A 144179-nucleotide genomic window follows, 5' to 3' on the forward strand; every position below is an offset into this window, starting at 1 on the left:
TAAGCATAACATTTTTCTTAAAATCTATATTTTTGTAGTGCAACAGCTTATAATTTTATAAAATAATTTCATAATCAAAATCGCTGTTGTTAGTTATCGAAAAATAACCAAGATGTGATTTTTGCGTAAATGTCACTAAACTATACAAATTGCTATTATCCATCACACTATGAATGTTTCTTTCATGCGAAAGTGTCCCTTTTTCGATTTCTATGGAACTGTCGTTCGTCGAAATACTATCAGAATCTTGTCAAGCGAGCTTCTGAATGTAAACAAAGAACACCCCATCTGGTGACCCAAGCTTCAAAGCAGTGCTTCACTTTTAGCGAGGGTTGGCCGCTCCTCCCTTTCCTCCGTCTATGGGAGCAGCCCTTGGCTATGCATTGTTTCCCGTTTCTTAGCTGGTTAGCTACGTTTTGGCGAAGACCGTAGGTTTCGTCTCATGCCAGTGTACTTGAAAATAAAACAGATGCTATCTCTCTTTCAAACATTAGAGCTTTTTCTCGTGATTTCAGTGTAACTTTTTTTCTCGCTGTCTTATTCAGTTCTTATAATGGCACCTCGTGTCAAAGGTCCCAGTCAGGACGAAAGTAATAGGTTTCTAAAGAGATTTAAAAGAGGAAACGTTTGCTGATACAGATTCGGACTTTTCAGATACAGAAGAAATACAGGGGTTGGACAAAAATATGGAAACACCTTTGAAAAAACATGTTTCTTTGCTTAATATGGTGTAGGAAAGCCGTTGGCATCCAAAACAGCTTGAAGTCTTCTCGGAATGGATATATACAGTTCCTGTATGTTTGCCAAGGGAATATTATACCATTCTTCCTGCAAAACGGTGGCAAGTTCAGGTAACGATGTTGGCAGTGGATAACGAGAACGCACTTTCCGTTCCAATGTAGACCACAAAGGTTCGATAATATTTAGGTCTGGTGACTGTGGTGGCCAGGGGAGATGGGACAACTCATCCTCGTGCTCAGAAAACCAGTCCTGGACAATGTGAGCTGTGTGAACAGGGGCTTCGTCGTCTTGGAAGAAACCATCACCATCGGGGAACAAAGTTTGTACCATGGGATGAACTTGATCGGCCAAAATGTTCACATAAGTCTTGGCAGTCATGTGCACTGACACAGTTATCATGGGGCTAGCAGAGAACCACGATATGGCTGCCCAAACCATAACAGAACCCCCGCCATGTTTCACTCTTGGCAACAAGCAGTCTGTATTATAGGCTTGAGATGGCGTTCTCCAGACGTAAACTCGGCCAGAAGTGGGAAACAATGTGAAAGAAGACTCGTCAGACCATATTACTCGCTTCCACTGCTCTATAGTCCAGGCTCTATGACTTAAACACCACCTTTTCCTGTTACGGGCATTAGCATCACTGATGAGTGGCTTCTCAATTGCAGCACGGCCAGCAATTCCCTGTTTATGAAGCTCCCTTCTAATTGTTTTGGTACTCACAGGGTTCGGTAACACAACATTCATTTCAGCAGTAACTTTTGCAGCTGTGGTCTTCTTATTTTTCGTCATAATTGCCCTTAATGATTGTCTGTCACGATCACTCAGGACACACTTTCGTCCGCGCTGTGATTTAGCAGATGATGTTTTTCCGCTTTTCAAATATGCGGAATAAATCTTCGATACAATACCTCTTGAAACACTAGACACCTCGGCTACCTTGCTTACGGAAGCACCTACCATACGTGCTCCAACAATTTGCCCACGTTCGTAGTCTGTTAACTCTGACATAATGCAATGACAACCTCACATAACAGTACTCCGACAACAACTGAACTGTTTAGCACATTTACGAAGTTGTGTTGTATAAGTGGCGTCAGAAGTCAAAAACGCCAGTGCCACCTACATATTTCATTAAAATCAATCTTTCTTTTCAAACATGCATTTCACAAGGTGTTTCCATATTTTTGTCCATCCACTGTATATTTTAATCAAGATTTTAATAAAGTTACCGATGACTTCAAAAGCAAGGCTAATAATTTATTTGAACGGAGACAGCGAAATGAGCATGACAAAGCTAACATATTGACATTTAGTGGTAATCCTGGTATAAAGACTGAATTTTCGGAAACTCATCTTGCTACTGATTTTTTAAATTATACTTTTCAGATGAATTGTTTAAAATTTTAACCAGAGAAACGAATCGATATGCTTCTCAAATCTTAGAGTTGTCACCAAATATAAGCGGAAAAAGGAAGCATGAAAGCGACTGAACGCCAGTTACATCAGATAAACTTCAGAAAATTTTTGGATTAGTCTTACTCACAGGGCGTATTGAAAAAGACAGCATTCGAGATTATTGATCTCGCCCTCTGACGAGGAAAGCGATTTCATAGCATGTTACTCATGGAAAGTCCCAAATAAATATTTTTTACGCTCCTAATACCAGGAATTAAATCTTGACGAACTACCAGTGTTCAGTGGTCACATTCACTCAATCATGGTGTCTTAAATTACTGTTTTTATATCATAAATAAGGATTAAAATAGTGAACAATAAAAATTAGCCCGGTAAATTTTTTGTTTAATGAGCTTTTTACTACAAATTTTGGCAGTTTAGTTGAATAGCAGAATGTTACATTAGATCATGGTATTTATTTAGAATTCACCGCTGCTACTTCTTCATACAAAATAAAAAACCGGAAAAAATATTCCTAGAAGAAGGTAGTTTTGTAGAAAATACACCCAGAAAAAGTATCTCTGGAAAATCTGTACCAGTTCTAGTATAACAGTATTTCAGTATAAGAGGAATATTTACACCTTATACTGAAATACTTTGGATTATGAGAACTATTTAATACTTTTTTATTCATGGTAAAATATACACTAATATTTACTAGTACGTTGGCTATTAGCTATATATAAATCTACTTAAAAAATGTACAAAAAGAGTCTGTTTTCTATTTCGATTGCGTATACAGCTCCTTAGAGGATAAATGGTATTTATACGATATATTTCAAAATATTTTCGAATTAGAAGTACGATTCTGTATGATGCGTGGAGAAAATTAATCAGCGTAAGTAAGGTTTTGTGTATATGCCCATTAATTCTCAATATCTCTTAAAAATAATACACATTCAATGCATCTTTTATAACACAAATTATTAAGTGTAGAGGTAACATTATCATTCAAGTCAACAAGCCTTGTTAATGCATAAATAACTTTCGTTACAAATATGACTTGAAATTATATAATTTCTCTCAAAGCTTTAAAAAAAACATAAACAACAATGTATTTCTTTTGGCATTTTTCCCAAGAATAATAAAATACAATATTACTATAAGAAACGTGATAAAATTATCTCTTATGAAAATACGATGATGCAATGAATGTTTTTGCAAGTGTACTTATTATTCTGAAGCTTAAAATCAATTTACATACTAACTCAGTGATTTTCCCATAAAACTCGTATTAGTCTGCTAGCATCTAGTGCTGCAGCTTTTACTTTTCAAATGAAACATGAAAGCAAGAGAGTCAGAATCCCTCTACGCTCACTGTTTGAGATTTTGTGAGGATGTTAAAAAATATTGCACTTTTCTCATGATCGAAGCCTCATCAGTAGATGAGAAGTTAAAGACTGTTGAATTGTTGAATACTGGTAGTTCGATTTACTTTCGGTTGAAACCCAGGCGAATGGCATGCCAGCGTGTTTGTTTTTCCCGTATGTAGGGTTAATTTGTTCTTGTTTCCTACAGAAAGTCCTCTTTTTGAAAGAAGACGTAATTGTCAGTATAAAAAATACATGAAAATACTTTAATCTCCTTAATTTATAATTCTCAATTTTGTTTAAATTTAACTTCTTTAAATCTCACATCAAATTAAGTTCATAAAATTTAGTGTAACTTATAAAGTAATTATTTATGTATAATGTTTATTCATCAAATCATAGGCTATGCATTTTGTAATAATATTTATTAAAATAAGAAAACTGTAGAGGTATTTTTAAAAATAATTGTAAAAATAATTGTTGCTAATACATAAATGGAGAATAAGAAAGATTTTAAAGGTTTTACTGTTTCAATTCACAATGAAAAAATACTGAAAAACAGAAATATAAATTGCAATAGAAAAATAGAAAAAAAATTGATATTTCCGCGCTTCAGTCATGAAAGGAAGAATAGAAATTGAACTAAATAAAAATGATTTAAATTCAGGTTACGCATGAGAAAAATCATAAAGACTCAAGCAGTTAACCAGTTTGGTTGCTCGGACCCAAACTCGTCACAAACTACCAACGTTCAGCAGACTTATTCAATCCACTATAGTGAACTTAATTTATTTTTATATATTAGTTATTAACAGCATTAAAATAATAAAAATATTTGTTCTAAATAAAAGTTAAGGATCCTTCCTTGTATGGCATTTTCTTTGGTTAGGAGTTTGGTGTAAATACTTAATGCTATATTCAAACAAGACATTTATTTAGAGCTTAATGTTGCAAAAAATGAATACTGGGAAAATTATCACTAGAAAAAAAATATCTCCCTGATAACGAATCCCATAATATATATTTAACTATTCATATCCTTTATTAAACACATTATCATAATTATTAAATGCAATCTTTATTTATTACAAAACATTCGACAATACACTTTCTTTACAATAATACTTTACCTTTCTATACAAAAATACCATATTGAACGATTATATTACTTATGTGATTTAATAAACAACAACATTGTTTAGTTCATGCATAATAACTTAGTGTAATAAAACATTGCATAGTGCATAATAACTTAGTGTAATAAAACATTGCATAGTGATATTAATTATGTTACATAATTCCTTTGCAGCTTTCAGTATGTAGAGTCAGTCGGTTATTTTTGAAGTAAGAAACATGAAAAATGTGCAATGCCCTAGCCAGGACTTGAACCTGGGCCTCTCAAATACGCGCCGAGTGTGCGAACCATTACAGCACGAAGGTATAAAGAAAGGAGGGGAAAAATACCTTATGTACTCTCCCTTTTAAAGAGCGACTGGAGATTAGGGTACCCAATCGCCATATCAGGATGGTGATGAATTATCATGCATCACCTTTTTTAGTTCGAGTGCCACTGAAGAGTCATTAGGTTATTTTTGAAATAAGAAATATGAAAAATGTGCAATGCCCTAGCCAGGACTCGAACTTGGACCTCTCGAATACCCTCCCAATGTGCTAACGATTACACTACGAAGGTATAAAGAAAGGAGTGAGAAAATACCTTATAAGTTATAAAAGTAATGTTTTAATCCTATTTCACATCAAGTTTAGTGTTTCAGTGGCAGAAAAGTAAGAATTTATAAACTCAGTCAATTAATCATAAATTTCTAAGCTGCATGAATTTCTAAGTTCTGCAAGAATACCATTAAAAATGCAATCCTTAAAAAGAAGAGTGTATTATTTTGGAGCTGATGTAGTTTGCATTGAGATTCAAACAACTGTCCTTAAATAATCCAAATCTTTGTTTTCGTTAAATAAGTCATATTTAATACCTATCCTCTTTCAAATCAGCAATCCACGTATAATTTTAAAAATGCTTTCCTTTACACTGATAGTGTAAATTCACTAACTTTGTGACTTTGTCACTTTGTGGCTTAAACATTTAGTCACAAAGTGACAAAGTCACAAAGTTAGTGAATATTTAAATTTGTTTAAAAATTCTTTTCTATAAATTTTTCAACTGTAAACAAACAAATTAAAAATAATTTTCCAGAAAACACCATTCATTCGGAAAAAGATTCGAATTTGAGCATAAGAGAAGCCTAAGATTTCAAATATACCTTATTTTTCACTATCAGTTTCTTTAAAAAGCAGTTTTAAAAGTCACATCATATTCCGCTGATTAAACTCGCAGAAATCATAAAACACCATTTTTTTTATAATAATTATTCGAATATTATGCTAAACATTTTAAAAATATAAAAAGGTAAAAAGGAATATATCTATAAGGAATTATAGAACTGTTAAAAGATAATTATTATTTGCATGCAAATAAAAATATAGAAAAAGATTAATGTTTTAAAGATTTTTAATTTATGCTAAAAAAATCGGAAAATAATGTAACATTCAAGAGAACTAATAAATAATGCTATTTAAACGTTGTAACAGTGTCACAGAAGGAATGAAACATGTACCAGTTAATACAGATTTTATTAATAAATTATAATGCAATTTAATCGATCTGCAATGAAATCAGTGACTTCGAAATCTGGGTAACTTGGTTATAAAATGCATAAAAATTAAAAATGAAAACAGGCAAATTTTAAAAGCAATTTATTCGAAAATGAGATGTTTGTATGAAAGAATATCCTTTTAGTTCTGATACCGTTTACTCATGAAATGTTGATGAGTATTTGGTGGACAATTACCCTAGAGCACTCCCAGGGTCCGTCAGAGAGAAGCTATTCATTCGCAAAATTCTTGACAGTTCGCATCTACTAATGTTTACAGTGCAATCAATCTCTTTTAGGCGGAACAATTGATCTAAAATTGTGGGAGGGATGGGAAATAACAAAAGAACTGTTTGACAATTTTCAGAGGTTTAGGGTTATTTTTGCGACATTTTACGGGAAGTTCGGTTCAAAACTAGCGACAGTTTTAAAGGGATTCGCAGAAAATTACTCGACAGGCTAAGTGTTAAATCCTACGAAACAGGTAGAAATTTTTTCGTTCACCTTTCTAACTCCACTAAACGTCTGGTTTCAGCTGGCGTTCCCCAGGGGTCGATACTAGAATCTACACTTTTTAATATTTATGTGAAAGATTTACCCACCACACCTAACACTACAGTAGCAATGTATGCTGACGACACAGCGATTCTTGCTCAAAATGCATTTCTTAACTCAGTCATACAACATCTTTAAAATCACATGCATGCACTAGAGGCTTGGCTATTGAAATGAAAAATTCAGGTTGACGTCGAAAAACCAATTTCACTTCACTGAGAAGAGAAAAGTTGAACAAAACCTGCAGTTTTATGGAATCTCACTTCCCTGGGCTAAGCAAGTCATATATCTTGGGATGATCCTCACAAATTCTGTTACATAATCCCCACATATACACTCTATTATTCAGAAGTTTCGGGTTCGTAAAGCTAAACTCAAATCCTTAATTGCCCGAAACAGCGTTCTATCTATAGATACAGGGGCGTAGCTAGAGTTTCCAGCGCCAGGGGACATCTGAATAATTTGCCTCCTTTCTGTGTACCAAGAATGGAAAACATTTCATTAAGAAATTTCGAAGCATCAATTTGGCGCCCCTTGGATGCTGTGCCCGAGGACAGACGTCCCCCCTTACCACACCCTAGCTACGCCCGCAGTGGCTAATCGCACCGACGGTGCGAATAGCCAAGAAGCTATTCACACCACCTACGTGCGCGCATGCGCAGAATCAGCCCAGGTACCAGCATTTTACGTCGATTTCCGTAAGGTAGGCGGTAGCGAGAGCGAAGATTGTTAACCTAGCAATAGAAAGGGTTGTTAATTGTTCACCAGCAAGAGAATAATTTGCAAGTAATAATTATCGGTTACAAAGACGAAGTCAATCTATATACATGATAATATTCAGCAAATGATTAGATAAAAAAGGGATTTAATGATGGTTCTATTTGCAAGAGAGGATGTGTAATTAGTTAAAAAATCTTTAATGTATTGACAAAAAGGCTGCAGAAATTACTTAAATTCTTTTCTTTAACAGAGAAATTTTTATGCAAACTTAGACCCTAGTCTTATAGCATTGGACTGTCAGAATTATTATTCAATAAGAAAACTTAGTGATAATTACAATATTCTTATATATTCATCACTTTTTCATATTCCACTCATGTTTATAGGTTAAAATGCAATATTAAAAATCAAAGTTATTTATGAAATAAAACCTTATAAAATCTCATAAATCATTTGTGTGTGCAAATTTTTAAATCTAAAACTCTTACATTAAATTATTTCAGTCTTTTAAATTACATATCATTATTTGGTTGATCTTTGGATTATGGTAACTTGGCGATTTTTTGGCGAAACTTTGGCGACCAACTCTGCTACAGCAACCCTGTATTTTTTTTCGCCGCCATTTTGTCTTCACGAAGTAAAGACATGCTTCTTTTCTTTTTATTTACTGAACACTTTTTCCAACAATCTACTAGCCGAATTACACTTATGCTAGAAATTTTATGTAACAAAACTGCTTAATCATGACAAATATTAACTGCAAAATTGGGAAAAAGTGCACAACCGCAAACTCCTTGCGCGTTTTTCAGAATAGCACATACACATAAACCATTTACACGTCGACTTATTTTTACTTAAAAAAACATCCCAGAATTGCACAAAAATGGCATTCCACAAACTTTTAACTTTATCCATCTACACTGCTATTTTCTCATAAATTACAAAAATTTGCACGGAAATGCAAAAAAATTCTGTGAATCTTTAAACTCGGTAAAAAGCACATATATGAAATTACCTGATCGCGAAAAAGTATATATCCTTTCCGAGGACGAACATTTCCACGTATAAAATAAATAAAATATCCAAAAACTTTTACCTCTAAATTATCTGTTATATTATAAACGTCACCAACGAATTCATACCGCAAACATTACAAATGGTTACAAATACTTAGTGTCAAATATTTAAATTATTTCCATACACGTTTACTTCAACTGAAACGTATACCAAATTCCTGCAAATATAAAATTCACAAAATAACTATCATTTAATTAAAATATCACTAAACCATGTACACGTCGACTTATTTTTACTTAAAAAAAATCACAGAATTGCACAAAAATGGCATTGCGTACACCCTTCACTATATCCATGTACACTGCTTTTTTCTCGTAAATTAGAAAAATTTCACGAAAATGCATGAAAATGCTCAACGTATTCTACTCAAACGTATTCCAAAATACTACAAACATATAACTCACAAAATCACGATCATTAAATTAAAATATAATTAAATTAAAAAAACACTACTTAAAATATAAATAAGCATATACATTAAATTAATAAAAATTAGATTACAATCCTAATTACTTTAAACTAAATCATTGCTAATAACAATTTTCAAATAATATCATATTAATTTATTTACTCCTTACATTTAGAACAATGCATAAAAATAATATCCTCAAATGATTAAAAATACTAACTTACCTAATCTTCAGAATCTTCATTACGTGGCACGCACACTTCCACTATTTTACACAACACACAATGAAGCTTAATACAAAATAACTACAGTTTTCCAAATTCCCCCTTTTCCGATTAAAGAACTGTAATTCGTCCATTAATGTCACATGACATATCTCATGATCTCTCATTTCCCTCACACAAAATAATGCGTAATCGGAACTAAGTACTTCTCACATTATTACCAAAGTCCTAGGTAGTAACCTTTATCGCCTCCAAAATGTCGCCAAACTACCAGTTACCATATTCCAAAGATCAGCTCATTATTTATTTCAATTTAATTTATGAATGTCTTTGTACTAATATTTTTAAATTCTTTGAAGTACCTTTTAGTGTCCTGAAAATGCCAAGTACTTCTATAAAAAAATAAGCAGGTATACAGAATTGTCAATAACCAGTATTATATGATTCATATATTAGTTGATTTAATCGCTTTTAAGTCATTTCATGTCTAAATTTTCTACACAGAAATCCTCTGTCTAATTTTTATTATCTTTCCTCGGACGAAAATTTTCAAAGTAGAATGAATTAAAGTCTTGAATGCGCAAAACACATCTTTGAAGCTAAATATATTCTAAGAAGTACAAAAAATGTAAACGAGATCCCCCCTCCCACTAATCATTCATTTAAACTATTCCAACCGTTCATGAAAACGATAAGCATTGCGAACATAAAAATCTACTCTTTTTTATATATACTTTAATAAAAAGAAATGTTTCTTCTTTTTATAAGAAAAGGAACACATTTTCCTTTCTAAACTTTTGAAAGTCGCCAACGCTTAAAAAATGATAAACTACCCGCCTAGTAACCCGCCTTAGTAACCCGCCTTTAAAAAAAGTTTCTGGCAGTTCGCGTACCTGGAATCCGTTACGGATCTGACAATTCAATGCGCATGCGTGGTTAATGGTGGTGCCAATAGCTTAAGCGGCTAATCGCACCACTGGTGCGAATAGCATCGGCCAGCTACGCCATTGTATAGATAATAAGTTTAAGGCTCGTTTCCACTACTGCGTACGAACGCGTTGCATCAATTGAACACACGCCTACGGCATCCGTACAAGCGTTTCCACTGCCGCGTATCCGTAAAATATTTTCATTTTCCGCCGCTAGGTGTCACTGTAATATTTTGGCGCCAAACAAGCAGTTCGTGAGTGACGACGCTGAACATCTAAATTTTTCCCGCTTAAGCCATTATTGTTTGTATTGGATTTGATATAGATCCTGACGTAAAACGCAGAAAAGTTTTGTTTACTAAATTCCATGTTATTGGAAATTTTTATTTCTGCTTATGAACTGCGAAAGTAAAGTACGCTAGCAATTTTTAGATAAGTAAGGTTATAATGCATATTATGAACATCACTAATTCCATAGAAGCTGAAGTAAATTTAAAAAAAAATTTTTTGTCTTTCTAGAAGCCTTAAGTATTATGAAATAATATATATATTATTAAAACTAAAACGTACTGTTAGTGAAAAAGTAAATAAATAAATAAATAAAATAAAAAAGTTAAAGGAATTAAAAAATAGTTGGTACTTTAAAAGTACAGAGCAACTGTAAAGAAAGGTTCACAATATTTACACAAAATTTGCTATGCTTGTATACCGCTGACTTCAGGGTCATAGCTGGATAATTTATTAGAAATCTCGTTTGTTTTAAAATGCACTATGGGCAGTTATATTTTATGCATAATCCATAAAATATTATTTTTAATTTTCATTCCAATTAACATGAGACTTGATTTAAACATTCTTAATTGATATCTCTTTTTATAAAAGAAGTTATAAAAATAAGATTTTTCTCTTTATATATACACACATTAGGTAAAGAAAATGGAAATATTTAATTAATTAATTCCTGCGCTTCTGCTGGAGAGGACTGAATGTAAAAGCCATTATTATAGTAAATTTTTGTTAAAAAATGTTTAGGGCATTAATACTGTCTCATGTTAATTGGAATGAAAATTTAGACTCGTAAACATCCCAAAGTCTGAGCACATGTATATACATTCACATAAAAGTGAAACGAAAATATATATATATATCTGCAGGGTTTCAAAATAAGTTAAATTTAAATAATTCTCTTGCGCCATTGCTGCAAGGAATGAAATTTGAATTTAACAAACATTTTCTATTCGTAAAAAGCAAATTTAAAGTTAATTAAATTTAAATGAAATTTAATGCAAACAAAAAAATGATTAAATAAACAAATAAATGAATGAGAGCATATGTAAATCAAGTGCAAGTATCAAAATCCATGAATAAATATATAATTCCAAAAATTTATTTATCTTATTATTCACTTATGCATTTTTATAAATTTTTTAGGATTAAATCTATCCTATTATTCATTTATGCATTTTTATAAATTTTTTAGGATTAATAAGCTATCCTATTCACTTATGCATGTTTATAATTTTTTTAGGATTAATAATCTATCCTATTATTTATTCACTTATGCATTTTTATAAATTTTTTAGGATTAATAAATTTTTGGAATTATATATTTATTCATGGATTTTGATACTTGCACTTGATTTACATATGCTCTCAGAATTTAAATGATATTGTAGATTATTTCGCAGCAATAATTAATCATTTCTTTGTTTGCATTAAATTTCATTTCACTTTAAATTTGCTTTTTACGAATAGAAAATGTTTGTTAAATTCAAATATATATCTACAGGATATGCTTTAAATTAGTATTATATAATTTTCAAACTTTTTTGCGGGAAAAATTTAAATAAATAAGAGCATAAATAAAACAATATATTTAATGCATATAATAATAGAAATAAATTATAAAACACGAATATAGATCAAATTGGAATAAAAACGTAAGAAAGTTGCAAGGATCAAGGAAGTGCAAGTTACGGAGTTCATAGGCAATTACGCCCAACGAGACAGTATGTTATATGAAGTCGTTGATTACGCCTTTACCTCCACATATTCAAAGGAAATTACATCATCAAAAAGAGGGGATTGTCAAATAGGGTAAAAATTTTGAAAAGCCGAATGACTTGGAATAAGTGCCTTCACACTGAGTCAAAAAAGGCAAAAAACTCAGAAGGTCTTAATTTTGCGCCGAAAAAGGGCCAGAATAATTTAGATAGGGGCAGCCATAAAATTTAGACTAGAAAAATAAAAGGTGAAGTTTCCTTGAACCTTGATAATCGTGTTTAACGTCAGAGGTGAAGAACACGCAGGGGAGATTTTCCGATGCGCATTCTTCAGGAGTGGAGGGAGGGGGGAACCTATTTACAGGTCGAAAAAGTAGTTCTGCCAGTGATCAGCTGGGAGGGAGAAGTTCCGTTTTTGACCGCTATTCTATGCGGTGTTTAAAGGCCAAAAAGGACGCTGTTAAACGCCTAAGAAAGTTTCTCTTTAAAGGAAGAAAGAAGCTATAATTTAAAAATCTTTTACAGTTTAATTCAATTGATAAGTTAAAATATTTTAAATCATATTTGACTGTGATCATATTTGACTATTGATTTAATCTATTTGACTGTGATGTTTCTTATTAAAGAAACGTTAAAGGAGGTTCCTCGAGTTAATGCCGTGTGCATTAAAGAACTTTAGAGGCGGGGGGTTAAGGAACGAGAGGTAGTTATTCACGTGGCTGTCAGTGTGCTCATATCTAGCCCGTTTGAATGGAAGAGCTGAATATTCCCGGTTGAGAACCGCTCTGGGTCTTTTCCGGGAAGAAGCAACAGCAGGATCGTATACGGGTAGCATATGAAGCACAGGATTTGCAACACGTTGAATATTTTTGAAAAAATTTTCCTTCGCTGCATATAGCGATTAATGGGCAAAATTTTGAGGTCATTATGAATCTCTTCGTTCCGTACGAACCACGGAGCTTTTAAAATTTGCCGAAGCATTTTAGATTGAAAAATTTGGACATGTTTTCTATTAGTCAGTGCAGATGGGCCCCAGACGAGACACGCATATGTAAGAACAGGCCTAATCATTGATTTGTAGAGCAAGATTTTGTTATCAGTTGACAGGTCGCTATTACTAGCTAAAAGAGGGCGTAGGGCGGTTTTGATAGCTGTCACACCCGCTATGATTTTGCGGATGTGAGGCTGCCAAGTTAATTTTGAGTCTAGTAAAACACCTAGATATTTGTAAGAGACCCAGGGAATGGGTTCACCGAAGAGCATTAAATTAGGTAAACTTGGGATATTTCTTCGGATGAACATAGTGGCAGCACATTTTGCGACATTAATTTTGATTTTATACAGACCGAGCCAGAGTTCTAAGGTCGAAAGGTAACTCTGCAACTGGGAGATTACCTGGAGGGTGTTGAAGTGTTGTGAAATGATGGCTGTATCGTCTGCGTATAACGCAAAATCGATATTTGGGGCCTTAGGAATATCATTTACATAAAGGTTAAAGATTGAAGGGCCAAGGAGGCTACCTTGAGCTACCCCAGCATAGATTGGGTGGGGAGAGGAGAATTCGTGGTTAACTCGCACGCGGAAACTGCGTCCGGTCAAGTACGAGTTAATAATTTTAATGAGATGAGCCGAAAAACCAAGCCGCATGAACTTGTAAATAATCCCGTCATGCCAAGTCCTGTCAAAGGCTTTGGCAACGTCCAAATAGACAATACCAGTTTTCTCTCGCTTACGAAAGCCTTCATGAATGAATTCCACTACACGGAGTAACTGGTGTACCGTGGAGTGTTTAGGTCGGAAGCCGAATTGTTCCGGAATTAGTAAATTTTGATCCCGACAGAATTCATTCAGGCGATTAAGTAAGACAAATTCATAGATCTTAGAGAGAGAAGATAACAGACTTATGGGTCTGAAATTGACAGGTAAGTTTAAATTTTGTCCCGGTTTTGGAATGGGGACGACTGCTGCAATTTTCCAACAGTCGGGGAAATAGCTTCTCCTGAACATTAAATTTATGAGTACCGTGATCCATACGATAAACATAGGGGGGAAGTTTTTGATCATGCGATTCGAAATAGAATCTATGCCAGGTGTCTTGTCATGTTTCAATTTATCAATGAAAATCATAACTTCAGTAGGGTCCGTTGGTCTGAGTTCAGTTGTGATAGGTTGTGTTAAAAAATCTTTAACCCGTGCTTGTATGCGCCCCTGTGTAACCGGGCGGTTACAGTAGGAGTCGTGATTTGGTGTGAATTGAGTTGCAAGGCTGTCAGCTATAACATTAGCCTTTTCTGAGTCAGTGTAGACCATCTGTGCGCCATCGGCCGTTTGAAGGGGCGGAATGTGTGCTTTATGTTTGCGTAATCGGGCGGCTGCGCGCCAAATCGATTTGTCTTCAGTCCTTAGGGACTCAATTTATGTTTTCCACTCCGCTTGTTTTAATAAGCGGGTTTCGGTCCTTATCTCGTTCTGTATCTTGCGAAACTGGGCACGGATATTGGGATCTCGTGACCTTTGCCAAATTCTTCGCAAGTAGTTCCGCTGCTTAATTTTGAATTTAGTCTCAGGTGGGAGCCTAGCACCTGGGTGTTTGCGTGGTTTTGAAGCCGCAGCTCTCGCTTCTTTCAGTAAAGACTCCAAACTTTTAATATGCCTGTCAAAGTCCGAATTGCTGGAAATTTTGATGGGAGGGAGTGAAGTTTTTTCCAAAATAAATCTAAAGTTGTCCCAATTTGTTGAGACTTGCTCCTCTAATTTTGAGTATCGATTTTGAATATCTAGGGTTATCAAAACGGGGTAGTGATCAGAGTCCAATTCCTGAATCACTTTTATCTCATGCCGAAAAAAATATATTATAAAAGGCAGCCAGATCAAGAACTGCAGGGGACCCTCTAACAGGGTAAAAGGTCGGGAGGGTAGGAGCTATGATCTGTACATGGTTACTCTGGCACCATGAATTTAGACTAATACCATACCTGTTCCTATTAGAACAAAACCATGCGGTATGGCGTGAATTTAGATCACCAGCAATAATTAGGTGATTTGAAAAGTTTATCAAAATCACTGACAGGAAAAGCTGGCCTTTCACGTGCTGTAGACAGTGGAGGTAGATAAGCTGAGACTATTGTCAGCGGGGAGGAATTTTGAAGGAAAATTTTGATGATTGTCGCTTCCAAAAAATTTAAATCAGGGGATGGTATCATGTGGTGCTTTAACGAACGCTTCACATAGATACAAGTGCCACCACTGGGATATATGCCCTGTGACACCCTGCCAGTACAGTAAATGTCATAATTCCCAATTTTGGGAGAATTCCCTGGGGTAAGGTGAGTCTCTTGGACTAAAAACACGTCAATACCGTGCTCTACTACAAAATCACGAACTTCGTAGATTTTAGGTGCCAATCCATTGGCATTCCACGTGCAAATGGTCAGTTCTCTGGTGGTATTTGAACTGTCATTCATAAAATTGAATTTTAAGCCGTTATTAGATGTTCATCACTGAAAAACAGAAGACATGGGTCTAAAAATGCCGAATTAGGTTGAAAGCTCAACATAGCTTTCATAAATATAAAATGCCCTCATTAAAGCATCTGCTTGCCTGAGTTTAGGCATTGCTTTTTTGAAGGCAAGGAGCAGAATATGCTTGTCTACCGCTGGGTCGCGGGAGATTTCAATTAAGCATTTTAGTGTAGATGAAAAGACATCGTCGGAATCATTGCTACACTCTGCTGCGGCTGACACTGCTGGGGCTGCAGGGGATTTTGCAACCGGCAGTCTTGGATTCGTGGATTTGAATCCGTGCTCGGTGATGTTCTTCACCATCTGTGCATAAGATGGTGAACGGACGTTGCTTGGGGAAGCAGGCATGGGACGTCTTGTCTCAGCAGTTGCTGGGGGCTTAGAAGAACCCTACGGGGGGGCTGTCTGAGCAGCTGCCTTAGTCTTAGGCGCGGAATTTTTACCACAAGCCCGTTTGTTACCTGGATAGCGGGAACAAAATTTGTAAGAAGCAGGATGATCTCCACCGCAGTTGCAGCAAGTGGCAGGTACATCTAAGCCTTTGGTACACTCACGTGCCCACTGGGGTCCAGAGCATCTGACACAACGGATTGGAAGGGTGCAGAGTTCCGAAGAATGGAAAAAGCCCTGACACCGAAAGCACTGAGTAGGGCCCTTGCGGCCGCGGTAACGCTCAATGCTGATCTCTGTGCCCCACATGTCAGTGACGGCAAACAGATGATCGAGGAAGGGGTGTGGGATGACTTGTAAATAAACAAGTGGCATTGGGTGTCTGGAGCCAGGCTGAGTAAGCCGAACGATGAGATACACTTTAAATCCCATCGCCTCAACTTCCTCTTTGATGTCCCTGACGTCTGTTTCAATAGAGAGGCCTCTGATAACAATTTTGACTGGCTGGTCCTGCTTGAGATCGAAAGTTTTGAACTGGATGCCGGCTTGCTTCATTCAGCGGGTGACCTCCCTGAACTCCAGCTCTGTTTGTACAAAAATTTTGAGATATGGTCAAGTCAGAATGCTCCGTAAATTTGGGGAAATTTCTCTCATGAAAGACACTTGTGTCTTCCAGTTCTTGCTGCTTTTGAGGTGAATTGCCGGAATCTCAGGCTGCGGTGGGGGGGATACGTTTCGTGCCTGCTCGGAATTTACTCCCTCTGGTGCTCTCACTATTCTTTTCAGCGTCATTTTTGTCATCATTAATAATTGAATTTTTGATACGTTCATACTTATTAGCAGTCCTCTCCTTTTTAGGAGTAGCATTTTTTGTGCTATTGACTAATTTTGAATTTGGAATAACAGAAATGGGTTCTTTAACGTTTTGAGCCGAATCATCTATTGTTAGATCCACAATAGGCGCCTTCCCTTGCTTTCGAGCCGCAGGGGCGATAAACCCGTCAGAGTCGATTGTCTGCGTCTTTCGCTTCCGCGATGACGTCGACTGGACCGGTTTCCCCTGCACCTCGTGCGTGGGAATAGATGCCTCTTGCTTACGAGGATCTTCTGTGGATTGAGCGGCAGCCATCTTGGCTAAGCGCTCGCTCTCCAATATATTTAAAAATTCCTCTCTGGTCGAGGGAAGGTGGAAAATAGGTACATCAAGAGCATTTGCCATGTGATTTATCTTATGAAAGAGTGACTTACCCGCCCGGTCGAGCTGGTCGTATCCATTTAAGTCCAGTGGTGTTGGCGTCTTCTTCATGAAGTTTTTCTGACGCTGTATAGCCTCGAATTGCTGCTTCAGGTCGTAGAACTTGATTACCAGATTCATGCGTTCGTCATCTGGCGACGCTGATTGCACAGAGGGAGCCTGATCCCTAATCTCACACATTACTTCATCATTAGTATCATTTTCCATGATAAAATTTCCGGAATTGCCCTGCGTTGGCGGGAGCTCGTTACACGAGCGACCGTCATCCTCGCCGTCCATCCTCGGAATCCTAAGAAAGTTGCAGACAGGGTGCAAAAAGCGTATGGGATTCGAACTCACGACTGCAAAAAACTCAACATCCTTACCATCAGCTTTACCACTAAGCTAGCATTGCACGTGAGTCGCATGCATATTTTGGCTTATATACATCATCAACTAAATCAATTCTTAAAACTTAAGTTTTATGGTACTATTTCAGTGTGCTATCGTCTGAAAAATTTACCAAGTTTGTTCTTCAGCTTCTGGTACATTTTTTACAAAAATCATTATCTTTTAAAGTGGCGTTCGGACTGAAGTTAAACGGGCTGCTAAAAATATATTTCATGTGCTTACAAATATATGTTATCCAAAAAGATATATTTATAAAGGGAAATACAAATTTAACATACTCTTCAATGAACTGGAGTATTTAAAAGGCTATCAAATTTAATTTATAACTAACGTTTTTAGTTTTTACCTGTTTCAAAAGAAAAAAATAGGAAATCTTTTAATCATATCTAATTTGCTATAGCAGTTTGATATAGTGAAACATTCATTTTAATTAAAGCTAAATGAGTATGCAGAACTAAAAAATGATTATCAGAAGAAATTTTGCTATTTCATGGACTTGGAATTATAATTTTTGCCGCTGATTTTCTTGAACGAACAAGTACTGTAGTTGCAGTTATCTTGTTTTTCTTATCATTTTAAACTAAATTCAGATGATTTTTGTCTTTTTCAGCACGCAGATTTCTCGCTATAATGTTAATTCAGAAATAAGTATTTTTTAGAAAAACATTATTTCCTTATTGGCGAGCGCTCATCGCTACTTCTGCCGCCATTAATTTTTAGTCACTGCATTGATTGCTCCTTTTTTACCATGTGACCCCAACGCATCCGCAGACATACGGATAGAAGTTGAACATTGTTGAACTCCATCCGTATGCCATCCATCACCGCACACCGACCGAATTGCAGATGTCAATCAAAGTGAATTCGCTCGCTGATTGGAGAAACGCATACGCACCGCAACGCATACGCAGCAGTGGAAACGGGCCTTTACTCATAAATCCATTTTGTGACTCATGCTCTGTAACGCTTGTCCAGTGTGGGCGTATTCATATAAAACTCTACGTAAAAACTGCAAACTGCCCAGAATGTTTTGCGGCAAATTACAAACGCACCGTACTATATTTGAAACAATACAATTCATGCGCAACTAGGCATAAATCCACTGAGAAGTTTTTAGTACCACCTGGCCAGACCAGTTTTGCATTCGTTTACGTACTATAAGTAACTCTGAACTCAGAATTTATAATGACGATTATAAGAACGATACTAATAAAAAAAAAAAGGCCAATGTCCATTCTGAATCCAAATGTAATCATGGAAGTCTGAATTTTTATATTTACTTTGTCATGTTATTCGGTAATTTTTTGTTTTTATTTATGTATATTTATATTTATATCTTGTGTGTATTGTATGTATTTGTTCACCACCTGAGACATACTGATTCAAAATTACCTTGATTACATAGATTTAGACAACTTTTGAGGCTTGAATTTATAGTGCGTGAATCTCTTCAAAATTTAAATTGCAAAAAAATTACTGCATCTCAAATAAGCTACTTTGTAAAATATTTAGAAACTTTCAACCAAGTTCGATTTTTGCCATTCTTATGGTTGTTGTCATCTCTGTTGCTTGGAATCATATTTTTCGATTATTTCGAGAGCGAACTGACTAAATTATTATTTTCAGAAGAAAATGTATTTCACCTGGAATTTAAATTTTGCGCCAGTATAAGATTATCTTTCTCTAATTTTACATTTATTGCCGCCCTTTTCCTGTTAAAATGTGAGAATGCGGATATTTTACACACTATGCCTGGAGCAGAGTTGACGCCTAAACATAGATTCCTTCTCTAAATGGTATATTAACATCGATAGGAAATGAATTAGAGAATGCCTGGAAATGAGTCATAAAAATTAATAAATTTGTTTCCGTTAATAAATAAAATAAATTGTCTGAACTGAATTTTTCGAGCGCAATATCTGACCTTCACAGGCGTTTTGCAAGGTGCTCTTGTTTACAGTAGTTTGGGTTTCCTGATGCATGTGATAGAAGGTATTGTTATCGTCAGTGTCGTCGATTATCGATGGTGTGAGTGATGCAAGTGTGTTTTCATGTCTACTAAATCTCGACCTGCAATCTCGCGTTTTCAGATAAAATTTAAAGCCCTGAAAGTGAGAAGTTCTAGGAACGTTTGTGAAGAACGTTTAGCATGTAAAGGTATCAAACCGTATGCAACGTTTACATGCAGTGAATGTGGGTCTAATCAATGTGAAGAGTGTGAAGCTTTGCTCCACGAAGATTTTCGTTTAAATTTACACTCTAGGCAATTGATAACTGGACCATCTGCAGAAGAATTGTGTGAAGGAGATTGTAAAGACCGAAATTATGCAGATGTGACATGTTCTTCTTGTGGTTGTAACTACTGTTACGTTTGTGATCACATCTTTCATTCACAAGGAAAACAGAACCACCAGAGAACAAAATTTGTATCTCAGAACGAGGAATTCCTTTCATGCGAAGAAATTCCTGAAGAATGCTTACCTGTTACTGAAGAAGCTGATATTGCAAATGAAGCAGAGAACGATATGTTAAATTTAGATGAAATGTTCTCTTTAAATTCCAACGGCAGTGATATTTTACCTGATTTATTCCCAGAGCATGAAATTGAAGCAAAGTATAATTATAATAAATGTAATAAAGACAGTAAACAAATTAAAAGTTTCTTACTTATAAATGAGAAAGAAATTTTGCAGGTAGAGTATTGAAACGTTATTTTAAAACATATGTAATCTTTTATATATATAATTTTTCCCTCTATAAACTTTGAGGTGGTAGTAAGTTTTGATATTTATTCTACTGGTACGAAAGTGTTATTTATTATTTTCTGGTGTATTGTGATTTTTTTTTAAACAATGAATTTTCAACAATTAATCATATTTACTTGTCCATATATCCTTTCCTTTTTTTTTTCTCTTGTTTTACCTTTTGAAAATCTAGAAGTAAATATTACGAGATGTGTACCTTTTCTGGTAGGAAGACTTAAATAAATTAAGAACAGGCATTATTTGAAATATGGTGTATCATATATTTAAAATAGGTTATTATTTCAGTATTTTTTTAAAATTGCTTAGTGTGCTTTCTTGTCTCGGTATACATCTTAATGTTGCTACTATGCATAAATTTCAAAATTATGTGCTGCAAAAGGTAGAGAGCAGATGTTAGTAAATATGGTACTTAAATAATCTTACTGCAAGTAATTTAAAGTAATTTCTGTGATTTCTTTTGCAAGATTTTAAATCTGTTTATATTATTACTTTCATTGCAGTTAATTATTGTTAAATTTCAGTTATGTATTGTGAAATTTTTATTGCCAGGTCATGAAAATAAATTTAGAAGGATCATTCACAAATCTTTTGAAAATTACTCAGTTTACTGACCTAAATTAATAACTAAATCATGCTTTGTAACAAAACACTACTAGAGCATTAAATTATGATGTATGAGATGTAAAATTGACAGACACACTTGAGAGCTTGCAGTTTTATTAAATTGTTGAGATGGTTTTCATGAATGATTTAAATGGGTTTCTTTTTAATATTCTGGTAAAAGTATAGTTTAGGCGATTTTTGGCGGTACATGGATACCGATTTTGTGCAATTCTTTGACTCGTTATTTTGGCTTGTGAAGCGGCGATATCTGCGCCAAAAATCACTGCTACACAAAGCCAAAATAACAAGACAAACAATTGCACAAACTCGGTATCCATGTACACATCGACTTATTTTCACTTAAAAAAAAACCCCCTGATTGCACAAAAATGGCATTGTGCACTCCTTTGACTTTATCCATGTACACGTCGACCTATTTTCACTTTAAAAAAATCCCAGAATTGCACAAACTTGCATTGCGCACTCCCTTTACTTTGTCCATGTACACATTGATATATTTTCACTGAAAAAGTCAAAGGAGCACCAAATTCTACAACATAGGCAAACAAAAAATACATAATCTCAATAAAATACATTTTAAACCAAACAATAATATAAAAAAGGAAAAACATGTTATACATTTAAGCACTACCAAAAGCAAATATTCAATATTTTCAAGTTCGCTTCATACACACAGAGCCACGTAAAAATCAAAATATCAATCATACTCAAATGACTTTTTTCAAACCAGGTACTCTTTCTGATCGAATGCTTCACATAGTGACCATCTGAACCTTTCTTCCTACAAACCCATTAAAATCCATCTAAACGGTTTTAACATACACCACAAAAACGCTTACAAAACATCCCATGATTCAAAATTTCCCAGAATCATGCACCCGCTTACATCACAATAGGGTTTCCATAACATTTTCAACTACTCAGGCTACCATAAATGAAACAACAACTTGGCGATAAATCAAACAACAACTTCACCATAATAACAAGGGGTACCTTAAAGTGTACTCTACCCAAAATTCTTAGTGCTAAAATCATATGCAAAAATATAAATAACTTTGAAATTTACTAGAAATTTTGAATGCAAAGTAATAACTTGATTTTTTAAAATTGGTGCATACTGGCATATTTTATTTTGATTTTAACTAAATAGCAAACTGATTAATTTGATGGATGAACTTAACCATTTAATTAATTTTGATAAGTGTTAAAATGTAAAATTATTAATATCAGTTGGAATATTATAATTAAATAAAAACATATGATGCTTTGAAAATTTTCCTCATTATAGAATTATTAACAGATTTTATTAGTTGCATAAGTGTTGTTGCAATCTTAACTATTACTAATCATAGCTGATTGTGATTTAATTGAAACTTAAATACCTGTGTTAAAATCTTTGTCCAAAATCTTTTCTTATGGGTTTCAAATTAGCAAAAACAGTTTTGCTTAAACCTCAAAAGATAATGCTTTTGAAATTTTGTTGAAAAACTACATAACTGAAACAGATATATTGAAGCTCAAATTGTTTTTAGTCACTTGTGTTTTCAATTTTATTTGCAAATATCAGTGAACTAGCTTTATTTTTCTTTGCACATATACTATTGATCGTCTCATTTTAAAACCTACTTGTTCTGAAAAAATGTATTAGAAATTATTTTGGTGCATGTATTTGGATACTTGGAATAAAAAATTTATATTTATTAAAATCATGGTTCTAATGGGATATATCAATATTTCATTGGATCTCCTTTAGCTAAAATTACATTTTTCGTGTACTTTGGCATAGATCCAACTAATTTTTTCATGTAAAAATATTCAGTTTCTTTATTCCATTTAGCTAGTGTATGTGTGTGGGGGAGGGAACTAATGACCATCAGTCTTAATTTAAAGGTAGAAATATTGCTCATTTGTGTGTGCATGTGCATACTTGGGTTGCCAAATAAGAGATTTTGCCAATGTCATTGTTGCCTGTTTTGCCAATATAGTGCATTGCCTTGTATATTTCAAAGGGATGTGCAGGTGACCAGAAAGACATGAATAAAACTCCAAGATTATGTTTCATAGTGGTGTATCAGTTTTCATTTTTTAACATCATGTCTGTAATTGTGATAGTCTTGGGCCATATTTTCTTTGAGATACTATACGCATTTTCATGTGATTATTAGAATCTCAAGTACTTGAGTCTCTTTTGAGATTATACCGCAGTGGATCCTGATTTTTCTCTCATGGATGAAAATTCTCATCTATGTGAAGTATAGCTGATATGTGAGTACCATGAGAAGAAAGGCATTGCTTTGTAGGCAATGTTCAGTATTCTCTGGACCTCAGTCCTATCTAAAATGTTTGGGAGGCTTCTGGAAGAATTATCTTCACTTCAATCTTCTCAAACTGTCATGGAATGCTGACTGCTTGTATGTAAGAATGGCTGTCATTGCTGCTAAATCTACTGTGTTCATTCTCCTGTAATAATTCCTTTGGCAGAAAAAATGAAATGTCGATGCAAAGCTTATGTCAGTGTTTGAGAAAGTCATATTCTTTACTAAGGTTTATTTTCCTTGTGACATACAGAATTGTGTTCTGTGTGTGTCAAAGTTGAAGTAAGCATTTAAATTGCTAAAAATATATTTCAATGCATTTCTTTAATTTTGTTATATTCATTAGCCTCTTTCATGGCCAGATGCCTAAAGTTATTACTATAAAAAGGACAAATGTATACAGTTGTACCTTGAAGTACAAGTGCCCAACATATAATTTTTTTTTTTAGATACAAGCAGTCATTAGATCCAGTTTTTGTCCTGAGTTACGAGTCAAAATTCGAGATACAAGCTAGTATCGGTGACGTTAAGCAGTTAGCGTGCGCAAGACTCCAAATCTGAATCACCAGTCAAATTTGGGAGTTTTGCCAGCTCAAACTGACTGTAACATCACCACTGCTCAGACTCACCTGCCATTTTGGTTCATCTCACTGCAGAAGCATTTCTATCATGTTGTTTTAATTTTGTGTTTTATATTGGTATAGAAGTAATTTAGTAATCATATAACAATAAGTACAGAGAAGATGAGTGTAAAGAATACTTGTGAGGAAAAAAAAAAGGGTGATATCAATGTAAGTAAAACATGAGGTAATAGACAAACATGAGAAAGGTGTAAAGTTAAAAGACTTGGCAATGCAATACGATGGTACAACGTGTATGATATGTACTATTCTAAAGCAGAAGAGCTTGATAATTGCTATTACTCTAGCTAAAGGCAGTAAAATTATTTCAAAGCTTTGCAACTCTGTCTATAAAAAGATGGAGAATCTGCTGTTACTATAGTTGACAAAGAAGCAGTTCCCTAGAGACACTGTCACAAAGACTATAATTTGAAAAAAGGCGCAAGTCATTTACACAGATTTACTGCAACACAGAAAGTTTCACAGGAACAGTTCAAAACCATTTGGGAATGGTTCGAGAATTTCTGAAGAAAGATGAAAATTCACTGCATTGTCAGGCATGGGGCGGCAGCTGAGTAATTTGTAAAAATTATTTGCCGAATTTGTCAAAGCTAAAGGATACATTCCGCAATTGGTATTCAACTGTGACAAGATAGGGTTCTTCTGGCAGAAGATGTAAAGCAAAACTTGCATAACGGCAAAAGAAAAAGAGATGCCAGGTCACAGGCCTATGCAAGATAGGTTGACTCTTGCTCTGTGTGCATATCCAAGTGGTGACTGCAAGATCAAGCTGCTGCTCATATACCACTCAGGAAAACCCACAGCTTTCAAGATGCATAAGAGTTTAAAAAAGAAGTTATAGATTATGTGCAGGGCAAACACAAAGGCATGGGTCACCAAGAATTATTTTGTGGAGTGAATCAACTTGGTCTTTGGTCTTGTCCTTAAAGAAATAATAATTTCTTCTGCCAAATTTCACAATATTAAATTATTTATTCATCTCTATCACTGAATATTGAAGAATCTACAGATATGTATATATGTTCCTCACAGTGTGGAAAAATGGTGACACCTATAGCAACCAAATTTTGAACACACATACTTTTTCTTCTCAACATGTACCTGGAGGTCAATGTCTTACCCATGCAAGCCCTTCTTGTCCTTAGCAAAGCTGCTTGCTATCTACCAAACCACGAGGATGACATTCCGAAGTAGTTCAGCTTTGTAAAAGTTCTTCCACCAGCGCCATCCTTATCCTACATTCCATGGAGCATCAGGCGACTCCAGTTTCAAGAAATTTTTTACCAAACACATGTGTCAACACTGCTTTGATGTTACAGAGAACACAAACTTCACTCTTTGAGAGTTTTGGCAGGACCATCATAGTATTGCCTTATGCTTCAAAATTATTGATAAGGTCTGGCAGGATATTACAGAAAGGACCTTGACCTCTGCATGGAAAAAGCTGTGGACTGAAAAAGGTTGTGACTGAAAAAGGACTTTGAAAGATTTAGACCTGAATAGGAAGTGCTAGAGCAGATTGTGTATCAGAGAAAGTCCATGGGTGTTGGAATAGATGAGAGATATATCAAAAAGCTTATTGTCACATAATCCGGAAAACTGACAATGGAGTTGATGGAACTGCAGATGCAGCAACAAATGGAATTTCTGCAGGAGCCAGAAGTGGAGGAGGCTATCTAACGCATTTTGAATGAAAGTGATGGAAGCCTGGCAAAAAAGAAAAGAACTACTGAAGAAGAAAATAAAGTTAAGCAAAAATGAGAGTGACAAGTTTAATACATATGTCATATGCTAATCTAATATGTATGCATTTATTTCTTTAGCTTTTATTAGGTTTTATTTAAAAAGATTAAATTATTAGTTTTATTTTTTATATATAATATTTGTATATTATAAATCTATTTTTCATATGATAAAAACATTTAACAAAAAAAGGCGGGTTAGCACAAATTAATCAATTCTGTTATTTCAATGACGAAAACTGATTTGAGATACAAGGAACCTTGAGCCCTTACAAGGAACGAATTAAGCTCGTATCTGTAGATACCACTGTAATGATTTTAATTCCAGCTAGTGCAATATCATCTGTCTAACTAATAATTAATAGTAGTAGAGATTATAAACTGCATTTATTGATTTCAATTTGTTTAGTCTGTTTATCAGTAACGAAAGATTAAATCTGGAAAAAAACTTAAATATCTTGTGCTTTGCTGAATTGGCACTTGAAAGATGAACGTAGTTTGGGAAATGACTATACATTTCTTTAAATTGCTCAGTTTGATTATTAAATTTGAAAAGCAAATATCTTATGCTTTACCATACATTGATTTATACAACATACAGTGGCAACACATTGGTTTTAAATTGCAATTAATACAAAATTTAAGTGAATAAAAAAAATTAAACTCAAAATTTGGTCATCAAATTGTACATATAGAGAAAAAAAAGTATGTGTGTTCAAAATTTGGCTGCTTATAGGTGCCACCATTTTTCCACAATGTGAGGAACATATGTACATATCTGTAGGTTTCTTCATTATTTAGTGATAGAGATGAATAAATAATTGAATACTGTGAAATTTGGAATAAGAAATTATTTATACATTAGAGGCCAAATAGACAAGACCACTGAATACTGATTATTTGACCTGGTAAACAAGGTGATTATGTAAGTGTTTTTGTTAATTTTTGCATGTGTAACTAAATATGAACCAGTTTTCTTTAAAAATTCTCTAAGAAAGCATCATTATGCATCTTATGTATGCTGACATGTTTTTTTTCTTTAACAGGTCGGAGATGGAGAGCAGTTTATATCAAATCTTGGTTGTGGCAACACTCAGCTAAAAGTTGTGTCCATTTTTGGTAATACAGGGGATGGAAAATCTTACACATTAAATCATACATTTTTTGATGGCAGGGAAGTATTTCAGACGTCATCAGCTCAAGAATCTTGTACTGTAGGTGTATGGGCAGCTTATTGTCCTTCTTTAGGAATAATTACTATAGATACTGAAGGATTCTTAGGACAGGCATCAAATCCTAATTTGAGAGCTCGTATGCTTTTGAAAGTAAGTAACAGTTTTTAAAATCGTACTATATATTTGTATACGACTTCAAATTTCTGCTTCTGAATATTATTATATTATTCAATCTGAACCATGTAACATTCATTATTTACAAAAATACTTGTTACTTTCGTAATGATAAAAGTGGTACTGCAAGCTGAGTTCCTCTCTTTTCCTTTTTGAGTGGACATTTTAGGTTGGTGATTGGACATTGTTAACTAGATGCTGTAACCTTTTGTCAGCAGTGTTTGCATAATTCTGTTGGTACAGGAATTAGTTCAAAACGTATTATGAATTGGTAGTGGTTCAGCATTAGCCTAGGGGTTGGCACTTTTACACTTATAGTGCTGAAATTTTCTGCAGAGTTCTGAAAGATTGTTTTCATGTTTGCTGTGCTGTTTCAACTGCTTTTAAGTTAACTGTTTATATCATCTTCAGTATTGCTTCGATAATTGGGAATTAACTGTACTTGCAAGATACTAAGATCTTTCATTGTTAGTTATACATTTTCCTTTATGGTTACACTAAAGTGACCACACGTCCTGATTTTGGCGGGACAGTCCCGTGTCCCGCCGATTTAAAATGTCCCGCTTTTTAGAAAACATCTGCATTTCTTATTTTAAATATATTGCAAAAATATAATACCTATTATTTATTAATAAAAACACATAAAATAAAAAAAAGCCACATAAAATGCATGCAGAGTAAACTAAATTAGCCGATGTAACGAGTTAGATTTACTCGGTGGTGTTCTATCATTGTCATGATGGCTTGTCAAGAAATATGTATTGTTAACGGAGGAAAAGCTAGCATTAGCTAAAGGGCTTTTTGCTTTCCACACCATAAACCACAATCAAAGTTTCAGATCAATTGATTGTACTTCGCAAATGATCAAAACATTGTACAATAAAAAATTTGCACGTGCAAAGACAAAAACCGAAGGAATTATTTGTAATGTTTTTCACCATATTTGTTTTCACAATTGCAGAAAGAATTAGATAAATGCACATTTATGTCCATATATTATGATGCTTCCAATCATAAAGATTTAAAATTATTTCCCACAATTGTTAGACTTTTTGATGCAGAAACAGAAATTAAAATTATAATATTAGATTTTGTTTCATTGCCGGGTGAAATTTTGTTTTTCCCCCATGGCAGATTGGGAACAATTACAGTTATGTAACAGAGTCCATTAATCTATACTAAAACCAGATGTGGTGATCTCTGTATTATGGAGGCACCTAATAGGTGGGCCACCATTGCCTCCTATGAAGGGACGGACAGTTGCAACCATGCCTTCTCTGGGATTTGAACCCAGGCCCTTTGGTATTGCAGTCAGGCTCCCCTAACCACTATACTGTCTGGGCGGCTGCCAGGTGAAACTTCATAAATAAGTTTTGATTGAGTACTATTTTAAAAAAGAATAATTTGAACAATAAAATTATTGCATATTGTGAGGCAATAATTTTATTGTTGACACTAACACAAATTTTGGTGGAGAAGCTAGAAGAGGCATCAATAGTGTTTTTCTGAAACTTAGCGAACCGTTTGAACCAAAAAATTATTCGAGTAGGTTGTGCAGCACACATTCTACACAATACTGTTCTAACAGCATCTGACTTACTTCCAGTAGATGTTGAAAATATTATTTCAAAAATTTATTCGTATTTTTATATATATATACAGTCAAAAGTCGTTAATTCGGACACCTATAATCCAGAATGATCTATAATCTGGACCTCAAAGCTACAAACTTTCTGCGCATGCGTCAACACATGAATCGAAGCAACTTAAACAACTGCCTATGTGCATTGAAAGAAATGCACATAGGCATTTACGCATGCGCGTAAGACCTTTACGACTGTTGTTGGAAAATATAGCTTATTTTTAAACCTTTTACTGCATCATCTCTCCTCCTTGAAATGTTTATTTAGTTTAGTCCTTATTGTAATGTAATATAGTAGTTACTTCTACTTCTTTTTCTTGCTGCCACTGTTTGCATTGAGAACGGACTGTTTCAACCTAATTGAGATGCAAAAACGAAACATGATGTTACGTCATCTGAAAGGCCGATTCGTGCCGATAGCTGATTGGTTGCCATGAGATGACGTCATTCCTACTTCTGCTATAAGTATCTCGCATCGCTCTGGCTCAACCCTTCTAGTTCCTGCTTTCCCGGCACGTGAGCGACCGGTTTCCAGCCCCTTCAAAAGGATGCATGCAGTCCGGTGAATAAAATGCCTTGGTTCCGGTTTGCGAGATGATGGTTCCAGAATAAAGTTCTTCGGTTCCAGAGGCTACCATGTGAGTGACTGCCGTGGGCGGCATCCATGTTCTTCAATAAAGGCGGCAATTAAAAATACGTGAGCGGCGACTCCTTGTGCAAATGGGGTTAGGCCTGTTTTAAGTGCTTTCAAGAACTTCATTTAAATTTTCAGGTGTTTTTCTTGACCATTGATTATGGACTTATTGAATGGGAAGCCAGCTTTATTTTTAGGCCGCATAATTACTGTTTAGGACATTTTTGTTTGTATAGAATGCCAGTGTTTTGGAGACCAGGTAAAAATACTGTTTGATGAATGATGATTATATTATATTTTTCCTAAGACTCTAATATTGTTGACATTTATTTTCTGTGTTTTTATTCTTTATTATATTGTTAATAAATTGGTTAAGTTCAAAATCTTTTATTGTCTTCAATGTCTGCACAACATATCTCAGGGAGCTTTTATTGCTACTACTGCTAAATGTTTAATTTCTTTAAACTTTAAACTTTGCTTTAGCATCAGCTGTGCATATGAGTGTGTGCATGCGCATAATATGTTTACGCATGCGCGTTTAATGTATAACGGATGGTATAAGCTAAGCTAAAATTATCTAATTCAGTTAATGTTGCAGATTGCGTTTTTCCTTAATCTTCGAATTGGATTCGGCTTATTATTTTTTGTAGACTGTTAGAGCAATTTTATAAAAGTAAGCTTGAACTTTCGATTATGTCAAATAGAATTAACGATATATATTTACTAATATGTAAAGGATCTACAAAGCGAGAGTATGCTTCGAACTCCATTAAACAGAAAGTGGAATTGCTGCAAAGAATGGATAAAGGCATCTAATCATTCCGAAATATGTCTATCAATTTCATGCTGCTCTGCGGTGAGAGGGAAACGACGCGGCGCACAACGAATTGGAAGTTGATCTGTCAGCATTATCCTTACCTTCAGGGCAGATGTTTTTATTTTATTTGGCTTATAATTCCTTACTAAATGTAGTATTTCATTTCGATGTACTCAGTCTTTGATATGATATAAATCAAGTTCCTCGTCATTATAATTCGTCATTGTTGGTAATTAATTTTGCCTTAAAATTTAAATTTTGAATCGTTAATGTTTTCCAACTTTCTGCAATAAAATGGTGGCTAAGCCAATCTTCAAACACTGGAGTATTGTCCAGCCTTAGAATTTTTTTCCAAATCACTGAAAGGCTTATTCTTAAGAACTTAGATTCTGTGAAGAATAAATTGCTGGCGATATTAAATTGCATTCATCACTTCAATTTCACTCAGCATTACAGTAATCTTTTTTTTGACACCAAATACAAGAAATGCTTTTTTTCTTGTGATGCAATAAATGTGTTTTGCTATCCTTTTATGGAAAAGACTCATTTCTACATTGTTGAAAGTAATTTTAGAACAATATGCGTGTAAGTAATGTGCTTATGTAATAGCCCTCAGACACTTCCTAGTTGTTGCAATGTTGAGCTAGTTACAGCATTGCTTGAACTGATGAAACCAATTATTGCTAACGGCACATGGTTCTTATTGTGAAAAGCAATGTATAATTGATTTGAGTCTCCCCCACCCCCACATCAAGTCTGCAGCGATATCTTCCATGAGACTTCTGGTAGCTCAATTTAGCCTGGGTAAAGTTGTCAGAAGTCATAAAATCAAGTACAGTGCAAGTTGTAAAATGAATAAAGTCCAAGGTTTTACCCGACAGACAAAGAGAACAGACATCATTAGCAACTATACCAATGCAGTGCAAGTGTTTATTTAGAAAGTCATGTCCTGTCGAGAGTTGAAAATTTTCCGGGAAAACTGCATGGTGCATGTCTTTTGGGATAGGTGATAATACAGGAGTATTCCACACTTCATCAGTTGAAAGGAGTTTATACTCTTGTTTTAAAAGTTGGTCCTTTTTCCTCTTTATCTCAGAATTAAACTGATGGTTGTATAGAGGAAAATGTGGCTAGGGTAGCTTACAGCCATTTTTAGCCAAAAGATCAGCTTTTTCATTTCCAGGCACCCCACAGTGGCTGGGGATCCATTGAAAAACAAGCTTCCAGCCATAGGCAATTGCTTTGGATACATTTCTCTTTGTCTCTTTAACAAGAAAGTAATAACTAGGTGTATAGGTGACAGTTGCCATAATTGCAGCCCAGGAGTCAACGAATATAACTGTCTTGCTAAAGTTAGTATCAAGTCCAAGAAGATTTAAAATTGCTTTTCCAATGGCAAAAATTTCTGCATCAAAGTTAAAGGCATTAAGACCAACAGCATAGGATTCTTTAAAATATCTGTGGCAACAGTTAGATTCATCGCATAGTAATGAATTGTCATAGTGACAATAAGCTATAAGCTTGGAACAACAATTATTATATTTTTAACTTTTGAGTTTATATCATCATGATAAGTTTCTTTCCTGTACTTAGATATTTTTAACTGGTAACTAATTAAATAAATAAATATTTAAATACCAGTGGAGTCATAATTTGAATACTTATCTCCACTTCCCAAACTGGTGACCTGGACGTGATTTGAACACGCAACCTTCTGATCTGTATGTCTGCAGTTTTGGGGCTAAATCCAAAGGCGGCGAAAGGAAGGTCGAAGTATGTTGCATTGGACATAAATAGCCTTTATAAAGGAAAAAGTCTAGAAAACCCTAAAGCAACTACAAACCTAATAAAAACTCGATTTATATGGAAATCACTCAATAATGATATAAAGAACTGGTGCAAATGTTGTTTAAAGTGCCAAAAATCTAAAATTCATTGGCGCACTAAAAGTCCTCTTGGTACATTTTCATTACCTGATGCTAGGTTCAGCCATATACATATAGATATAATTGGCCCACTTCCACCATCAAAAGACTACAGATATATTTTAACTTGTATTGATAGATTCACTAGGTGACTTGAAGCTTTTCCAATGCCTAATCAAACTGCTGAAACTATTGCTGAGACTTTTTACTCTGGATGAATTGCTAAATTTGGGGTACCTGATACCATAACGACTGATTGTGGTTACCTACTTTGAAAGTGAATTGTTTAGATCACTCACAAAATTTGTAGGAACTCGCAAAACAAGAACTACTGCCTTTCATCCAATTTGTAACTGTATTGTAGAATGCATGCATCGACAACCAAAAGCATCCATTAAATGTCATGCAATAGTTAGATGGAGTGAAGTGTTACCATAAGTTTTGCTTGGAATGAGGTCATGCATTAAAGAAGATATTGAATCTTCACCAGCTGAAATGGTCTATTTAACTTGCTTGAAACTTTCAGGAGAATTTTTTCACTATTCTTTTTCTAATGTGGTTCCTGCAAAAGACTTTATTGACAATTTCTGTCAACAGATGTGACTTATTCGACCATCTCCTGCTTTGCGGCACTGTTCAAGCAATATGTTCATTCATGATGATTTACTTACAAACTCCCATTTCTTAGACGAGACACTGTGCAAAAACCTTTAGAGCAACCATACCAGGGACCATTCAAAGTATTAGCTAAGACTGAATTTTTTTTATAATCGATATAAATGGCAATAAATCTACACTATTCGTAGATTGCTTAAAGCCTGCATACATACTAGTAGACTTTTGAGAAGAAAATCATGTAAGTAACAACAAAGAGTCTGAACCTGTTTCCAAGGTAAATCAAACGTTTCCAACTTGCACTAAATTTGGCAGACGTGTAAAAATTGTTCAACCATACCCAAGCTTTTTAGATTGTCCTCTGGACTGTGGGGACCACTGTGGCAACAGTTAGATTCATTGCATAGTAGCGAGTTGCTACAGTGACAATAAGCTCATAAGCTTAGAACAATGATTATTATATTTTTCACTTTTGAGTTTATATCATCATGATAAGTTTCTTTCCTGTACTTAGATATTTTTAACTGGTAACTAAATAAATAAATAAATATTTAAATACCAATGGAGTCATAATTTGAATACTTATCTGTACCTCCCAAATATCCTTCACAGCATAACCTGGCACCAATATTTTCCTCACATGCAGAGCCATCAGTATAAATGTGGATCCACTCATAGCTAGGGTAATTTGTAGCTATAACTTCTAAGGAAAAAGCTTTAAGATCATCAGGAACTGCATCACATTTCTTTTCAGGCAAGGTTATAAGTACAGTCAAAAGTCGTTAATTCGGACACCCATAATCCGGACCTCAAAGCTAAAAACTTTCTGCGTATGCGCAGCATTGGCACATGAGCACAGGCGTTTTACGCGTGCGCGTAAGACCTTGACTACTGCGCATATGCGTGTGCACAAGTGCAGAATACGTTTTTGCCTGCGCGTTTAATGTATAACGGACGGTGTAAGCTAAAATTATCTAATTATCTATTTCAGTTAATGTTAATGATTGCGTTGTTCCTTAATCTTCGAATTGGATCCCGCTTATTATTTTTTGCAGACTGTAAGAACAATTTTATAAAAGTAAACTTGAACTTTCGATTATGTCAAATAGAATTTCCGATGCTGGAACTTCCAAAGGATCTACAAAATGAAAGTATGTTTCGATGTCCAACAAACAAAAAGTGAAATTGCTGCAAAAAATGGATAAAGACATGAAGAATGTGACAGAGAGATTAGTGAAAACGAAAAAATTTCGATTGACAAGTTAGTCGGTATTCTCGGCACAGCAATTAACAGGACTTGAACAGTGGAACTTTGTAACTGAACAAGAAATTATGTCTGTTTATAGAATTAAAGAGAAAGTATTATCACATAAAACGAAGCAACTTAAACAACTTACATTGAAAGAAATGTTTAATAAAGTAAACAAATAAATATTAAGTTTTTTTTTTTTTTTTTTTTTTTTTTTGTAAATTTTGATACCCTTTAGATCATAATTGTTCTTTATTTCATAAATTACTGTTTCATATTTTTAATTTTAGAATTTCTGCATGCCATCTTACGACATTTAAACTGATGATCTATAATCCGGAAAAATTGATAATCCAGAATCGCCGAAGTCCCGACGAGTCTGGATTAACGACTTTTGACTGTAGTAGCTCTAACAGTAGGAGGAGAGTGGCCAAACTGGAAAGGGTGGAGTAAAGTAGGCATGATGTTATATAGGGTACAGAGTTCCTCAGCACAAGAGATAAATGATTTGTGTGTTTTTAGTCTAGGGGTGGTGGGGGAGTACTGATTCCAATGTTGCAAATTCAGTCTTTTACACTTATCATAGACTTTTAAAGCCTGCTTTTTTCTTGTAAATTTTAAAGTCTCAATGCCAGTCTGAATCTCCATGGCGGCAATTGGAGTGGAACCAGCTGCACCAGTAATACTCCTGAGTGTCTTATTTTACATCAATATCTTCTTGACAGGTACTAGATTCAGTGGCTATAAGTTCATCCCCATATTCCAAAACAAGCCTGACATAAGTTTTAGATCTTGTCAAAAGGGTATCATTTGAGGAACCCCATGTGATGCCAAATAGTCTTTTTGAAAGTGTGAGTCTGTTATTTCTCCCTGTTGTCCCGGAAGCTGGCTAACCGTAACTGGCATCCATGTTGTTTGGTGTGTGTTTTGGTCTGGAAAAAAAGTCTTTCTATTTCGGTAAACTTTAATTTTGTGAATGTGAAAGTGAGTTTTTTATATCCATCTTTCATTCCGGTTTCTGAAAATGTGCATCTTTTGACTGGATGAGTAAAACTGAGAAAGTTAGAAGTGTTTAAAAATTTCTATGTGTCAAGCTGCTCATTAGCATACGCATGTGAGTACTTTTGCTTAATTTTGATACTTAAAGACCATGCAAGTGGATTTATAATGCATGTTTTTTAATTATATGCTACTCTTGAATTACGTGCTTGGTCTTGTGCTTCGGATTTAAATACTTTGAAAGTTACAAGCCTTTTTACGTTGAATTTCTGAGTGGCTCATTTGCATACGTTTGTAAAGTTTTTCTGTTTATTTGAAGTTTATACACCATGTAAATATATAAATTGATTGTGCTTTCATTCTATACACTTTTGTGGATATTTATGCAAAATTTTACTCATTTGCAACAAGTCTTTTAAGAGATATAAGCTTTTCAAACTTCGAACACGGCTAATAATGGATGCCTTTATTTACAATTGAAGTTTTGGTGCACCATTCAGTTAGTCTTTCTGTGTGGGATGGCGAATAATGAGCTGGAAGTTCTTGAAAAAGAAGATAGAATTTCAAGATTCGGAAGATACTGTATCTTATATCGCTGACAACGTACTGTCCTTTATTAATGAAAACTCTAAAGAATTGGATGAAGTTTTAGGTAACCCATCTGATAAGGTGAACAAATCTGTAGGTAATAAAATTAGAGAAATATTTAGAAAACTGCAGAATGCAGTGAATAGTGTTCTTATTGAAAATGGTGAACTAAGAGGAAGATTGGCCGAAAGAGAAAATATTATAAGAGGAAAGCATAAAAAGCAAACTGCTACTTATGCAGAAAAAGTTCAACAAAGATCAAGATCACGATCTAGAACAAAAAGTTTTAAGAAACAAGAAGTAGAATTTGGGACTCTAATATATCCTAAAGAAAGGAATCAAACTTCTGAACAAGTAAAGGAGAAATTAATTAAAAACATTTCTCCAACTGATCTTAAAATAGGTGTGCAGAGAGTACAAAAAATAAAAAATGGTGGAGTATTGATTAAGGTCACTAAATACGACAATTTGTCAATAATTGAAAATGCAATAAGAGAAAATAGTACATTGAAAGAAGAATTGGATGTAAAAAGACCTAAGAAAATACATCCACGAATTATGATTTATAATGTTGATCCTGCCTTGAATGGAGAGGAAATAAGGGATTTACTGAAATCTCAGAATGTCGTTCTGGAGAATGCGATTATAGAACCGAGATTTAATATGAAATCAAATATGGGATGTCATTGGATCATTTCCTTGGACCCACAATCATTTAATCTGGTTATGAAAGACAAGAAAATTTATTTAAAATGGACAAGGCACCAGATTAGAGAATATAAAAGAGTTACCAGATGCTTCCAATGTTATGGTTTTGGACACACTAAAAATGCTTGTACAAAAACCTCTATTTGTAATAAATGCAGTTTAGAAGGTCACTCTCAAACTGAATGTACCACAACAGATTATAAATGTTATAATTGTACAATAGCAAATTCGAGATTTGGACTGGGCCTTAATACTAAACATGAAAATACATTTAAAGAATGTCCTTGTTATATTAGACAAGTTGATTTATTGACCAAAAAAATTGATTATGGCTTGTAAATCTCATACAATTAAAATTTGTCAAATCAATTTACATCATGCAATCAAGGCCACAGAAAAATTGAGAGTTGAGGTTACGGAAAGTGATACTGATCTGATCTGCATACAAGAACTTTATGTTTATCAAGGAAAGATATATGGTTTACCAATAAGTGCCAGAGCATATTATAATAAAGGTGAGAACATAAGATCTGGTGTCTTTGTATTCAATGAAAATTTATCCAGTTTACAAATTTATGCTTCTAAAGACACAGTTGCTGTTTTGGTGGATGGAAAAAGTCCTTTTCTCTTGATTACATGCTATTTTTCCCCGTCTGAAACTATTGATGATCATTTACGTTGTTTGTCTTCTTTGTTTGATAGATTTAAAAATACTTCATTAGTAATAAATGGTGATGTCAATTGTAAACATCCATTGTGAGGCCAAAACCACATGGATTCAAGGGGAGAAAAAATTAGCAGAATTTCTACTTGAAAATAACTTGGTTGTAAACAACAATAGAAACGGTTTTCCCACATACTCTTCAGTATTGGGAAATTCATGGATTGATATTACTGCTTCCAGATTGATTAAAGACATTGAGATATGTAATTGGCAAGTTTCTGATAAAATTAGCCTTAGTGATCATAATTATATTCATTTTGAGATTAGAAATGTGATAATTGATGATACACAAAATAACCAAATTAAGTTGAAGAGATTGAACTGGATTGCTCTAAAGGAGCTTATGTTTGAAAATTTTTCTGGCATTGAAATCAATGAAGATGTAGAATCTCAATTACATGAAATTAATTCTATCATATGTGACATATGTGAAAATGTTCGGTTTAATTATAACGATACAGGAAAAAAGAAAAACTATTCTCCATGGTGGAATAATGGATTAAATACTGAAAGGAAAAAAGTTCGAGCCTCTAGAAGAAGATTTCAGAATTCCTGTGGCGAAGATAGATTAAATTATAAAAAAAATTATTGTAAACATCTTGCAATATATAGAAAGAACATTAGAATTGCAAAGGAAAATCACTGGATTAAAATATGGGATAAATTGTCTCTGCAAAGTCCGTTTGGCATGCATTTTAAAATTGCCACAGATAAGCAGATGAATCCTGTCACTTTTACTGCTATCCGTAAAAGTAATGGTACTTACACAGAAAATATAGAAGATACAATAAAGGAAATTATGAACTTCCACTTTATGGAAGATAAAGAAGAGGAGGATGAAAGTGAACATCGGGATATCCGAAGGAAAATAAAAGTTGATTTGGAGTCTTTTAATGATGTTTTGTTTACTGCCGATGAGCTTTCTGCTGCTCTGGAGAGTATGAAAATGAATAAAGCTCCCGATCATGATAACATTCCTTTGGAAATTTATAAAGAACTTTATTATGTAAATAGGAAATTCATTTTGGATCTATTTAATATTTGTTTTCAACAGGGACATATTCCTGAGACATGGAAGATTGGCAAATTGGTTTTGCTTTTAAAACAAGATAAACCTCCTGAGCAAGCGGCTTCTTACAGGCCAATTTGTTTATTACCCACTTTGTGTAAAGTTCTCGATAAATTGATTAACAATAGGCTTGTTTATTTTCTTGGTAGCAATAATCTACTAAATGCAAATCAATATGGATTTACGCCAGGAAAAGATACTATCTTGGCAATTAATAATATTATTGACACTATAAGAATTAATAAGATAAAGAATTTACATACTACTTTGATTGCAATCAACATTAGCAATGCCTTTAATAGCTTATGGTGGCCCAGCATCAAATCAAGACTTCTAGATTTAAAATGTCCTCAAAACCTCTTCAATATTATTAATAGTTATCTAAATAATAGGAAAATTATTTACAGAAGAAATAATATAAATATCGAGAAATATTATAATAAAGGTGCTCCTCAGGGTTCTGTTTTAGGCCCTTCACTTTGGAACCTGGTGGCTGATACTGCCTTACAATTGAAATTTTAAAAGGATGTATTTTTGCAGGCTTATGCTGACGATTTTGTGTTGGTGATTTCTGGAAGTAATAGATTAGTTATAGAAGAAAAAGCAAAGAATGCTTTAGATAAACTTTATAACTGGTGTAAAGTAAATAAGCTGGATAATAAGATACTGGTGTAAACTGGTGTAAACTGCTCTGGAGAGTATGAAAATGAATAAAGCTCCCAATCATTTAGATTTAAAATGTCCTCAAAACCTCTTCAATATTATTAATAGTTATCTAAATAATAGGAAAATTATTTACAGAAGAAATAATATAAATATCGAGAAATATTATAATAAAGGTGCTCCTCAGGGTTCTGTTTTAGGCCCTTCACTTTGGAACCTGGTGGCTGATACTGCCTTACAATTGAAATTTGAAAAGGATGTATTTTTGCAGGCTTATGCTGACGATTTTGTGTTGGTGATTTCTGGAAGTAATAGATTAGTTATAGAAGAAAAAGCAAAGAATGCTTTAGATAAACTTTATAACTGGTGTAAAGTAAATAAGCTGGATAATAAGATACTGGTATAAACTGCTCTGGAGAGTATGAAAATGAATAAAGCTCCCGATCATACTGCCTTACAATTGAAATTTGAAAAGGATGTATTTTTGCAGGCTTATGCTGACGATTTTGTGTTGGTGATTTCTGGAAGTAATAGATTAGTTATAGAAGAAAAAGCAAAGAATGCTTTAGATAAACTTTATAACTGGTGTAAAGTAAATAAGCTGGATAATAAGATACTGGTGTAAACTGCTCTGGAGAGTATGAAAATGAATAAAGCTCCCGATCATTTAGATTTAAAATGTCCTCAAAACCTCAAAAAAATGTGAAATTTGAAAAGGATGTATTTTTGCAGGCTTATGCTGACGATTTTGTGTTGGTGATTTCTGGAAGTAATAGATTAGTTATAGAAGAAAAAGCAAAGAATGCTTTAGATAAACTTTATAACTGGTGTAAAGTAAATAAGCTGGATAATAAGATACTGGTGTAAACTGGTGTAAACTGCTCTGGAGAGTATGAAAATGAATAAAGCTCCCGATCATACTGCCTTACAATTGAAATTTGAAAAGGATGTATTTTTGCAGGCTTATGCTGACGATTTTGTGTTGGTGATTTCTGGAAGTAATAGATTGTAAGGAAGATAGAAAAGGATGTATTTTTGCAGGCTTATGCTGACGATTTTGTGTTGGTGATTTCTGGAAGTAATAGATTAGTTATGGAAGAAAAAGCAAAGAATGCTTTAGATAAACTTTATAACTGGTGTAAAGTAAATAAGCTGGATAATAAGATACTGATGTAAACTGGTGTAAACTGCTCTGGAGAGTATGAAAATGAATAAAGCTCCCGATCATGATAACATTCCTTTGGAAATTTATAAAGAACTTTATTATGTAAATAGGAAATTCATTTTGGATCTATTTAATATTTGTTTTCAACAGGGACATATTCCTGAGACATGGAAGATTGGCAAATTGGTTTTGCTTTTAAAACAAGATAAACCTCCTGAGCAAGCGGCTTCTTACAGGCCAATTTGTTTATTACCCACTTTGTGTAAAGTTCTCGATAAATTGATTAACAATAGGCTTGTTTATTTTCTTGGTAGCAATAATCTACTAAATGCAAATCAATATGGATTTACGCCAGGAAAAGATACTATCTTGGCAATTAATAATATTATTGACACTATAAGAATTAATAAGATAAAGAATTTACATACTACTTTGATTGCAATCAACATTAGCAATGCCTTTAATAGCTTATGGTGGCCCAGCATCAAATCAAGACTTCTAGATTTAAAATGTCCTCAAAACCTCTTCAATATTATTAATAGTTATCTAAATAATAGGAAAATTATTTACAGAAGAAATAATATAAATATCGAGAAATATTATAATAAAGGTGCTCCTCAGGGTTCTGTTTTAGGCCCTTCACTTTGGAACCTGGTGGCTGATACTGCCTTACAATTGAAATTTTAAAAGGATGTATTTTTGCAGGCTTATGCTGACGATTTTGTGTTGGTGATTTCTGGAAGTAATAGATTAGTTATAGAAGAAAAAGCAAAGAATGCTTTAGATAAACTTTATAACTGGTGTAAAGTAAATAAGCTGGATAAGCCAAGATAAAATGGCTATGATAACAATCCCAAAAGGCTCAAAATTAATCAGATTACCTTTATTGACATGGAATGGAAAAAGAATCTGCAGTGAAAAAACACTTAAATACTTAGGTATAATTTTGGATACAAATTTAAGTTGGTTGCCACATTTAACTAAATTGAAAGAAAAAATTTTTAAGATTATGAATAAGATGAATAGATTATTATGTATGGATTCTTTTAAAAGTAAAAGTATTTTAAAAGAGTTATACAAGAGAGGAATTGAACGAATAATCTTGTATGGCTCACCCGTTTGGTGGACTGGAACGGAAAGGGTGAGAAATAAATTGCTACAGATTCAGAGGGTTGCAATGCTACCCATTACGGGATGCTACAGAACAGTCTCTACCACCAGCCTACAGGTCTTAGCTGGGGTTATGCCTATAGACTTAGTAGCTGAAGCTGAAACGCTGATTTATAAAGCTGTTCATATGAAGAAGAATATAGATTATTGTGACCTGAAGATTTCTAATAGAGAAATTGATCCAAGACACTTCTTCCAACTGGTGTTGGTTTGGAATTATTCTCTGATGGCTCCGTGATTGATAAAAATGTTGGAGCAGCATTTGTTGCTTTTGCAAATAATAAATTTGTATATAAATCTAAATTAAGATTGAATAATAATTCAACTATTTTTGATGCAGAACTTATTGCCTTTGAATACGCCATAAGATGGGCTAATGAGGAAGAAAATGAGAAATATATTACAAATTGGGAGATTTCGGTGTTCACAGATTCCCAGAGCATCCTTAGAGCTCTTAATTCTAGAAAATGTTTATCTACAAAAGTAGATAAAGTCAGAAATTATATTCACAATATTAATTCAAAAATGAAATTACATATAAATTGGATAAAAGGACATTCGAATATTTATGGAAATGAAGCAGCAGATTCTGCTGCTAAGGAAGCATGCTATAATACAGATATTGATATCACGGTTCCTTTATCTCTTAATTATATTAAGAGTGTACTACATGACAAGATTCTCCACACATGGCAACAAAGATGGCATTATGACAAAACTGGACGAAAGGTTTATAAAATATTTCCTGTTGTCAAAGAGCAAAGATTAAGTTACAATAGATTGCTAAATCAATTGATAACAGGACATGGCCAATTTCCAGAATATCTAAAAAGGTTTCATGGGAAAGATATTCATTGCCGATGTGGTCAGGATGCATCTGGAGCATCTAATGGACATTACATTTGGGACTGTGCCTTAACGAAGGAAATTAGAGGAGAATATTTTCGAAATATATCTATAAATAATGAAAAATATCTATATAGCAATAATAAAGCTAAATTAGGACTTATAAAAATTATTACCAATTTGAATAATTATGTATATTTCGATCCTTATGTTTAGTTGCTTAAATTTTTGAGTTGAATTGCATAAATTATAATGTAATTTGTATACATACAATGTATAATTTACTGAAAACTGTAAATGCTTATTGTTCGTTAAGCTAGGCAATATTTGTATTTTATAATTGTTGTTTAGGTTAGCAATTGTCTTGAGTTCAATTTAGTCATTTTATATTAAGAAATAGGTGGTTTCTATTCTGAATGAAGGTCGAGATGACCCGTTGGCGGCGCCGACACATCTCCAGCGGAGGATGAGTTTTTGGATAAGTAGTCCTTATTCTGTTGTAGTGTTTCTTTCAGTTTGTTTCTTTTAAATTGCCGGTTGTGCCAATTTTGGCGGTACGGCTTATTTTCTTAGATTAGATTAGATTTCTCCCTGTTAACCATCTCATCAGCATGTCTTCTCCACAAGAGCTTATTATCAAAGAAGACGCCAAGGTAGCGAAAAACATCCACTTGAATTGAACTTTGACCACCGTAGGCAATGTTGAGTTGGGAAAGTTTTGTTGACAAAGCTGCCATACATTTTTTAGGATTAACAGTTTTCAAGATTTTCATTGGACCAAGTATCCAAGATCTTTAAGGCATCATTTATAGACTTATTAAAAGGAGTAATGTCGCTTTCTGTAGTGTAGATAACTATGTCATCGGCAAATGCTAGGCATTTGATGCCTGGTACCTCCAACAATTTAGTAATCACTATATTAATCATGTTATTAAACATGGTACAACTAATTACAGCTCCTTGGGGGAGCCCATTTTGGAGAACATACCTGGATAAAAAGGATTGATATTTAACTCTGGCTATTTATTGGGATATTATCGATTTAAACTAATTTAGCATACTTTCCTTGACACCAGCCAATATCATATTCTCAACCAGTTTTTTATACCAGATTTTATCATAGGCATTTTTAAGGTCTACATACATAATAAGTGTGGATTGTTTTCTATGAAATCCATCTTTAATACATTGTAAAAGGAATGCTGCCTGTTCCATAGTATTACGTTTCATATGGAAACTAGCCTGAATGTCCGAGAGGATCTTATTGTTCTCCAGATAGAAGTTTATTTTTTCCATTAATTTAAAACAAGTGTTTGTTACAGAAATTTGTCTGTAGCTTGACTGTCAGTTGGCTTTACAGATTTCCGGACAGGAGTTATTCTAGCTCTTTTCCTTTCTGAGGGAACACACGATTTCCAAGTAATGCCATAAAAAGTGAGAAGAGTTTGGCCTTTTTTACCCAGTTTAGTGAAAAGTTCACTGGGCAAATCATCAGGTCCAGGGCATTTACCCATTTTTGCCTCATGCATAGCTCTGGGGAGCTCGTCGAGAGTAAAATCACTGTTAAAACGAAGTTTGTAGTCATATTCAAGACATCCAGGGGGCAGCTGATAAAGAGGTCTAATCCTTTTTTTTTTTTTTTTTAACAGGAAAGTCTGCATAGTGAGCGTAAAATTTGGCAAAGGCTAAGGCTTTTTCTCTGTTGGTATAATGATATCTTCCATTTCTAACCAAAGGTTAACTTTTAGTTTCATTTTGTTCATTATTTAACCCTCTGAGCGTTACGACTGACTTTATCCAGTCATCAGAAGTTTAGCTACTTGGCATATCTTAGCTTACAATTTAAGATATTTTGCTTTCTTAATTTCATTAATAATGGAAATATCATCTTAATGAATGTAAGTTTAGGAAAATACAGTCTAAAATAAGTAATTATACAAACTCCATTAATAAATGCTATTTAAATACCGGTGGTCATGACAGATCTAAAATCCTGCGCCGCTCAGAGGATTAGGGAACATTGAGCCCAAACACCATCTCTTCTGAAGTCCAATGCCAAAGCAAAATCTTTAAAACACTTTCTTTTTGCTCCTTTAATAGCTTTAAGGACTGCCTATGAACAATGAAGAGTTACATTTGATTTTAAGTTAGCCGAAAGCTCAGCTTGTAAACGGGCACCAAATGTTTATAATTTCTCATTTTTCCTCAAGGAATTAAGGCTTGGGTACAAACACAAATAGACTTTGTAAAGTCTCTATTTTTTTCTGGTTTTGAAAAGTCAAGCTTATTCACGTCAAGAGGTTTGTCAGTCAAATGAGCATACTTTGGACAATCAGCCTTTTTTAGATTTTATTTACGAAAAGGATCTGTATTAGTATAAGAACACTGAGAATCAAGGGTACGAGATATCTTCAGGAGTTTATGTCCATATCCACTGCAGGACTCCAGAAGGTCAAATGTAATTTTTTTTTTGACAAATTAATGCATGAGAAGCCAAGATCAGTGTTTGTCTTTTCTCCTTTTTGTATTCTTTAAAGAAGAGAAAAGTATATCCTTTAGACTGATGAAGATCAAGAGTAGAAGAGTCAAGGAAGTCCTCCAAAGTCCTACCAGGAGGGGTTTGATTGCTTGTAACCTCATTTGCAAGAGTGGCAATTGAAGTCTCCAACAATTATGTTTTTTACATCAAGAGCATTTTCCAGGATAGAGATATTAGGTACATTACCAGAAAAAATATAAAGTCCTGTGCTACATTGCTAATCCTGTGATAATCCTAAAATCGAAACTTTAAAAAAATAAATATCCTTAAAAATAATGGATTAATTTTTTGTTAAAAACGTTGTTTTTTAAGATGGCTGGCAAATGTAAATAAATACATTTACTAAGAGTATAAAATGCTAAAGTTAAATCCTGTTCATAACCAGAAGGGTTATGAACAAAAACTAATTTAGTTTACAACGATCCCTTCCATACGTTTAGCTCAACTGCTTCTAGTTTGTCGACTTGCACTGAGTGAAGGATTTTGAAAGGGCAGGTATTAGTACTTTTAACGTCTAAACTAGTGCTGGAGGCAACTTAATGGGATCTTTGTAATATGTAAAGATTAAAGTTTTAGTATTCTAAATATTCTAGAAGGTCAATAGAAGCACCAGCCTACGTGATAGCAAATACATCGCAATTCCCTCTAGCTGCAACAGTTTTAAATTCAGTAACTTTAGTACTAGACAAGCCGACTGCACTCCAGAAAAGGTCTGAGGAGGCTGCTGTGTTGAAAACAATTCTGTTTAGGCTGCACTGATGATTGCTGTTACTCCTTTGCACTACCCAGGAGGCACGTGTAGCTTAGTTTACTATGGACGCGAGTAACACTACCTCCCTGATTGGAATCTCAATACAGCGGAATTAATATTAACCCTCTCAAAATGGTAATTTTAATGGAAAATAATGTGAAAGTACCAATGTGCAATTAAATTGCATACAAGCTGATGCTAATATATAATTTTCTCAAAAATGTAAAACATCTGGAGCTTTTCTCAGCTATGATATACAAGTTTTACACGATTTGGTAAAAGTTTCAGTTTGGCAGTTCTATAGTGTTAAGAAGTAATACATCTCATTTTAATATTGACAAAAAAAGAGCTGTCAGTAGTTAATTGCAATTTTTGTATAATTTATTATGGTACTTTGATTTAATTTAACACTGCATATTTAATGTATATGCTTTTATATCATAAAGAAGAATTTCTGTTACATAATATTTTTTATCAGTTTTAAATGTTTTTTATGTTACCTGTATCTTGAATTGTATAACAGTGGTGTTAGAATGGATATTATATTTTTTTATATCTTAGGTTTTAGCAATCTCTGATGTTGTGATCTATCGAACACGTGCTGAACGTCTTCACAATGATATGTTTTCCTTTCTTGGTGATGCCTCAGCAGCCTATACGAAGCATTTCTCTCAGGAGTTAGAAGAAGCATGTGCTCGCTTTCATGTAGATGGGCCAATGTCGATATTAGGACCATCTGTCATTATATTTCATGAAACACAACATACTAATGTTCTTTCCAAAAGTAAGTTTTATGTTCTTTATTTTTAAACACATTTATTACAGCTCAGGATATAAATGCTCTTCAACGTCTTTTTGTTCAGCTCTTTTTTTGTCTGTATTACGTGACACTGAGGCTAACAGAATATTTTTCAGTTTTGATTAGCTGATTTATATGATCCTTTGTGTGTATTTTATTCATTTGTATTCATATTAAAAAGTTAAATACTTTGTTTTTTGTTGTATTATTAATGATCTTGGTAAATTTAATTACTTAATATTTGCCTTTAATGAAAGTGTTAAAATTATTACCATACAAAGTCTGAGTTGTGGACTCATTGAGACTTCTGTGATTCCAGATTATAGATCATCAGTATAAATCTAAGGTTCTACTTTGGTAGACAGTTGCATGGATTTTTGGCGATTTACATTGGCGCGGTTTTTACAGTCATCAGCCATCTTGAAAAATGCTGTTTTTGCGTAGTTCACGCATAGTAAAGTATTCGAAACTTTAAAAAAATAAATATCATTAAAAATAATGGTTGATCTTTGGATTATGGTAACTTGGCGATTTTTTGGCGAAAATTTGGCAACCAACTCTGCTACAGCAACCCTCTTTTTTTTCGCCGCCATTTTGTGTTCACGAAGTAAAGACATGTTTCTTTTCTTTTTATTTACTGAACACTTTTTCCAACAATCTATTAGCCGAATTACACTTATGCTAGAAATTTTACGTAGCAAAACTGCTTAATCATGACAAACATTAACTGCAAAATAGGGAAAAAGTGCACAATCGCAAACTCCTTACGCGTTTTTCAGAATAGCACATACACATAAACCATTTACACGTCGACTTATTTTTACTTAAAAAAAATCCCAGAATTGCACAAAAATGACATTGCACACACTCTTAACTTTATCCATCTACACTGCTATTTTCTCATAAATTACAAAAATTTGCACGAAAATGCAAAAAAATTCTGTGAATCTTTAAACTCGGTAAAAAGCACATATATGAAATTACCTGATCACGAAAAAGGATATACCCTTTCCAAGGATGAACATTTCCACATATAAAATAAATAAAATATCCAAAAACTTTTACCTCTAAATTATCTATTATATTATAAACGTCACCAACGAATTCATACCGCAAACATTACAAATGGTTAGAAATACTTAGTGTCAAATATTTAAATTATTTCCATACACGTTTACTTCAACTGAAACGTATACGAAATTCCTACAAACATAAAATTCACAAAATAACTATCATTTAATTTAAATATCACTAAACCATGTACACGTCGACTTATTTTTACTTAAAAAAACATCCCAGAATTGTACAAAAAGGGCATTGCGTACACTCTTCACTATATCCATATACGGAACTACTCTGATATGTGCCCTCAAGTCGCCAAAAGTTTTTGGCAAGAAACTTCACGCTGCCATATTACTATTTAAATTTTTTGTCTACATTTTGAACTTTTAGCCTAAAATGTCTCCAAAAACGCGGTTTTCGCACATGCAAAAACTACGTTTTGAACACACAATTTAGCTAAAAATCCGAAACAAAAACAAAAAATTTAGATAGCAAAACCATAAAGTTTCTAACCAAAAATATTTGACAAGAATCCATGTACACAGCGACATGTTTTAACTTGAAAAAAAAACATCTACGAATTGCACAATGTAGGTAATGAATGAAACGTTTGATCTTTACATTATGGTAACTTGGCGTTTTTTTGGCGAAAATTTGGCGACCAACTCTCCTACAGCAACCCTCTATTTTTTTTTCCCGCCGCCATTTTGTCTTCACGAAGTAAAGACATGTTTCTTTTCTTTTTATCTACTGAACACTTCTTCCAACACTCTACTAGCCGAATTTCACTTATGCTAGAAATTTTATCTAACAAAACTGCTTAATCATGACAAATATTCACTGCAAAATTGGGAAAAAGTGCACAATACCATACTCCTTACGCGTTTTTCAAAATAACACATACACATAAACCGTGTACACGCCGACTTATTTTTACTTTAAAAAAAATCCCAGAATTGCACAAAAATGGCATTGAGCACACTCTTCACTATATCCATGTACACTGCTTTTTTCTCATAAATTAGAAAAATTTCACGAAAATACATGACAATTTTCTCAATCTTTAAACCCGGTAAAAAGAACATACATGAAATGACCTGATCGCGAAAAAGTAATGAACATTTCCACATATAAAATAAATAAAATATCCAAAAACTTTTACCTCTAAATCATCTATTACATTATACACGTCACCAACAAATTCATACCGCAACCATTACAAATACTTAGTGTCAGATATTTAAATTATTTCCATGCACGTTTACTTCAACTAAAACGTATACCAAATTCCTACAAACATAAAATTCACAAAATAACTATCATTTAATTAAAATATAATTAAATTCAAAAACACTACTTAAAATATAAATGAGCACATACATTAAATTAATACATATATAAAAACCCATTTCGAATTCACTTTAGTTACGGCCATGGGATCCAAAAATTCACGAACACTGTTTCACACAACACAGAATAAAGCCAAATACAAAATTTCCAGATTTTTTCCCGATTTCCCCCCTTTTCCGATTAAAGAACCGTAATTCGTCCATTAATATCACATGACATATCCCATGATCTTTCATTTCCCTCACACAAAATAATGCGTAATCGGAACTGAGTACTGCTCACATTATTACCGAAGTGCCAGGTAGTAACCTTTATCGCCTCCAAAATGTCGCCAAACTACCAGTTACCATATTGTAAAGATCAGCCAATGAAACTAAAAACTACGCACACCTTGCTTTAATAAATTAACATAACAACAATAAATTTCAAAGAATACCATGTACACAGCATCCTGTTTAAACTTAAAAAAAATTCTACGAATTGCACAATTTAGGCAAGGAAGGAATCTACGATCTACGCACTCCTCGCTTTAATAAAATAACATAACAACAATAAATTTCAAATAATACCATGTACACAGCGTTCTGTTTCAACTTTAAAAAACATCTACGAATTCTACAGTCTAGACACTAAACAACAAAATAAACTAAAATAAATTTCAAACAATTTGAAAAAACAACAATAACGACAGAAATTCATATTAAAGAACTAATGAACATAACATTCTACAAAATAAGAACAAGGATAAAATAAAATGCACTTACCACGAATTAATGCGTTTTCGAATAGCAGAGATATAAATTTCATACCGCCTTTAACACGCCGCCACGTAATCACTATCGTATTTACATGACAGCCAGACACACTATCCAGAAAATTTATACTATGGTTCACAAATAAATAAAATCACATCCCTACTTCTATCATGCACTGCCATTAAAAATTATCTCCCAGACCCTCTTTCCACACTTCCAAATACCCTCTACCCCTCAACTGGATAGCCGCAATCATATTTCCTTTTGCCGAACTTCAATTCAACTACTACCATTTTATCTTTCCCTCCCATCTTCTCAGACACAGAGGCGAACCAACAAACTCCAGCGAAAGATTTTTCAACGTCAACAGGGTTGCCATAGAACACGAAATTGCGCCAAAAACCAGCGCAGAACACATATCGCCACATTTGGTGAAATTAGGGCGTATATTAGAGTTGTACCCCATACACACTGCCTTTTTCTCATAAATTAGAAAAATTTCACGAAAATGCATGAAAATTTTGTGAATCTTTAAATCCAGTAAAAAGAACATATATAAAATTACCTGATCGCAAAAAGTATATACCCTTTCCAAAGATGAACATTTCCACGTATAAAATAAATAAAATATCCAAAAACTTTTACCTCTAAATTATCTATTATATTATAAACGTCACCAACGAATTCATACCGCAAACATTACAAATGGTTACAAATACTTAGTGTTAAATATTTAAATTACTTCCATGCACGTTTACTTCAACTGAAACGTATACCAAATTCCTACAAACATAAAATTAACAAAATAACTATCATTTAATTAAAATATCGCTAAAACATGTACACGTCGACTTATTTTTACTTAAAAAAACATCCCAGAATTGCAATTGCACAAAAATGGCATTGCGCACACTCTTCACCATATCCATGTACACTGCTTTTTTCTCGTAAATTAGAAAAATTTCACGAAAATGCATGAAAATACTCAATGTATTCTACTCAAATGTATTCCAAAATACTGCAAACATATAACTCACAAAATCACGATCATTATATTAAAATATAATTAAATTAAAAAACACTACTTAAAAAATAAAAAAGCACATACATTAAGTTAATAAAAATTAGATTACAATCCTAATCTCTTTAAACTAAATCATTGCTAATAACAATTTTCCAATAATATCATATTAATTTATTTAGTCCTTACATTTAGAACAATGCATAAAAATAATATCCTCAAATGATTAAAAATACTAACTTACCTAATCTTCAGAATCTTCATTATGTGGCACGCACACTTCTACTACAGTCAAAAGTCGTTAATTCGGACACCCATAATTCGGAATGATCTATAATCCGGACCTCAAAACTAAAAACTTTTTGCGCATGTGCCGCGTTGACACATGCGCAGAGGCGTTTACGTGTGTGCGTAAGAGCTTTTACGACTGCGCATATGAGTGTGTGCAAGTGCAGAATACGTTTTCGCATGCGCGTTTTATGTAAAATGGACGTATAAGCTAAAATTATCTAATTATCTATTTCAGTTAATGTTGATGATTGCGTTGTTCCTTAATTTTCGAATTAGATCCGGCTTATTATTTTTTGCAGACTGTAAGAGCAATTTTATAAAAGTAAGCTTAAACTTTCGATTATATCAAATAGAATTTCCGATATATATTTGTTAATATGTAAAGGATCTAAAGCGAAAGTATGTTTTGAAATCCGAAATCTGTTTATCAATTTCACGCTGCTCGGCGGGGGAACGCTGCGGCGGGCGCGTAATGAATTGGAAGTTGATCTGTCAGCACTATCCTTATCTTCAGCGCAGATGTTTTTATTTTATTTGGCTTATAATTGAAGATCATGTTTTTATTTTATTTGGCTTATAATTCCTTACCAAATGTAGTATTTCATCTCGATATGCTCCGTCTTTGATATGATTTAAAACAAGTTCCTCGTCATTATAATTCGCTTCCGATAGCGAAGAAAAGTGGCAGAGGTTATTGAAAACGAAAAAAAATCGTCGGTGTTCTTGACACAGCAATTATAGGACTTGAACAGCGGAACTTTGTAACTGAACAAGAAACTATGTCTGTTTAATAGAATTAAAGAGAAAGTATTATCACATGAAACGAAGCAAAACTTAAACAACTTACATTGAAAGAAATGTTTATTTAAGTAAACATATAAATATTAAGCTTTTTCTTTTTGCAAATTTTGATACCCTTTAGATCATAACTGTTCTTTATTTCATAAATTACGGTTTCATATTTTTAATTTTAGAATTTCTGCATGCCATCTTACGAGATTTAAACTGATAATCTATAATCCGGAAAAATCGATAATCCGAAATCGCCGAAGTCCTGACGAGTCTGGATTAACGACTTTTGACTGTATTTCACACAACACACAATGAAGCTTAATACAAAATAATATTGTACTACAGTTTTCCAAATTCCCCCCCTTTTCCGATTAAAGAACTGTAATTCGTCCATTAATGTCACATGACATATCTCATGATCTCTCATTTCCCTCACACAAAATAATGCGTAATCGGAACTGAGTACTTCTCACATTATTACTAAAGTCCTAGGTAGTAACTGTTATCGCCTCCAAAATGTCGCCAAGTTACCAGTTACCATATTCCAAAGATCAGCCAAAATAATGGATTAATTTTTTGTTGAAAATGTTGTTTTTTAAGATGGCTGGCAAATGTAAGTAAATACATTTACTAAGATTATAAAATGCTAAAGTAAGGTTAAATTATTACTTTCATATAATAGAATAAAAACACTGCAATGAAAACATTGCAACCAGCATTTAATTGGAATAAAATATTACTTAAATTGAATATTGAATTTAAAACATCATACCAACGTTTAAAAGAATTCAAATGCTTTAAAATAAGTTTTAAAGGATATAATTATTTATAATTTTAAAGGATATAAATATTTAACATTAAAACATATGTGGCAATAAATATCTCAGGAATTTTTTAAAACAGTGTATTAATGTTTTAATAAAAATTGAAGTGTACAATTATAAAGTAAAAGAATATGTACTTATATTTTTTTAAAGTATTTTACCTGTTGTATGTTGATAAGTAACAGAAAAAAAAAAGATCTTCATCTGTGATCCACATCTCTCGCACTTCATTGAAGAAGCAATTAGCGAGGTTTCCTCCAAAAATTTAAAATAAATTTCCTCTGACCCTTGTAAAAATAAATAAATCTTTGATTAGGAAAGCCAAGTTGGCCAAAATAAGGTCTCAAACAGCAATTTTTACTTCCTTGTACGAAGTAAAATGGAAGTATTGTAATCGCGAAAAGTTTCAGGCAGCATATTTCACAGAAAATATCCATTTTGACCTCTATCGAATGCAATTTAACGATGTTTTTGCGTGATATCTGTACGTAAGGACAGAATAAAATACTCTTTGCCTTCAAAAAATTATAAAACTGCTTTAAAATTAATTCTGAAGAGAATTTTTTGTGGCGTCTGTACGAACGTATGTACGTATGTATCTCACATAACTCAAAAACGAGTAGCCTCAGAGCGTTGAAATTTTGTATATAGGACTGCTATAACATGTAGATGTGCACCTCGTATTTTGGTTGCAGTTGGCCACATCAAACGTATATATATATATATTTATGTATATATCCACTCCCAGCTCAGTGATCTCAGTTTCTTTACTCTTATATGTTTGTAAATTGTACATTTTTTGCTTTAAAAATGATTGTATTATGTTGTTTTTATCTTACAGTTAAGGTTTTTATGCCTTTAGTAAATTTGTATGCAATATTTTTAGAATTATCAACAATTTTAAAGTTGTCTAAATGCCGCTAAGCCTTTTTTTTTTATGGCGGCCATTGATGACATTTGAAACAGGAGACTAGTGGATTTGTTGCCAGTCTAGAGAAACTTAGCTTTGCAACAACAAAGATAACACATTCATTTATTATTGCCAATTAAATCGTGCTTAATTCTTTGTGGAATTTTTTCGAGGAAATAAGTGTTTAAGATTTACTTCGTAATTTTTAATATAGATATTTTGAGTTTTTATGTATTTTTGATTTCTCGCGAAGTGAGAACTGAATTAATTAAATGAGAAATACTCAATCGTCTGTAAAAAACTGTTTCTTTTTTGTTTTGTTTGCTTAATTTCTTTTATACATCATTCTAGCTTTATTATAGTATTTGAATAGAACATGTGGCAACGATTAGATAGTTCTATTCTTTAAATGATATAAATTTTGTGCATTATGAGTTATAATATGAACGAAATATATAAGTTAACAGTTAACTTAGTTTCCGTTATATAATTACTATATAAGTTAACTGGTATATAATTATTAATACTGTTAAGTGAATCTAGCGCCAGAGTGTCGCTATGGTAAACAAATACTAGAGTGAATTTTAAAGAATGCATTTATTCTATTGTGGTTTATGCGCTGTCGGCGAAGTAGATTTAATTCAATCCAATAAGTTTAAATGAAATGCAAGAAAAAATGCGTATAATTCAATATTCTGTACAAGAAAGTCATGTGGTGTACACATCAGATTTTTTATTCCGATAGCAATAATTCTTGGTCAATCAATAATTTTCTATAAGCATACAAAGTTCAAAAACATAAAAATTTCCAAAAGTGTCCACAATTTTGGCCACCACTGTATAGTTTATTATTCTAGTATCTTTCAAAAAACCAAAGAAATATATTGTATGTTTACAAATCTGTTATTTTAATCTGCAAAATATTCTTACATTGCAATTATAATAGTAGTTGTCTGTGTTTAAATAAATATCTAATAAGCTAAATAATAATCATGTAAATCTCTAAAATATCTGTGGCTGTTATTAGTGTAAAATACACTTATACATGTTTTTCAAGAAATTCTGTTCTTAATTTAATGTTATCTACTTCATAACTTGTAGGGAGTTAGTTTAATTTTCAAAATTGTTTTATGTTAAGAATTAAATTGAATTTAATAATAGTGCATAATACACACTTCTGTTAGTTTCTTAAATGGATAATTGCTTTTTATTCTTTTTTTTTTTTTTTTTTTTTTTTGTGTGTGTGTGTGTGTGTGTGTGTGTGTGTGTGTGTGTGTGTGTGTGTGTGTATGTGTGTTTGCTGATAGGTCTTTAATTTTTTCTTTGATGGTCCTTAAAAGTCCTTAATTTTCATGTAAGGAAATGTGTATGAACCCTGTACAAGAACAAAAAAACTCTAAATTCTGTAATAAATAATAGATATGGGGTTTGATATATATATGAGATTCATTCCTTTGTGCTGGTAAGCCTGTGTTTACAAAAGCAAGGATTTTTATTTTAGGTTCAGTTCTTTTTTTGATAGAATATATTAACAGTATTTGAGGTTTTCTGATTTTTCTATATAACTTAAATTAGCAGTATTAACTACTATAAAAATTAGTGATGTTATTTTAATAGTGTAAGAAGTTTAGAATTTTCATATTAAATACAGTTTTTTTTAACACAAAATAGACTGACACTTTTGATGGTTCTAGGATTATCTAATGTGTAACTTAATATATTTTAAAATATGCATCTCACTAGTCAGATGTTTCCATTAGTTTTTTATTTTATTACCAAGCTGTTTGTTATCTTTGAATTTTATTTGTAGTAATTATTAGATTATGGCTGTTATAAAAGTCATTGATGTTGTTTTAAGATAAATTTGACATAGATGAGGAGATAAATGTAGTAGACACTGTAGAGACATTAGGATTTTTTTGAAAGCAGGCAAGATGAAAAATTAGCAACCGCCTTCGCCGGGAATCGAACCACGGACCTGTGGAATACCGGCCCAGCGTGCAGAACCACTACACTAGGAAGGTACACTATGAAGGGAGGAATGCCTTATAGTACCTAATGTGATTCCTGTTAATGCTATCATTCAGATCTTGTTATGAGATTACAATTAAGTCTAGGCAGTTTTTGTATGAAAACATGAAAAATATACTGCTTATTGTGATTAACAATTCAGTTAGTGTCATCAAGATATAATAGAATGAATTTCTCAAACTAAAGTAAGTTCTCCAAATAATGTGAAAATAAAGTTTAAAAATTCCCAGATATCTGAAACGTTTTCAGTAACCTTTCCACTAAATGTAAGCAAAGCAGATGCTTAAGATTTTTGACATAATTGTTTTTTAAACTCCTCTTGTTTGGTTAGGCACTGATTTAAAACTAGAACCACTTCTTAATCTTTTAGCATACAAATAGTTATTATGAATATGTAAGGGACATATGATGCTTTTATGCACTATTAACACTACATTTTTATGGCATATCTTAGAATTTAGACTATGCTTACCAATCATACATATATTATCAATTATTACGGTATGAAATAACAATTTTTGACTGTTTTAATGAATCAGAACATAGTCATTCAGTCAATTTAAATAATGTATGCAGTAATTCAGTATGTTTCATACTAACAGTTGAACACATACTCTCTTCTTATTCAACATTAATTATTAAACATAATGGTTATTAAGGTAATTAAATATAATTCAATTTCTGTCTTCTTATTTTTACGTATATATAACTGGAAATTATCTTCATCATGTGGATACTCATATGTCAGTTGGTTTTTTTTTTTTTTTTTTTTTTTACTAATTTTCAACTGTTTGTTCATGTATAAATATATTTCTGAACAAAATGATTAATTAGTGCCATTTGTAGGTTTTCTAGTGCATTATTCATGGTCATTTTTAATGGAAATGAAAATAATCTAAAGTCAGAATTCAGATAACTCAAATCTTGAGATCTTTACAACAAGTACAGATAATGTTTGCACATTTTTTAGACAACTTTGCTTTGCTATAAAAAAATTGCCTGCTTGGAATTTTTTTAATGCAGTTATATTTCCCAAAGTGTAAATTATCATATCCTACTTGAAAATTTTGTTTTTATGTAAAATGGCACTTTCAAAGAAGTAGTGGACAGAAAGCTATGTTTGTGCTCTTTCCAAAAAAAATTATTTGTATTTAGTTATTAAAAAATGCTGTGAAAGCTATGACTTTTCAGTATCTCAAGCAACAATATATAATATTATCAATAAGAAAGGGGGGAAATGTCAGAGTTTGGCTTCAAGGAGAAAATTGTTCAAAGTACATATCGAAGGAGAAAACAGAATGTTTCGAATCTTGCAAAAGTAAGAACTTTAATGTTAAAAGAAAATCTGCAGAGTCAAAGGACAGTTGAATAATCATTATGATGTTCATTGTCAATAAACAAAGTGATTAATGCTGATTTATATCTTAAAAAGGCAAAAAAACATAATGTGTATTGTCTTTCTTCACAACATATCACCGAAAGCAGAATGAGCTCCAGAATTCTCTATGAGAAACAATTATTCAAGCAAAAATGGAAAAATGTGGTCACAGTACATGAATCTTAGTTATATTTAAATGACTGCAATAAAAAGAGATCCATTTACTATCATAAAAGAGAAGAAAAAAATCTTAGAATATTATTCAAAGAATCTAAGGAAAGTTTTTCAAAGAGATTTATGATTGTTGTAGGTTTTTGTTGTAATGACAAATATAAATTAAAAACAGTGCAGAAAGCTATTAACTCCTCATATTATCAGGAACATATTTTATATCAAATTTTCAAATATGAAATAACTTTTCTTTACTGACAGTGCCATCAATTAGTAGAACTGCATCAAGACAAAGCAAGCAGCCACAAGTCAAAATCCACTGTTAATTTCCTGGAAAAAATGGAACAAGAAACAGGTGTCAAGACCGTACTCTTCACTCATATCCCCACTAAATCTCCTGAAGTATCATCCACAGATTTTTGCACATTTGAACTTTTATGAGTTAAATATGGATAAAATACCTCTTTTAATACTAAAAAAGGCTTTATTATCTTGGAAATTATGCTGTAGAAAGATAGTGAAGATATCAAATAAAACATATAAAAAAAAAATAATAATCTGTAAATGCAATGAAAATCATCTAAAAAATGTGCAAACAGCCTCTGTACATAATCAGAATGCCTTTGCAGATGCATAAAATTGCTTCGGGGCTGCCAGTTTGAGACCACTGCTTTAAACTACATAAAATAAAAATAACAGAAGAAAGTATCAGGCTAAACTAAGGTCAGGAAAAATTTAAATAGTGTTATTTAATTCAGCACTTACCTTCTTATTTTGCTTGTTCATTTCAAACTAGCATTAAGTACTATGAACCAACCTTTTGATATCGGTTGAAACGAATAAAAAATGTCTAAGGAAAAGAGCTGCAACAAAGGGAGAAACGAGAATGAAGCAAGCCATTGTTTAAGTTCTAGTTGATAGGACTTGCAGGCAAAAGCCTTGCTCTTTTTCATTTCATTTTTGATAGAAATTTGTGTCATCCTGTTTTTATTATATAGAAATGTAGTCAATATTTTATCATTTCTTTTTTTCTTCTTTTAAAATTTTATTATTATTATTATTATTATTTCTAATTTGCATACTAGTGGTCATTTTTATCTTTTTAACTTTTCTAAATTTCAGAATGTTGTTAAGAAGTATCAGTATAGCATTTGCTTTACAAAAGGCTTTTCAGTGTTTAAAATGTTTTGCAAACATTATTTTCTTGACCATTTTTATAATGAAATTATCTTTTTCCACAGATGATAGTGTAGAACCTGAATTAATTTTACGATCCAGATTTCAAGAACTTGGTTTAAAAGTAGATGCATTCAGTAGTATTGAATATTTAGGAACATGTAGCAACTCTGGTCCAACTGATTTTGTTCAACTGAGAAGGAGAGTTGAAAAACATATACAGAATTCTGCTGTTCGAGTACCTCGAGCACCTGCTGTCATTTTCAAAGTTTTAAAAGTAAGAAAAATATGTACAGTTTGTTGAAAATATTATTACTATTTATTTTTTATCTTATTTATAGTATTTTAGCAGAAGATCCATAGCCTTTGTTCGTACATAAACTTTTCATTTCATGAATTTATATTTCATGCTGTAAGCAGAGTTTACATTCTTCTCTTCAATTTAAAACCTAACAAAATGGTACAGGTAGCATTGCTTTTGCCTATGGTTAATACTTTAATTTATGTCAGTGGTTCTCAACCTTTTGACTAAACGCATACCATCTAAACAAAAATTTGAAAATCTTTAATACCAGCACTACAAAGTACTACTTCCACCACAGCTCTTGAACGAAGCTCAGATCGCATAAATTTACAAGTGTTAGAGCTCAATCGGGATATTGGGGTTTTAATTTTTTATTTAATAGTTAAAAATACTTTGTTTACCATTTGTATTTCTCTTGCATAGCATCAATTTTTTTCAAAAACAATTTTTAGTTTTCTTGCTTGGCTTGCAAAATTTTTTAAACAACATGATATAGCAGCATTTTTCATAAACATTTTTGCAATAACAAATCATTACAACTTTCAGAATCCACATTAAATTAACTCCATTTCAATATATATGCATAATAAATTTAAAGCATCTGAAGTTTAAATTAAATTGGAATCAAAGCAAGGCAATTCCTTTACAACATTGCATTTAATAATGCTTAAGTAAATCAATGGAATCCCGATGGGAACTAGCACAAGGTCTGCGATTTGTAATTTGTACCTTTTCACCAAAGAATTTCTTTTCCAACAACGGGTATCTCAAGTACAACATTCATATTTTTCTAACATTTACAGATACATGGATGGTATTATTACAATCAACAAATCACATTTATCCTTAGTGTTTGAAACTCATTGAAACTAACTTTCAACAAAGAGATATAATTTACCTGGATTTGCAAATTATCAATTTTAAAAATATTAAAATTTGCAACAAAAGAAGAGATTTTGATTTCCGTACTATAAAACTTATCCATTGGTTTTATAGTAAGGTATTCTTTTGGAGATATTAACAAAAGAATAATACTTAATACCATATATACTCAACTCCATAGAATAAAAAATATTTGCAGCAATGTCGAATACTTTCAAGAAGAAACTTATTTTTATTTAATAAAAATTATCTTAGAGAATAAAACACTTCTATTCAAAATTTCTATACCTTTAAAGAAAGCTGGTATAAATTACTTTTTTTTTTAAAGTTTCTCACCTAAAAAGTGAAATGATAGTTATTACTTAAACCTCAATCGAAGGTAATAGTTGGATGACTATGATAAGAAATTTACTGTAATTATGTGCGAAGATCTTCTTTGTTTTACTTTAATTATTATTTATACTATCTTTTTACTATTTTGAAAATGTAATGACTGGCCAATCTTGCTTCTACTAAAAAAAAAATGGAACTTATAATTTCAAAGACGTATTGTGGACTGATTACATGAAGTCTTTTATCTTTTATAACCTATATTTTTCCTTTTCCTGAACTTTGAGCCAGTTCTATTTTCACGTTTTAAAATTTTACAGAGGACAGCATCTTTCTTATAGCACCATTTTGGACGATCACCCTCCTCATCGGTAATTATTTTTACAGACCACATCCGACACTTGGGATCCCCCATACACAAAGTTTAACAGAATAGGTCATTTTGAACACACATTAAAATACCTAGTTCTGCTGTTGGACACTTTGAACCTTATCATATAATTTTTCCAAGAACTACAAAATTTTTGCCTCTCCAGAGTAGCCTTGAATTCAACCTTCTTTTGCAAGGAACACAGTTTGCTCGTCTTAAGAATTCAGTAAGTCTACATTAAAATGGTTGTCTTAAGAATTCAGTAAGTTTGAATTTTTTTAATTTTTATTTCAAATAGGTTTTCAGATTTTAGCCATTTAAGGCTCAGATTAGGTTGTATTATTTATAGAAAACTCCATGAAAAGTTTTTCATTTTCTTAGTATTAAAAATTTAGGTTAGCATAATCAGGGATCACCCAATTTTTGAGTGTTGTTTAAATGACAGTTTGATTTGAAGTATATTTGTTTTGCGCTTTATTTGTAATTCCTTTTGATATTGGATTTACTTATAATGTTATTAGACTTTTTTTTTTTTTTTTTTGAATGGTCAATTTGCCTTTTTTTTTTTTTTTTTTTTTCCCCCCCTCCCTTATAGTAGTCAATTTGGCACAATGTAATGTTTTATTCTTCTTTTGGTTTCAAAAGCGTGTAGGAACTGAGATTTTTTTTTTTTTTTTTTTTTTGGTTTTATATAAATTTTAAAGTCTTAAATAAAAGTTTAATTGAATCTTTTTTTTTTTTTTTTTTTTTTTTTTCGATTTTTGATCTCAATTGAACCAGGAGAACGAAACACATTTTCGAAACATTTTAATCAACTTTTATGAAACTTTATTAATTTTCCTGTGATGAGTTTTGAATTGGAGTTTCAGTAAAAGGAGATTGATTTTCATGTATTTTTATAATTTTGTATATTTTTCCTTTTCGCATTTTTATTATTAGAGTTTGTTCTACTAATGAATTCTTATTTTAATTTTGATATGTTTAAATATTGTGTTAAGCCTCTTATACATGGTTGCAGTTATTAATACTGTTGAGGAATTGCCTTGCTTTGATTTCAATTTAATTTTAACTTAAGATGCTTTAAGTTTATTTTACTTCAATCTTGCAGCTATAGCACAGGACTTGTTTAAAAATTTTGTTTTTAATTTTTAGCCCGTTAGTATGTTTCTTTGTGTGTGTGTGTGTATATATATATTTGTTAATGGTATATTTATTTTTTATTTAATATTTACTTTTACTGTAACTGCCTCACAGTGGCTGTCCTGCCCATCTAACTATTAGATTTCTTAAGTATGTCTTTGTAGTGGAAAAGGTTGCTGACTCCTGATCCAGATGATACTAGTTATACAAAATATTAGCCATATTCCGATTAAAATGCCTAACCCCTAAAAGTGTGAAAATATTTTGGAATATATTAACTCCTTATGAAAGTTACCATTTCACTGGATGAAATACGTCTTTTGTATTCTGTACGAAAAATTTATAGCTTGCATATTTATCAAAGATTAGCATTAATGATTTTAAAAACTATACTAGCAGGCAAGCCCGCCAGCTGAGTGGGCTAAAGCCTGCTTTTCATTGTTCGTTTTTAAAAGAATTCCTATGTTCAAATTTGCCAGTATTCAAAAGTTGGACCGAACTACCAGTGTTCAGTGATTTTGCGTGGGCTGCACTCCCTTTGTTCACATATGCATGGAGAAGATACTGCATAAATGATACACACGCGTAAAGGCAAGAAAACACCCATGGAGCCAGCCTGTTCGCTGGGATCAAAAGTTGGACCGAACTACCAGTGTTCATCGGTTTTGCTTCGGCTGCGCCCGCTTTATTCACATATGTATCCAAAGACACTTTATACACGATACTAAAAACTATATGGCAGATGTGTAAAAAGTTAACATACTTGGCAATTTTTCAAACAAAAATAGTGCAATATAGTGGTTAGTTTTCTAAGTATCTCACATATCTGTTTTAAACAATGCAGATTACTTTTATTTTCATCTTATTTGAAAATATCCTTATATTAGTAGACCCATCAATAACTATCGTAAATACTTAATTATGTAATCTTTTTTTATGGCAATAACAGACTCTGGTGTAATTAGGTCCACCACTGACTGAGAAGGAAAGATCACTGAATACTGGTAGCTTGACTAAGGTTTAAATACCAACTAATGAGCTAGGCATATGGTATTTTCATGCCTTTTCTCATATGTAAAGCAAATAAGAAGCTGTTCCTCTTAATGCATGCTCTACAAAAGCAGCCTTCCCATATGCAAGATACCCCAATTATTCTGCCTGTTAATTAATCTTAATCTAAAATAATAAAAATAATCTCATTTTCTCCCCTCCCCCCTTTTCAAAAAAATTATTTTTCCTTGCTGTATAAAGTTTTAATAGTTGTGTTTGCTTTTGTATAGGTTTTGAATGATAAATTTTCTGGAAGAATAGAGAAATCTATACCAAACACCTTTCCAGATCAGTATTTCACCTGTTCTGTTCAATGCAAATCATGCAAGTATGTAAAAGAAGCATTATTTACCATTCTTCAATATTTTGCAAGATGAAATTTTTAAGAATTTTTTATTTTTCCTCTGTTACTTTTTTTTTAATCCCTCTGACAGAAAAAAGTGTTAGCTTGATAAAAGTTATGTGTTTTAATGTGTCATCTAAAATTTCTACAGTTCAGCATTCAAATGAAGTGACTTTAAAATCATGGTTGTAAAATATGAGGGTTGGAACTTTAATAGAAGCAACACAGCTGAAAAAACGCTACACAACAAAACCAAAGAATATCGCGTATACCACACGTAAACTACATACCTACTTTACCTCTCAGCAAAAAGACTCGTCCTGCCTACGTCACGCGCATGCGGAATGATGCGAAGAACGGATCCTTGTATTAGCTCGCGGTCTAAAGTAAGTGTTGTCAGGATGTTATCAAAGCAAGAACAACGATGTTGGATAAAAATTGAATGTGCCAGAGGTCGTACAGCACAACAGTGTCATCAAGGGCTTCAAGAGGCTCGCGGAGAATCTGCATTGCCTTACAGAACCGTAGCAAGATGGGTGAAAGCATTCAGTGAAGGACGCCAAAACGTGGCAGACATGCTGCGGCCAGGCCGTCCGAGTGTCAGCGATGCAGACACGTAAGCTGTTGCTGCACTAATGGACAGTGATTGCTGCCAAACGATTCGTCAGCTGGCCGGACAAACAGGATTAGCGCATACACACATTCTGAAGGAACGCCTGTCCATGAGAAAAATTGCTTCACGATGGATTCCACATCAATTGATGGAAATGCAGAAATGGCTGCGATACGATGCTGCCCAAACTCACCTGGAGCGCTATGAGCTCGAAGGAGATGCTTTTTTACACCGTATCATTATGCTGGATGACACTTGAGCCCGATCGTACCAGCCAGAACTTGAAACGGCAATCAAGCGAATGGCGTCATCACGGGTCACCACGACGTTCGAAATTTCGTCAGAACCCCAGCAATGTGAAAGTTATGGTGATTCTCGTGTATGACTGTGATAGTGCCATCCTAACGCATACCGTTCCCCCACAGCAGACCGTCACTGCGCAGTATTACTGATCATTTTTGGAGCACAATCTCCCACCAGCTTTGAGGAAAAAACGGCGACACTTTCTGCAGAACGCTCCTCTCATTTTGCATGACAATGCTCGGCCGCATGCAGCGCAAGCTGTGACTGATTTGTTCGAGCGATGGGGCTGGGAAGTGCTTTACCATCCACCATACTCCCCAGATCTAAGCCCTTGTGACTATGACTTAATTCCTAAGATGAAGGAACCACTTCGTGGCACTCACTTCCAAACTGTTCCTGAGATTCTTGCGGCAGTAGACCAGTCCATTCAAACTATCAACAAAACAGGCGCTGCTACAGGTATTCTGCGACTTCCACATCATTGGAAATGGGTTGTACACAATGCTGGCAATTATATTGAAGGACTGTAAAACATGGTGATATGAATCACTTTTGTATTCCTTGTAAATAAATAGTTGCCACTATTAAAGTTCCAACCCTCGTATATCAAACTTTTAAACCATCTAGCATTTGAAAAAGTAGTAATAATTTTAACAAATGAGATTTATCATATTGCTTGTCAAATTTTAAAAAACTTTTTGTTTAATATGTAAAAGAAATCATTTTATGTAATCCTTTAAAAGGCACTGGTATGTAAAATATTCTGGATATTTTTTTAGTCTCCTAAAAAATGCTAATTTTCCTACCAAAAGCTGTAATTGTAAGTTTTAGTATTTCCTTTTTATTCTAAATTGCAGCACTACCTTATGAATGCTCAATATTTTGCAGTAATGAAATTAATATACCTCGTTCCAAGGTATCAAGTTTGAAGATTCACAAATTCTATTGGAGGGAAAGAAAATATTCAAAATCTGAAAATATATGACATACACATGCTGAATCTTATGTATTTACTACATTTCAGTCAGAAGTGATAATTAACAGATTATTTATACAATTTTAAGAGTAGTATATAGCTCATACTGAGGGTACCGTGCCAATAGATGGCAGCATCAGTCTTCTCTTTATCTACTCTTTGAGATGATAAAATTTCTTTATATTATGATAGTTTATGATGCAATAAATTTTGATGATTAATTTACAAGTTCTTTAGGATTCAATATTATGTTCATGGGGGGGATGGAAAGTTTACTGACGTTGTGCTAGGACTGAATGCAAGTATATTTGTTTCTTTTTATTCTTTGTCTACTCCACTCGAGTTTTGCATTCCTCTCTGTTTAGCTAAATTTTTAATTTCAGCACTTCGCGTTTTCCCAAGAGAAAGACTTGTCGTCTGGCATGTCAAAATTTTAAAATTGTCATCAGGCATAAAAATGTTACACAATTGTAGGGATTAAATGTGGCATGTTAACCCAGAAAGACACCTGTTGCTTTATGTCTTCCAAATTCCTAGCATGCAGCAAAAATGAAAAGGGGTGATTCACAACTATTTGTCATTCGGGGGTCATGCCTTTTTCCGTCTGTGTGATAAGATAACACAAGGCTCACTTAAAAATACAGGAAATAGAAATGCACTTTAGGTCCATCTCATGGTGGAATGGAAAAAAATGCTGATTTGAAAGCATGCTTTTATTCTTTAGAGACTATTACATTACTTAAGATGTAATAGTCTTTGTTAATTTCAGATGAGAGACTAGGGAACACAAGAGAAATTTTCTCCTAGGTTAGGATACAAATAGATGATTTTCAAAAAAAAAAAAAGAAAGAAAAAGAAAAGAAAAGAAAAAAAAAGAAAAAGAAAAAAAATCACAGTTGGCAAAAGGAGGGAAAATATTTCTAAGGCCAGTTTTAGATGCAAACTAAAACGTATCCAAAAATTGAAAAGGGGCCCGTAGGAGGCCAGAGGGGCTGAAAATTGAAATAAGAGCTTTGAGGTGTATAAAATAAAATTGTTTAACGGTTTTTCTTCCTGAACAAAATGATATATTACAACTTATATTTACAAAAAATTAAAAAGGGCCTCAATAGTCGAAAGTGTGTGGGAGGGAGGGCAATTCTTGTTATCATAGCATGAAGCATGCTCTTTTTTATATATTATCTAAAGCATAAAATATAACTTAAAAAATAGAACATACTTTTTCAGCCGAGTCGTAGTGTTTCATTTTTCAATTTTTTATTTTTTGACTGAGTTACATCTGCTTGTAATATTATACTAGTTCAGTTACAGCATGCTACAGTCAGTGATTTGTTAAATTTTTTCATAAAATCATTATATTGAATTTAAATTAATTTCAAAATCTTTTTACCCATATTTTACATAAGTATGTTCAGCTGGGTTGCATCATCAAAGTGCACAAAAACGTAAATTTTATTTTTTGAATTTCTAGCGAAGTTTTAAAAAATTTTGTCTTTAGTCTTACATAACTATATTCAAGCACCCATTTCTACATCAAAAGTACACAAAATTAAATTAAAAGACAAAAATTAACAATTGGCCCTGGAGGGGGAGGGAGTCTTAGCACTGGTATAAAATATACACTGGCTCTCAAAATTCAGGATTTCTCTCTAGATTTTTTTTAAGTCTCAATTTTGTGTTCTTAGGGTCCATAAGTTACAATTTTGTACCAGGGGCAGTATATATGGGTACTTACCTACATTATCGATAGAACAATGTAAGCCCAATATTTTATATACTGCCCCTGAAAGGGTTAACTTAAATGTAATGTAAAATCATTCATTTTATTTAACTTAAAATGTAATGCATTTTCTAGAACATTTTCAATATATTTTTGTTGTATTTATTTTTCAAATTTGTAGGCAAAATTTTATTTTGATTATAGGGCTCGATGTTCAAATAGTATGAACCATGAAAAGGAAGATATTTCTCACACATCAAACAAAAACTGCATTTACCAACATCAGTATGAAAATCGAATATTTCTATGCAAGGTACTGTTTATCTAAATGCTTTTCTCATATTCTTTAAACTCATATATTTATATAAAATGTTCATTTTTAAATATCAAAATACTTTGTTTCTGTAGACTTGTTTTGAACGGGGTGAAAAAATGGAAGTTTCACCAAAAACAATGGAATCCAATGATTCATCATGGCTTGGAATTGCAAAGTATGCATGGTCAGGGTAGGTAACTATATATAAAAAATAATAAATGTAATTTTTTACAGTTAAATTAAGTATTTTAATATATGTTTTTTAATGAAATAGATATATATTGGAATGCACAAAATGTGGAGTGATATATCGTAGTCGTCAATACTGGTATGGAAATCAGCACCCGTGGGATACCTGTGTGAGAACAGAAATATGTCATGTGTGGCCAATGGTAAAATATCATTTGATCATTTTAACGAAAATATTGCGTGTTTATTATATGCTTTTTTTTATGTGTGCGTGTGTAATAAATTGTAATTTACTAAAAGCTTTTAAAGTTATGTATTTAAGAACCTCAAATTGTCTATTAAGTGTAATGAGAATAAATATAGTTCCAAATACTATAAATTCGCAGGAAAACACAAAAAAAAATTTATTAAAATATCGCAAGTTTAACATGTTAACTGGCACGGCATTTTTTGGATTCCGGTCCGAGAAGCCAAATCTATTTAAGCATATTATATTATTAAAAATACTAATTATGATTCGTAACAATCATTAAAAAGTTCACAGGGTTTTTTTTTAAAGGAGGGGAAAAAAAGGGAGTCCTATGAATTATCTCGTAGTCGGCTTTTGTTAGACAAAGCTCTTTGCAGAAGCCCACTACGAGTTGATTCATACAGACATGCTTCTACTTGTCACCTTGGTATAGCTGAAACAAGCACTAAGCGAGTAAGTAACTCATAGTGGTGCAAAAGTGGCAAGTGAAGAAACTGCGAGATAACTCGTATTGGGTGCCTTGAAGAAGAGCGCTAATATGAGTTATCTCGTCTTGGGCAGTCAAAGTGTTAATAGAAAAGATATTGATTATTTTCTTTGAGTTAATTATTGCATAACCATTTTGTACTTAAGAGCCTAGCATCATCCCTGTGTGGTGTTATTAAGATTATATAGTTGTGACTTGTAAAATTTACGTAGATATGAATGAAAATTTCAATGCTATAGATTTTGAGTTCTTACTTTATACTGCATCTTTATAATGTTTTGACTTGTATATTACAAAAATAGTGGAACCTCATTTAACGAGTATAATTTGTTCTTGAATCTTACTTGTAATACAAAACAATGTTGTTTGTAAGAATCGATGGAAAATAGGATAATAGATTCCATTCTGAAAAAAAAATTATCCTCAAATTTGTAATAATTTATTATTTATAATACATCCTTTTTTACAAAAAGTTTGTTAAAGACATTTGTTTATGTTTCAAAATTTGCTGAAATGAGACACAACATTGTCATTAACCCTTTCTGGCATCCAATATCTGCATTGCCTAAGAATGTCTCTCACAGTGGGGCGTCTTAACTTGTGCATCACTGGAGAATGAGCTTAGGGAACGGGTGATACATATGTGTATTTTAAGCTAAACCATTTTTTAAAGACCACTAGATGGCATCCTGTGTCCATTACTTTTAAACTGAAAATAGTTTTAGGATCCTGACCTTCAGTTTGAAAATCAGTTCAGTTGAAGTTTGTTAACGTTTTTTGTCAATTATAACTTCGGAATAATTTGAATAGTGCTTCCAAAAATAATTCCTTGAAGCAAGCAATTTTTTTTTTTTTTTTTTTACTGAGTAACATAGTAAGCAGTTAACATTGGTATCAGCTGTTGTGGGAGAGGAGGGAAACCATAATGTAAACAAATAGAGCTTGGTTCTTTAACTCACAATGTGATCAACATTTGGATTTCTGATATCCCTTTGAATCCTTTTTTATTCTTTTTTTCATTAGTATATTGTGTCTTATAGGGTTACTATAGGGTGTTAAAGTTTGTTAATGTTTTTTATCAATTATAACTTCGGAATAATTTGAATAGTGCTTCCAAAAATAATTTCTCGAAGCAAGCAATCGTTTTTTACTAAGTAACATAGTAAACAGTTAACATTGGTATCAGCTGTTGTGGGAGAGGAGAGAAAGCGTAATGTAAACAAATAGAGCTTGGCTCTTTAACTCACAACGTGATCAACATTTTTCATTAGTATATTGTGTCTTATAGGGTTACTATGTGGGGTCCTGTTATTCTTTTCATTGCCTTCATCACTTATATTTTGCATACTTCCCTTTATATTTCGGAAACCCTTTACTTCAGTTTATTATGGCCAGTGAGCATTATTTATCAGAGAAAGGAAATGGTTGAAAGTGATGATTCATTACAGAAGAGTTACAGAACGATATTTCTAATGAATCTGGACATTTTATCAAAGACTGAGCTCATAGAGTGCCTTTCTGCCAGAAGATTTTGTTTCTCTTCTGGTAGATAGTCTTTCCCATATATTTTTTTATTAAAGTTTGTTAACGTTTTTTGTCAATTATAACTTCAGAATAATTTGAATAGTGCTCCCCAAAAATAATTTCTTGAAGCAAGCAATTTTTTTTTTTTTTTTTACCGAGTAACTTAGTAAGCAGTTAACATTGGTATCAGCTGTTGTGGGAGAGGAGGGAAAGCATAATGTAAACAAATAGAGCTTGGTTCTTTAACTCACAACGTGATCAACATTTGGATTTCTGATATCCTTTCAAATCCTTTTTTATTCTTTTTTTCATTAGTATATTGTGTCTTATAGGGTTACTATAGGGTATTAAAGTTTGTTAACGTTTTTTATCAATTATAACTTCGGAATAATTTGAATAGTGCTTCCAAAAATAATTTCTCGAAGCAAGCAATTGTTTTTTACTAAGTAACATAGTAAGCAGTTAACATTGGTATCAGCTGTTGTGGGAGAGGAGAGAAAGCGTAATGTAAACAAATAGAGCTTGGCTATTTAACTCACAATGGGATCAACATTTTTCATTAGTATATTGGGTCTTATAGGGTCACTATGTGGGGTCTTGTTATTCTTTTCATTGCCTTCATCACTTATATTTTGCATACTTCCCTTTATATTTCGGAAACTCTTTACTTCAGTTTATTATGGCCAGCGAGCATTATTTATCAGAGAAAGGAAATGATTGAAAGTGAAGATTCATTACAGAAGAGTTACAGGACGATATTTCTAATGAATCTGGACATTTTATCAAAGACTGAGCTCATAGAGTGCCTTTCTGCCAGAAGATTTTGTTTCTCTTCTGGTAGATAGTCTTTCTCATATATTTTTGTATTAAAGTTTGTTAACGTTTTTTGTCAATTATAACTTCAGAATAATTTGAATAGTGCTCCCCAAAAATAATTCCTTGAAGCAGGCAATTTTTTTTTTTTTTTTTTTTTTTACTGAGTAACTTAGTGAGCAGTTAACATTGGTATCAGCTGTTGTGGGAGAGGAGGGAAAGCATAATGTAAACATATAGAGCTTGGTTCTTTAACTCGAAACGTGATCAACATTTGGATTTCTGATATCCCTTCGAATCCTTTTTTATTCTTTTTTTCATTAGTATATTGGGTCTTATAGGGTTACTATAGGGTATTAAAGTTTGTTAACGTTTTTTGTCAATTATAACTTCAGAATAATTTGAATAGTGCTCCCAAAAATAATTCCTTGAAGCAAGCAATTTTTTTTTTTTTTTTTTTTTTTTTTTTTTTTTTACTGAGTAACTTAGTAAGCAGTTAACATTGGTATCAGCTGTTGTGGGAGAGGAGGGAAAGCATAATGTAAACAAATAGAGCTTGGTTCTTTAACTCACAACGTGATCAACATTTGGATTTCTGATATCCTTTCAAATCCTTTTTTATTCTTTTTTTCATTAGTATATTGTGTCTTATAGGGTTACTATAGGGTATTAAAGTTTGTTAACGTTTTTTATCAATTATAACTTCGGAATAATTTGAATAGTGCTTCCAAAAATAATTTCTCGAAGCAAGCAATTGTTTTTTACTAAGTAACATAGTAAGCAGTTAACATTGGTATCAGCTGTTGTGGGAGAGGAGAGAAAGCGTAATGTAAACAAATAGAGCTTGGCTATTTAACTCACAATGGGATCAACATTTTTCATTAGTATATTGGGTCTTATAGGGTCACTATGTGGGGTCTTGTTATTCTTTTCATTGCCTTCATCACTTATATTTTGCATACTTCCCTTTATATTTCGGAAACTCTTTACTTCAGTTTATTATGGCCAGCGAGCATTATTTATCAGAGAAAGGAAATGATTGAAAGTGAAGATTCATTACAGAAGAGTTACAGGACGATATTTCTAATGAATCTGGACATTTTATCAAAGACTGAGCTCATAGAGTGCCTTTCTGCCAGAAGATTTTGTTTCTCTTCTGGTAGATAGTCTTTCTCATATATTTTTGTATTAAAGTTTGTTAACGTTTTTTGTCAATTATAACTTCAGAATAATTTGAATAGTGCTCCCAAAAATAATTCCTTGAAGCAGGCAATTTTTTTTTTTTTTTTTTTTACTGAGTAACTTAGTGAGCAGTTAACATTGGTATCAGCTGTTGTGGGAGAGGAGGGAAAGCATAATGTAAACAAATAGAGCTTGGTTCTTTAACTCGAAACGTGATCAACATTTGGATTTCTGATATCCCTTCGAATCCTTTTTTATTCTTTTTTTCATTAGTATATTGGGTCTTATAGGGTTACTATAGGGTATTAAAGTTTGTTAACGTTTTTTGTCAATTATAACTTCAGAATAATTTGAATAGTGCTCCCAAAAATAATTCCTTGAAGCAAGCAATTTTTTTTTTTTTTTTTTTTTTTTTTTACTGAGTAACTTAGTAAGCAGTTAACATTGGTATCAGCTGTTGTGGGAGAGGAGGGAAAGCATAATGTAAACAAATAGAGCTTGGTTCTTTAACTCACAACGTGATCAACATTTGGATTTCTGATATCTCTTCGAATCCTTTTTTATTCTTTTTTTCATTAGTATATTGGGTCTTATAGGGTTACTATAGGGTATTAAAGTTTGTTAACGTTTTTTATCAATTATAACTTCAGAATAATTTGAATAGTGCTCCCAAAAATAATTTCTCGAAGTAAGCAATTTTTTTATACATTTTCATGTAAAGCTTAAAGTTTATTAAATGCTAATTTTAATGTATATAATAACTTAAATAATAATCTAAAATAGTACCAAAAATTATGACATTAGGACTATTTTTTTTTTTTTTTTTTTTCCTAAAGGCTCAGCGACAAAAAATCTTCCTGTGGGATGATTATTTTCAAATTCCATCCATCTTGAGGGAACATCTTAAACAAAGGCACGCTATCTCAAAAGGTTAAATAAATTTGCAGCATGCTTAGCTATTGCTTTATTAGAATGATGCTTCATAACGTACAGTGCAAGTTTCCCATGCTTTCAGCATCTCCTTTATTTTGATGGAAGGGTGTTGTTTTGCTGAGGCTGTTAATCTTCACAATTTCTTTCTGTGTCACAAAAGGCCCTTCCAGTAGCTCATTGTTGCTAATGCTATCCAAATGTAGCCTTATAATCTTGGCGAGAGACACAATCTCATTGATTACAAGCTCTACAGGCAGTTGTTCAAATCCCTCGAAGTTGTGTTTAACAACGCTATCTGGCCAAAACTTCTTCCATGTAGAAGTGACATTTCTTGATGACCCCTTCCTTTGAGGCAGGGAATGATATGAGCTTGGTCTTTCAAAACACTGGACAGTAAAATTAATTTCTTCAGTTGTCAACAAAACTGCACTCGAAGAGTACTTTAGTGTAGAGCTTTTTAAAATTTGAAATAACTTGCTGATCCATGAGTGGTGTTTAGAGGCAAGAAACTTGATAAATTCAAATTCTTCAGGAGGTCATTTTCTAGGCCTGGAGATTATGCAGCTTTGTTGTCCGTAATAAGCAAGGTACATAGTGGCAAATTCATCTCAAGCAGATATGTTTTTATACAGACCGTTTATCCATTCTGTAAAAAATGTGTCACCTAAGCTTTGTTGTTGGACTTCCACATGCTATTTAGTTTGCTCTTCTGGACTTCTTGAAGGCTTGTGGATTGTCCAAATGGTAAAAGAGCAGCAATTTAATTTTCAAATTGCCACTTGCATTTGAACAAAAAAACAGCAGGAGATGGTCTTTCATTGGCTTATGGCCTGGCAATGCCTTCTCTGCTGTAATATGAGTTTGCTTTGGCATCTTTTTCCAGAAGAGACCCATGTAATTACAATTTAAAACCTGCTATGGCAGATAAAACTGCAAATTCATAAGTTTCTTGAATATGCCAATGAAGTTCTTGGCTGCCTTTATGTCTGAGCTTCCTGCTTCTCCATGCCTCACAGTGCTGTAGTTGCTGTTTCTTCTCTTAAACTTTTTTAACCACCATGGCTTGCCATGAATGCCTTTTCTCTGCACTGATGATCCTGGCTTCTTCTTAATGAGGTCAGCAAAAATAAGTAATAAATTTTAATACATTATATCAGCATAGCATTTTTGTTGATGACTTGGGTACTTAAATAAATTATCAAATTATGTTATGAAAAATAATGCTCCTGTTAAAAATGCAACAAATCTTTAACGCAGATTAGATTGAAATAAGATAATGTAAAGGAACAATATTCTTCGTTAATTTGTGATTATTTTGAATAGCTGAAAAGAAGTGAGATTTCTCCAAGGATTGTTTAAAATGACTTTAAGAATATTAGTTTCAAGCACAGGCAACAGCATATGTTTTATATCGTGTGGGATATAATGAAATCAAAAGAAAACTTTTAAAGCTCAATCAATGAATATACATTTTTAGATGTTTTTAATTTGGTAGTTTAGCTGCAAAATCTCACTTTAGCTGTAACTTCAGTTAACTTTAAGTAAGATTTATTAAATTTTAATTTTCAGTTATTTATAGTTATATATTTAAAAAATGTAAACTTTCATCTTTGCATAAAAAATGCTTCAAATGTATTTTTGTGAAAGGTGCAGACTTTTAGGTGTGTTTTCTTTTAGTGTATCTCAACATAGTTTTTTTTAATTAATTAATATTTGTTCTATTTTAATATAGCAATTTTGCTTTGTGAATATACTCTGTAATATATTGATAAATTTAAGGTTTGTAAAAGTTTCCTATAATTAGGACTTTACAATTAAAATGCTGTAAAAAGTTAGCTAATGAGCAATTTTTTTTATAAACAAACTGAAAAGTTTTTTGTTTTGTTTAAATGTGTAGAAAGATTTTAGATGTGTAAAATTTGAATAGAAATTTGCATTTTATTATCCAGGATTAGTCAAAAAAATATTTGAAGCATCATAACATGGTCACATTCAATAACATTATAGTACTTTTTCATATAGTTGCATTACATCAATTTCAAGTATTTATTCTGTCAAAATTCAAAATAAAAACTGTGGGGAAATTTCAATACTTACAGTTCATCCTAGTGTTCTGTAGGTAAGAAAGTGGTAAGTAGATTAATTGTGCTGAAATTAAATGAATTTTTTTTTTTTTTTTGTTTTTGTTTTTGTTTTTGTGTCTTTATACAGATACTTAAATTTGTTTAAGATGAACATAGATATATCTAATGAATAATCTTTAGTAAAGAAATTAATTTGTTCATCAAATAAGTCAAAATCGGAAAATAAAAGACTTCTTCCATCATTTGTAAGTTGATAGAATTGACTGAAATGTGCAATTTTTTCTTTAAAAAATTAATTAGAAATGATTCAACGATAACATTAAGTATATGATTTTATACATTATGTATATTATTTGTGAAAATTCACATATATTATGTACTTAAAAAGTTCCCTTTTTTATTCTTTTAGACTGATGGCTCAAACTGTGAAGAGAAAAATACAGCGCAATATGTTATTGATAATTTGGCCACTGTATCTGAAGTTGTTACTAATATTGGGGCCAAGCCAACTAAAGTTCTTTCCAGTTGGGTAGCTGACCAAATAGCACCATCTTACTGGATCCCCAATTCCCGAATTTCTGTAAGATTTTCTAAATATATGGGCGTATTTAATTTATGGTCTTTTAAATAAAATGCATGGGGAGAGAATAAGAAAATCTTGAAATTGAACTGAAAAAAAATTTTCAATTTCCCTTTTGTGGTTTTTTTTAACTTTATCAATCAGTACAGACTGATAAAACTTGTTTGTATTTTTTGAAAGTTTGTGTTGAGGTAATCTTAACTTTTCAAACTATCAAAACATGGTGACTGGTTTGATTACAAATGATTAATAATATTTAGATTTATTTATTTAAAATGTTGATATACATTACTGTATGATATAGTGTGCTTGCAATTAGAATGGGCTCTTTGTCATAGTTTTCAGTTGAAAATGAAGAAATGTGAAACTTGTAGCAAAATAACAACTCTCTGCCCCCCTATCTTTGAGTAGTGTGAAAACTAATACAGTCAAAAGTCGTTAATCCGGACTCGTCGGGACTTCGGCGATTCCGGATTATAGATCATCAGTTTAAATCTGGTAAGATGGCATGCAGAAATTACAAAATTAAAAATATGAAACCGTAATTTATGAAATAAAGAACAATTATGATCTAAAGGGTATCAAAATTTACAAAAAGAAAAAGCTTAATATTTATTTGTTAACTTTATTAAACATTTCTTTCAATCTTAAGTTGCTTCGTTTCATGTGATAATACTTTCTCCTTAATTCTATTAAACAGACATAATTTCTTGTTTAGTTACAAAGTTCCGCTGTTCAAGTCCTATAATTGCTGTGTTGAGAATACCGACTAATTTGTCAATCGAAATGTTTTCGTTTTCAATAACCTTTGGGTCACTTTCTTCACTATCGAAAGCGAATTATAATGAGGAGGAACTTGATTTAAATCATATCAAACACGGGGTACATCGACATGAAATACTACACTTAGTAAGGAATTATAAGCCAAATAAAATAAAAACATCTGCCCTGAAGATAAGGATAGTGCTGACAGATCAACTTCCAATCCCCCACGTGAAATTGATAAACAGATTTCGGATTTCAAAACATACTTTCGCTTTGTAGATACAAATTACATATTAGTAAATTTATATCGGAAATTCTATTTGACATAATCGAAAGTTCAAGCTTACTTTTATGAAATTGTTCTAAAAGTCTGCAAAAAATAATAAGCCGCATCCAATTCGAAGATTAAGGAGCAACGCAATGTGCAACATTAACTGAATTAGATAATTTTAGCTTAGCTTATACCTCCGTTACACATTAAACGCGCATGTGCACAAACATATTCGCAGCCGTAAAGTGTTGGCAGTGGTGATAAAGGCAAAGCGTGTTATGCTTCCCTTAAATAAAGCTAAGACTAAATTAAATAAAATTCTTGCTTTATTCCATAAATAAAATAAAAAAGCTAACACTGTAGCCTTTACATTTTAAAATCATTTGATTGAAAGCAAACTAGCATAATGCTAACTGATAATCACACAAGAGAACAAGAAAAAAACCAAAAAAAAAAAAACAAGATTCGCCGATACCGGCGTACATATGTATTATACTCGGCCAACCCGCCAATCTTGACGTCATCGGCCAATCAGCGGCAACCACGTTAACTTACCACTGATCGACCTCCGATCAAAATTTGCATGTGGAAAACTAAAGCCAACAAATGGCCCTCTTTTCCCCATGCAAAGAAAAAAACAAAACTTTCACAGAAGTTCATAGTTCAATTCTATTATACGAAAAACACTTATTGTTTTTAAACACTGAAAACATCTAAACAAAACTTTCTTAAATTAACAGCAGTCGCTGCTTTTGTAAATAAGTCGGCAGTATTTAATTTACTGGTGATAAATTCAAGGTCAAACACTCCATCATTTACTAGTCTTCTAACAAAGTGATATTTTACGTCTATGTGCTTGGTTCAGCGATTTTCTATTGGCGATCTAGAAAAATCAATGGCAGACTTGTTATTACAAAATAGTTTACACTCTCTTAAATTAAACTTTAAAATTTCATCTTATAAGACATTTTTCATCCACATTAATTCCTTCGCTGCTTCAGATAAGGCGATATACTCTGCTTCCATAGTTGATAAACTTACACATTTTCATTCTCTAAGAATTCAATTCCAAGTAACGTTTTAGTTTTGCCTAATACTTTAAGATCAAAAAACTTAACTCAGCTGTGAAATTACTTTATCTATACTATATTGATCTTTACTAAAAATCACAATATCATCTACATATAACAAGAGAATTACATTTGAACCCTTATAAACACAATTACACCATTGTATTTTCTTAAAATGTAGATTTTCTAAAGTACTTTCAAATTCACAAAACCATTCACGGCCGCTTTGATGTAGACCGTAAATGGCATTGTGTAATAAACACACTTTATTTTTCTCTTCGATAAATCCCTCTGGTTGGGTCATATATATTTTCTCATTTAGGTTTGCATATAAATATGCGTTCTTTACATCTAACTGACAATTAGTCCATCCATATAAACATACCAGTATAGTGAAAAATATTCTTATGATTGAAAAATTTACTACAGGACTGTAAACGTCATCAAAATCTTCACCTCTTTTCTGCCTGAATCCCTGTGCTACTAAGCGTGCTTTGTATCTAACCACTTGATTCTTTTCATTTCTTTTTAGCGTATAGACCCATTTGTTTCCTATTATAGTTTTATTTTCTGGCTTTTCGACTAATTCCCAAACCTTTCTTTTCTTTATTGTGTCGATTTCTTCTTTCATTGCCTTATCCCATTCTTCAGCATTTACTGATTTTCGTGCTTCTTTAAAATTTTGTGGGATAACTATTTCTACGGAATTTGCCTCTTCAGACACAGAGCTAGTCTCCTGTTCTACGAAATTAACTTTCCCCGAGTGTTCGTTTTTTCCACTAAAATCGAACTTATCTTTTTCATATTTAATATTTCTTGCCTCACAATACTTTTCAATATCATTATAGGATCTAAAACGGGTGTCTGTTCCTTCTACATAATAATATATGTCTGTACGTGTTCCATCTGGCCTTTTAACTGCTTTTCTTTGCCAGTTTAAGTCTGATACTTCTTTCGGAGTAGATTTGTCATCTGACAACTTTATTTCTTCTGTAGAAATTTCCTGTTCTTCATCTGATTCTGCTAATTGCTCAGATTCCTCTAGTCTTTTAAATTTAGGTTTTAATTTCTGTTCCAGGATGCCATTTGCTGCATACAGTTTTTCATCGAACTTCACATTACAGGTTTCTATTAATTTGCGTTCTTCTGGCAGCCATATCCTATAACCCCTAGTTTCCTTCGCATATCCTACCATGATTCCTTCTTTGCACCTCATTTCTAATTTATTCCTAATCTGTTTTGGCACGCCAACATAGGCTTTACAACCAAATACTTTAAAATACTGGGTTTTCTATTTAGGAACATTTCATAAGGGGTTCGGTTGCTTTTATGACATACTCTGTTCCACGTATGTACGAAACAGCCAAGAGCTTCTGCCCACCATTCTTTTCCCATTTTCCCATCTTTAAGCATAGCTTTAACTGTGTCTAATGCCGTTCGGTTAAAGCGTTCACACACACCGTTCTCTTCTGGGGTGTACGCGTTCGTACGTTCAACACTAATTCCATTTTTGGCTAAGTACCCTTTGAATTGCCTATTACAGAATTCTCCACCATTATCGGTGCGTATACTTATTAATTTTCTATTTGTCAGTCTTTCCATTTGCCTATGATAATTCTTAAAGTTGTAGAACGATTCGTTTTTATTTTTCATACAATACACTGTTACTAATCTACTATAGTCATCTACAATAGCAAGAAAATATTTACTCCCACCCTTAGATGGAACTGGTAGTGGGCCACAAACGTCTAAATAAACCAACTGCAATGGTTTATCAGATCTCTTCGGAGTAGTTTTAAAAGTTATTCTACTAGATTTAGCAATAATACACGATTCACACCTCTCTATTGGTTTTTCAATTTCTGGTAACCCTTTCACGCTTTGATTCTTACTAGTTTTCTTAATATAATCAAAATTTACGTGGCTAAATCTCCGATGCCATAGCATTGCATCGTCTACTTTATTTAACTTTCCAATTTCTGTACCGTAACCAGCTTCCCTTTTACCTGTTGCATATCTAAATGGTTTTACATGATAAAGTCCATCATATCGTTTAGCGCAGCATAATCTATCCCAATTATTAAAGTATATCCACATCTTCCCTTTTGAAATCACAAAATGAGCACCAGCCTTTTCTAACCTTGCTCCCGATAATAAATTTCTTCTTAGATTTGGATTATATAACACATTATCTAACTCAATCCAATTTATTCGATTACCTACTTTTACTACTTTTACTGCAAATTTGACAGTACCCTTTCCTAGTACTTTACTTTCACAATTTCCTACATTTTCACACTTTATTTCTTCGAAATTTGTCATTAAATTTCTATTATTACAGAAATGAGTTGTAGCTGCAGTATCTACGACCCAATTAAATTTATCTGCATTACCTCCTTTATCTGTAGTTGTTACATAATTTTCTACTAACATTAATTCTTTATCTTTAAACTGTCCATTTTTATCGTCTATTTTAAACTTCTGATTTTTACTTACATTTTCTTTACATTGAGCAATTAAGTGCCCAAATTTATAACATCTGAAATAAGGTCCTATTCTCATATTCCCCATTTTTTTCTTAGATTTAGTTTTATTTTCAACTTTATCTTTCCCTGCGTTTAAACTAATAGTATTAAACACGCTTACCTTGCTGTCTTCTAAATCGGCAATTACCTGGCGAAGTCGGGTTTCTTCCCTTACCAGCTCTTCAGCAATTCTTTCCAGCGTAAAATCTTCGTCCTTCCACCTATAGATCAATTGTACAATGCCGGAGTATTCCTGGGGTAATCTCCTTATTGCCTGGAATCCATTAAAAAGATCTGCCAAGTTGTGATCAGCTTCAGCCTTCTTTGCAGTCATTCTTATCCTTGCGATGAATAATCCTATTTCTTCATTTGGCGTATATCTAATACTAAAAAATTCATCCAGTAACTGAATTATCCTTGCTCTTGTTTTGAGTTCGAATTGCTTCTGTAGAACTTCTTACACTTCTTTACCACTTGAACATTCTTGTATCAGCGGCCTGAACTCAGCTTTAATTCCGTAATATAATGTAGTGAGGGCTCTGTTCTCCCTCAGTGTGAACTCCTGCTTTTCACGCCTTGTTGCACTTTTATCTAATTCTTCTTCTTTGTCTTCTATGAAGCTCCAACAATTTCTATCCAGTAACAGCATTTTCATGTCGACTTTCCATCGATCCCAGTTGTCATGGTTTAATAACTCAAAACCTTCAGGTAGTAATGACATCTTCAATTAAGTGTGAGCACAACGACTTGAACAAACTTCTAAGACAGGTCAGCTTCTTTTCGTGGATAACGGCCCTCTTCACCTTCAATGCTGAGTTGAACTGGGTGACTGATTAGCTGTTGGCGCTGGGCCCATAACCCTGCTGGCAGTGGTGATAAAGGCAAAGCATGTTATGCTTCCCTTAAATAAAGCTAAGACTAAACTAAATAAAATTCTTGCTTTATTCCGTAAATAAAATAAAAAAAGCTAACACTGTAGCCTTTACATTTTAAAATCATTTGATTGAAAGCAAACTAGCATAATGCTAACTGATAATCACACAAGAGAACAAGAAAAAAAAAAAAAAAACCAAAAAAAAAAAACAAGATTCGCCGATACCGGCGTACATATATATTATACTCGGCTAACCCGCCGATCTTGATGTCATCGGCCAATCAGCGGCAACCACGTTAGCTTACCTCCAATCAAAATTTGCATGTGGAAAACTAAAGCTAACATAAAGGTCTTATGCGCACTCTTAAATGCCTGTGCGCATGCGTGAACGCGACACATGCGCAGAAAGTTTGTAGCTTTGAGGTCCGGATTATAGATCATTCCGGATTATGGGTGTCCGAATTAACGACTTTTGACTGTATAACATCACATGTATATTAAAAATATAAACACTTTGAGCTCAAGTCATTCAAAATGCACCTTTATTTTGATGTTGTATCCTTGTTTATAAGTTACATGATATAAAGTCTGAATAATTAATTCAGAATGTACTATAATTAAACTACAGAAAAGTTAAAAACAAGGCATTAATTTTAAAAATGCATTAAGCTATGTTTTCAGTGTGTGTTTAGCCTGTGCCATAAACTTTTATCACATAGAATTTTGATGAAGAAGTAAGGAATCATTCATCTGTGGTGGCCATTATGTTCTGTAAAATTATGGAGGCATAAAAAGTATTCAAGGAGTATTAGAATGCTAATTTTTTTTTAAATTTTGTTACAGGCATGTACATATCATCATACAAAAACTTCAGCTATTTAAATGTTAAAAACCTACTACTTTTGCACTGACAATAAATATTCTCCACATGTGTTTATTGGATCCACTGCAAGATTTATTGTATGCAAGGGGAATTAGTTTAGTTTTTAATATGTTTTCCCACATCTGTAAGTTTGATGTAAAGGTTAATTTAGGTATAAAGCCAACCATGTAGTATTTTTAAAGAATGTATTGAAAATTTACAATAAATATATCTTTTCCTCTATGTAGCATTGTGGTCTGTGTGAAAAATCCTTTGAAGGTCTTGAAAAAAAGCATCATTGTCGTGTTTGTGGTGGAGGTTTTTGTGAAGATTGTGCATCAAAAACTCGTGTTGTGCCAACATGGGGTACTTCACCTGTGCGAGTGTGTAATAATTGCTATACTGATGGTAAGTGCTGTTAATTATGTTAGAAATTGAATTTCCTTATACTTTGAATGAAAGGATTATGGTCTGAATATATTGTTAATTAAAAAAGGGAATTTAAAAGAATTTTTTTTTAACTTGACATTTAAGTTTTTAGAACAAGTAATGTGCCATTGAACATTATGACAAAGTAGAAAAAGTTATATAAGCCTTCTAATCTTGTTTGGGTTAAAAAAATATACATAACAATCCAAAATACAGTACAAAGTCTGAGATCTGAACTGTTCGGGAATTCCGGATTTGGAATTTTTACAGGTATTACATCATCAATTTACATCCAGTAAGTTGGCATGTAGAAATTATAAAATTAAAAAAATGAAATTGTGATTTATGATCTAACGGGTATCAAAATTTACAAAAAAGAAAGCTTAATATTTATTTGTTTACTTTATTAAACATTTCTTTCAACATAAGTTGTTTACATTGCTTCGTTTTTTGTGCTAATATTTTCTCTTTAATTCTATAGACAGATGTAATTTCTTGTTTAGTTACAAAGTTCTATTGTTCAAGTCTAATTGCTTTGTCAAGCATTCTGATTAAGTTGTCAATCAAAACTTTTCATTTTCAATAACCTCTCTGTCACCTTCTTCACCATCAGTAGCAGTATTTTCTGGATCTAGAACCATACTACAAATTTCACCGTCCATTAATTGATTCATGATTGTGGTTTCATTGCAATAAAAAATTTCTGTTATATCATCTTCATTTATTACCGCTTCTCTAAATTTCTTTACGAAATCCATCAATTGGAAAATCACCTTTGTTTGCGATATTCAAATACCTTCAAATTCACGGCTATCATCTACATCATACTACCGTGAAACAGTAGCTGGCCATAAATTATGCTAAGCACTTTTTAAAATATCTGGAGGCATATTCACCCGCGGTCTTGCAATGCTCCGCACAGCAGATTTTATGCTAAAATATTCTTGAATAGTCTTGCCATTAGTCAAGAAATTTAACATGGATTTTAAAAAGGTTGCTTTATATTTTATTTCAGCGCATGCAATATTCTGATATCCATAGGCTGAATGATGGGCGTACAGTTTGGAGAAAAGAATAATACGGATACATTATCTTTCACTAAAACTTAAGTGTGAGCCAAACTGTTATACATTCATTGCAATTTTTGCATCATTAGGTAAACCAGTCAAATTCAGATGTTGGAAACCAATCATTCATTAACGCGTGTGTCATCCATGTTGTTTTATTTACATGATATATAATGTGAAAAATCTTTATTCCTTTAAATGCTTGAGGTCGTGTATTTTTCCGATTATGAAACATTTGCCCTTGTGCATTCCTGAAGCATTTGCACATGCTAAAATTGTTGGTCTCGCTTTGGAATCTTTCACACCAGTTAGGGCCTTTTCTGTAGAAGTTGCCAAGGTATTTCGCAGTACCAGTTCGTGGCCAGAAAAGACCAATTTCATCAGGTTTTCACTATTAATGAGTTAAATGAATTCATCTGCAAATAGTTCAGCATCAGCTGAGTCTTTTTCACCTGAAATTTTTAATTGCCTTTTACCATGGCGATTTTTAAATTTAGTTAACCAACCTGTCAAATATGTGCATTCATTTTTTAAGTTAATTTCTTCATGAAATATTTTGACTTCAGCCATCAACATTGGACCCGTCAATGGCACAGCCTCACTGCAACGCTGTCTGACCATCCCTTTTAGCATAAGGAATAATTTTTCAATTTAATTCATTAAATTTTTCATCTTTTCATTGCAAGGGGAGTGTCGCAACCCCCACAAAATTCAAAAAGTTCTATTTTCTTATGTCATATACAGTTGATTTTCCCATGCCATACTCCTCGAGATTTTGAGACATATATACCTTTATCCATTTTTTGCAGCAGTTTCACTTTTTGTTTAATGAACATCAGAACATGCTGTCACTTTGTAGATTTTGTTGCAGCTGCAGTATAATTTTGGCATAATCGAAAGTACAAACTTTAATTTTCAGAAAAATGCTGTATTAATAACAACCTGCAAAAAATAATGAGCTGGATCAATTCAGAAAGTGAAGGAACAGCGCAAGCTGCTATATTTGAAATTCCTTGGAATCAGTAAAGTATAAATCAAATTCTTCCTCATACACTCCTGCTAAAAAAATAAGCAACAATGGCAAAACATGGAATAAAAACAAAAACTATTTAATCGATATACATGAAATTGATCCAGGATGTCGGTGTGATTACTTGACTACACAGCTAAGAATAAAGCAAAGACATACAAAAAACACACGTGTTATGACCATCACATCACAAAAGAGCAAACGGGTGAGAAGCACGATGGAAACTTCACTCTAATAACAAGTATCATACTCTGTGGCTGAAATGCATGCTAGACATTGGTGAGGCAACCTGACAATAGTGTTGTTGATTGCTTGTTGTGGCAGTAGCACCCATTCCTGTAGTAATATATGTCGGAGCTTGTGGAAGCTGTCTGCGACAAACTTTGACATCTGTCATACCAACATGTCCCATACATATATGGACTTCATGTCTGATGGAATTCAAGGCTGATGATCTAGCAGACTACGCCAGATGTGGAATGATTTTACTCTCCGGATAACTTCGCATCACTTTTCGCTCTATGCGAGTGGGCATTATTATCCATAAATATTGCTTCAGTACCCATTGCAGTCATAAAAGGATGCACAAGAAGGTGTAGAATTTCATCACAGTATAAGATTGCTTTGATGGAACCACCAGGTATGACACATAGAGGTCGGTATGGCCGTTCGTTGCTATCCCAGCCAGCCCATACTAGTAAGCCTCCTCTTCTGTTGTGGTTTCTGACAATGTTTGACACCCGATAGTGTGTCCATGGTCCTGGGCATATCATTGTGCTTTGGGAATCTTTCTCGACATTAAATCAAGAGGTGTCCATAAAGAACACATGGCCCCACTGCTCTAGTACCCAAATGTAATGTTCATGGGCCCAATTCAGCTGCACTTTGACATGCGATGGAAACAAAGGTACATCGTCGGACATGCAGACGATCTTCGTGCAGTCAAAATGACACAGTTTGGCAGGATATGGGCCGTCTTGCAGCAGCGAAGAAATGCGACACCTGTTGTAGTGCTGTTGGTCATCTACGGCATCTTGCACATAGCAACAGGAAGCGATTGTCTGCCATTGCGGTAATCTTTTGACATCTAGACCCACGTTTTCTACAGTAGTTTTGATCCCATTGGTAACGATTCTGCAACCTATTGATGGCATTGTGATGCACATTCAATTACCTCGCAACAGCAGGATTGTCTTGCAGCACAAACTTGCAACATCCAGACAGCCCTCTAATGCATTTCTTCATGCAGATAGTGTCTTCGGCTGATGCTGTCTGCTTTGGCTATTTCAGATTACATGGAATTATGTTTGTTTGCGAACTGACACATAGGTTCAGCATGTCTCTTTTAAAGGCATTGAGGTGTGACTGTGAGATTGCTTTTCCTGCTAATTTTCATTGCTTATTAGCATTTGGCATTGCTGCCTCTACCTTATATGTAAATTATATGTTTTATTGCCTTTTTTACATTTGTATCTTTTCTTTTAGTATATGTTACTTATTTTTTTAGCATGAGTGCACTATCAGTGGGAGGGAATTTGATTTGGAAGTTTGTAAGATAACTTTCTCATAGCAGTTGAACGCTTCATTCCACGATCGTGCTACAATTCATTGGATCCCCATTTGGGGTGTTAACTCTAGCAGAGCAGCAAGGGGCATTGACCTTCAGTTGGTGCCATTGTTGGTGAACCTTCGCCATTGACAACTCCAAGCTGTATAGACCAGCAATGAAATGGTGCTGATTACTAAATAGAAACGGTGCCACAAGACTGACTAGATTGAACTTTGGCAGCGGGAACTTTTCTACTGCTGAGAAGGTTACACTCAGGTGTCAAAGAAAGTTATTTGCTTAAAATATAGAAAAAATGGTGTTTCTGTTCCAAAAGTAGTTCTTTTCTGAACATTGCCATCAGAAATAAAGCAGTTTTGTTTTTTCAGCTGCTTCAGTGATGTTTGAATCAGTTTCTTCCACAATGGAAAAAACTGTCCAAAAGAAACAGAACAAACTTAATAATATTTTTCTACTTTTTTAATCTGTGACTAGCACTGATATATTATTAGTTTAAATATACCTATTTTCTTTATAATAGCTTCATTTATACACTTGTAGTAACCTGTTTTTTGTAATATATATGTACATATTTGTGTACTTGCTAGGAGATTTACTTTCCCCTCTATGAATTTTTAAATCAATTCTGAAAGTGAGTTTCAATACACTAAATTAGAAAAATGCCGAAATAACATTATTTTTCAATGAGAATATGAAACAAAATTGAATAACATAATTAAAGCTACATTATCATAAAAACAGAATAATAGAACCGAATATTTTTTGATATAATCTATTTTGTAATTTTAAATGGGTAATTTCAAAAGAGAAGAAAATTTGCACTAATCCTTCTGAACTTTAATATCAGTTACCTTATGTAGTTCATGGGACATTTCATTAAAGATAAATTCTTGTCTATCATACAAACAGCATCAGGGAAAAAGATTTTGCAGATATTATATTCTCAGTGCAGCTGGTAAGCTTTTTCCTATGTTGGAGAAAATCAGCAGAAAGAAATTGATGCTTTTTACTTCTTTTACTTATTATTAATATTTATATTTTTATTCATCTATAACAATGCTACATTGTTAATCAATTAAATATTTTCATTGTATGTATATTTAGTCTTAATTTTTATGCCTGCAATAATTTTGGTCCTTCATATGTATGCACTTTTGTGTATGCTTCCCATATGATCTGCTTTCACATCTGTGAGTTTGAATGAATTTTGATATTAAATTTCAGTTCATAATATATAAAAAAAAGTGGGAAGAAGAGAGAAGAAGAAGGGAGGAAAAACTTAAGTACATTTGTTACTTGTTAATTTCTTCCATTTTCTTCCTTTCCAGTTTATTTCACTGCCTGGAAGAAGTACGCTTCTTCCAGGCAGTGGAACATTCTCATTTTGCATCAGTTCATTTAGTTTGCTAGTTTTAGTTGTATACTTTGTTATGAATAATAATACAAATTTGAATGGGAAAGTATTGTAATCAATGACTTATATTTAATTTAAATAATGAAAAATATGGCACAATGTATATTTCATATTGTTAATAAGTAAAAAATTAAGAGGGGAATGTAATTATTTCTTAAATAGGTTCTTGAGAAATGAGAACTTGTAAAATTTAGTATCATTGAGTGAAAATTTAACACAGATATTTATTACAAAATTTCTGAAATTTGTTAAAAACAAATGGAAAGTAAATTAGCAGCAAAGTTTATACAAAATAGTATTTTGTAATTTAAAAGAATGTTTAGAGGGGTGTGTATGGGCTCACTCACATTGCAATCACAAGGACCAGGATGTTCTAAGGTGTCTGCAAATCAGTGATTAATTTAAAAAATCAATTCAACACACCTTGTATCTTAAGGAGAGAGGAGCTGTGAAAGATCCAAGGAGATGCTCTCCTTCATGGACCTGCCACCAAAAATATGTATAAAATACTGTATTTATTCAAAAATAAGAACCCTCTTTATTGTTGTATTTTTGTTCTAGAATTTAGTATAGTTAGGTATTTTAATAAATGAAATTCCAGAATGAGAAAAAGGAGTTCACTTATCATACTATATATATATTGTTTAAGTGTTAAATAAAACTTATAGTTAATACATAAGCAGCATAACTACCACTAATTATGCATCCATTGTACGGGTTACTGATATACCTGAACACAAATAAGTAATACTGCATTTTAAAATTTCCCTAGTTTTTCTATACCATAGTATGCCTTTATTTCTAATTAGAACCATGCTGTCATTAAATATTCATTAAATATTCACCTACAATTTTTATTTCTTAAAATTTAACCTAAAATGTAAGGGGCAATCAATCATATATTTGGATGGATCTTCTTTTGAAGTAAATAATGGTGGTGTGCTGTATGAAGTAATTCTGTATGTTTTTCGAAAATAAAACCTGCAATTGGTAGGTATTCATCTTTGTAAAATCTTGGCATATGCTATTATTAATTTCTATATTATGATAATTTATATGATGAAATTCCAAAAACGTGTTTTTTTTTTTTTTTTATTTTTTTTTTATTGTGCCTAGTTTTTTAGATCTTATGTTAATACGTTTTAAAAGTATTTTTTAATCTTTGCATTATTATCTGGTTATATCTGAGAAAGAATGTTGTTAATATTAGGATTTAATATATAGTTCAATATATATTGTTTTAATGTAACTTTTTTATTATTATTTTAAATCCTTTCCTAAGATTCTCTTCCAGATAACTTGTCAAATGTTCAGAATCTACATAATCCCCCAGAAGTTACTGTTCGGAAGCTGGGAGAAGCTGTCCATACAACTCTTGAAACTGTTGCTTCAGCTGTTAGTTATCCTCTTGGTGAGTTCTTTTATCTTTTTCCTATCATGTGCTTTTAGAAGTGAAAGCTAATGAATTTTTGTCAGCTTTCCAATTAGAATTTTTTTTAATTGTGTAGTAAGTTTTGCAAATGAAGATTTTAAATAATCAACCATCTCAAAATTTTTATTGAAGCTCATTTCATGTTCTTCTGAAACAGTTTAATTGATCAGTGAAATTGGTTGTCATATGTTGTTGAAGTTGCTGTTTTAAACCCAACTGATGATAAATCATAAAGAGCAGATTGGTTTTAAACTATAAATTGTGAACAAATTAAGTATTTATGTCTTTGGGAAAGAGAATAAACATTTTATAGATAGTTTTACTTGCAGCCAACAACAGTTTGCATTTGAAATAACCTTTCAAAATAAATTTTTTATTCATTTTAATAATAGGAAAATATCTGATGTGTACACCACATGACTTCCTTGCACGGAAATGTTATATGCATTTTTTGCTGCATTTCATTTAAACTTATTGGTGCTACTTTGTTAGACAGGCACAGGGGGTTTGGCGATTTTCCTCGGTGTGATTTTTACAATCACCCGCCGTCTTGAAAAACACCATTAAGGATAGCGAAATATTCAACACTTTAAAAATATGCGATATCATTGAAAATAATGTATTAATTTTTTCATGAAAATGTCTTTTTTCAAGATTGCAGGCAATTGTAAATGAATATAAAATACTAAAGTAAAGTAATTACTTTTATAGCAAAGAAATACAATAACAGCACCTCTTTAAAAACATCGCAACAATGTTTAATAAGATTAAAATATTACTTGAACTGAAACACTTTAAACTACACAAATTTAAAATAAATAATTTCCTGTGATCTTTGCAACAATTTACATAAATTACACATTAATTTACACACTAAATAAAAATACATTTATTATGAATATAAAATACTAAAGCAAGGTTATATTATTACTTTTATAGCAACGAAATACAATAAAACCACCGCTTTAAAAACATCGCACAGACGTTTAATGAGATTAAGATATTACAAATTCAAAATAAATTTCCTCTGACCCTTGAAACAATTTATAAATGAACCTCTAATTTGGAAAGCCAGGTTGGCCAAAATAAGGTCTCAAAGAAGAAGTACTAGATTCTGATACCAATAATTGTTGCTACTTATCAATAAAGACATTCATGAGTAAAGCTGAAGCCATTGCAAATATCGATATTGCTGCAAATATATGCTGCCATTGCAAATATATGCAGTTATTATTTGAATTGAAACACATTAAAATAAAGTAAAAAATAAATAAATTCCCTCCGACCCTTGAAGCAATTTATAAAGGAACCTCTTATTTTGAAAGTCAGGTCAGCCAAAATAAGGTGTCAAAGAAGAAGTACTAGATTCTTATATCAATAATTGTTGGTATTTACCATTAAAGACATTCATTGGTAAAATTGAAGCTATTGCAAATATCGAGTAGATCCAAATATGCCGTACAATCCACAAAAGGTAACTGTAAATGGTGCTTGTACGTATAACGGAATAAAATTTCTAAAAATTGGTGCAGTAATGCACAAATATTCTGTAACCAATCAGCGAGCCAATGAACTATCCAGTTAAAAACAATCACAAGCAGATCACGTCATATGGCACAGCGCTGCACTTCTAATACTGATTACATCATCAACAACATTAAAATTATTTAAATAATCATAAATAATAAAATCTGTTTTTCAAATAAAAGTGAAAAATTAAATCATATTTTAATATTTAACAGCCATAAATAGTATTTAAATCACAAGATTTATAAATATTATAACACAAAATAGTATTTTTCCGTTTCGCCGGTGCAAATCTCGTCAAGCAAAATTTATTGGCGACAACACTCAGTATATGCATAAAAAATTTTAACAGATGTTAGTTCTAAGAATTTTTTATTTTGAAGGCAGAAACATTTTAATATCATTTAAAATTTTACAAAAAGACAATAAATAAAGACAATTTGTAAAAATACATTAATTTAAGAATTTATTATGCTCTCTCATGGTTCAAAATCCTAATTCAGCGGTTCATATCACATGACCCCAAGTGATCTCATCTCACATAAACTACAGTACAAAAATCTAATTCTCTATGTAATTATCTACATTAGTTTCAAGTTGAAACTTAAATTAAATCTTATGAAATACAAGTTTAAATGCAAGAATTATTTCAATTTGTGCGAATAGCTTACTCAGTCAGGAGTTATGTAAAACTGCAGTGCTGTACTTCACTAGTGCATCCTCATTAGAATTTATGAATTTAACCCTTGACTTTGCCTTTTCTATATTTTCACCTTCAGGTGAGCAGTGTGATTGCACCCTAATTAACTAAATTACCATGAATGGCCTTAGGACATAAAATTTAACTATGTGGTAAAAATTCTATGTAGTTGTATGCCAGTATTGAAAGAAACAATCAATCTGATAAGAAATGACTGCGACTTGTTTTGAAAATGAAACATAAAAGATCACCAGCGAGGATATTCTGTTTGGCATCAGTTGTACAATTTTTGGCGACTTTATCGCCTGCGCTCGCAAAATGGAAAAATACCCACAAAATTTATAGATCTTAAAACGCATTATTTTAAAAATAAAATGAAGTCATTTGTTGCATCATCCACAGTATAAAATAGTTTAAAATATCATAAATAATAAAATCAATATTTCAAATAAAAATGCAAAATTAAATCAATTTTCAATATTTAACAGCAATAAATAATATTTAAAACACAGAATTTATACATATTGAAATGCATTATTTTAAAAATGATGTCAAACATCACAGCGTGCAAATTATGGGTTACCATAAATCAATGTTCCAGCAGTGGGTGCCATCATGCCAACATTTGCACCAAGGAAAACTGCAAAAAACCTGTGCAGTGTCTAACAAAGTAGCACCAACTTATTTCCTCGAATTTCATCAGAGGTAGATTTCTCATTCAATTAGTTCAGTTTTCATTTCATGAGAAGGCAAATATATTTTCATTGAAAATTCAAAGATGTGGAAAACATAAAACACCAAATAAAGTTAAAACAACTAAAAAAAAAATTTTATAATTAAAATTAGAGTTTCTACTAAAAAACAAGTTATTTGGCCAGCAGACAGGAAGACAGATTTTTCGGTGCATAAAAGTGTCCTTTTGATCTCTTTTGGAAAAAAGACACTAAGGGTGCAAAAATACTTAATTCACTATTCTGCTAAGTTTCAAATGTAAACAAATATGGCTGCTATTGTTAAAAAAAAAATTAAGGCTTAGTCGCACTTAAACAAGTTTTAAGTTGTTGATAATAACTAAAGGCATAAAAACCTTAACCAGAAGATAAGAACAACATAATTCAATCAATTTTAAAGCAAAAACTGCACAATTTACCAACATATAAGAATAAAAAATACTGAGCTTAATGATCCGAGTAACAGAATGGGTATATATGCCTGATGATTTAATGCTAAGGAGGAATCCGGATACGTTATTAGCTTGTAGTTTTAGATGGCTGAGTAGAACGATAAAAAAATGACACCGACACAAATGAATTTTGGAGACATCCCAATCTTCATTTTCACACATATGAAACCATCTTAGCAGACATTTATCCAGTCATAATGAATTACAATAATTCTTATATACACAGATAGAGGGATATGACATCATTTTAGGCTAGTGGGCTTAGCAGGCAGGGACGTGTAAGCAGTGGAGGAAGCTAGGAAAAGAATGACGTAATTTCTTGCAAGCGGTGTTTAGACCGAAGTAGATGCAATTGTAGAGACAAGCTATAATTGCTTAATTTTAGGTTAGGTTGCTATATAACATTTAAGGATCTTGAATTTGGAAAAACAGTTGAATTTAGGGGAAGAGCACCAAATCTAGAATATTTAATTTTGAGGTCACCAGTTATTCTTAAAGCACTGCATTCAGTTCTCACTTCGCGACAAGGCAAAAATACGTAAAACCTCAAAATATCTTTATTAAAAATTGAAAATTATATGAAAATATAAAACACCATATACAGTTTAATCAATTTTAAAAAAAATTATGCTTAAAACTAGAGTTTTTTACGCAAAAACAAGGAATTCTGCCCGTAGACAAGAATACAGAATTTTCGATGCACCAAACTAAAAGTTTACTTTTGGTCTTACTCAGCAAAAAGACGCTGAAGAGGCAGAAACTGACTTGATTCACTATTCTCTACTAAGTTTCAAATGTAAACAAATATGCCTGCTATGGTTTAAAAAAAGGGGGGGCACTTGAACAACTTTTAAATTGTTGATAATTCTACATTTATTGCATGCAGATAAACTAAAGGCATAAACACCTTAACTTGATCATAAGAACAACGTAATTCAATCACTTTTAAAGCAAAAAATGTACAATTTACCAAGATATAAGAATAAAACTAAGCTTGCTGTGCCAGGGACAGAGTGAGTATCTATCTATATATATTTATATACTTTTGGTGTGGCTGATTGCAATCAAAAAGTGAGGTGCAGAATTACATGTTATATCAGACTCATGTACAAAATTCCAACATTCTGAAACAAATGAGTTGTTTATGCAAATATTTTTGATTATGCAAGATACATACATATATGTATGTACAGACGTCACAAAAAATTCTTCTATATCCATTTTACAGTCTGCTTTGGGAAAAAGAGTCCTTTATTCTATCCATATGTACAAATACCACACAAAAATATCATTTAAATGGATTTAAGACCGGTCAAAATAGATATTTTCATTGAAATATAATCCCAGAATGTTTCGCGATTACAGTTGTTCCTTTACTTCGTACAGGGATGTGTGGGGGGGGACGTTTGCTGTATAAAGTCAAGAAATTCCTCCTGTTCAACTAAAGCCTTGAAATTTTTTCATTGAGTGAAGAAAAATAAGAGATCAGTAAATTTACTTGCAAGTATTTTCCTTTGCAAAGGTATAAAGGGGAGACGAAATCAATCTTGTTGGATTTTTCATCTGCTGTGTTATGGGGTTTTTGACAAATTTTGGCTTTGTTCACAAGATGAACTAAATGCCAGGTGCTGTTTTTAAGAAGCATACTGAAACCATAAATAAGGTGTTTACAGAATCCTAGATTAGCAATAAAATTCTTGAATTATTATTAATATGTTTTTACATGAGCATTAATACACTCTTTTGTAAGCATTAATACACCATGAAGGAAGTTCTTGTTTTTGATGAAATTGAATATGTGTATAACTCATACACAGATAATATAATTATATAAAAAATCAAGGTCATAGTACCTGTTCATGGCTCACAATCACCCATTGAGTGTTCAAATTAATACAGTCAAAAGTCATTAATCCGGACTCGTCGGGACTTCAGCGATTCCGGATTCTCGATTTTTCCGGATTATAGATCATCAGTTTAAATCTCGTAAGATGGCATGCAGAAATTCTAAAATTAAAAGTATGAAACCGTAATTTATGAAATAAAGAACAATTATGATCTAAAGGGTATCAAAATTTGCAAAAAGAAAAAGCTTAATATTTATTTATTTACTTTATTAAACATTTCTTTCAATGTAAGTTGTTTAAGTTTTGCTTCGTTTCATGTGATAATACTTTCTCTTTAATTCTATTAAATAGACATAATTTCTTGTTCAGTTACAAAGTTCCGCTGTTCAAGTCCTATAATTGCTTTTTCGAGAATACTGACTAATTTGTAAATCGAAATTTTTTCGTTTTCAATAACCTCTGTCACTTTCTTCGCTATCGGAAGCGAATTATAATGACGAGGAACTTGTTTTAAATCATATCAAAGATGGAGCACATCGAGATGAAATACTACATTTGATAAGGAATTATAAGCCAAAATAAAATAAAAACATCTGCTCTGAAGATAAGGATAGTGCTGACAGATCAACTTCCAATTCATTACGCGCCCGCCGCGGAGTTCCCCCGCCGCGGCATTCCCCCCGCCGAGCAGCGTGAAATTGATAAACAGATTTCGGATTTCAAAACATACTTTCGCTTTAGATCCTTTACATATTAACAAATATATATCGGAAATTCTATTTGATATAATCGAAAGTTTAAACTTACTTTTATAAAATTGCTCTTACAGTCTGCAAAAAATAATATCCAATTCGAAAATTAAGCAACAACGCAATCATCAACATTAACTGAAATAGATAATTATTTAGCTTTTACGTCCATTATACATAAAAGGCGCACGCGAAAACGTATTCTGCACTTGCGCACACTCATATGCTCAGTCGTAAAAGGTCTTACGTGCACGCGTAAACGCCTTTGCGCATGTGTCAACGCGGCGCATGCGCAGAAAGTTTTTTTTTGTTTTGAGGTCCGGATTATAGATCATTCCGAATTAACGACTTTTGACTGTAGATGGTCGAACTGCCCCTGGCGGCAATGCATGCTTAAATTCGTCAAGGCAAGGAGTGGTAGAGGTTCCTTATGTCATCCTGCGACACATTCTGTGAGGCATTCATCAGTTGTCACTCCAGACCTGCGATATTTTATTGTGCCCGAATCTGGTGGCCCACCATGTCCCAGACATGCTCGATTGGTGAAAGGTCTTTTGACCTTGCTGGTCAAGGAAGAGTATCAACCACACGGAGACAGTCCAGAGATATGCTAGCGGTATGTGGCCTGGCATTATTTTGTTGGAAAAAGGCCCCAGGATGACGTGCCAGTGAAGGGTAATGCAAACGGCCGCAGGATGGTATCAGCATATGGTTGAGCTGTTAAAGATGTTGAGCTGTTAAAGATGTACCACACCATCATACCAGGGGTTATGACTGTATGCCTTTGTAGTACAAAGGCTGATTGGGACTGCTGGCCTCGTCCTCTCCAGACATAAACAGGGTGGTCATCTGCTTCAAGAGTGAAACGGGATTTATCGCTGAACACTATGCGATGCCAATCTGATGGCAACCATGATGATCGGCTGCAACACTACTCCAGACCACTCCGCCAATGTTGTGGGCTCAAAGGCAAATGTATTAAAGGCCTCTGTGATCATAACTATGCCTCAGACAAGCGACATTAGATGGTGGACGGTACCGTGGGAGGTATAGACTTATCTGTAGTGCGTTGAATAGTCGAAAATGATACCGTTTGGGGCAGTTCATGCCTTGCAAACAATGATCCTATCTTGCCTCGCATTTGTGATCCTTGACAATTTCCTTGTAGCAACCATTGCTGCCAACATCTTTGCACAGCAGTGTCTGGATGCTGCAGGTGGTGGCCTATTGCTCGGTATGATCACCCAGCTTCACGCAACCCTATAGTGCAACCATGTTCAAAGTCGTTTAGTTGTCTGTAAGGTTTTCGATATCGTTGTAATGGCAACTGTAGTTGCTTCTTTACAGAATTACAGTGGCAGCAACAATAAAAGATAAACTTTCTGCCTCTGTTACTGATTTTATATTTTGCGAATTGTGCACTAGAAATGTGCGCTATGATTGCAATTCCTGTTCATTTGCTGTGAAACTTTGATCATTTGCATGTTCGATCAAGATGTTTTTGCATACCAAATTTCGTATTGATCGCAAAAGTCCTTCTTGGTGCTTAGTTCTCTCTCTCTCTCTCTCTCTCTCTTTTTTTTTTTTTTTTTTTTTTTTTTTTTTTGCAAAAGAGTGTATTTTTAAGCAATTCAAATCATTTGTGGTATTATGACTTAAAAAAATTGCTGCTGTTGATGTTTTTGTGCAAAATTAATCAATTGTATGCTTCTTAAAAGGAAATCTTCACGTAAATTATATAAAATCTGCGAATGATTACATCTTTATGCTTGTTGCTAACTTTCAGAGTTATATATCAGCTCCTTTAGATCACATACCTCAGCATGAAAATATTCAAATAAATATTCATTGATTTGACTTGCAGGTTTCATTTTATCTTTTGAAATAGTGGCTGTTTGTTTCTCCTTTCATCCTGTATAGCTATGCATTTAAATATGTACTATAGTTTCTGTATTATTTCCTCTACTGCTCCTGCTTTCTTGATTTTCCTTTAAATTTATCTCTTAATTACACTGTACTTCAAATAGACATTTGCCAGATAACAGCTGTTATTTTTATGTATGTTTTCATCTTAAGGACTTATAAGTAAATTATACCAATTTTTTCCCTCAAAATAATACTTAATTTTTAATTACACGATTCTGAGAATTAGTATTATTTTTCTGTTTTCACTTTTGTTGCTTAAATATTTTGTATAATAATACTCTTGTTCTTCTGTGAGTATATGCTTGCACATCACTTTTTAGCTGTAATTATCTTAGCATCATCATCAAAATAATCAGATCCATTTCTTTATATTGCAATACAAAAGAGACAATTTCTGATATGTGTCAGTGTTGCATATTGGCCACCATTAAATATGTTGTTCTTATGTTCATGTAAGTATTGTGAATAAAAATTTTTTTAAAGTGCATCATTCTGTGCTTATTAAAATAACTAACAGAAGAGATATATTTCTAATATTTAGAAGAATTTTACCACAGTCAAAATGGGCTGATGATGAAAGTAGGTTTTCTTGTTGGAAGTATCGAGGTGGCACTTCATGTGAGAAAATCATTTGGCACATGTTGTTATACTACAAAAAAGATTCAAATATTCCTCTTAACAATGAAAGCAAATTATCTTTTTAGAATTTGTATCAAAATTTTTGGTTATGTAAAAGAAAATATATTAAATCTCTTTTTTCCCCCTATGTTTAAAGGAATTATAAAAGATTCTGCCCGACCATCCTATTGGGTTCCTGATCATCTTTTGACTAATTGCTATGTGTGTAATAAAGAATTTGGTCCTAAGCTATCCAAACACCATTGCCGATCATGTGGAGAAGGAGTATGTCATGAATGCTCTTTATCTCAGAAACCTGTTCCTTCAAGAGGTTGGAATTATCCTGTGCGTGTGTGTAACACCTGCATAAAAAATAATTTAGTTTAGAAATGGAAAACTTTTGTGACATAACTGCATAGGAGCACTGACTGTAGAACCCTGATTATCTGAGGTAATATGGATAGATCTGCCTTATGTAATTAAAAACATGAGTAAAATGAAAAGCCACATGTATTTCATATTAAAAATCACAGATATAAAAGATTTTTGTGGCATGGTGCCGCTTTTAACCTCTTTTTATATTTTAATAAATTTAATGGCACATATAAATGAAATGTACATTCACATTAATTTTTATGGCACATAATTTATTGTGTGGATAATAAGTACTGTAAAGATTCATGCAAGGCCCGGTGGCACAATGGCTAGCTTGTCACGCAGGAACAACACAGGTCCAGGGTTTGATACTCGGGCTGTGAAGATTGATTCAGCCTTTCATCCCTTGATTGGGTTAATCAAATGAGTGTCAAGTTTGCTTGGGACTAAGCACTGTCGCAGGACCCTGCAACAAGCTGACCACTTGTCCAGGGTATATACTGAGGCCCACAGTCAAGAAAGCAGATATCAAGGCATTGCAGGCCATGGCTCACTAAGGGTTGTTGCACCACTCACTTTAGTAAAAAAAAAATTAAAAAAAAAAAAAAAAAAAAAGTTTAAAGCATATACATTTTAATATGAATGTAAAGTCTCCTAATATGTAATATTATTTTAAACATTCTTAAATCTGTAGTGAACAAACTAGTCTTTAATGCATGCAGAATGTAACATTTGTAATATTTCATTTGAGATCAAGAGTTATGTTGAAGGAGTGAGGAGTTAGTCATACTTATATTTCAGCAGTCATCAGCTCACCTACACTTGATACTGTATTTACGGAAAACTTCCTGTTACTTCTAAAAAGGCTAGTCTATAACACTTACAGGTTTCTTGGATCATTCTGGTGTCTCTAGTTTTACTGTGTGTGATATGCAAAAGTTACTAGTGTATATGTAAATTCAGAGGAAATTATCCAGAGCTGAAAGCTAATTTTCTTTTTAGTTCGTCTACACCCATCAGCTTCTGAATTATAAATCTTTTATTAGTATTTTTATTGGGCCTCTTTTAACTTGAACTACAATATCTATATAATTTAATTGCACAAGATCTTTCAATGGTCTGCATCCATAGAATATTGAAAAAGCCTTTTTTAATGCAGCTTGTGCATGTGATTCAAATATGGGCACTTAGACAAGTAAGGAAGTTATTGAAAGTAATTGTGATGTTCTTCAGAGCACTCTTGAACAACTTTTGCATGATAGAATGAGTAATTGTCATCTGCAAAATATTTATGAACTTTATATACCTAAATATATGTTTGATACTTCCTTCAGAACCTTAAACTATATGCACATGACAAAACAGTTCATTTGTTCAAGAGTTCCTGCCAAGCACTTTGATGACATAATACAAAGTGGAATGTAATATGATTGAAACATAATTTATTTCCTGTTCTTTATAATTCATTCAAATTTATTCTTATTATTGTTGAATCAAGTATTCCTGTTTGCAGAAATTTACCATATTCTTTTGAGCATTTGAATACATTCTTTGATATTCCCTGCCCATAGTGTGGTTTAGTATGGGTTGCAGAATAGCCAATTTTGAATGAATTCTTCTTCTTTCCCCTCCCCATCTAAAGGTTTTTTTTTTTTTTTTTTTTTTTTTTCCCCTTTCTTCAGACATTTAAATAATGTTCACCTCTTTGTTATAACATATCTTTTGGGTGGTGAAGGTTAATTAGACAGTATGAATTAGTTATTTTACTATACTAGGTCTTATTCTTTGGAAAACTAATTTTTTAATTTTTTTATTAATTGCTATGCTGTGAACTGACAAACTCTTTCAAGTTTTGAAAAATCATTTTATTTTTATCCATTGTCAGAAAATTATTTTGATTACTGGTATGTAACACTTTTAAATAGGTGCAAAGATCATGTAATTATATTTGACGTTATATAATTTACATTAATGCACAACAAGTGATCATTGCACTAATTTGCATAAAGGTTTCTAAATTCATTGGCCCATGTGCATGGATAATCTTTAGTAAGAGATATATAATTGCTCATTTAGTGAGTCTAAAAGCTGAAAATTTTTGCATTGACAAGAAATGTAAATATTCCTGTAAGATATTTTTAAACTCTGAATAAAAGCCAAGTAATGTCTATACTTAATTATTGCTATTATAGATCATTCACAAGTGTTTGGTAGTTTTCTCATATATGCATGTGGATCTGACTTTTCTTTTTTAATTTATATATATATATATATATATATATATATATATATATAGTTAAACCTTTTTTTTTTCTTTGTTCATCATGAATTAAAAACAAATATATTTTGTGGTAAAATGGTAGTAGTTCCAGTTTTATTTTTTCTAATACTATCAGATACAAATATTAATCTGAATGTTATGTACATCTCTCACATTTTAGCAATTAAATTTTATATTGTCAGTAGGAAAATATTTTATATTCCCAGTTTTTAATGGTCTTTCAGGGATTAAAAACAGTTAATCTTGTGACATGAGCCATTTTTTAAAAAATATATGATAATTATATTAAGTGCATTTTACTTTTTCAGTGTTTATTATTTTTTTATTTTGAAGTATTCTTATTTAGACAGTTATGTAGACCTACTGTAGAGATTGTTATGAATAATAAAATAATAACACAAATAGTAAGATGATATAATTATGATCTGTAGTGCTATAAATAAAATAGCTCTTTTAATTATGCTGCATCTCTTTAAAAGTGTTTCTTTCTTTCTTTTTTTATTGAATGACTTATAATAATGCTTTTTCATGTCTGAGCAATTAATTGTAATGCTCTGTAATAAAATTAAACAATACTGTCTGCTAGTAGATGTAATTAAATATCTAGAATTTTGTTTGGTTACTCTGTTATACACTTTTCTTCTTGTCCTATATTTTACGTGTTCTTTCAAAGAATGTAAAATAATGTAGTCTTAATCCTGACTTTCACAATTATTTTAAAAATTTTTCATGTATATATGTTCCAGTTAAAATCTGATTTAAAAAGTGCATTTTGATCTATTGTGAAAGAATTATGTTTTTGTAGCTATTGAAGTTAACTTATTAACTGAAGCTATATTTAAAAAATGAATCTTTGTATTTATGAAAGTGCCAGTTTTTTTATTTGAAGGTATTAATATCCTTTTCTTAAATTTGTATATTAGATAATTTCTAACTCATTTTTGACATCAGATTAGTAATAAAGTATGTACCTGCGTAATCCTTCCTCACAATCTGCCACCGAAAGTTTTGTTTTTTCTCAGTAGTGTAAAGTATATGAATTTCCTTTATCTTTGTTTTTACCGTATGATTTCTTAGAATGCTTTCATAGTTTCTCATGCATGAAAAAAAAATGCTCTACTTTTAGGATATGTATTAACTGAAACCTTAGTTTGCTAGCATAATTCATTCCAAAAACACGCTTTCGCTCCAAAGCACTCATTCTTCAAAGTAAATTTCCAAGTAAGAAATAACAGAAATTAAAGTCATTTGTTCAGCAACCCAGAAATATTTATATAAAATAATAAATATAAAATACAAAATAAAAGTAAAATTAAATTAGCCTGAAAAGAGTCGTGGCTAACTAGTGCATAAATTGGTACCTGTTGGTTCTTTCCCTCCCCCCCCCCCTCCCTGTGCGACAAGAAACCTAGCCAGTGACAGTTGCTTTTGCCTTCTTTTGAGAATTTCTCTCACCAGCAACTGTGTGATAAAATTGCTGAATTCTGGTAGTTCAGTGTGAATTCGAGTATTCCTGAATAAAAGTAGCATTGTATTAACATCCTTAAGGATACATTTTTATCAATAAGTGGCAGCTCATGAATAAATCTATCAGATTCAAATCTGAGGTTGCAATCAGACCTCGGATATGAATTTCAAATAAATTTCCTCTCAGCGGAATTGAAAGTTTTCCTGTGATTTATTTACAAGACTTTATTGATGATCTTTAGGTTGATTAGGATGTGGGAATGATTTTTCTGAAATGACCAGGGAGTAAATTTTGCTCCCTTAGTCACCTCAAAATGTCACTGAAATAGCACTTTGGTATAAAGCTTTGAGAATTTTTAAAAGCCCTGCTAATCTTTGAGTGTGAGTATTTGAGTGAAATTGAGAGAATTCGAATTTAATGAACTCAGATTCCTTCAGCAAATTGTTTTAAAAGCCTGGAGGATGAACGAGATCATTATATATAACCACCAAGGCTTTCGGCAGAAGCTCCCTTTCGAAAAGATATTTATTCATTACATAATTAGAGACCATAATGATACCTAATGAACAAGATTACGAGTCTTGCTATTGGAGTTAATAATATTTAATTGGCTGTTCTGCATTTGCATTTCTTGAAAGTTCGTGGATTCACAGGTTGATATGTGAATAAAGGATTGACTTTTAAATCCCCTAGAAAATAATAAGAGACTGGGGTGGTCTTATATGAATTTCCATGAGACTTGCCATTGTGTAGGTATTCATCTTTTTTCCAAAAAGACAGCATCTAATCACAATTAAAAACTTCCTGCGGAAGATAACACTCGAAAAACATGAACTTAGGGAGCCTGGCAGCAAATGCCTTAGGTACCGAATTTGCAATTTCTCCATGCCTTACTACATGTTTTAAAAATACTAGATTATCCCTTGCTTACTTTGATTTTTTATCAGTGTATTTGTTAGTTAACTTAAGAAGTAAATGTACAAGGCCTTTTTGTAGGAAAAGCTCTTCGACTTCAATAAATAACTTACTAATATTAGTATTACTTGCAGGTTGCTTCTTGTTCATTCACTAGAAAAACAACTTTTCTATATCTTCCAGAACGTGTGATTATTGCTTTCACACTCCTGTGGCTACTTTTACTACATTATTTCTTAATTTTTCTGTAATATTGAGCAAACCATCAATGTAGACTCATTATAAAATTATGCAATTTCATTACTCTTGCATACCATTCATGTGTCAGAATGATGTCCTTCTTAACTGCCTTCCTTTTTTTCACCACTTTTCTTTATGGACGCTAATGTTGCAATACAGTTGCTAAAGGGCACTTACATATAAAATAAAAAGAAGTGCTTTTTGCACATATATGATCGCAATACTATAGTAAGCAGTATATATTCATATGGTTATTGATTGTGCATGTTAAGCATGCCAACTGAGACTGAGCATGGGAAATGATTATCTATAAACCCTCAGCAAGAGATGGAGTAGATATATTAACAGGGCTGTAATCGCAAGCTCAGCAAACAAAACAAGACATATTACTCTCTGTGTTCATTAACATTTTACTTATCTTGTGAAATACTTGCATTCCAAGGTTTCATTTTATATTAAATTCATATCATCAAGAAAGCTTTGTTATACTGATTCTTTATTTATTGTACGAAATAATTTAATTATGTTTTAAGTGTAAATATCATTTACATGCTCATACTTTCCACAACAGCTCGAATGTTATTTGGATTGTGGAAAGCAGGATTGTGTAATTTTAATCATTTAAAAAATAAGTAGCACCAGTTTTTTTAAATGAATTTGGGTAAAGAAATTTGTATTTCAGTATTTGAGTGAAATATTAAAATAATAGTTAGTAGTAAGTATTTAAGAATAAGTTTGTAAATCTGCATTGTAAAATAGTGCAGTGTTTTTACTTAAATACTTATATGTATTAATCTTTTAAAAATTAAAAAAATTTCTAATATCCTCACAATTCAAAATTGATTCTTTTTAAATTGGACTATTTTGTTAAACCACATGCCAAATTCTAAAAACAAAAGCTTTCTTAGCTGATAAATTATTAAATAATATATTTTAGTTGCAACCCCATAAGCAATCCATGAGTAGGAAGTATTGTCACCATACTGTGGTGCATTGCCATGCACTACAGTCTTCTCCTTTCCCTTCTTTTTCTAATTTTCCTTTCTTATTTTCTGTCATATCTCTGGCATTTTTTAAGCTTATATATGAATAAGTAAATGTTTCTGATTAAAAAAAAATATTTAAGTTTTCTGATGGTACACTTTGCACCGTGAAAATACAAATTTATATCAACTTTTAAAAGAAATCAAATTGATTATAAGGCCTGTCATTATTTGTTATAACGTTAATTTAGGCTTTTTTAAAATTTTTTATTAATAATATTTAAGTTATGGAGATTATAATCTGTGAATGTTTTCAGTTTACATCTGTTAAATTAATCAAAAGTTGATTTTGTTATTGCAGAAAATATTATGTTAGGAAAGTCACTTTAGCAAATGTCACATTTCAGTGATGCATGCAGGATTATGCTCATTTCTATGAATACGAACTGTCTCAAATTAACTATTGCCCTTCTTCATGCATACATGAAAATACTTGTAACATAATCTTAAGTAATTATTTGTTTTACATTAAGAACCTTTTTTTATTTAATTGTCATACATCATTCCATCCATCAATTATAGCATATTTTTATATCATAAAGAGATAGATTGAATATGTTTATGAGAAATGCATTACAGGTATAATATAGACGTAGTATTTTGAGACACTTATCTGAAATTTATTTTTTAAAGCATGTAAATAAGTCTTGTTTCATAAATGTTTATTGCTGGTGTATATAATCTGTTTAAGGGCAATTTAAATTATATATTGTACATGAACTATGTGTGAAGAATTCAGGTATCTGATTAAATTCTGTAAACAAAATTCTGTCTGAGAAACAACAGGAAAGATATTTTTCTGTAAGAATAAATTATTTTGTAACTAAATGTATATTTTAGTAGTTGGTTACATTAATTGTAGCAAATACGTATAGAGTTGCTACAAATAAAAAACTACCTAAAAAGGATGTTTCATAAAAAAAGTCTGCAATCAAAAGTACCATGAGTTTGAGAATTTCTGTTTTATTATTAAAAATATTAATAAAATTTTCTAGTAGTAAATCAAATGTAATTTATGAAATCTTTGAAAATTGATAAATTGTATATATATATTACATACACATATACATACATATTATGACAGATAGGTAGATAATGTATATGCAAGTTCAGTTTGTATAATAGAAAGTATTCCATAGGTTTATTTTGTGGTTAATAGTGTCATTGTTGATGGGAAATGTGTTCTAAATAGCAGAGAAGTTTTGCAGTATATACATAATGTATATGAGAGGTATTTATGAGGAATGTAGCTCATTGGAAATGTATTCTAATGCTAGAAACTATTCCTATGGCTATATTATAGGTGAGAGTAAATTTATTTTTAAGTATCATAACTAAAAAGCAAATATTCTTTATATTTTCCAGTCACTTTTCTCAGCAAAACTGCTTAATAAAAAAAAAAAAAAATATGTGGTGCTTGTAGCTTCAGTTTCATTCCTCACGACATCATAAATGAATTTCATAATAATATCTCACTATTAAACATCATTATATTTCACTTGTCACTACCAATTTCACTTTGTAAAGTCTTTGTTTACTCTATCTGTTAAGCCTGAATTGAGTGTATTTTAGTAATTTTTAAAATAAAATCTATGAAATCCAAAAACATTTTTAGTATAAGTATACCCTACTATATTTCACATTGTTAATTACTTTCTTGCATTGTTAGTGAGTATTTTGGCACATGGGGGCTATTTAATCCATAAATGCAGATTTTTTACATATGCTATTAATTAACCATTCGTAATATTGTACTGAGAATAAATATATACTTATAAAAACTAATTGTGTATATTGTAATAAATAAGGTTCAATAAAGGATTTTATATCAAATATGTATTCTAAATGTAAAAATTAAATTACTTTATTCTGCTTTTTTGTATCTTTTTTATTTTATAGCATTTTGAAAATTTCCAATAAATACATGTTAAATTAAATGTTAATAATTTATTATAATCTATGTTGAGTGGCATTTATATTAAAGTGAATGCTCATGGATTCTGAAAATTTGGACAGTTTAGAAAAAGGGAAGTTTTGGAATTAATGCCATTATTCCATATTTATAGTATAATCGTTTTCAAATTTAATTGTATAAATTATATATAAATTTCTATGCAAATTAATTAGAAGTAAACTAAGCTCGAATTCAAATATGCAAGATTTATTATATCCATAATTCTATGTGGCATAGAATGTTTAGAAGTTTTAATACAGTATAGAACATGATGTGGAATGTTTTAATACAGAACAGAATGTTATACAGAACCTTTTAATACAGATGTTACAGATTTTGTATTTATTTAGCTATTTTTAATAAAATTTGTAATTAAAATTGTTTCCTATTCCCCTGCAATGCAACACAAGACTTATTTGAAGAAAAAGCTACGCCGAAAAATTAAAAATACAAGAGTACGCGCATTTAACATTTAATAAATACATATCTCGTAATTGTACTCTTTTGCTATCCAGAAAAATAGAGAAAATACCAGAATGTTGTTCTCATGTAGGATTAAAAAGATTATAAAACCTGGAGGAAAACATCTCAATTCAGTTGTTGTTTACTTAGTTCTTGCTGATTCTAGCGAATTCGCGGTCAGATCAGATTCGCTTTCTCTGTTTTAATTTGAGTTCTATTAAAAGTTTTAGTAGTTTAAAATATAACTACTGTGAGATATTGCGATATTGTACAAATTTCTCTGAGGAAATTTCAGCATTTTGTTTTATTTCTTAGGATAATAATAAATTTTATTAACTTCTTACCGACTTGTGCATTCAATCCATTACGAACCCATACGCACTTTTTGGTGTCAGAAGTGGGATTTCAATGCCGATAACTAGAGGAATGGAAGAACAATTGAGACAGCTCATCACTGCTTTTTGCTGCATTCCAAGAAATTATGGAAGCTTGCCAAGCGTCATTTAATTAGAAGTAAACTAAGCTCGAATTCAAATATGCAATAATTTTATGTGGCATAGAATGTTTAGAAGACATGAAAGATTCCATTAAAGAAAAGTTGAACGTTCGCGAAGAATCCGTTAACGAAAAATGTAAGCTAGTCATGTAATACGTAAAGGAGAGATGAAAATGCTAAGAAAAGTTTGAAGCAGATCAAGAGGAAATGAAAAGAGCAACTACCTGTATAATAGAAATCAAATTCGAAGCTGTGGAAGGCAGAATAGACACAAATGAAAACACAGTTCGAGAAATTCAAGAAAGAGTTTCTGCTGTGGAGCAACGAATAGAAGGAAGTGTTTCTGCATTGAACAACAAATTGATGACAGGGTTACTGCGATCGCCAAAGAAGTTGATACTTGGAAGAAATTGGTAGCGACGCCAGGCAGCCGTAGTGATGGTTTTAAAATTTTTTTACGATGTCTGCTCGTTCCACTCTAAAACTGACTACATATGATGGGAAAACCTCTTGCCAAGTGTATAAAACACAATTTTCTATAGTGGCGAAAGCGAATGAATTTCCCAAGCTAACGCCTGTCATCTCGCTGCTTCTCTGAGAGCAGACGCAGCAGATATCCTTCCCACTCTTCCCCCAAACCAGACTAGACTTCGCAGCTCTATCCCGCGCGTTAGAGCTGCGCTTTGGGGAGAAGTATTAAAAAGACTACAGCAAATTTCAATTAAAATCCCGTCAACAGAAGCCCACCGAAACAATCCAGGCGCTCCCCACGGATGTTGAAAGTTGTCCCACCTCACCTTCTTCACACTCGCCGGAGTGCCCGATAGAAACAAGTGAGATCCTGTCGCTGCAATATTTCATCGACGGCATCTGGGATCCTGAAATACAGAAAGCACTGCGAACAGTGGATGTGAAGGACTTAAAAAGTGGTCTGGTGTACGCCATGAAATTCGAGGCAGCCCAGTAAGCAACTCATAGAAACCGACATCTATCAGAGCTGCTCTAGTCCAAAAGCCAGAAGATCAAATGGCTGCTCGTCTAGACGATTTAACCAGACAACTAAATGCCTTGAGACGTGGGATAAGAAACGGACCGTAAAGTGCTGTAACTGCGGTGCTGAAGGGTACATACAAAGAAACTGCAGAACAGCCCAGGGCACAGATGTTAAGAACGCGCCTACCAAGAAGGAGGGCACTAATTAGTGGCCATCTCGCGAGGCGGAGGTTGCCGTAATGAAAACCCCCAGTTTAAAGCGCTTCAGATTTCTGCAGTGAGTGGCGGCAGTAACGGACTTTTCATAATGGAACATATCAATGGAGTTCCATGCAATATAACCATAGAGACAGAGGAGCCAATGTTACCATCATTCGAAAAAATTTGGCTAACAGTTGAAAGGTAATCTCATCTGGACGCCGTCCTGCGTTACCCTCCAGACTGTGTCCAGTGAGAAAATCGACAATTAACGGAAAATTAAACGTTAACATCATGTTTGGAGCCGCAGACCATTACACGGCATATGTGGCAGAGATTACTGATCCTTGCATACTCGGATTAAACTTTTTAATTACAATTTTTCCTTAGATTTTAAAAATTACGAACTGCGTTCTGCCTCTGATAACATAGCCTTAATTGGGATTAATTATGGAGTGAAATCTGTCCACAAAATTAAAGCTCAAGACGATATGACATCCCAGAAAGAACAGAATTTTTACTTCCTGGATCTATAACCGAAAATAGAAATTTCCGCTACGGCATAATAGAATATCCCAATAACTGTAACAGCCCCAAAGGAGTACTAGTAGCCTCAGCACTCGTCGACCTATCAAAATCCGTTATCACGGTGAGAGTTGCCAATGTAACTGAGAAAGCCAGAGTTATTAATACAGGTGATATGGTTGGAGCATGTACTTCTGTAAACAGCGTTAAACGAAACAGTAACACTTCAAAATCCATGTCTTCAAAGAGCATTACGTCGGAGTTATTGCAGAATGCGCAATTAAGCAATGATAAGAGGAATGCTGCCGATCGTATCATCAAAGATCTTCAAGATGTTTTCTGACGTGGGTCGAACCAACTTGACGCGACATAGAATCGGTACCGGTGATCATCTATCAATCAAGCAACATCAAAGACGTCTACCGATTGCTAAACAGGAAGAGGTGCGAACATCATCACCATCGACCCTGCAAGCAAGTCTGGGCATCTTCCATCGTACTCGTCACAAAGAAAAACGACTCAACAAGATTTTGCGTTGACTATCTCCGGTTGAATGAGGTTACAAAGACAATTACCCTCTTCGTAGAATTGACAACATTCTGAGCATTCTTTTTGGAAGCAAGTCGTTCTGAACACTTGATTTAAAGAGTGGGTGTTGGCAGGTAGACGCATATCCTTATGACCGAGAAAACACGGCATTTACTACAGGACAAGGACTTTGGCAGTTCAAGGTGATACTGTTTGGACATACTAATGCGCCGTCTACATTCTAACGCCTAATGGAGACTGTTTTAAAAGGTCTTTCCTACAAACCTGTCTGATATACCTGGATGACGTCATAATCGTCGGAAGGAGTTTTGAAGAACATCTAGAAAATCTTAGAAAGTTGCTTCAAAAACTAAAACAAGCCAATCTAAAGTTCAGTCCCACTAAATTCAAATTATTCAGACAGGAAGTGACTTTCCCCGGATATGTCATCTCTGCCGAAGGTGTGTGCACGGATCCTAAAATGTGTCAGCCGCTAAAGAATGGAAACGTCTCGAAAATGCCCATCAGCTGAGCAGCTTTCTATGGCTGTGCACCTACTATAGGAGATTCGTGAAGAACTTTTCTTCCATCGCAAGACCACTTCACAAGCTGACAGAGAGCAAGCAAAGATTCTTGTGGACAAAGGAATGCGAGGATGCATTTAACAACTTAAAGGAAGCTTTAACATCTGCTCCAATCCTGACGTATCCTCAGCTCGACAGACCATTTATTCTCGACACCGACGCGAGCAATGAAAGTGTCGGTGCTGTTTTGTCCCAAGAAATAGACGGCCAAGAACGTGTAGTAGCTTACTGGAACAAGTGCCTGTCTAAACCGAGGAGGAATTACTGTGTCACCAAGAAAACGTTTCTCGCCATAGTCAAAGCCGTAGAACATTTCGATCATTATCTATACGGCAGGAAATTCCTGCTCCGTACGGATCATGCATCATTCCCCTGTCTTTTAAATTCCAAGAATCTTGAGGGTCAAATAGATAGGTGGATACAGAGACTCCAGGAATGACATTATTATCCGTCATCGGAAGGAGTCATCACACGGAAACTCCGAAGCCCTGTCTAGAAGACCTTGCCCAGAAAGCTGTAGATATTGTTCCAGGGTCGAAGCGCACCACAAATTACATCAACATCGGCTGATCGAGACCCATTGAATGAAAAAGAAGTCAGGGAAGACCAGCTGAAAGACGGCGACATTAAATCCATAATTGATTTCATGGAGTCTTCAATCAGAAAACCTACCTGGCAGGACATTAAGACCTATAATCCAGAGCAAAACAATACTCTACACTCTGGGACTCGCTCCATATTCGAAACGGTTGTACCGGAAATTCTAATCGGCTGATGGAAATGCTTTCGATGGCAGCAGATAAATCCAAGATCCCGGATTCCGGATGTCCTTACAGAACTACATAGCAGCCTTACAGGAGGCCACTTCGGAATAATAAAGACACTGCAAAGATTTTGTGAGCGCTTCTACTGGAGTAATGCAAAGGAAGACCTGCAAAAGTGGTGCTGACCTTGCGATGTCTGTGCAGTTCGGAGAGGACCGAAGAAACGCAGTCGAGGCAAGCTTCAACGTTACAATGTAGGAGCACCTTTTGAGCGCATCGCCTTAGACATCTTGGTACCTCTGCCACGAATTGCTGATAGCAACAAATTCATCCTCGCTGTCAATAATTACTTCATCAAGTGGCCTGAAGCATATTCTATTCCTGATCAAGAGGCTGTCACAATAGCAGAGGTAATGATACAGCTTTGGATATCCAGGTTCGGAGTGCCTCTTCAGTTACATTCTGATCAGAGAAGAAATTTTACCTCGGCTGTGATCAAAGAACTCTGCAAGCTACTCGGCATTGACAAAACACAAACGATGCCTTTACATCCTCAATCGGACGGCATGGTAGAGAGGTTTAATCGAACCACCTTTAATATCCTCTCATTGGTAATTTCATTAAGGACTGAACAATATGTTACCATTGTTTTTACTGTCTTACCGCAGTGCTGTACTCGAGAATACCGGTTACTCCTCATCACAGATGCTCTTCGGTCGTGACCTTCGTCTGCCTTGTGATCTTTTGTTCGTCGCCCTCCGGATGCGCCTTCATCGCCTGAGGAATACAATCAAGATTTTCAGGCCCGGTTTGAAGTGATGCACAAATTTGCACAAGAGCGAGTCACATATGCGACAGAGAAGATGAAGACCCGCTACGACACCAGAGGGTCGTATCGGGTCTTCATCTCTTTCCGTCTTGGGATGGTCTGTACACAGTCATAAAACAAGTGGAACGACGTCGTGGTCTGATCCGTAAGTCATGGAACTCTAAACCTAAAATTGTTCATTACGACAGGTTAACTCCTTACTATGGCCATAGTACGTAGTGTATGTAATGTAAATAGTTATTAAGACCATGGTCCTTTTTGTTTCTAAATTTTGTATTTCATTTGGATTTAGTATTTGATAGCGTTTTATTTGTATTTAGTATTTGATTTGTTTTAAGTTATTTATTGCAATTATTGTAAATGTGATGTTTGTTAGTGCATTTTTGTTTTAGTTGTAAGTTTTGCTTCCTGTTCAGGATGTGCAGTCTTTGGGAAGGGGGCAGTGTTACGAATTTTGTATTTATTTTAGCTAATTTTTAGTACAATTTTCGTAATTAAAATATTTCAAATTTCCGTACAATGCAGCACGAGACTTATTTGAAGAGAAAGCTGCGCCAAAAAATTAAAAATACAGGAGCACAAGCATTTGACATTTTAATGAATAGATTTCTCGTAATTGTACTCTTTTGCTATCCAGAAAAATCGAGAAAATACCAGAATGTTCTCGTGCAGGATTAAAAAGCATATAAAATCCGAAGAAAAGCATCTCAATTCAATTGTTTACCAAGTGCTGTTATTAATTGTAGCGAATTCGCGGTGAGATCGGATTAGCTTTCTCTGTGTTTTTAAATTGAGTTCTATTAAACGTGTTAGCAATTTAAATTATAACTGTACTATGATTCTAAACTAATGAGTGGACTGTATAGCAAAAGCACTAACTAATTTATTGAAGGTAATTAACTATTCAGATCTAATACATGCTCTGGCATGTTGCTTAGCCGAATACAGATGGCCAAGTGAGAGTTTCTCTCCATATCCAATAGGTGGTGCTGTATTCTAACTTAACAGTAAATACTGTGAGATATTGCGATATTGTATGAATATCTCTGAGGAAATTTCAGCATTTTATTTCTTGGAAAAGTTAATAAATGTTATTAACTTTTTATCGAGTTGTGCATCCAATCGAACCCGTTCGCATGCAGCAATATGATAATTTCTGTTTTAATGTATTTCAATTTAAAGCTGGGCTATTAAACATATTAAAATAAAATAACTTTCTTTCCTTAAGGAAATAATTCTTTAATCAATTACGATAATACTGTGAATAAATGAGAAATATCTCTTTTTTAAAAAAAATTGGAAAGTGCATCCATCTGGCAGCTAATAAAACCTAAAATTCTTGAAATATGCAGAAACATTATTTTAAAAATCTTGAACATGCATTTAGATTTAGGACAATTTTTTGATAATTTCCTGTACATAGTAAATTACAGATATCATCTTTATTACTTTAAAACAAAAAATTGAACAATAGCGGAACATTTCATTATGAATTTATCATATTTTTACTGGAAAATACATGGACGGAACATCGTAGAAACAAGTACCTTTCACTGCTGTAAACATGGCCGTCGCTTGTTAGAAAGGGTTTCATTTTCAGATAGTGGAGGAAACTGTGAACACTTTCTTCTCCTATTCTAAGCTCCTTGGCTTCAATATGCGCCATAGAAATATCAGGATCATCTCCCACCATGTTTGAGAAAAGGTCACTTAGAGACTTTTTCGTTCAGAAGACTACTCAAAATCACTTCAGCTCGATATTCATAGCATCGTACTCAGACTTTTGTGATAATTCACTAAGTTTAGCCTTTCGAGACTCACTGTAGATGCTGATATAAACCATGTTGAATGTTACTATTAATATTTACGTGCTCTACCCCAAGGGACTACATGGAAGAGAGGAATGCCTTCGTTGAGGATTTTCTAAGGGAAACTAGCTCGTATTAACGCGTTACACATTGGGAAAACGATCATGCAGCCAGACCGCGGAATTCAAACCTTGGACCGAACCTACTAGTGTTCAGTGACTTTACCACTTGGCCTGTGGTGGGCGTCGAATACCATTAGTCAAACGAATTTCACTTACACACGAAGTACGAAAAGCACAAATATCTGCCTATTTCGAAGTATCAGCTTTGGCTGTCACAAATCGATGATTCATATGCTTTTATCACCAGTAGGAAACGAATTTTCACTTGAAATCAGAACGCACTTTTCTTGAGAAACACTATTGCACAAACTTGCCGGTATATTCCCCGCAAAGAAATTGCCCTCATAACTGCCTACATACGTTCTTGTGGAATGGTGTTTGATACACCTTTTTACATGAAGTTTTACATGAATACGTTCAGACTGAACAACTTCATACCTTTCCTTGGTATCTAAGAGGTCTAGTATGAACACCGGTCGAGATTGATATCGGAAAACCAGTCGGGATTCTCTTTCCACTCGACAGGAGAGCGAGTCTGACCTCCCTCTCGTAAGGTCACGGTCTCACCCCTTCAAAATCCGTCCGCGGAAAATGAAGTGGAAATTCCGTGCGGAAGTGACGCTTATTGCATGGCTACCAGTCTGTCCACTCTACAAAACACAGATCGTATTTTATTCTCGAGTGTCAAGATGTAGAAACATTTTTATTCGACTTCTGATAAGGAACGGGTGGGAGGAGAAAAAGTAGGGTGGAAGAAAGTGTGGGAGGCGGAAAAAAGAGAGTGAGGTCCGCACTAGCGGCGGCGAAAAAAAGGGGGGTTGGCAAGTTCAGTGTTGTCGTTATAAGATGTAGCCGCGGGTGGTAAACCGCAGAGCCAGTTTAGCGAGAATGAGTCCATTAAGCTTGTAATTCTTATGTGGGTAGGATGTCACTGGGGTACCGATGTTTTTCTCTGGGATGCGGGGAGTGTCTGAGAGTGCTAATAAGGCTATTACTGTGGGTTTATACTGAATAAAAGAAGTTGACCGCTAATCGTTTAATATACTCTTGAATAAGTTCGATTCGAAGGTCTCTGTGAATATAGATGTTTGGAATACACCAAGGAGCATTAATAATTTCTCGTAGAATTTTATTTTGTAGAATATGTAATTGTTTAATATTGGTTTTAGCTGCATATCCCCAGATCGGTGCTGCATTAAGGAGGGCTGGACGAAGTATGGAGCGATATAGAATTAATTTGTTTGTAGTAGATAAGTTGCCATTTCTACCAAGAAGAGGTCGCACAGTAGCTGTGGTGATTTTAAAATTTTGTACTACGGACCGGAAGTGGGTTCTGAAGGTAAGGTTTTGGTCAAGGGTGACTCCAAGGTATTTGGTTTCCTTAATCCAGTCTATTTTTTCGTCAAATATTTCAGGGAGTGGAGGATAGTATTTCATGTTTCCTTTACGGAAAATTATTGCCTTAGTTTTATCAGTGTTCATTTTAATCCTCCAAAGGGTGAGCCATTTTTCCAGTTTTATGAGATAGTTTTGGAGTTGGTTTCTTACGGTGATAATTGTGCAGGCTTTAGTAAGTATGGCGGTGTCATCGGCAAAGAGTGCAAAATGAATAGAAGGGTCTTTAGGGATGTCTTCTGTATAAATATTAAAAAGGTACGGCGAAAGGGCCGACCCCTGTGGGCCACCAGCATTGATTACTCTGGTGGTGAGTAAGCAGCCTGAGAAAAGAGGCTATTAAGCGAATAAAATGATCTGGAAAATTGAGAGTGATTAGTTTGTAAATAAGGCCTCGATGCCATACCCTGTCAAAAGCTTTCGCGATATCGAGGAATATAGCACCGGTCGGAAGCTTGCAGTTGTAGCCTTTAGTGAACCGAATTGTTCTTCTGGGAGAAAATTCATGGAAGGGTGAATTTTTTGGATGTGGAAAAGTAGGAATTTCTCAGTAACTTTAGACAGATGGCTAAGTAGACTGATAGGGCGATAGTTCTGTGGGAAGGTTGGTGTTCGGTGTCTGAAAGAGTATTGCTTGGCAGCATTGTTTTACGACAAGCAGAGTTTGGCTTTAGTGTAACCCTAAAGTTATTTCGTTTTTGCCTTATTAGTATGTATGATATCTGACTTGATGTAAGAGCATATGGTTGCTCGCTTTTAGCTAAGTTACATAGGTAACTATAAGCACATGCGTGTGATAGTATTCAGTAATGTTGTTTTTGTTAAAATAAATTTGTTAATATTACAGTCCACTTACTGAACTTAAGTTTCATTAAATAAGTTCGAGCTATCTTCGGCAAGAACAATTTGGTCCGTCGAGCCGGAGAAGAAAATGGCTACTAATATTGTTTCATTGAATCGCCAACGCGGCGTAGTGGAAACGGAACTCGAAGCTTTGATAAAATTCCTTGGTGAGTATAAAATGGAGGAGAATAAACCCAACCATGATGTTATTATGAAGGCTAAATTGGATTCTTTGTTGGAATTAAAATCTCGGGTTAAACAACCCATAGTGGAATACGCCAATTTGCCAGAGGAAATTGACTTGAAGGATAATCTAAGAATTACACAAGAATTGGAAGAAAGCATCGAAGAGTTCGAAGTAAGATTTAGAATTTTTCTTTCTAATTGTGAAACAAATAATAAAGATAAATTTGAAACCAAAACTGTTTCTAAATCAAATTTTAAACTGCCTGATTTACCTCTTCCTCAGTTTTATGGTAAATATGAAGATTTTAAAAATTTTAAAGTGCAATTTATGTCTATGATAGGTAATAATAATGAGTTGATGCCTTTATTAATAAGTTGTTGAACTTTGAAAAAATAAATGACTCACCTTCTCAGTTGAGATCGCTAGTAAATAATGTTAAAAGATGTTTGAGATCTTAAAGTGTATTAGAATTTGATAGAAATAATTTATCTGATGTTTTGATATTAAATATTTTATTGCATAAATTAGATAGAGAATCTAGAAAAGCATTTGAACTAAACGTAAAATCAAATGAAATTCCCAAACTTGATGAATTTTTAGAATTTCTCGAAGAAAGAATTCGCATTCTTGAAGAAATAAACAAAGTTAGTTTTCCTAAGCAGAGCTATGCTACTAAAGTATCAAATCAATTAAGTCGCTCTAGAAATTCAAAACCCTTGGTAACTAAAGCAAACCCTTTTCGAAAGTGTATTATGTGTAAAGAACCACACCCAATTTATCATTGTTCGAAATTTAACTTTCTGAAGCCGGCTGGTACAGCAGTTGTACCAGGAGAATGACTTTCTCAGACGCCGGCATTGGTACAACTGTCGTACCATCCATGCCCTCCCCATTTTAGAGAATCACCTATCTGTAGATCTCTGGGTGCTCCATTGTCGCTGCTCAGAGTAGCCGCTGACTACGCATTATTTCCCTCTTCTTATCAGTTTGGCTACATTTTGGCAAAAACCGCAGGTTTCGTCTCGCGCCAATATACTTGAAAATCAAATAGAGGCCATCTCTTTCTCAATCTGTATCATAATTTTAATGCTATTTTTTTTAGTACTGACTTTTGCTATGATTAAAACGTCAGCGATTTTGCACGCTCTTTAAGCTTACCATATTTAATGTTTTTTAATCATAACAAATAAGAATAGATTAATATTTTAGATTTAATGCCCTTCTAGAAAATAGGTAAAACCGCTTTTATCGTTTACTTCCTTCTCATACTTATGAATAATAAGATTTTATTTTGACATTTTTTTGTGGAGTGCATAAAAACCTAAAGAACTGTTAACTCTTTCAAAGTGCTTCTATTATGTAAGCAATTTTGTCTGATTTATCAGGAGATAAATAAGAGACAATTGTATGCATAATAGTTTTTGTGATTTTCATTCATTCAGTGATTGCTTTCAATGATTTTCATTGATTGTAAATTAAATAAAATCAATTTATCTTTAGACCCTCTTTTAGGATGAGATCTACCAAAAAGTATTTAAATATCAGTAAAGCTCACGTTACTTCTAAATTGAATCAGTACATCAGTTACATTGTATAAAATTTCGGCTAGTTTTATTTGCTCAAATTCTTATACTCCTCAAGAGATAAAAGGAATTCAGACAAGTTAATAAAAAATATATTTAAAAAAGTTTGTTATTTTGTCTGTAATAAGGTGTATGTCAACTTACTATTAAATGTATGAAAATTAGGATTGGATTACCGAAAAGCACGCGAACGCTATCTGCTTAAGGGGATGGATGCTTTCGTGTAAACCTTTTTAAGAGAAAATTGCTCGCATTTACGTTCCTGGTGAAAAACTCCACATGTAATCAACCCGTTCTTCGGGTTTGATTGGATTAATTTTGTTCGCTTGCTGAATTACATCAAAGCACACAATTACCTGTATAAGGGGAGTTATGCCTTCGCGGAGGACTTTCTAAGAGAAGCTGGCTTGCATTTACGTTACACAAAAACCGTGAATCCAACTATTTAGCCGGGATTCAAACCCAAGCGAGCTACAAGTGTTCAGCCACCTTTACCGCTCTACTGAAGAGCCCGTAAAAATATTGATAAAGGAAAAGTATTGAAATAACCGGTTTAATTTACTAACCTATATTTCTCAATCGACAGTACATAAATTACGCATATGAGGGGGATTATTTGTGAATAAATAAACTGTATTGCACTTTTCTCCACTATTTCATATTATGATGGAATTATTGCATTTCAAAGTTATTTCTCATGAATTAATTTTGCTCAGTTCATGATTTTTGATATTTTCAAAGAGAAAATTTCACACTTTAAATTAAAAAAATACACGAGAAGATACTTTATGCAAAATTTGGCGTAAACGGTTTTCTTAATTTTGCTTTGAAAATATTCCAGGGTAATCGTTTTCATTACTGGAAGAAATATGAAAAACAGATTTACTACATTGTGTCAACACCCAGTATATCCTTATTCTTTCGAAAACGTGAAAGATTACTCTTTCTAAAATAAATTAGAAAATATATTATGTGCAAATAGAATATTCGTTGAAAATGAAATAGACTTCAACCTTTGGATATAACGATGGTTTTAGACGAAATTTCTACCTATGAAAAGAAATTGACGTATAATTAATTCTTCGTGAACATTTAAAACTGTTTTCAAAATTCTTTTGATGATTGCATGTATAGGTCACGGATTTTTTTTTTTTTTTTTCTGCTAACATAAACAAAAGCCAATTTTACAAAGAAAAATTCTCGTTAAATATATACCTTCTTTGCCTGATAGTCCAATGTAATATTTGTTAAAGTTAAATGATTAAACGCAACCAATGTGTCTCGGATTTTTATTTTTATAATATAATAACAAAATTATCGAAAAAAGCAGATTTAAATCTCTGTTATTGTTATGTAAAGCTTTATTATTGCTGTAAGTTCATCTCAAAATCTAATTGTATTGAATCTCATTCTAATCATCTAATGGCAATAAATATTATTATTATTATTATTTCATCAAATTAGTCATTACCATTATTTTATTAATGAAAACATGTTATTAAAAATCACATTCCAGTCTGCAGACTTACAAATCTAGTCCGTATTTACTATATTTTGTTAAATAAATAAATTTATTTTGTTTAAATCTAGTCCGTATTTACTATATTTTGTTAAATTTTGTTCTCGCTTTCTAATTTCTAATACAAAAATACGCGAATATAAATGAAGAGTGAAAACAAAGTTAAAAAATTCACAAATTATTTACGAGATTGATTAGAAATAGTGAGTGAAATATAAACATTGCATACATTTTGTTCTAAATAAATTGTGCACTGGATATGCATCCAGTACTATTTATTTATGCACTATTTATTTTGAACTTCATTTAAATGAAAGCAAAATAATCATCGAAAAAATTGCAAATCTAGCAACCCCTCTACTATGGGACGTAAGCGTCCGACAAACATGTAAATTTTACTTCATCCATGGAGGGGGACTAACGACTTTTCTCATTAGGAAAATGTCAAAGAGGGGGCAAAACTGTTTCGGATCGCGCCGGTCTGAAGGTTATATTATGAGAATTTCGGCCCGGTTTTAGAAGGTTAAGAGCATTTCTGTTTCTGAGCGGTATGATTTTGTTAAGGAATATACTAAATTATGCATTAAATGCCTTTCTCCATCACACGTATTATCGCAGTGTAAGGCTAAATTCAATTGTTATGTCTGTAAGAAAGACACACATCATATTCTGTTACATAAAAGTGACGAAAAACAGAACGAATCATAGAAAGAAAAAGAATTGACCTTGAACCTTTCGTCAGTGAATGGGAAAGAGGACTGCCTCTCCCCCCCACAACTTTGATGGCAGCTGCAAATAAATCTAAATTTGTGTTAATAAATACAGCGATTGTTTATCTTCGCGATGTTTACGATGAACGAATTCCTTTTAGAGCCGTGCTTGATTCGGCTTCGATTTCTAATTTTTGTACTGTAGGTGTTATGAATAGGAATAAAAAAAGAACGAGCATTTATTCCAGTTAGTGGAATAGGCAACACTACTTTGAATGTTAAATCGCAAATAAAGACGCGTTTATCGAACTTCGAAAAAGAAAATGAATGGGAAATAGAGTTATTAGTTGTTCTCAAAATAACTGACATGACACCATCGAAATCTATTAATATTTCGAAATTAAATATTCCGAAAGGAATAAAGTTAGCTGATGACGAATTTTTTAAGGAAAAAAATGTAGATTTAATATTAGGAGCGAATTATTTTTTGAATTTTTAAAAATAGATAAAATACGTTTTGAAGATAATGAGTTACTTCTTCAAAACAGCTGCTTCGGCTTTTTAGTTTCTGGAAGCATTAGAATTCCACATGTAAAAAATTATGACTTAAATTATTGTTTTTTGTCAACAGAGATTAATTCGTTAAATAACTTAGTAAAATCATTCTGGGAAGTTGAAGGAGTAAATGAAACTAAGCCTACAGTTAATTTTGAATTAAATTACTGCAACGAACTTTTTGAAAACTCATTTTACCGACATGCGGATGGAAGATATGTGGTTAAAATGCCGTTCAAGCGAGATATTGGTGAAAACATACAATTAGGGTATTCAAAGGAAATCGCTGAAAAAAGACTGAATGAATTGTGGAAACGTTTGACAAGTGATTCTGTAATGAAAGAACTTTGTGTTTCATTTTAAAGGGAATATGAATCATTAAATCATATGGAAAAGATGGAAGACTATTCTGAAATTGAAGGAGGATATTTTCTTCCTCATTATGGCGTGCTGAAACCTGATAGTAAAACTGTTAGCATAAATTTAGGTATTTTGCATAATGAAACTCGAAAGGCATACGAAACGAACGTGCGCCAAGGTATATATTGGCGAGAGAAAGTAAAGCTCGTGTGCAATGCAGTATATTTGATTTTCACCCTAGCAACTTGTACCTGGCCAAAGGTCTAATCCAGTAGTACTTTCTTCTCTTTCAGGTACTATGGCAAAGTATATTCCTGTTTATTTTTCTTATTGCCTAATATAGGTAAGCCTGGTGATTTAGGACTGATGATGATTCTCTGTAAGTTATTCTTTTCAATACTTCAGTGTTTTAATGTCCGTGAACATTATTACTTTTTGTTATGCTTAAGTTAAACAAAATTATCCTATTAAATAAAGATTTCGTAGTTAATCTTTTTGACTTATGATTCTTTAATTCTGTGCTTGAGGAAACGTACTCATTACGCCTTCAGTGCTAATGCACAATCAACAAGTGATTATGAGACTGAGAAATTGAAATTTTGTAATGTTGTAAGATTCCAGTGGCATAAAGTGTTAAAACTCTTTGTTGAAAATACTAGTTACAAAGTTTATAAGAATAATTGTAACAAGCAATAATGTCTATTCTAAAAGAATCAATTTGGATAGAAAAATTAACAGATGAAAATTATTCAGTATTGAAATTTAAAATAAAACAACTTCTAATAAAAGAAGGTTTAGATGATGTTGTATTTGAAGAAAAACCGGAAACTGATACTGATATTTGGTTAAAGAATGATCGTAAAGCTAAAGCTTTAATATGTCTAAACATTTCGGATTCGCAAATTATCCATGTTTTACATAGTAAATCTGCGAAAGAAGTTTGGCAGAAGTTAAAATGTGTCCATGAACGTGTAAATTTAACAAATAAGTTATTTCTTCTTAGAAAATTATATTCCATTAGATATAATGAAAGTTCTAAAATGCAGGAACATATCAAAGGAGTACTAGAGTTGGCTGAAAAGCTGCGTAGTATAGGTGAAGAAATTAAAGAAAATAACTTAACAGCAATACTACTATGTTCTTTACCAAATTCATACAACTCCTTAATAACTGCAATAGAAAGTAAATCGGAAGCTGAATTGTCGCTAGAATATGTTAAAAACAAACTAATAGATGAGTATTGTAGACGTGTGGAAACTAAGAAAGTTCAAAAGTACGATTAAGTTGCTTTAAAAAGTAAAAGCGAAAATAAACCAAAGTATGTTACACAATTTTGTACTTATTGTAAGAGAAATAACCATACGATAAATGACTGTTCTCATTTAAAATGCAACGCTAGAACTTCCCCGAAAACAGATGTAAATAATAGTAAAGTAAGAAATTATTCTCAAAATTATAAAAGTAATGCATGCCAAATAGCAAATACGCAAAGTGTAGAAAACATTACAAAACTTAAAGAAAATAAGTATCTTAAAAGTATTGAAACTGAAAATTCGCAGATTCAGTTTAATCAAGTTCTAAAAGTGGAAAATAAACATGAAAATACGCAAACGCAAGAATGGGTTATCGACTCAGGAGCCTCCACTCATATGACGAGTAATAAAAATTTTTTCTCTCAGTTAAATGATTCTAATAAACAAATAGTAACTGTAGGCAATGGTGCTAAATTAAATTCTTATGGTATTGGTGAAGGTTATTTTAAAGTTCAAAACTTAAAGGGTCAGGTTACACAAATAAAATTGGAAAATGTATTGTATGTACCAGGTTTAGATAGTAATTTACTTTCTGTTCAATCTGTTACCAATAAAGGTTGCATTGTTACATTTGATAGTAATAAGTGTTACATAAAGCGTAACAATATACTCGTAGCCGACGGCAACGTTCAGCAAGGTTTATATAAATTGACCGTAAACCCAATTGATGAGAAAGCATACTTAGCTAATAATGTTTCATGTTCAAAAACGAACTGTATACTAAAATGGCATCAAAGATTAGGCCACAGAAATATAGATGCCATAAAAACACTTGAGAAAAATGATTTGGCAGACGGCATTAAACTTGGCAAATGCACTCATAGTGCGGAATGTTCTACTTGTGTAAAAGCGAAACTAACTGAAACACCTTATCTCAAAACTAGTTTTAGATCTAAAAATCCACTGGATTTAGTGCACACAGATGTGTGTGGGCCAATTGAAGTCAACAGCTTAGGAGGGAAAAGATATTTCGTAACTTTCATTGATAACTATTCGCGTTATACTCAAATTTATTTTATTACTTCAAAAGATGAAGTATTCGAGAAACTTAAACAGTATGTTGCATCGACAACAAATAAATTTAGAAAGAAAATAAAGGTTCTCAAATCCGACAACGGTACAGAATACTGTAACGAAAGTACTGAAAATTATTTAAAGAAACTCGGCATTTTTCACCAAACTTCGGCTCCTTATTGTCCAGCACAAAACGGCGTCGCAGAAAGGAAAAATCGCTCTTTAATAGAAATGACAAAAGCTTTGCTAATAAACTCTAAATTACCGAAAGGATTCTGGGCTGAAGCAGCAGCTACTGCTGCATATCTTCAAAATAGGTTACCAACTAAAGCCACAGATAGAACACCATATGAATTGTGGAATGGTAGAAAACCAAACTTAAGTCACTTACGAGTATTTGGCTGTACAGCATTTTACTATGTGAACAAACAAAAACGGCGTAAATTCGACAACAGAGCTGAAGAAGGAATATTCGTAGAATAAGATTTACGAAGTAAGGGATACAGGATTTATGTAGGTGGAAGAAAAATAATGGTAAGCAGAACTGTTAAATTTTCAGAAAACGCGTCTTTACCTGACAAACTTGCAGAAAATAATGCTGAAGATTTAGAATTAATTCACTTCAATAACTCGCAAGATGATGAAGAAAATAATGAAGAAACATCTCTTGGCGATGATCTTACAGAAGATTCAAAAAGTTCCGAAGAGTTAATTAAATGTGAAGAAAATGTAGAAAGAAGGGTTTCTAGCAGATCAACCAAAGGGGTCCCACCGAAAAGATTCTCTTATAAAGCAGAAGACGAAGAATCAATCTTACTTAAAATTAAAGATCCAGAAAGCTTTGAAGAAATTCTAAACTTACCAAAACGTGAACAAGAAGCTTGGATCAAGGCTATGCAAGAAGAAATACATTCTCTAAAAGAAAATGAAACCTATAAACTTACAGAATTACCACCAGGAAAACATGCAGTAGGCAGGCAGCAAATGGGTGTTTAAGACAAAATATGATGAAACTGGTAAAAATATAAAATACAAAGCACGCTTAGTAGCCGAAGGATTTACTCAAAAATACGGCAGTTATTATGATGAAACATTTTCACCAGTAGTGAAACACACTACGATAAGAGTTTTCTTAGCATGGGCAGCGTATAATAATGCCAAGGTACATCAACTAGATGTTAAAACAGCTTTTTTGTACGGCAACTTAAATGAAGAAATATATATGGAACAACCAGAAGGATTCGTGGTTCCGGAAAAAAGACATAAAGTTTGTAAATTACAGAAGTCGATTTATGGTCTCAAACAAGCAGCTAGGTGCTGGAATGCAGAAATTGAAAATACACTGAAGAATCTGGGGTTCAGTCAAAGCAAAGCAGATCCATGTCTTTTCACAAAAGTAGTTCGTGATAAAAGAATTAATTTAATAGTGTATGTTGATGACATCCTAATAAGTTCTACAGAAGAAGGACTAATTCTTCAAACAATTAATGATTTAAAGAAACGTTACCAAATAACGCATCTTGGTGAAGCTAAATATTTCTTAGGCATGGAAATAAATCGCAAGGAAGATGGAAGTTATCTCTTATCACAGAAAAATAAAATAAATCAACTTGTCAAGCAATTTCAACTTGAAGAAGCGAAACCCGCCAGCACACCAATGGAAACAAACTATTATAACCTAAACAAGGAAGAAAATCTCCTAACTTCAAATGATAAATTTCGCCAGGCTATTGGAAGTCTTTTGTATATATCGTCTATCACAAGACCAGATATCACAGCTTCAACTCACATACTCAGCAGAAGGTGTAATAATCCACGTCAAAAGGACTGGAATGCTGTCAAAAGAATCATTAGATACTTAAACACGACAAAGAACCTATCCTTACAAATTTCGTCGAGTGAAGAACCTAATATTACAGTTTATTCAGATGCTGATTGGGGACAAGATATTGAAGATAGAAAATCTACATCAGGAAGTGTTATTTTATTAGGAAGGAACTGTATTTCATGGTTTTCAAGAAAACAAACTTGTGTTTCTTTATCCTCAGCAGAAGCTGAATATGTTGCACTATCGCAAGCTACGCAAGAACTATTATGGCTATTAAAATTAACAGAAGATTTCAATCTACCCCAAACTCTACCGATAAAGGTATTTGAAGATAATCAGTCTACTATAAGACTTGTAGAATCTGAAAAATTCAGTTCACTCACTAAACATATTGATACAAAAGTTCATCATATACGCGACTTGAATAACAAAGGAATAGTAAAACTTGCTTATCTTTCAACAGAGGAAATGGTTGCTGATATTATGACTCAACCAATTCCTAAAGCTAAATTTCAGTTTTGCAGGAATGAATTACAATTGGTATGAGTTTCATTAGCAAAACAGGGGCAATGTTAGCATAAATTTAGGTATTTTGCATAATGAAACTCGAAAGGCATACGAAACGAACGTGCGCCAAGGTATATATTGGCGAGAGAAAGTAAAGCTCGTGTGCAATGCAGTATATTTGATTTTCACCCTAGCAACTTGTACCTGGCCAAAGGTCTAATCCAGTAGTACTTTCTTCTCTTTCAGGTACTATGGCAAAGTATATTCCTGTTTATTTTTCTTATTGCCTAATATAGGTAAGCCTGGTGATTTAGGACTGATGATGATTCTCTGTAAGTTATTCTTTTCAATACTTCAGTGTTTTAATGTCCGTGAACATTATTACTTTTTGTTATGCTTAAGTTAAGCAAAATTATCCTATTAAATAAAGATTTCCTAGTTAATCTTTTTGACTTATGATTCTTTAATTCTGTGCTTGAGGAAACGTATTCATTACGCCTTCAGTGCTAATGCACAATCAACAAAAACAACAAAGTTACGCATCGTGTTCGACGCGAGTGCCAAAACTACTAACGGTTGTTCATTGAACGACATATTATAAAAAGACGCAATGATTCAAGAGGAACTTTTTTGCATCATGATACGGTTTAGAAAACACATTTATGCATTTACTGCCGATATTGAGAAGATTTTTCCACAAATTAAAATATTGCCATCGCAGACCAAATATCAAAAAATACTTTGGAAGGAAGATGGAGATAAGCATATAGAAATATACAGACTCAAAACGGTAACTTATGGCACAGCATGCGATAGTAGTAAGCGCAGGTAACCGGCCGGCGGAAGTGACGTCACAGAAAAGGGGCGTGGTTGCTGCCATCTTGAATCACGTGACAACCGGAAGTGACGTAGATGGAAGGAATGACGTTGACGGAATGACATCATCAAAGTTTCGTTTTTATGGTGTGGTAACGATCTTTTCAAAGTTTTTATATTTTTGTGGCATCGACACTATTTTTTATGTTTATGGGAACGGTATCTTGAACTACGTGTTTGTAATGACATCACTTTTAATTTATTATTTTTAATTATTTGACATGTGATTAATATTATTTTGTTATTTGATTAATTTTTGATACGTCATTAATTTTAACTTTTTAATTATTAACTATTATTTTTAACTATTTAGTACATCATTATTTTACTTATTACCTTTAATGAATTTTTGTGGAAATTAATATTATTTTCCCTGAATTTTAAAAGTAACTCCACGGCCGAGATTCGAACTCGCTATCTCTGGGATGGGAGTCTAGCGCTTCACCGCTCGGCTAAGCCCTTCATGTTATCAAACCTGTTATTTTTCCGTTTGGAGCGAAAATCACCATGACGTCAATAGGCTGAGAGGGAAACAGGCAAACGTCATCTCTTTCACGTTGCAGCCTGTCGAAACCGCTTCACGTTTTCTACATCTGCCCTGGCGAACGTATACAATCTTAACAACCAATCAGCATTTCGCTAACAATATCTATCTTATTTCAGCCAATGTTTTCATTTTTCATTTTATTCTTACATTTTTTAAGTTATTAAATAATTTATTAATTTTTGATTTAATATGTTTTTCCTTCCCCAAACATAAATTTTATTTTTTAACTTTCGCAAATTGACGTTTACTTCCACAAAAGGTGACTCTACATTTTCTTTTTACTTTTTATTTTGCAAATTTTTTTTTCAAATTTATTCCTTTTCGTATTTTTACTTTATTTTTTTTAATTTAACTTTTTTTTTTTTTTTTTTTTTTTACAAAAGTAATATTTTTATTTACGAATTGAATTTTTCCTTTTCACTTTTTTATTTTGCAAAAGTTTTTTTTCCAAAATTTATTCCTTTTCGTATTTTTACTTTACTTTATTTTAATTTTTTTGTTTAAACTTTTATTGGTTTTACAAAAGTAATATTTATTTTTACAAATTTAATTTTTTTAATTTTTTATTTTAAAAAAAAGGTGTTACTACATTTTTAACTTTTATTTTTTACAAAAGTAATATTTAGTTTCATAATTTTAATTTTTTTGAGTTTTTTGTTTACACAAATGCAGTTTTTTTGTTTTTTCCCTTATGCATTTTACTTCTAAAAGTAAATTTCTTTTTTTTTTTTTCCCTTTCCTTTAAAATTTTTTTGTTACATTTTTATTTTACCCTTAACTTTTTTCGCTTGTTTTAAATACAATATGATGTTACATTTCCATTTCTCCAAAAGTAAACTTACCTACATTTCTCTGTCTTTGAAATTTTAAGCTGGAATTTACATGCATATAACTTCACTAGATAATATTTTCCGTAGCTTTAAACCAATATACACAATGTTTATTCTATATAGTTTAACTGAAATACTACATTTCTTACTTTTTTACTACTAAGTTGGAGATACTCAGAACTTTTCCTTCTAATGTATTGTACTAACTTTAATGATTGTATTAACTTTTTGGCCAACTATACAAAACTTTGTTGATTCCCTTTTAAACGTCTTACTTTTATTCAAAGGATTCACCAAACTATGTCTGACAAATGTAATTTTTACACTTTCCATTTATACATTTAGCCTTATATTATAAAACATATTCACGCTGATTCCTTTTCCCCATAATAAATACAGACTTACACATGTTTCTTTATTGTAAGACCTGCTGACTTTAAACAAATCTTATAAGGAGCAATAAATTTTCATGGTATGAAGCCCACTCAAACCAATGCATGGAGCATCTCTACCCAGTTAAGTTTAGATACGTACCAATAGTACTTCATTTCTTCTTATTTTACTCTACAGACATTTATGCATACATATTCAGAACACTCCCTTTTATTCAGTAAGATTCATTTATACTACTAACACAAATTTTGCTAACTCTTTGAAATATTTCACAAAAATACCTTGTATTTTCATGCACACATTCTACTTAAATCACCAAGCATACACTGAACCTTGATTTTTCCTTCATGTGAAAACGTCACTCGGATTCTTAATATGATTCCACCATTTACCGCAGAACTTTATAAACACTACTATATTTGAAATTATCACAGCCTTACTCACTTAACAAGGTACAGAAGATTGAATTATATTTTAACTACAGAGAAGAATATTCACATTGTAACGTATTATTTTAAATTTGAATTATAGTCACATTTTGTGAAGGAGAACTTAAAGTCACATGGAATTAATATTCAGTCATGGAAATGAAACTTTATCGGCTTTTTCCCAACTTGGAATATAAAATTTGTTAACTTGGAATTGTTTTAACGTATTCATTGTAACTTAACTGAAAAATACCCATATTTCACATTGTCAATAATTTATTTAGCACTGAACTCTTACAGCCTTTTGAGAACGAAATTTAATTTATCATACCTGACAAATGACTCCTACATAGTTATGATACATTACACGAAATATTGAGTAGAGTTCCAAATAATGATCTAACATAGAAATTAACATAAAAGACCTAACACAAATAATTTTAAGATAGAAATTTCAAACTGACATTGCTTAATAATGAACTTTTACAGCTTCTTTTGACATTGAACTTTTCATAGATAGTAAATAAAATTTAACAACACACAAATAATTATACAAAATAGGTAATAATGACAGAAAGTCCATATAATGATCTACTATAGTCACCAACTTTAAAAATTTTAACGCATTTTTAATATGTCATAAGAAAGACCACACTTTTTTGAAAAGCATTATTTTCATTAAACATTGGAACCACGCAGTCCTGCGCACATGTATAACATTTTTATTTATCATGAGCATGACACATAATAAGTAAATAAAATTTTCACAAAGTACGAAACACATTTCTCTTTTAACTGAACTGTAATCTTAAGAAAAATGCAATATCTAATGCTTAGAACACTCAGTGCCACAGTTCCTCATTTCCCCACGCATTGACCAAAATATACATGTACTTTAAAATCAGTTAAACAGATTCAAATGTTAGTATTCAAAGAGGAATACTTCACAAATTAGATAAAAGAGAGGTACACAATGAACTTCAGTGATAAATACAGAAAAGCATGTAAGGACCGAGAAAAAGATGTATTCGTGGAGAACGTTTTAAGACAAACTTGCTCTATTTTTGCACATGGGTTACATTTTGCATTTCAGATTAAGGAAACATTCAAGATAATTCCTGTATAACTAGGGATTTTCACATGTTAGTAATGTAATTTATTAGAACAGTGACAGACATATAGGACAACTATGCCATTTCCACGGAAAACAATTTTCCCAAGCCAGACTTTAACAGTGAAATATAAAATGGAATAAGAAAATGTCCTATTTCCAACAAAATTGGTATTTGAGTGTGCAAAAACATGAACAAGAAATGAATATTTTTCTGAAAATGTTCCGAATGGAATAAGTCAGGACTAGTTTCATGAACAGAGCATGAAAAATAATGATGAATTTTTAATTTTATTTTGTCTGTAGTACATTTACTTATGCTAAAATCTTCCATTTGGTTGACTGTACTTTACATTTAGACGCAAGTTGATAAATCAGAGTGATTTTGTGTTTTAAAGCTTCAGATTCAGAAATATTACAACTTCAGAAATAATACAACTCAAAAGCAAAAAGATTAAAACAACAAGAGAATATACTGCAAGCAAGCGAACGTGATAAATGACATTTTTGGGCCGATTTTCATGAATTCATAGATCAGGTGCAAAATTTTAATGCGCTGTATATGAACTATTTTTCAAATGTATTACGATCACTGTTTTCCAACTGTACATAGACTTTAATTAAACATTTCATTTTAATTTACCATTTTTCCTGAGATTTATCTACGTATTTACTAAATTTTTGCATTTTGTTTATAAGTATAATGCCAAAAGAACATAAGAGAACATTTGATTCTTGAAAATGTCCATTTTTTTTTCTACCCAACTGTTATTTCTTTCATAGCTTTGAAGTAACCTATTTAACACATAGTTATCCTGTATTGACCAGACAGCCGTTGGTCTTGCCAATGTCTGAGGGGAAGTCTCAAAGCTAGAGAATTTAAGTAATATTTTACCAATACGGAGGACTTCTTACGGCGTTTTTGATTAAAATTGACCGAATTTAGTAGTTCATTACTAACCTAGGAGCCTTTAACTATTTTTTTTTATTCGAAAAAAACACACAGCAATTATCATCAAGATTTTCCATACAGATATATTGTACTACTTTTCATGCCATTACATTTCCAATGAAATTTGATTCATTTTCAGATAGTTAAATGTTTGTTATTTTTTCGCATACGAATGCATTTCGTGTCTCACATACACTCATTACATATGATTTAACAAAATTGCAAACAAGTTGGAAGTTAAATTAATATTTCTTGAAATACTTACATTTCATTCCGGAAAGTTTACATGAGAATTTTCATTTTGATACCCCTAACGTTTCTTTTCCTGCATTCAATTTTAAATTTTGAGTATAACATTTTCAGTTGTGACGGAAGTTATTTGTGGGGGGTTGTGATGTGTTCGTGTTTTCATAAACCGTTTTTTGTGGAGTACCTTTTGAAACTTTGAATATTACGGCCACTGGAAATCATTTAATTTTTCAAATATTTTTCTTATTTATCTTTTACAAGTCCTTGTGTAGATTTGGGAACAAAGTTTTATTAAATACGAGTAATTATATGTTATGATATAATAATTTTTACACGTTTGGAAGATTTAACTTCAACAACACTACCGCACCGAATCAGAAATTAAGAAAAGAAATGGAATTTATTATCTTAGTATACTACAGGAATAGATTAATTTTCTTTAGCACTGATGTATTCGAATGCAGTAGATAATGGAGACTTTTAACACAGATCCTACAGACTTTGAATATTTTCTCTAAGTCACCAAAAATTGCATTGTCATAGATTTTTCTCATAAAGTCTATTTCTTTCTTAAAAGAAGTTTATATACTAATTTCATTAGAAACATATCTAAGAAAATATCTCACATTCATAAGAAAATCAGCGCTTGTTTCTTTACCAGATTTTAACTTTCTGACTTCATTCTACTGAAACGAAAACATTCATAACTTATTGAGAAACGTTTTTACTTAAAACCTTGTATTACTGCTGAACCGGGGCCATGCTTTCATTTTTATTATATATCATGCGAATATTTTAAAAAAAGCATATTTTTTTCCTTCTGTTGGCACAATTTTAACCAACATTTTACTATTACAGAGATTTCTTTAGTAAAATCTCACGTCTGAAATTGAAGGTTTCATTACTAATTTTGAAGATTCTGGATATATCCTACTTAAAAGTTCATAATCGATTAGCAAAATAATTTATATATGTACTTCGTTGTGCTCTTGGTTAATTTTTAAATCGTTGTTCAACTATAACACTTGAGTTCTAGTGAAGTATCGAAATGATTATTTACTTTCCGCTTTTTCCAAAGAATTTCGTAGACACATATGTTCAGTACAGAAAATTTTCCTAACATACCAGTATCGTTACCCAAATAGAAAACATGCAAAATTTTCCTAAAAATTTATATATTTGTTTTTTTACAAACATTTACACGAATACCCACATTTCATTATTTAATGTGAATTTTCCTATATCAGAACTAAAATTTCGAACGAAAATTTTTAACTAATGTCATGTTCCGTAAAATTTTTGTATTTGTGATGTCATCTCTTTTTCCCAAAAGTTTTGAGAGTATGCTTTCGGTAGTCTTTTAGACATTTTGAAACTGTTTTCTCTTTGCTATTGGAAACTATTTTATCTTTGCTATTGATATATGCCAATGAATATACTTTTTCTCTTGGTTTATCTTCAACTTATGAGTTATTTAAATACTTAAAAATATATTTGTAGATCGTTTATGTTGACACTTGTGATAGATTTCCTGGATGTGTTTTTGGAAAATAGATTTATTTTATTCACAGGAATGAAACTGATGTTTTCTTAAAATTTTATTATTCAGAGTATTACTCAATTATGACAGAATGCCGGATTTGTTTCCAGTATTCAACATTCATATGAACTTCAGTATTCCAAATCTCTCACGTAACTGTAAATTTTCCTATCGGTAGTAGGAAGACGAATGGAATACATGCAGGTTATGCAGACATAAGGTAAAAATCGGGAAGTAAAAGAAATTCTTCAGATCTAGACAATTCAGTAGAATGTGCAAATAGTCGGATATTCGATGTATGCTATGTAATTCCAAAAATATTCGAAGCATATTTTTGGAATTACATAGCATATAAAGTGTAAATTTACTAAAAAGAGATATAATGAAGATCAAGTACTCTGCAAAATCTGAACGATAATTATACAAAATAAGTTATATAGCGGTTTTCCACAAAAAGTGGTTCCAGCGAAAGAAATATGCCAGCAATCTCTTAAAACTCTAAGTGAGCACCTGATCTTTGCTCTTACAAAAGTTAAGTAGAATTGTAAATTTTACGTAAGAGCGAAGATCAAACGCCCACTTAAAGTTTCAAGAGATTGCTGGCATGTTTCTTTCGCTGGAACCACTTTTTATGGAAAACTGCCTTATAACTTATTTTGTATAATTACCGTCCAGATTTTGCAGAGTACTTGATCTTCATTATATCTCTTTTTAGTAAATTTACACTTTATGTGCTATGTAATTCCAAAAATATGCTTCGAATATTTTTGGAATTACATAGCATACATCGAATATCCGACTATTTGCACATTCTACTGAATTGTCTAGATCTGAAGAATTTCTTTTACTTCCCGATTTTTACCTTATGTCTGCATAACCTGCATGTATTCCATTCGTCTTCCTACTACCGATAGGAAAATTTACAGTTACGTGAGAGATTTGGAATACTGAAGTTCATATGAATGTTGAATACTGGAAACAAATCCGGCATTCTGTCATAATTGAGTAATACTCTGAATAATAAAATTTAAAATTTTAAGAAAACATCAGTTTCATTCACGTGAATAAAATAAATATATTTTCCAAAAACACATCCACGAAATCTATCACAAGTGTCAACATAAACGATCTACAAATATATTTTTAAGTATTTAAATAACTCATAAGTTGAAGATAAACCAAGAGAAAAAGTATATTCATTGGCATATATCAATAGCAAAGATAAAATAGTTTCCAATAGCAAAGAGAAAACAGTTTCGAAATGTCTAAAAGACTACCGAAAGCATACTCTCAAAACTTTTGGGAAAAAGAGATGACATCACAAATACAAAAATTTTACGGAACATGACATTAGTTAAAAATTTTCGTTCGAAATTTTAGTTCTGATATAGGAAAATACACATTAAATAATGAAATGTGGGTATTCGTGTAAATGTTTGTAAAAAAACAAATATATAAATTTTTAGGAAAATTTTGCATGTTTTCTATTTGGGTAATGATACTGGTATGTTAGGAAAATTTTCTGTACTGAACATATGTGTCTACGAAATTCTTTGGAAAAAGCGGAAAGTAAATAATCATTTCGATACTTCACTAGAAATCAAGTGTTATAGTTGAACAACGATTTAAAAATTAACCAAGAGCACAACGAAGTACATATATAAATTATTTTGCTAATCGATTATGAACTTTTAAGTAGGATATATCCAGAATCTTCAATATTAGTAATGAAACCTTCAATTTAACACGTGAGATTTAACTAAAGAAGACTCTGTAATAGTAAAATGTTGGTTAAAATTGTGCCAACAGAAGGAAAAAAATATGCTTTTTTTAAAATATTCGCATGATATATAATAAAAATGAAAGCATGGCCCCGGTTCAGCAGTGCAATAATACAAGGTTTTAAGTAAAAAAGTTTCTATACTGAGTTTTGTTTTGTCACGTACGAAAATTAGCAATATAATAGCAGTGGACTAAAAAAAAATTTCAAAGATAATACTGTGGTATGAAAATTAATCAAAAAGTGTAACATTTTTCTTCTCAATAAGTTATGAATGTTTTCGTTTCAGTAGAATGAAGTCAGAAAGTTAAAATCTAGTAAAGAAACAAGCGCTGATTTTCTTATGAATGTGAGATATTTTCTTAGATATGTTTCTAATGAAATTAGTATATAAACTTCTTTTAAGAAAGAAATAGACTTTATGAGAAAAATCTATGACAATGCAATTTTTGGTGACTTAGAGAAAATATTCAAAGTCTGTAGGATCTGTGTTAAAAGTCTCCATTATCTACTGCATTCGAATACATCAGTGCTAAAGAAAATTAATCTATTCCTGTAGTATACTAAGATAATAAATTCCATTTCTTTTCTTAATTTCTGATTCGGTGTGGTAGTGTTGTTGAAGTTAAATCTTCCAAACGTGTAAAAAGTTATTATATCATACCATATAATTATTTAATAAAAATTTGTTCCCAAATCTTTACAAGGACTTGTAAAAGATAAATAAGAAAAATATTTGAAAAATTAAATGATTTGCAGTGGCCGTAATATTCAAAGTTTCAAAAGGTACTCCACAAAAAACGGTTTATGAAAACACGAACACATCACAACCCCCCACAAATAACTTCTGTCACAAGTGAAAATTTTATACTCAAAATTTAAAATTGAATGCAGGAAAAGAAACGTTAGGGGTATCAAAATGAAAATTCTCATGTAAACTTTCCGGAATGAAATGTACAGTATTTCAGGAAATATTCATTTAACTTCCAACTTGTTTGCAATTTTGTTAAATCATATGTAATGAGTGTATGTGAGACACGAAATGCATTCGTATGCGAAAAAATAACAAACATTTAACTATCTGACAATGAATCAAATTTCATTGGAAATGTAATGGCATGAAAAGTAGTACAATATATCTGTATCGAAAATCTTGATGATAATTTCTGTGTGTTTTCTTCGAATAAAAAAAATAGTTAAAGGCTCCTAGGTTAGTAATGAACTACTAAATTCGGTCAATTTTCATCAAAAACGCCGTAAGGAGTCCTCCGTATTGGTAAAATATTACTTAAATTCTCTAGCTTTGAGACTTCCCCTCAGACACTGGCAAGACCAATGGCTGTCTGGTCAATACAGGATAACTATGTGTTAAATAGGTTACTTCAAAGCTATGAAAGAAATAACAGTTGGGTAAAAAAAAATGGACATTTTCAAGAATCAAATGTTCTCTTATGTTCTTTTGGCATTATACTTATAAACAAAATGCAAAAATGTAGTAAATACGTAGATAAATCTCAGGAAAAATGGTAAATTAACATGAAATGTTTAATTAAAGTCTATGTACAGTTGGAAAACAGTGATCGTAATACATTTGAAAAATAGTTCATGTACAGCGCATTGAAAGTTTGCACCTGATCTATGAATTCATGAAAATCGGCCCAAAAATGTCATTTATCACGTTCGCTTGCTTGCAGTATATTCTCTTGTCGTTTTAATCTTTTTGCTTTTGAGTTGTATTATTTCTGAAGTTGTAATATTTCTGAATCTGAAGCTTTAAAACACAAAATCACTCTGATTTATCAACTTGCGTCTAAATGTAAAGTACAGTCAACCAAATGGAAGATTTTAGCATAAGTAAATGTACTACAGACAAAATAAAATTAAAAATTCATCATTATTTTTCATGCTCTGTTCATGAAACTAGTCCTGACTTATTCCATTCGGAACATTTTCAGAAAAATATTCATTTCTTGTTCATGTTTTTGCACACTCAAATACTAATTTTGTTGGAAATAGGACATTTTCTTATTCCATTTTATATTTCACTGTTAAAGTCTGGCTTGGGAAAATTGTTTTCCGTGGAAATGGCATAGTTGTCCTATATGTCTGTCACTGTTCTAATAAATTACATTACTAACATGTGAAAATCCCTAGTTATACAGGAATTATCTTGAATGTTTCCTTAATCTGAAATGCAAAATGTAACCCATGTGCAAAAATAGAGCAAGTTTGTCTTAAAACGTTCTCCACGAATACATCTTTTTCTCGGTCCTTACATGCTTTTCTGTATTTATCACTGAAGTTCATTGTGTACCTCTCTTTTATCTAATTTGTGAAGTATTCCTCTTTGAATACTAACATTTGAATCTGTTTAACTGATTTTAAAGTACATGTATATTTTGGTCAATGCGTGGGGAAATGAGGAACTGTGGCACTGAGTGTTCTAAGCATTAGATATTGCATTTTTCTTAAGATTACAGTTCAGTTAAAAGAGAAATGTGTTTCGTACTTTGTGAAAATTTTATTTACTTATTATGTGTCATGCTCATGATAAATAAAAATGTTATACATGTGCGCAGGACTGCGTGGTTCCAATGTTTAATGAAAATAATGCTTTTCAAAAAAGTGTGGTCTTTCTTATGACATATTAAAAATGCGTTAAAATTTTTAAAGTTGGTGACTATAGTAGATCATTATATGGACTTTCTGTCATTATTACCTATTTTGTATAATTATTTGTGTGTTGTTAAATTTTATTTACTATCTATGAGAAGTTCAATGTCAAAAGAAGCTGTAAAAGTTCATTATTAAGCAATGTCAGTTTGAAATTTCTATCTTAAAATTATTTGTGTTAGGTCTTTTATGTTAATTTCTATGTTAGATCATTATTTGGAACTCTACTCAATATTTCGTGTAATGTATCATAACTATGTAGGAGTCATTTGTCAGGTATGATAAATTAAATTTCGTCTCAAAAGGCTGTAAGAGTTCAGTGCTAAATAAAGTATTGACAATGTGAAATATGGGTATTTTTCAGTTAAGTTACAATGAATACGTTAAAAAAATTCCAAGTTAACAAATTTTTATATTCCAAGTTGGGAAAAAGCCGATAAAGTTTCATTTCCATGGCTGAATATTAATTCCATGTGACTTTAAGTTCACCTTCACAAAATGTGACTATAATTCAAATTTAAAATAATACGTTACAATGTGAATATTCTTCTCTGTATTTAAAATATAATTCAACCTTCTGTACCTTGTTAAGTGAGTAAGGCTGTGATAATTTCAAATATAGTAGTGTTTATAAAGTTCTGCGGTAAATGGTGGAATCATATTAAGAATCCGAGTGACGTTTTCACATGAAGGAAAAATCAAGGTTCAGTGTGTGCTTGGTGATTTAAGTAGGATGTGTGCATGAAAATACAAGATATTTTTGTAAAATATTTCAAAGAGTTAGCAAAATTTGTGTTAGTAGTATAAATGAATCTTACTGAATAAAAGGGAGTGTTCTGAATATGTATGTATAAATGTCTGTAGAGTAAAATAAGAAGAAATGAAGTACTATTGGTACGTATCTAAACTTAACTGGGTAGAGATGCTCCATGCATTGGTTTGAGTGGGCTTCATACCATGAAAATTTATTGCTCCTTATAAGATTTGTTTAAAGTCAGCAGGTCTTACAATAAAGAAACATGTATAAGTCTGTATTTATTATGGGGAAAAGGAATCAGCGTGAATATGTTTTATAATATAAGGCTAAATGTGTAAATGGAAAGCGTAAAAATTACATTTGTCAGACATAGTTTGGTGAATCCTTTGAATAAAAGTAAGACGTGTAAAAGGGAATCAACAAAGTTTTGTATAGTTGGCCAAAAAGTTAATACAATCATTAAAGTTAGTACGATACATTAGAAGGAAAAGTTCTGAGTATCTCCAACTTAGTAGTAAAAAAGTAAGAAATGTAGTTTTCCAGTTAAACTATATAGAATAAACATTGTGTATATTGGTTTAAAGCTACGGAAAATATTATCTAGTGAAGTTATATGCATGTAAATTCCAGCTTAAAATTTCAAAGACAGAGAAATGTAGGTAAGTTTACTTTTGGAGAAATGGAAATGTAACATCATATTGTATTTAAAACAAGCGAAAAAAGTTAAGGGTAAAATTAAAATGTAACAAAAAAATTTTAAAGGAAAGGGAAAAAAAAAGAAATTTACTTTTGGAAGTAAAATGCATAAGGGAAAAAACAAAAAAAAAACTGCATTTGTGTAAACAAAAAAACTCAAAAAAATTAAAATTATGAAACTAAATATTACTTTTGTAAAAAATAAAAGTTAAAAAAATGTAGTAACACCTTTTTTTTTAAATAAAAAACGAAAAAAATTAAATTTGTAAAAATAAATATTACTTTTGTAAAACCAATAAAAGTTTAAACAAAAAAATTAAAATAAAGTAAAGTAAAAATACGAAAAGGAATAAATTTTGGAAAAGAAACTTTTGCAAAATAAAAAGTAAAAAGAAAATGTAAAGTCACCTTTTGTGGAAGTAAACGTCAATTTGCGAAAGTTAAAAATAAAATTTATGTTTGGGAAAGGAAAAACATATTAAATCAAAAATTAATAAATTAACTAATAACTTAAAAAATGTAAGAATAAAATGTAAAATGAAAACATTGGCTGAAATAAGATAGATATTGTTAGCGAAATGCTGATTGGTTGTTAAGATTGTATACGTTCGCCAGGGCAGATGTGGAAAGCGTGAAGCGGTTTCGACAGGCTGCAAGGTGAAAGAGATGACATTTGCCTGTTTCCCTCCCAGCCTATTGACGTCATGGTGATTTTCGCTCCAAACGGAAAAATAACAGGTTTGATAACATGAAGGGCTTAGCCGAGCGGTAAAGCGCTAGACTCCCATCCCAGAGATAGCGAGTTCGAATCTCGGCCGTGGAGTTACTTTTAAAATTCAGAGAAAGTAATATTAATTTCCACAAAAATTCATTAAAGGTAATAAGTAAAATAATGATGTACTAAATAGTTAAAAATAATAGTTAATAATTAAAAAGTTAAAATTAATGACGTATTAAAAATTAATCAAATAACAAAATAATATTAATCACATGTCAAATAATTAAAAATAATAAATTAAAAGTGATGTCATTCCAAACACGTAGTTCAAGATACCGTTGCCATAAACATAAAAAATAGTGTCGATGCCACAAAAAATAAAAACTTTGAAAAGATCGTTGCCACACCATAAAAACGAAACTTTGATGATGTCATTCCGTCAACGTCATTCCTTCCATCTACGTCACTTCCGGTTGTCACGTGATTCAAGATGGCGGCGGCCACGCCCCTTTTCTGTGACGTCACTTCCGCCGGCCGGTTACCTGCGCTTACTACTTGCGATCAATATTTGGCTCAAAGGACTCTTCAACAGTTAGCGAAGGATGAAGAAAAGGATTTTTCTGTAGCATCGAAAGTGGTCTTGGAAGATTTCTATGTAGACGATTGTTTTACTGGATCTTCGAATTTGAAGGAATGCATTCAGCTCCAGAAAGATTTGGCAGAATTCCTCCAAAGCGGAGGAATGAAGCTACACAAGTGGTGTACTAGTTTTGATTCGCAGAACTCTGATTTACAGAATTTTTCATTTGATCGTAATAGCAATACAACTGTAAAGACTTTAGGTATGTTGTGGAATAATAAGAAGGATACATTACAATATAAAGATACTGTTAATGAAAAGCCTGATGTTACGAAAAGAGATGTTTTATCTCAAATAGCGAGATTATATGATCCTTTAGGCCTACTCGGTCCTATTATTAGCAAGGCAAAGATATTCATGCAAGTACTTTGGTTGCTTAAGCTAGACTGGGCGGAACAGTTACCACCACCTCTTGCCAATGAATGGAATTTGTTTATTAAAACTTTTCATAGTATAGAAAATATACAAGTACCTCGTTGCATCTTAAAAGAGACTTTTTCAATGCTCATTTTACATGGATTTACGGATGCCTCCGAGAAGGCATTTGGCGCAGTGATATATCTTCAAAGCATTACAAGCCCTGGTGAATATTGTAGTAAACTTCTTTGTAGCAAATCTCGTGTAGCACCAATCAAGACCATGACTATTCCTAGATTAGAACTATCAGCATGTCTACTCCTGTCCAAACTTATGCAAAAGGTTTTAGAAGCTTTGAAACTCAAAATTGATGATGTTAAGCTCTGGTCAGATTCAAGCATTGCTTTAGCCTGGATCAATACATCACCACATCTTTTGAAAACCTTTGTGAGTAATAGAGTCTCACAAATTCAACAACTTACTTCTAACTATCAGTGGGGACATGTGTGTTCAGAAATGAACCCAGCCGACATCATTTCCAGAGGATCAGATGCTACAACTCTTGGATCTAACAAGCTGTGGTGGAAAGGTCCTGATTTTTTAAACAAGGACAATTTTCAAGATAAAAATGGACTTAGTGATGAGCTTTATTCTTAAGAACTGAAACCAGTTACGACTTCCTTGTTGACTTTAAAAGCTGATTCATTCTTTGATGACTGTCTAAAAATAACTAATGATTTCTTGAAACTAATACGAATTCTTAGTTTACTTTTCAGATTTATCTACAACTGTAGGAACACAAGTGAGAAACGAACAGGTAGTATTAGTATAGATGAAATGGAGCTCTCCAGGAATACACTCCTTAAATAATTCCTGTATATCCAAGGTAGGTATTTTGCAGAAGAAATTTCTCTGTTGCAGAAAGGTCTACAGATAACATCAAGGAGTAAGTTAAAATATTTTGATCCCTTCTTAGATGAAAAAGGTCTGATAAGGGTAGGTGGTAGGATAAAGAATTCTAATTTAAGTTATAGTCAAAGATATCCCATTATTTTGCCTGCCAAGAATAAGTTAACTGAACTTATATTTATTTATTTTCATGAAAAGGATTTTCATAATGGTCCACAATCACTATTAAATTCTATTAGACAAATTTATTGGCCCATAAAGGCCCGTTTACACTAGCGGAACTTGGTCCCAAGAAACGTACGCTAACGTTAAGTTATTACTCCCAAGGATCCCACCCATTTACACTTGTAAGTCTCAAAGCCTAAGAATTACTACCCCCAACCAATCAAGTCGCTTTGATTTGCGCATGGGCAATATTTCCTATTTTGGGGTACAATGTCGAAAGTTTGCGGTAGAATGTCTAAAGTTAAAAAAGCTGAAGAAAGAAAGCGCGTTATGCATTTGAGAAGTAATTTAATATGTATGTATTTGCTGTACAAAAGCGTTTGCGTTCCAAGGCGGGAATGGGTTCGGTCAATATTTCAAGAGCGAGATACGTATTCCGCTCATGCAGCATTGTTTCCGTCACTGAGGCAGAAGTACCCAGAATTATTTTTCAATTATACTCGAATGACGGTAAGTTATTTTTATTTTTTAGCAAAACCTGAAAGTAAAAAATTGAAGGAAAGACTGTCAAATATTTCTTTTTATATATCAGTAAATTAGTAATTTTTTTCCTTAGTAATTTATACTAAGGAAATAGGATTAATGATTACATTGCGATTTAATTACCGACAAAATGATTTTTTATATAATTATGGACTAGCATTAGTTATAACTAATTAGTTTAATTGGTTTATTAAGCGCATTATTAATGAAGGTTGTTTATAATTCGATTACCTTAATGAAACGTAATATCAGATTGAGTATAATGTAAAATTACTAGATGTGCCAGATGTTGGACAGTCAACATTTTAATGCACTATCGTGTATTAGGATATGTTCCTCTGTTAGAAAATACCCAGCATTCTGTATCAGTAGATTTTTTAATTATTACAATCATGAATTTTATTAGTATTGCTTCACTTTGTCATGAAAATACTTTTGTAGAACCAGAAATATAAAATAATTAGGCTTTTAAATAATATATTCTAGAGAATTTGGGAGATCCATAAAAAGACTTGCTTTTAAAAGATTTTCTGCATTCCTGTTCCACCTGTGTTTTATATTTGACAAATGAGCAATAAAATTAAATCATGTAAATATTTTAAAAAATCATTTTTGGAGAATATTTTAGTAATATGATGAAAAACACTTAACCTCTGAAAGAATGTAAGAATAATTGTATCAAAATAGATTATTTAATGAAATTCTACTACCTGAAAAATTAAGTAATTGTTAGAGTATAAGAGTGAAATTGAAATGGAGAGTAATTTTCCTTTTAATCAGAATTATCATATTTTATTTTTTCAAATTTGTAAGATAAATAACTGAATATTTTTCACTGATCATAGTTGCAGCAACACAGTATATATTTCGGCAATATAAGTATATAGTGATGCCCCTCATGTTGAGCAACTTCAATAGTCAAAAGTATTCCTGAGAATATAAACAAACATTGGTAATGACAATCACAGATAACTATATTCTCTGAAGGTTGCTATAATATCCCGTCGGTGGCTAAATAAATAAAAACACTGAACATTAATTGTTCAATACCTGATGAAAGGGTTTAGAACATGGGCATTTTGTGCATATCTGTCCAAGATATAAATGTAAATTAGTTTACCTTAAAAAATCTTCCTGATGACATTAGGGTTACCTTTAAGCAGGTAACCCTAGTGTGTGGTGCATAATCAAATAATCATGTTGAAAGTCATCACCTTCCCAGAAGGCTAAAATCATTTCTAATTATGGAGTTTATGTTATTTTTGTTAATAACATGCGAGTAATCGCTAAAAGTGTTAATTGTTAGAAATAGATTATACTTCAAGCAATTTTTCAAGACAACAAAATTATTTTCTCTTACTTTGGCTAATCATTTTAGCACAATATAAACTATTTTGTATTTGTTTTTATATTAATTAGATAATTAAATATAGTTCTGATGTTCAATTTACTCATAAGTATAATATTATTGAATTTACATGTAGGGAGAACAATATGATCATCTTCTTCATTTACTGCAAGATAAACTACAGAAGCAAGAAACACGTTTTAGGAAATCAATTTCAGCGTCTGAGAGACTTGCCATCTGTTTAAGGTAAATATAAATATATACATTTGTTTTGAAAGCAGTGTCGACGCTAGACAATTTACCGCCTGGTGCAAACTCCACAAATCTGAAATTCTGCCACCTGATTCCTTCCTAAATTCTAATAATTTTGTCATCTGGTGTGGTCACGCTGGTTGCATATGCTCTGGCACCAGCTCTATTTGAAAGTCTTTATTACATCTAATTCCAGTTTTGTGTAGTATATATAATTGAAAATTAATGTTCTTGTCAGAACATTTTATACTTCTGTCTAATTGAACTTTTTAAAATTCATATTTTTTTTTAATTTGTAATGCATTTAAAAAATTATGAATAGGAACATAATTTTATCAAAATAAGTTACATAAATAAAGCATTTATTTTCTGTGGTTTAATAATAAGAAAGAAAATTGCAATCTCTTTGAAACTGACCCCCCCCCAAAAAAGAACCTTTTTTAAAACTTGCATACTGCTACAGATTGCCCTTTGTTCATTTTTAAACAACATGTTTTTAAAACTGCAAAAATTTAATTATTGATTCAGAATGTTTTTGTAGATTTCTAGCATCTGGAACTAATTATACAGACCTGGCATACACTTTCCGTGTTTCTAAATCTTCAGTTTCACATATTATTCGAGAGACCTGTGATGTCATATGGCAAGTCTTACAGCCACTGGTTATGGCTATACCAGCATCATCAGATGAATGGGCTGTAATAGCAGAAGGTTTTCAATATAAATGGAATTTTCCCAACTGTGTTGGTGCAATCGATGGTATGTATTATGTCTTGCATTCCATATTTATTTGTCAGTGAGTACTTTTGAAATACAAAAACTGCATTATATTAAAATTAGGCAAATGAAGATTCTTTTCAAAGATAAATATAAAATATTGCAGAATCATCTAACTTGATATATGAGCTGTCTTAAAATATCAAAAGACTGGAATTGTTTCATAATAAATAAATGAAAGTGTGAAATGAAAAACAAATTTTAATATAAAAAGGAATTTTTTTGCAAGTTTCTAATTTAAGAACTTTTTTAAGAACTGAATTTATTATTGGAAAAAGTATTTATATTAATTTTTATCATTAAAGTGTATATTATTTTTCTTTAGGCAATTAATAATTATTGCTTTTTTTTTTCCTTGTAGGTAAGCATATCAGAATACAAGCTCCACCGTCAGCTGGATCAACATATTATAATTATAAGGGCTATAACAGCATAATCCTAATGGCAGTGGCAGATGCTAGTTACACTTTCCTTTATGTTGATTCAGGCAACTATGGACGCATCAGTGATGGGGGAATTTTCAGTAACTGTTCACTAGGTAAAGCTTTGGTTAGTGAAACTTTGTTTTCATTGCCAAATCCAACACCATTATTAAATAGTGATCGAGTTTTGCCTTTTGTATTTGTTGGAGATGAGGCTTTTCCACTCAGGAAAAATATTTTACGCCCTTATCCTGGAAAATTTCTGTCGAATGAAAGAAAAATTTTTAATTACAGACTTTCTCGAGCAAGGAGGTGCGTTGAAAATGCTTTCGGCATATTGGCGTCTAGGTGGAGAGTACTTCGTACTGAAATTGCCCTGAACCCAGAGCATGCTAATAAAGTAGTTTTGGCATGCTGTTGCCTTCATAATTACTTATTAAAAAATGAGTTGGGAAAGGCAGCTAAGAAATACTGTCCAGTGAACTTTGCTGATTCTCTTCTTTCAAATGCCACCATTAAAGAAGGTATGTGGAGAACAGAAGAATTTACATGGCAACCTCTTGGCCGTCTAGGGGCCAATAATTCATCCCGTGCTGCATCTGCAGTTCGAGATAATTTTTGTGAATATTTTTCTGCAGAAGGATCAGTACCATGCCAAGAAAGCAAAGCATTTCTTGTGTAAATTTATTTTTTGAAAATATTTATGAAATATGTAAATAAAACAATAAAACAACTGATTAGTGTTATGTGCAAATAATTTCATTTATTTCTTGCCATAATTTGTAAAAATTGTATTTTCGTTTCCAATTTTTTTTCATCGGTCATTTTTTTCAAATCACTATGGAGACTCAATAAAAATAGTTTATCATCATCGTCATCATCATTTTCACATCGATGGTGATTTTTTAAATATTTATTTGGGCCCACCAGCGGCCGAGCAGTAAAGTCGCTGAACACTGGTAGTTCGGTCCGAGGTTCGAATCCCACGAACGGGCTGGCTGCATGGGCGTTTTCGTGGTTTTCCCCATGTGTAACGTGTATACGAGCCAGTTTCCCTTAGAAAGTCCTCCACGAAAGGCATCCCTCCCCTTAGGCAGATAGCCCTAGTGTGCTTTGCCATAATTAAATACACACATAAATATTTATTTGTTTCATCAATAACAGAAAGCAATGAACTTTCAACTGTTTCTTTTTTCTTTTCTTCCCTCTAGGAGTATTTTCATCATTATTATTTGAATTAGTGTTATCTAAGATTTGTCTGGAGCTTGATGCAGGTGATAAAGGTGATTCACATGAGGGCATAACGTGAATAACAGATGGCTCCACATATTCAGGTTCTGTCGGATATTCAATATTATCTGAAGACTCGGAGACAACAGATTCTACTGTGAAATTAAGCTCCTCGAATTCTTTGTTTTCTTGAAAGTTTGTCTGTGTCCTGTTTAGAAAGAAAACAAGGAAAAAAATCAAATGCATATGAAAAATATTTTTAATACATTAATGATTATTTTGTGATACAAAGTAATTAGGTAGTGAAATAAGCAAATTTAGAATCTTATTTGTTATTGCATTAAATAGCTTATTTTTTAATTTTTATTACTTATGAACTGCAGACAATTTAAATAGATGTTAAAATTTAGCATAAAAAATAATGTAAACCAAGAGTCTTCTTGCTTCACTGTGATTACCTGAAACTAAAAAGCCTTTTTTTTTTTTTTTTTTTTTTTTTTTTTTTTTGTTAATTTGAATTATAACATCCCATTGGATTCTTTTCTTACATGATATTTTGTGTTTATTAATATTTGCAAGAATAATTTCTAAAAA

At 32.5% G+C, this 144179-nt stretch overlaps 2 protein-coding genes across 3 annotated transcripts in view; one reads left to right on the top strand and one right to left on the bottom strand.

Moving 5' to 3' along the window:
* The first annotated feature begins 19416 nt into the window (after positions 1-19416).
* On the top strand, positions 19417-104189 carry LOC118186037 (zinc finger FYVE domain-containing protein 1-like). 2 transcript variants are annotated; one of them, XM_035356025.2, is made up of 12 exons: positions 19417-20341; positions 26782-27060; positions 45750-45972; positions 57814-58025; positions 62055-62152; positions 65984-66092; positions 66188-66285; positions 66370-66487; positions 73967-74137; positions 80753-80912; positions 87294-87422; positions 96151-104189. In XM_035356025.2, exons 1-12 carry the CDS (start codon positions 19700-19702, stop codon positions 96378-96380), a joined length of 2469 nt encoding a protein of 822 aa, XP_035211916.1. In that variant the 5' UTR covers positions 19417-19699; the 3' UTR covers positions 96381-104189. The 2 variants fall into 2 exon arrangements, with proteins under 2 accessions (XP_035211916.1, XP_035211924.1); XM_035356033.2 differs by having other exon boundaries at positions 87306-87422.
* Positions 104190-143468: 39279 nt separating this feature from the next.
* The window catches only part of LOC146998257 (uncharacterized), a 4588-nt gene continuing 3877 nt past the window's right edge, over positions 143469-144179 (bottom strand). The window contains exon 3 of the mRNA XM_085813800.1: positions 143469-143793. Coding sequence (XP_085669926.1) covers positions 143478-143793 — 316 coding nt within the window. The 3' untranslated portion in view covers positions 143469-143477. The remainder of the gene's footprint in view (positions 143794-144179) is intronic.

Source organism: Stegodyphus dumicola, chromosome 3 (assembly GCF_044657685.1).
Source record: "Stegodyphus dumicola isolate Sdum_Otavi_A_Nest chromosome 3, ASM4465768v1".
Classification (NCBI taxonomy): domain Eukaryota; kingdom Metazoa; phylum Arthropoda; class Arachnida; order Araneae; family Eresidae; genus Stegodyphus; species Stegodyphus dumicola.

Bases quoted from the DNA above. Each gene is read 5' to 3' on its own strand.
- LOC118186037 (XM_035356025.2), top strand. From the start codon at position 19,700: ATGTCTACTAAATCTCGACCTGCAATCTCGCGTTTTCAGATAAAATTT. The intron at 66,093-66,187 runs GTACTGTTTATC...TTGTTTCTGTAG, and splicing joins ATCGAATATTTCTATGCAAG to ACTTGTTTTGAACGGGGTGA. The intron at 66,488-73,966 runs GTAAAATATCAT...TTATTCTTTTAG, and splicing joins TATGTCATGTGTGGCCAATG to ACTGATGGCTCAAACTGTGA.